General features: G+C 44.7%; 4 protein-coding genes across 4 annotated transcripts; 1 reads left to right on the forward strand and 3 right to left on the reverse strand.

The window, feature by feature from the left end:
- The first annotated feature begins 3,269 nt into the window (after window positions 1-3,269).
- Window positions 3,270-7,315, forward strand: LRIT2 (leucine rich repeat, Ig-like and transmembrane domains 2). Its single transcript, XM_007174583.2, has 3 exons — window positions 3,270-3,379; window positions 3,678-4,459; window positions 6,522-7,315. Exons 1-3 carry the CDS (start codon window positions 3,270-3,272, stop codon window positions 7,313-7,315), a joined length of 1,686 nt encoding a protein of 561 aa, XP_007174645.2.
- A 7,340-nt stretch (window positions 7,316-14,655) lies between these two features.
- On the reverse strand, window positions 14,656-34,996 carry CDHR1 (cadherin related family member 1). The gene is made up of 17 exons (XM_057531244.1): window positions 34,864-34,996; window positions 34,244-34,339; window positions 33,293-33,438; window positions 32,418-32,468; window positions 31,153-31,242; window positions 29,801-29,887; window positions 28,158-28,274; window positions 26,907-27,050; window positions 25,021-25,099; window positions 23,617-23,717; window positions 20,834-21,037; window positions 20,177-20,329; window positions 18,400-18,564; window positions 17,933-18,000; window positions 17,163-17,391; window positions 15,916-16,173; window positions 14,656-15,213 (listed from the first exon to the last, which is right to left on the reverse strand). Exons 1-17 carry the CDS (start codon window positions 34,916-34,918, stop codon window positions 14,656-14,658), a joined length of 2,601 nt encoding a protein of 866 aa, XP_057387227.1. The 5' UTR covers window positions 34,919-34,996.
- A 9,070-nt stretch (window positions 34,997-44,066) lies between these two features.
- On the reverse strand, window positions 44,067-53,279 carry GPR15LG (G protein-coupled receptor 15 ligand). Its single transcript, XM_007174578.2, has 3 exons — window positions 53,210-53,279; window positions 51,404-51,493; window positions 44,067-44,469 (listed from the first exon to the last, which is right to left on the reverse strand). Exons 1-3 carry the CDS (start codon window positions 53,277-53,279, stop codon window positions 44,384-44,386), a joined length of 246 nt encoding a protein of 81 aa, XP_007174640.2. The 3' UTR covers window positions 44,067-44,383.
- Window positions 53,280-62,247: 8,968 nt separating this feature from the next.
- On the reverse strand, window positions 62,248-86,913 carry GHITM (growth hormone inducible transmembrane protein). Its single transcript, XM_007174579.3, has 9 exons — window positions 86,780-86,913; window positions 85,204-85,368; window positions 83,780-83,879; window positions 82,111-82,222; window positions 81,541-81,682; window positions 78,169-78,277; window positions 66,149-66,337; window positions 65,523-65,694; window positions 62,248-64,017 (listed from the first exon to the last, which is right to left on the reverse strand). Exons 2-9 carry the CDS (start codon window positions 85,330-85,332, stop codon window positions 63,933-63,935), a joined length of 1,038 nt encoding a protein of 345 aa, XP_007174641.2. The 5' UTR covers window positions 85,333-85,368; window positions 86,780-86,913; the 3' UTR covers window positions 62,248-63,932.
- Between the last annotated feature and the right edge of the window lie 56,485 nt (window positions 86,914-143,398).

Consider the following 143,398-nt stretch of genomic DNA (forward strand, 5'->3'; position numbering starts at 1 on the left):
AGAGTAGCCCCCACTCACCGCAGCTAGAGAAAGCCAGTGGGCAGCAATGAAGACCCAACACAGCCATAAATAAATAAATAAATACATTAAAAAAAAAAGAATTTCTAGTCTCTCAAGTGCTGAAGACCAGCCTGCACTAGGGTGATCCCACAGCACATGGCCCTTGGAAGCCTTGTTTGGAGGTTGGTTGGAATCATGACATCTCCAACGTGTCTTTTTTTTTTTTTTGACTGCAACATGGTTATATTCCTCCTGACCTAGGCAGAGGGTACGTCTGTCGTCACTTGATGTAGACGTGTAAACTTACAGGGAACCAAAAGGCAGACAACAGAAATTTTATCCTGGAAAGTGGATGTGGCTATTAAAACTAGGCTGTTAGTCAAGGGGCTCAGTGAGCAGTGCATTTAGAGGACTAGAGCTGGAAACTTTTGTTTTAACTATCATATAATCTGGGAGAGACAAAAATCAATTTACAAGTACTTGAGCATATTTTACTGTATGGGCATTGCAGTCAGGATTGGTTAGGCTTATGCTGTGCGAACAATTCTCAGATTTCAGTGGCTTAACAAAGAAACATTTATTCCTGCTGTCACAGAGTCTACTTGAGTGAGTGGGAAATGAGGATGGAGGGAGGGCTCTGCTGTCTTCTTCACTCAGGGACCCAGGCTGATGAAGACTTCACCACCTGGAATGTCAACAGTTGCTGCAACAAGGGAAAAGAGAACCTGGAGAATCACGTAGGGGCTTTTAAAACATTATTTCGTCCAACATTTCATTAGCCTGAATATTGGTCACATAGCCCACCTGTTTCAAGGGGGCTTGGGGATGTAGTCCTCCGTGTGTCTATCACAGGCATGCCACAGAGCATGGGGAGCCAAGAGGACCATCTGAGACATGGTTGGAGCAGGTGGAGGAGTGAAGGAAAAACACCAGCTTGAGAAAGAGGAAGGACAGCCTATCTGCTTCCTGGTAGGTTGCCTAGTTCTCTGTCTGAGCTCTCCCAAAGTTCCGATCATATTGGGGGATGGGGGGAAGGGGGCGTTTTCCAGTTGAATAGATAGGAAATCTAAGACAAGCCGCTCAGAAGCCATTTTTATCTAATTATTTCACAAACGCAGAGTAACTCCTCCCCCAAGACGCTGTCTCTACTAAAAATCCTAAGAGCCAAGCTCCTAAAAGCATCCTTCCAGAAGGGAGATGGGGCTATAATATTCTCAGATTCCTTCCTTCCTTCCCTTTGTTGTTAAGTCTCTTGAGTTTAGGGACACCACTTAACCATTAGTTGTTTAAGATAAATGACACGAGCCAAGCTAATTTTAATTGTTCTCGTCTCCTGTTTTAACCGACAGCACAGCTACTCCCTATGCCTATATACAAAATAAGGAAACCAGAGGATGAGGGAGTCAGGAGAGAAGAAGGAGCAGTGCAGAAGTGACCTGGGTGATTCCAGAGATGACATAACAGTGGGTGTCCTTCTCAAGTTTCCGGCAGACCACTGGAAGGTTGAGTTGAGCTGGATTCATTTAAAGAGGCTAGATGGGATGAACAGAGAAGAAACTGTGGGGATGTAGGGCTCTTTAGGCCTTTCTATTTTGGGGTGAGAAAAGAACTCACTAGTCATTTGTGATACCCATGGATTGAATCACATTTTCCCACAAAGCAAGCCTGGTAAAATTTTGGCCAACTTGGTAGGGAACTCTGGAATGAGAATCACCCATCAGAGTTGCCCCCATCAGGCCAGACTGGCTAGGGCCCTGTGCCCTCACCACCCTCAGTTTCTGCATGGGGCTGCCTGGGGAAGGGCATGACCTTGTGCAAGCACTCCTTGGAGTTGAGCATCGACTCATTCCTTGAAAGGTGTCTAAGCAGCACCTCTCCACATCTGCCACAGCTCTGTGCTCATTGTACTCTCCTTGCTTTTTAAATTTTCACTTTGAGAGGAAGTCCAGAGATCTAGCCAGATTGTAGAGTTAGACTGTCTGGAAACTCCAGCAAATATATCTGGCTTGGATGGAAAGCCTGGGGTGTAATCAGCTTAGTTGGTGACCCATTTCCCCTCTCACTGGTTAGCTACTAAGCAGATTTTCTTCCCTGAGGTCTTTTATAGGATATAATGTATATCATGAATCTTAGGGGAACCCATGGAATTTCAATAGTCATCAGAAAGTACCCCAAGTAATGGAAAGCAGACTCTCTTCCAGTGTCTGTTGGTGTGGGAGGTGAATTAAACTTTATTGGGCACCTACTCTATGTTAGGTACTTTATTTTGCATAATATTAATATTTCCTAGAAACACTATAAAGAATTCATTAATTTTCTCACTTTGCGCAGGAGAAACTGACTTTCCAAAGATCTCAAGACTAGAAAGTATAAGCTAGATAGAAGACCCCATGGGACCGGATCTATAACAGTCTTGCTCACCATGGCCTTCCTTGTACCTAGCAAAGGTGTGGCTTAGAGCAGATGACCAATATATATTTGTTGAATGAATGAAGAATGGCAGATCAAGTATACAAAACCACGTATTATCTCACTTAAAAAATTTTAACATATGAACTACACAGCGTTCAGGGAAGATTTATAACATGTGAAATACACAGCATTCAGGATAAATTATGTGATCCAGGATAAGAAACATGCTTTGATTTAATCAGAAGACACAATCCTGTGGTTTAACCTCTGTACCGTGATGCTTCTCTGATTCTGGTCATCCGAGCAGCAGGTGCAGCTGTCTTAACGCAGAAGAAAAATGAATCCACCACACGAGGTGCTGGGGAGATTACCGCCGATAGGAGTGGTTGCAGAATTACTTTGTTAACCATTATCTGCATTCACTTTTAGAGACTGGTTGAAAATTCTAGATTTCAGAAGCCAATTGTGATTGATGAAGTATTAGATAGATTCTGGCCAAATCTCCTGAACCATAGTGCTCAGGATAGCATTACCTGCTTGTTTCTCAGATCCTTTTTTATGAGACTGAGGGGAGGCAGTATCAGGACTGAATTGGACATCTAGCTTATAGTTTGCTCTCTGAACTCAAGAACCAGAAAAAAGGTGAATCTTCTGACTTTAGTGAAGAGACATAGCTCCCTCTTCTGGGTTCTTACTGAGCTTGTGATCTGGGCCATAACAGACCTCAGAGCATCCAGGGGCTTTGCTGCTGCTGTGCTGACCTACATCATTATGGATTACCAATAATAGGATTTGCCACTCGGAAGCTTGGACTATACTTATTCAAAAACTCATAAGGTAGTTTCTTACAGAAGAATATGGCTTCAGTTTCTCACTATTTCTTGCTAGCTCTGGTCTTTCTGGATTCACATGCAGCTCAGCCATCCTGTCTGCCAGGATGTACCTGCTCAGAGGAGAGTTTTGGCAGGTGCGCTGGGCTAACAAGATCCTAGAAGCTTGTAGGGGATGGGCTTTCTTCGGGGATGTTGTGAAGTGGGAGCAGGCCAAGATTTGGCAGGAAATCAGCAAAATCTCTGTGAGACTTCCTCTACCTGGTGCTGAACTTTGATAAACTGTGCACTTTTACCAAAATGGGTCTAACTTTTGTATTTCAAGAGAATCGTATTTTTTTCCTTCTAATTCATATGTCTAATGCCAGGATAAGCCTGATCCCACTTCCCAATTTCCTGATGTACATCTCAAAGCTGTTCTGGTTTTTTGTACAGGACTCTGCAGTGCATGTCTATCACTTTGGGAAAGATCCCAAGGAAACTTCCTGAAGAGTTCAAGCAAATGAGAATTGAAAATTCACCCTTATTTGAACTGCCCCGCGGGTCTTTCATCAACATGAGCACCTTGGAGTACCTTTGGCTCAATTTTAACAATGTCACTGTGATCCACCTAGGAGCCCTGGAGCACCTGTCACAACTGAAAGAGCTGAGACTGGAGGGAAACAAACTCCGTTCAGTACCGTGGACAGCGTTCCGTGCCACCCCGCTCCTGCGGGTCCTGGACCTCAAACACAACAGGATTGATGCACTCCCTGAACTGGCTCTTCAGTTCTTGGTCAACCTGACCTACCTTGACCTATCTTCCAATAGGCTTACAGTTGTAGCCAAGAGTGTCTTCTTGAACTGGCCAGCCTACCAGAAACACCGGCAGCCTGGCTGTGGGGCTGAGATTCTCTCCAGCATGGTGCTGGCGCTGCATGACAACCCCTGGTTATGTGACTGTCGCCTAAGGGGACTTGTCCAGTTTGTAAAGTCCATCAGTCTTCCAGTAGTCCTGGTGAATCCCTACCTCATGTGTCGAGGTCCTCTCTCCAAGGCAGGGCAGCTTTTTCACGAAACAGAGCTCAGTGCTTGCATGAAGCCGCAGATCTCAACCCCCAGTGCCAATGTCAGCATCCGGGTGGGACAGAATGTGACCCTGCGATGCTTGGTACAGGCTAGCCCCTCACCAACTATTGCCTGGACTTATCCCCTGAGCACGTGGAGGGAATTTGATGGTAAGTGCATGCACCCTCTCCACGTATCTGGGGGGTTGGGGAGGTCTGCAGCAACCCTGCCCTCAATAGAGAAGTTCTAAACTGGCTCAATCATGAAGGACGGGTGCAGGTAAGACTGGGACAGACCTGAATTATACTCACCACGACAGAAAAAATTCCGAGACAGTGTTCCACTATTGGCATTATTTTATTATTATTATTATTATTTGGTCATGTGACTCAGTGAAAGCCCAGAATCCTAACCACGAGGCCGCCAGGGAACTCCCTATTGGCATTATTTTACATTGTTGCGTACAGATCTCTATAGGATATAAGATGTAAATATATGTACTCCATATAACATATATTTATATATTTGTTGCATACAGATCTATCTATCGATATAATATATATTTGTTACACACATATATGTACAATATATATTTATATATTTTTGCATACAGGTCTCTATAGGAAGTAAGATGTAAATATATATATTACATACATATTTGTTGCATATATATATATTTGTATATTTGTTGCTTACAGATCTTGATAGGAGGTAAGATGTTAATATATATGAATTGACTTAACATATTGTATTGATATAAATATTATAGAATTGTATATGAACACATATATTCTTTGAAAGCCTTCTAGATGCAAAACACCATACTGTGTATTTTTAAATCATAGAATTTCTGACTAGAACCGATTCTAGAGATTATCTATTACTTATTTCTTAAACTTGTCTGAGCAGACTCACCTGGGGTGCTTGTTTCAAATAAAATTTTCAGGCCTCTCCCTGGACATTTGATTCAGTTAGTCCAGGGGAGGGCCTGAGAGAATGTATTTTAACAAGTGTTTCCTCCCTCTGCCATTGCCTACCCCCCAGCTAACTCTTACCAGGCAAGGTTGGGAAGTCCTAGATATTGACTGAATTTTACACTTCCTACCGCTGTGTTGATCAGACCTTATTGGCTTGAAGTTGCCACACTGGGAGGCAGGGAGAGGGAGTGACTTTCGTGGGCCCCACTGCTGGGATTCTAACCTGCCTCTCATTCCCTGAAGCTCATGCTCTGCTATCACACTTCAGCTGAAATCACCTTTAATGCCACCCTTCAGCGTTGGGGTATATCACAAACCCAGGGATGGCCTCTTGAGAAGTATCTTGACGCTATCTAGAAGACAACTAGAAATATCTAAGTGAAACTTGAGAAGTACAATCAGTCACCCAGATATTTGTTATATATGGTGACAAACCTCTGGATGATTAAAAAATACTTAATTAGCTGAAATTTTGACTTTTTCCTATCATTTGATTACGTCTTATTGGCTTGAGGTTAAATACCAATGAAGGAGAAACATAGGATCTGTTGTCGTAGCCTCTTTGAGAATGATGAGATGCATCCAGATGTTATCTTTTGTGATGTTCTATTATCATTCTCTTTGGTACCATGTTAGATCCATTCTCTCAGTAATAATAACAGCTAACACTTACTGAGCACTTACTATCAAACTTACGGAGTAAATACTGTTATCATCCCATTTTACTGATGAGGAAATTGAGGCCAAGAGAATCTAAGCAACTCATCCAAGACCATATATTTAGTAATGGATAGAATCCAGGCATTTGGCTCCAGGCTCTGAGCCACTCTACATCCAGGAGGTAAAAAGGCACTTCCTGAAGCTCACAGTATTGTACAATCACACTGTTGTTAGAGATCTCCTGGAAACCACGTGTTAGCTCAGCAAGGCTAAGGTCATTTGGTGGGAGGGCCTAGTGAAGTTAAAAGAGTGTGGTCTTCATAGACAGAAGAACTAGGTTCCAGATCAATCGACACCCCTGAACGATTCTCACTATAGGCAAGTTGCTTAATCACTCTAGTCCCCAACTTCCCATGTGTAAAAATTGGGTGCTTACCTTACAGGATTGCTGAGAGGCAACACCTGGCACCTAGTACATACTTAATAAATGGTCGCCACCACCTTTTAACAAAAAACTGGCATTGCTGGACACTCTCCAGCTGACTGTCTATCAGAGAAATGTCTACCTGAGCTGTTTTGCTGTCTCTCTACCCAGTGTTGACCTCGTCTACTGCAGAAGATGCTGCTCTGTCGGAGCTGGTCATACCTGCTGCCCACCTGGTAGACAGGGGCAGCTACACCTGTGTAGCCTCCAACTCCATTGGCAGGAGCACCTGTGTCATCTCCCTCCACGTCCAGCCTGCCCAGGCCCCGCCCACACTCCATTCTCTTTTCTCCACGTCGGAGGGCAATGCCTACGTTGACCTGCGGGTGGTTAAGCAGACAGTACGTGGGATCGTGCTGGAATGGTTTGTGGCAGCCGACACCCCTGAGAAGTGGTTCACCCTCTACATTGGGTCGGATGAAGCCCTCAGGAAGGAGGTCGTTCATGTCGGCCCGGGAATCAGCACATACTTGGTGGATGATCTCCTCCCTGGCACAAAATATGAGGTCTGCCTTAGCCTGGGGCGCCGGCCCCCACGCCAGGGCCGGTGTGTGGTCTTTGTGACGGGCCGAGACCACGGCGGGCTGGAGGGACGGGAGCGCCTCCTGCACACCACGGTGATCCTGTGCGCCGTGCTGCTCGCGGTGCCTGTGGGCGCCTATGTCTGGGCAGTCCAGGCTCCCTGCAGCTGCAGGGATTGGGGCCTGCGCTGCTGTCCTCATCGCAGGAAAGCCCCCAGGTGCCCCCTGGCAGTCCCAGAGCACAGGGATGTCTCCTACGGAGACCACACAGCTGTCTGTGAAGACGGCCTGGGGCACAGAGATGCTGAGGGGGAGGGGGACGAGGAGAGAGATGGAGAGGGAGATAGTGGCCCGGGAGGAATGGTGTGGGCCTCCAGCCCCTAAATTAATTCTCTGTGGCAGCTCAACTTGGCTCGACCCATTTAGTCAACGAGTATTTATTGAGCAGCTACTCAGTTCTAGGCTCTGAACTTGACACAATGATCCAGGAGACACAATTCTTATCTTCACAGAACTGGTGCCAGTGGACCTTTGTCCAGTTATCCATGGTGACTCGAAATTAATAAATGTTATTTTCTAAATATATAACCCTATAACATTTACATGTTTACATGGAACATTTACATATAACACATTTCACATGTGTTATCCTCCTGCAGAAAGGTAGGATTCTAGCTAGCCTTTGTTACAGGTGAAGAAACAGAAGCCCAGAAAGTTACAATGACTTGACCAATGTCACTGAACTAGTAGGCAGGAGGCAGCACCCAAAAGAGGTGCTAGTTCCACTGTTTCCTTTAAATGTTTGCTTTGAAGTCTCTTGTGTCTCCGGTTGTTCAGAAAGTATTATTCTTCCTTTTAACAGCAAACTCCCAACTGAGATCACATAAGTTTGATGTTCTAAAAAAGCTGCCTTTTGGGGTGATGAGAGCCTGGCGGGTGATGTGAGTCTCCATTTGTGGGTGTCTGTGTCCCTGTGAGCAGTCCTCGGTGCTCCTGAGAGCCTGGTGCAGTCAGCAGTGAGGAACAGGGGACTGGCTGCAGCCTGGGGCTCATGGTCCAGTGATTGATGGAAAGCAGGGTCACAGGAGCGCTATTCGGAAAGAAAAGAATTTATATAAAATCATACAACTATAATTATTATTATTGCTCTTATACTTATTACAAAGAGGAGGCTACACAGTCCTGATTCCCACCTAGTTTCATGCGATGGTGAGATTAAGGCTTATTTTTTCAGCCCTGTGTCCCTAGTATTTCAGTGCTGAGTGTGACAAATGTTTTTCTATGAATAAGGATATAATCCGCACTCCCTTCCCCAGTTAATGTTCCAGGCTCTCCTATTAAACACCTGAGAGGTGGTTATTTCCTCTTACTGGGCTCACGCGGAGTAGGGGGGGTCCCCCTGAACCTCAGGGACGGCTCACTCTCCCTCCACGCAGCCCTGCTAGTGAAGGTCTTTCCCAGGATTTAAACCGACATCTGTGTCCTCACAGCTTCTCCCACGGGCCACAGGGAAACGCTCTGAAGACTCAAGTGTGAGCTGACCTTGTGACATCCCCAGAAATATTTTCTCCCTCCTTCCCACCTTCCTTACCAATTCCTACTCATCCTTCCAGACCCATCTCAAGTATCACGTCCTCCAAGTAGCCCTCCTTGACTTTACATGTCTAGGAAAAAGAAATAATGAGTGGAACAGGATATGCAATGTTTTTGTTGCTTGCAAGCCCTTTGGGGCAGAGACTGATCTTTCTTGCTGTAGCTGCTGGGCTCATCCAATACCTGGACTGTGTTGATAATCAGTGTTGCTTATGATGAATTTTAAAAAATTGAAGACAGCTCTCATATTCAGACCAATTGTTCCCTCACTTCTTCAAGATCTCCTCATTTATTTTTGTCTGAGCACCAGAAGCTTTTTTATGGAAAATTTCAGTCACACCAAAAGTAGAGAAAATCTTGTTCTTCTCTTCAGTCAGCTTCCATAATTTTTTTTTTTTAACATTTTCCACTCTGACTTCATCTAGTCCTTGCTCTCAACAGGTTTTTTAAACTGGAGTATTTATGGTAAATACAAAACTTACCTGTGAATATTTTAGTTCTATCTCCAAACAGATAAAGAAGTTTCAAAAAGACACGACCACGATTCCACTGTCACACCAAAGAACATGCATTTTTGAACTAAATGTACATATATATAGTTATATATACATATGTGTACAAATAACACACATGTATATGTAATGTAGCAGAGAATTTTTTTTATGAGAGATTTCCCATGATAAATTTTGAGAAAACGTGGTCGGAGCAGGGTAAGAACGTACTTCCATTGGCCTCTGTGTACTCCGTTCATAGGATCAAAGGCTGTCCATGGGTCTTGAGGGGGTGCAGCCATCGTGAAGTGGCCTGGGCTACCTTGAAGGCAGGAGTGGATGCTTTGGCCTCCACTTCGGGCAAAGCAAGCTTCGTGGTGGGTGTGGGCAGAGGGACAGGAGGAGGGAAGGGGCTGTGGAAGAGGAGTGTGGGTAGCAGGGAGAGTCAGGAGCATGTCCCGAGCAGAGGCAGTGTTCAGCTGCGTCTGTGACATGGAAATGTAGGGAGAGGGAACATAATCTAGAGAGGATTTCTGAGAATCTGATATTTTAAGACCCTTAGACTGCCCCTTAAAAAATCCTAAAGATGCACGTTAGATCGATTAGGCAATATGATGGTAGGGGTAATAGCACAGACTCTGGAGCCCAGTTTCCTGGGCTTAAATTTTGGCTTTGCTTCTTACTGGCTTTGTTACTCTGTTTCCCTGAGCCTTAATTTCATCATCTGTAAAATGAGGATAATAATAGTACCTACCGCATAAGGTTGTCCTGATGCTTGTACGAATTTTTACATGTGAAGATCTCAGAACAATGCCTGGCACATAGTAGGCCCTCAATAAGTATCACCATTTAAGGCATCCATGTCCATGTGTGTTTTCTCTGAATGTGACTCAGCAGACAGACTGGTCATTTGAAACAGCAGATCTTATTAGGATTACATATGTGTGTCTATGTAGAAATACATACATATATGTATGTATACATATAAAGACAGGGTATCTAGGCTAATGTCCTTCACATTCTGTTTAATTAATGCTTAACTAATGTTCTGTTCTGTATAAATAATGTTTCAAATATGCTATAGTTTTAGATTCAGTTGTCATGCTCTTGGGAATCTGTTTAGGGCTTAGACCATGTCTTTTTAAGATAAGTGCCTTTAATACAGGAGACATTTGTAAGCAGGGCTACTTGCTTTTAGAATGAAGCCATTGCTAGTCCTAGGCATCTGTTATTAGCAACTTGAGAGAGGTGTTTTGTCCTTTTCTCTTTTCTTTTTGCTTGTTAGAGCCTGTGTCCCTAACACCTACAGGAGGGCCTGACACAGATGATATACTCAGAAATTGTGTTATTGAAAGAATGATTGAGTAAATTATTGATTAATAAATAAATGACTGGCCCTCACTCAGCCAAAGAGGTCCATTTGTACAATTTTATAATGTCACCAATATCACCAGCCCATTGCTACAAAATAAGGTCACTTACTTTATCGATCAAATTATGGTTGCTTAAACCTTACCCACTTCATTCTAGAAACTAAGACTTTCTATTTAAAAAAAAAATTATTTATTTTATTTTTGGCTGAGTTGGGTTTTAGTTGTGGCACGCCGGCTCAGTAGTTGTGGCATGCGGGCTTAGTTGCCCCGAGGCATGTATCATCTTAGTTCCCCAACAAGGGATCGAACCCACATCCCCTGCATTGGAAGGCGGATTCTTAACCACGGGACCACCAGGGAAGTCCCAGAAACTAAGACCTTCTGAGCACTGCCCCCTCACCCAGTTATTTCTGTGAATCTCCTAAGGGGTCCTCCCTGTGTCCACATGCCAGTCAGCAGCCTTAGTCCTCACATGGCATCCTCCCCATTCTCCCTGCCCATCCTCCCATGCTCGGGGCCCTTGAAGACTGTCAGGGAAGTGTTCCTGCTTGCCAACAGATGCCAACATCCATGCTGGGTGAGCTGACCCAGGATTTTCTCAAAACTTCCAGTCCTCATGGTGGGGAGGGATAAACTGGGAGATTGGGATTGACATGTACACACTACTATATATAAAATAGATAACTAATAAGACCCTACTGTATAGCACAGGGAATTCTACTCAATACTGTGTAATGACCTATGGGAAAAGAATCTAAAAAAGAGTGGATATATGTATGCGTATAACTGATTCACTTTGCTGTACAGCAGAAACTAACATGACGTTGTAAATCAACTATACTTCAATAAAAATTAATTTAAAAAAAAGCGTCTGGTCGTCAGAGAACCAGGAGACTCTGGCTCCTGCCCAGCTCTTGCCAAACTTCGCCAGCTGGACTCTGGGGGACAGCTGTTCAGTACAGAGTCCCATGGGTCCTCTGAGGGGCAGTCTCATTGGTTCCTAACTCCCTGGGAGCGTAGATGCTCAAACGCAATCTGTAGGGCTGCAAAGGTCACAGATGTTGTGGTGTCTGCCCCGCCCTCCCCCACTTGCCTCCTGGTCCACTCTCCTCTCTTCTCCTATCAGAGGGTGGAAACATCCTGGAGGTAAGGATGAGCAGAAGAAATCCTTTCCTCAGGGTATGATGCTCTAGCATGGGGACCGTCAGCCGTCCTCAAATGCCCTCGTGTACAACTAAGAGTAGCGCCTGTGTCCTGAGCTTGTATCAGCAGAAACAAAGCTGGTGGCAGGTGCTTTGCATAGATTAACTCTTGTCTACCTCATAGCAGTGCTTTTTTGCATCCTGTACTGATGAGGAAAGTGAGCCCCAGGGATGCTTGGTGTCTTGTCCCAAGTCACACTTAGGTGGCAGAACCAGGATTCAGACCCAGGGCTGTCAGACTGTAAAGGGCAATGTTTGTTTTTTGTTTTGTTTTTGTTTTCTCGGCCACACCATGCAGCTTGTGGGATCTTAGTTCCCCAGCCAGGTATCGAACCCGTGCCCCCTGCAGTGGGAGCATGGAGTCCTAACTACTGGACTGCCAGGGAATTCCCGAGCATGATGTTATTTCATATAATTAGAAAGTCTGAGCTCAACCACAGGAAAAAAGCACACACTGTTCTACAGACTTCTTGGAGTCACATTGGTTGGTTGTCCATCTATCCTTAGGGCCCAGGAGCGGTAGAGCCCACCCAATCTGTTACCCCTTCCTCCCAGCTCTTTACCTTGAGGTCTAACATTGTGCCTGTCCTAGTGTGACTGGGCAGGCAGTCCCTTGGCTCACACTGTTCCCTAATGCAGTGGCACTTGGCCTGGCCTCACTCCCACTGTCCAGAGGGTCTCCTCCAGTGCCACCATATTTGCTGGTCCCTTGGTGTTAGCCATATCTTCCTCCTGTTTCTCAATATGGCTTGTGCTGGCAACTAGGCACTTTTCCCATGCTTCCCAGTACAAGAGTTGCTCACATGCCCAGTTTCCAAGATTGCCTCTGCTTTGGTTCAAGTTCCTGGGCTTGTCCTGGAGCCCCCATTCCCCACCCCTGGGCCTTGATACTGGCCTGAGCTTCCAGCCCAGGGGCCTTCATCTCCCAGAGACAGCACTGCTTCCTGGGCTTTCATGTCTATACCAGGCCTCCCAATTCCTGCCCTCGCTGGGCTGGGCTGGGAGATAATTAATTTTAGCTCCAGATCCCATCCCTCCCCAAGCAGCCCTGCTGAGGCTTGTCCTGCTCATCCAGGCTCTGATAAGCCACACTCGGGGAGACAAGCCCCACAAACGTGTTGCTGTTACAGATGTATGCGTGGCAATTTGGACAAAATTTTGCAGCCTCCCACAGTCGGATCTGGGGGTCGGGAGATTGATCCACCAAAGGAGCCAGGCGGCAGGCTGAGCTTGGCTGTCAGGACAATCGGTCTCTACAAGTCAGCTAGCACTGATGTTAAGCAGGCAGCCAGAGGTCAGCTTGGCTTTTGGTTAACAGATTTTATTTACCATTTACAAAAGACGTTGACTGCATGCAAGTTGTAAGGATGCTGCATTGCCTATGGAGGGCAAACATGATCCAGCACAGTCCTGTCCTGAAACCTGTACCTGTTTGTTCAGTCTGGGCTCCTGGCTTGTTAGACCACAACCCTTAATACAGCTTGGGTTGTGGACTGCAGAAACCCTGGCAAGGAGCCTGCACACCGGCACATCTGAGTAACACCTTCAAACACCAACTCAAAAATCAAGAAAACCACATGTGCATGTAATCTGTTTAAATAAAATCACGGACATATTCTAGAGAGGTTATTAGTGAGCGGAGTGAAACGCAAAGAATTGTTCCGTTTCTCTCTCTGGGCACACATTTAGATTTCCTCTTGGCAGATTTCCTTAAAGTCAGACAGAACTTCTTTGCATTAATAGAGGCCTGCATGTCGTCTCTGCTGGGGGCCGGGAGCCCTCAAACCAGGTCCCTGCCGCCAAACTGCTATGTGGCCTCTGGCAATCACTCCTCTAGGGAACTCATTTTTGTCATCTTGGCAAAACGGAGCCTTGGCTGGATGTGCTGCCCAGCTCTGGTCCTCTCTGACAATGGCTGTCCTGGGCTGCACGGGGGATGTAGTTGGAGGGGGTGGGGAGGGAGGAGACATGGAAGGGAAGCTATGCCATCACCCAGCTCGGGCTGCGGTGGATCAGTGGCAGCGCCCTCACCCAGCACAGTGCCCCCTGGGGGTGCTTGGAAGAATAGCTGAGGGGCTCCCAATACTTTGTGGAAGAGCTGCACCCCAGAGAACTGGGCTGCGGAAAAATACTTTACATTTGTGCTGCTTTGCACTTGGCTAAAGCCCCTGTCGCTACTATTTGTTTTGATCCTCGCCCCAGATCCATGAAGGAGGCAGACTCACTTTCTTCATTTTCCAGATGAGAAGGAGGATGAGCAGGAAGCTTAAGCAGCTTTCCCAAGGTTATAGCACGTGAGCAGAAGAGCCGGATAAAAATGGAAGTCTCCCCAGATCTCAGCCCTGCACTGTCTCTTCAAGGACTTCTGGTGGGACAGCTCCTACGGGGACTTGATGCTTTTCCGGATATCTCTAGGGCTACCAGCGTAGCTCCAGCTATTTCTGGGACCAGGGCAGGCCCATGTGGGCAGAGCAGGGGCCCACAGTCCTCCAGGGGCCCACACCATCCTCCACCTTGCAATGGCTTTTAGGCACAGGCCCACAGTCAGCGCGAGTGTTCAGTGCACCTTTGCCCTCCCCTGCTGCATTTGGTCTCCTACAGCCTGCAAGGTTCGCTGACCCTCAACCTTAGTCAGCATTGAACCTCCTTTTTCTGCTCCTGCATTTAGCTGAAGACTTCAGGATCCAGGTTCTAGTCGACCTTGTCACATGTAGCCAGGGCCCTGCTCCTGGACTGAGAAAGCTGGGGCCCCAGCGGGACCCAAGAGACACTGTGAGGTCTGGGGTTGGTGAGTAGAAGACATACATCTGGCTCCTACTCGACTCCCAGCCTCTGCAGAACAGGGAGCATTGAAGCTGTGCCGAGGATCTGGGTGATGGGAAAGTATTTGCCAGTTGCATCCATAACCAGAGAAATAAATTCCTTGCCCAAGACACTGTCCAGAGCCCTGGATATGGGGGTTACACCATTGTACAAAACAGGGGTGACCCTAAGGAGCAGAGCTGGGGAGTATGGCCCAAGCAGCTGGGCAAATGGGTTGGGAGAGAGGGACCACAGGACACGTTCTAGAAGTAAGCCTTGTTATGCACATTCTTCTTCTCAAACTTTTGCCTGAGCTCAGAGACCAGAGCTGACTGGATGGGTCTTCCCGCAGCCTTGGGTTTTGCCAAGGCCTTGGGTTTTGGTGATGGATGGGGTTGCTGAGGGGCGAGTGAGCCAGAGACTGTAGGCACCATCCAGTGGGCTGGTCCCATGCTGGGTGCCATGCTGGGTGGTGGAGGGGGAGCGGGGGCTTTGGGGGGCGGTGCGCTCCCCAGGCTGTTGTTGTTGCAGTTCTCATTGGGAGGATCCTCTCTGAGCACAAACTTGTCAACGGCCTTGGTCCTTCTGAACTTGAGCCACTCGATGCGGCCGGTGCGGGGTGCGGGGCTGGGCCGCTTGCGGAGCACACGCCGCACCGGCAGGACCTTGTTGGACTTCTTGTTGCGCCAGAAGGTGGCGGTGGAGATGAGGACGGTTATGGCCACAATAATGGCCATGATGCCGGCCAGCACACCCACGGCCTTCATGGGGTTGTCTTTGGTCTGCATCAGGAAGGCAGCCATGGGGTTTCGGGACAGCATCTGGAAGAAAGATGCATTCGGCTGCTCCTGCCTCGTCCCCGGAGGACAGAGCAGGGGCCGTAAGCTCCCTTAGGCCTGATGGTTTTTAAGCTTTCTGGGGTCAGGCATCCCTTGGAGAATCTGATGAGCACTATGGGATTCATTGCAGAAAAATGCACACAGAAAAAACACAATGCATGCACCTCTGCAGAAAAATGCACACAGAGAAAACACAATGCATGCACCTCTGCAGAAAAATGCACACAGAGTGAGCACGATGCAAGCACCTCTTCTGGATGAAGAACTCCTGCATTAGCTGCTACTGCTTTCCTTTGATTGGGGGGAGTGTGTGTCACGTTTGCCCAAGTGCCTCAGGAACCTCTTAAGTGATGACTTCCTGCCAGACCCTGAGCTGAGAACTACACATAATGATTTTACTTCTGCCTTTCAACACCCATGTGAAGGAGGCATCATTAGTCCCATTTTACAGAAAGGGAGTGGAGGCTTAGCAAAGTCCAAAGTCACACCATTACAAAGTGTTGAGACTAGGATTTCGACCTGATTTCAAAGGCTGTGTGTTTGATGGCACAGGTGGTCTTCGAGAGCATTGGGCGGGCGTCTTTGGAGGAAGGTGGTCTCTCTCCCTCTGGCCATGTTGCAGCAAGGCCTGAGCTGGCCCTCTGACCCTCCCCCCCACCCCCCAGATCAGGGCTCCGTACCCACCTCAGTGTCTACGATGTCAATCTTGAGTAAGGCTGTGGTGCTGAAGGATGGGGAGCCGCGGTCCTTGGCCTGCACCTCTAGGGACCACGTGTGGTCCCCGCTGGGTGTGACGTTGTGCAGGGCATCCAGGGAGCGGATGGAGTTCTTGAGCCAGATCTCCCCCGTGTGTGCATCGATGTCGAACACGTTGGCTGGCTCCGCGTGGGTGATGGAATAGTCCACCAGGTTGTTGGGCTCCTCTGCGTCCTGGTCTGTGGCCTGTGCACAGAGAGGGACAGACACAGAGCTGGGCTTCGAGGGCAATACTTGCGTACCCTGGCTAAACCAACACGTCATATAGAGCAGGCTGGGCTGAAGGGAAATGGTCCTAATCCTATTTGAGTGAATGGAGCTGGGAGAGGAATTGAATGAGCCAGGGTGGGTCTGTGCTTGGCTCTCTATGTGTGTTGTAGCAATTCATTCTCAGAACAAGTCTAGGCAGTCTGTATTGTCAAAAAACAAAAGCCTGGAGGCTGAGTGACTTGTCTAAGGATGGAGAGGTAGAAGGAGGGGAGCTGGGATCCAGAGTCAAGTCTGTTGGGTTCCAGGGTTCATGCTTTTTCTGTATCAGGAAGGCAGTGCAGCGGGGAAAGCAGTGCTGTGAAAGCAGGCAGACCAGCTGTGTGAACTCAGGCAAACCAAACGTGCAACCTGCCTGAGCCTTAATTTTTTTTATGTGTAAAGTGGCAAAAATATCTTCTTTCTCAGAGGTTACTTCTGGGTTGAGGTGGGGATGAGGGTATATAAAGTACCTTAAAAACCCTTGCTTAGGGCTTCCCTGGTGGCGCAGTGGTTGAGAATCTGCCTGCCAATGCAGGGGACACGGGTTCGAGCCCTGGTCTGGGAAGATCCCACATGCCGCAGACCAACTGGGCCTGTGAGCCACAACTACTGAGCCTGTGTGTCTGGAGCCTGTGCTCCGTAACAAGAGAGGCCGCAATAGCGAGAGGCCCGCGCACCGCGATGAAGAGTGGCCCCCACTTGCCGCAACTAGAGAAAGCCCTCACACAGAAACGAAGACCCAACACAGCCAAAAATAAATAAATAAATAAATAAACAAATAGATTGTGCATTTAAAAAAAAAAGCAAGAAAACCCTTGCTTATGTCAGGAATCCAATATATTTTAAAAGAAATTCTTATGCTACAGTGCCGCTTGCAGTTGCAGGAACAAGACTTTTAGGGGAGCTCAGCTACCTTCGAAGCCCACCTCAATTTTCACTGGGGTCCCCAGCACCATTGTCTTCTCCTGGACGCTCTTTCCAAACTGGGGGTAGTGGTCATTGACATCCAGCAGTGTGACGAACACCTCGGCTAGGCTGTACCTGCCCTCCATGTCCTCCGCCTTCACATAGAAGTTGTACCTGGCAGTGCCCTCGGCGTCCAGGTTGGCCCAGGGCTGGGTGTAGATGATCCCAGAGGATGGGTGGATCAGGAAGCTGTTGGGCACAGAGAGCGCAGGCAAGGGTGTGCACAAGCACACTCACGTACACGCGTGTACACTCACAGAGGTGCACAGGTGCCTGTAGTAAAGAGCCGCCTACAGGAGGGGGCGGTAATGCATCAGGCAGCCTCCCCAAGGCATCCTGCCTGCTCCTCTCCGCATCCTCGCAGTCTGACGCAGGGAAGCAGGACCACCCACCTACTTAGCAGTCTATCAGTGTAGAACCCGAGTCACAGCCCTTCCCTCTCCTCCCACGACTTGCCCCTTCCTAGCCCAGCACTGCTTGCCTGGCCCCCAAGGCCATGAGCCCCAGCTCCAGGCCATAATGCTATCCCTTCTTCTCGCAGACTCACCTCACCTGGTGGGTCCCCACACCTCTACCTCAGGCTCTCTACAGCTCCCCTCCATTCCTTGCCCCCAGGCTCGCCTCCCCGACCCAGGTCCTGTTCTTCCCGCCTTTAGCACAGATCCTCCTCCACCCTCAGCCTCCCAAATCCCTTGCCTGAGGTCCTGTCCGGGATTCTGGATCTACTCACAGGTCTGCCCCGGATCCATAGATGGAGTATTTGACTTCACCCCAGGGACCTGTGTCTGGATCGACGGCCTGGAAGAGAGAAAGCTCCCAGTGGCCCCTGCCCCTTTGTCAGGGCATGTTGGCAGCTCTTGCTTTCAATGGCAAAACAAGGATTTGGGGGGTTTGCCCAGCTGGGAAGAAACTGATCTGGAGGCATGCTCTGGAGCCCTAGTTTCGCCCCAGGAGATCTCAAGTATTGGAGGAACCAGATCTGGAAGGCCTTATATTTCTCATTATATGTCCTCATTATAGTCCTCTGAGGTGCTGTTATTCCCACTGTATAGAAGAAACTGAGGCTCAGAGAGGGCAGGTAGCTTGTCTAAGAACACAGCCAATGAGTGTGGGCTTTGCGATTTAAACTGGAGCCCCAGTTTGTCTGACTTCACAAGGCCCCCTTCACCCCCAGTCCCTGGGTCAGCCCCAACCCACTGTGACAGCCAACACGTTGGAGCCCCCTGGGGCATTCTCGGGGATCCTGGCAATGTAGTAGTGGGAGGTGAACTTGGGGACATTGTCATTGGTGTCCAGGAGCTGGATCACGATGTCTGCTGTGGAGCTGAACTTCTCTGGGGTGTTCACTTCGATGGCCAGGAGCTGGGGAAGGAAGGAAAAGGAGGACTTGTCTGGGTGGCAGTCGCTCTGCAGAGAGCCTGCCACGTCCTGTCTCAGTATCATCCCTGCCTTGTCTCCCGTTTTCTCAGCTGCCAGCCATCTATGCCTGCCCCCACCTGCAGGGGGCACCTCTAAGGCACACATCATTTCCCTCCCCACTGACCGCAATGCCTGTGCCCTTATGGTTGCCATTTGCATTGGGACCAATTTCTTTTGCTCCATTGATTTGCATATTCCTTTTTTTTAAACTTCCATTTAAAAAACTATTTGGCTTCATAATATACTTTAATATCTGTTAGAGCAAGTTCCTGCCTCATATTCTTTTTTCCTGAATTTCCTGACTATTCAGGTTTATTTCTCCAGATAAAAACCAGTATAATTGTGTCAAGCCCCCTCCCTCCTCCTCTAAGGAAATTCTGGGTAAGACTTAATTGAGGTGGTGTGATTCTTTATTAATTGATGAGAATTTGCATTTTTAAACAGGGTGTGTCTTTATATTTCTTGCCTTATGTCCTTTTGTTAAATTTGTGCATTTTTTTTGTCATTTAGATGCTGCATATTTCTTGTTATGGTAATTCCTAGAAATTTTATCTATTCGTTGTTATTGTAAAAGTGATCTCTTATTCCATTATTCTCATTGCTATTTTTTGTATGTAGGAAAACTATTAGATTTTGTGTATTAACTTTATAATCAATCATGTTAGCAACTTTGCTGTGTCTAACAGTTTTTTGATCATATCTTTTAGATTTTTCTAAGCAAACAATCACATCATCTAAAATAATGATGATAATAATAATGATAATTTTTATCTCTTCCTTTCTAATGTTTGTACCTTTTGTTTCCTTTATCCAGGAATAATGTTATTCTAGGAATAGTGTTAAAGAATAGTGGTGAGAGCCGTTATCCACGTTTTGTTCCTGACTTCATAGAATGCTTTTAGAATTTCACTTTTATCGATTGACTGATTGATTGAAGTATAGTTGATTTACAATGTTGTGTAGAATTTCACTTTTAAGCATGATGCTAGCTATCGGTGTCTATGCATTTGTAATCATAAATAATTAAAACAATTTAAATAATATCAACAAAGTATTTTTCCTTTTTATTAATATAAATTATATATTTATGTATAATATGCATTATTTATATATGTTTATCATTTTAAATAATTACAAGTACAAAGGAGTATATTTTTCATCTTCTGCTAAAGTTTTTAACAGAATAGATGACATATGTCAAATGTGTATGAGAAAACATCTCTCCTGAGGATCAGATAGTTTTCTTCTCTCAATCTATTCACATGGCACATTGTACTGGTAGTTTTTCTTTGGACCCCCCCTCCTTGCATTCCTGGGGATAGTCGCAATTTGGAAGCGGGAGCTCAGTGAGGCTGTGGGAGCAGTAGGAGAAGGTTCTTGTATCGTGATTCTTCTTCTCCCTTTCCACCTGGTCCTCAAGTCAGCAGGAGGGGCAGAGAAACTGAGAGGAAAGGAGTAGGGCCAGGAGGGGCAGGGTGTGACAAGGGACCCCTTAGGAATGAATCTAGGTGCTGCTGCGACCCCCCCATTCAGGGTAGTGCAAAGCATCACCTACCTTGAAGGTTAACACTTTGAACTTTTCAAAGTCAATGGCGGCTGAGTTCTCTACAATGATCGTGACTTGGGCTTCATTCAGGACCGTTTGGGGGACCACTCGGAAGATGCCCCCGGGTCCCACCAGCCGCAGGTTGAATTTGGCATTGGCTCCCTGGGCAACAGTTTGGAGAAAGGAAACAGGGAAGATGAATGAGAATAGAAACTCATTAGTCGCGCTATGCAAGGAGCCTTCACGTGCCCTTGACCCCAGGAGGTGAGTATTATTACTTCTTTCTATAGGGGAGGTGATCAAGAATCAGAAAGGTTGAGCAGACTATGAAGACTAAGCAAGGAAACAAGCACAGAAAGCCTAGCCCTGAGCCGGGCACAGGAGGCAAAAGGCCACATTTGCGATGTCTGGAGGGTCAGACGCAGAGGTGCTTTTATTTGACTGGCTTTTTCTTTTTAATTGATTGTGAATATCTTTAGGCCAAGCAGCTAGTCTTTGATTATCTACCCTCCCTCTTCTCTCTCTTGGTTACCCACTCTTGCTTCATTCGTTTTGTGACTCTCCAGGCCCCTGTGACATCAGCAGGAAAGGCTCATGCAGGCTCAGCTTTGGGACTTGGTCCCATGTGGTTTGCAGGAAGACAGGGTGGAGGGCAGGACCACATACCTGGTCTGAGTCATTGACAGTGATCTTGAGGCCCCGCAGGATCTCCCCCTGGGGCGGGTGCTCATACATGGACAGCTCAAATCTGTTCTGGGGTCCACTCTCTCCATAGAATGTCGGTGGATGGTTGTTGAGGTTCACGATCCGGATGGTGACAGGGGCCATGGCCTGGGCAGCTGGGGTCCCTGCAGAGCTGACCTCAGTCACCTGGGGTGGGGACAGGTGGCTATGGCTGTGTGGCAGGCTGATTCCAAGATGGCCTCAATGATCCCTGCCTCCTGGTATTCACGCCTTTATGTAATCTCCTCTTTTTCAGTGTGGCCTGGCCTAGTGACCTGCTTCAAACTGAAAGAATATGGCAGAGGTGATGAGATATCACTTAGTGATTAGATTAGGTCATGACTTCTATCTTCTAGCAGACTCTTTTGCTGGCTTGGATGAAGCAAACAGCTGTGTTGAAGAAGCCTGTGTTCCTAGGAACTAATGGTGATGTCTAGCCAACAGCCAGCAAGGAACAGAGGTTCTTAGTCTGACAGCCCACAAGGTACTAAATCCTGCCAATAACCATGTGAACTTGGAAGCTAATCCTTCTCCAGTTGGGCCTTCAGATGAGAACCCAGTCTTGGCTGAAAATTTGTTAGCAGCTACGTGAAAGACCTTGAAATTGAGGACCCAGCTAAGCTGACCCTGTACTCCTGACTCACAAAAGCTGCAAGATATAAATGTGTGTTGTCTTAAGACACTAAGTTTGTGGTGATATGTTACAACAGTCATAGGAAACTAGTATAGTGCTATTACTAGTCCAGTTTTACAGATGAGGCAAGAGGAGTGAGGCAGTCACCTGGGGTCACACAGCTGGAATAGGAAGAAGGTAGATGTGTCTGATTCCTTAGGCAGTGCTCTCTCCACCTCACCGCACTGCCCTCTCCTTGCAGCCAGACGTGGGTTCAAACCCTAGCTTTACCATGTTCTGCACTTGTGTCCACTTGTCCAGGGGGAGGCTTCAGGGAGGGGAGGTGTGGCGATGCAGCAGTGGATGACTAATACAGGCTGCAAAGCCAGGGCCGAGAGTCCACAAGCACCTCAGGGACCGGTGGCAAATACCATATGAGGCCCTGCAAGGGCTTCCTTCCGCTTTCCTATAAGCATGTCTGGTCTTACCTATCCTAAAATTACCCTCCCTGGCCCCTACTCCATCACACACTAGCTGCTTCCTAACTCTTCTTTGGTAGAAGCTTATGCCCTCTGCCCCCTTTCCTCCCATTCAATGCTCAGCCCGTCCCCAACTCAGATGCTTCACACTGACTTCCATGCTGCAGGTGGCACTGCCCGCTCCCCCTCCCCCTCCTGAGTGTGCTGTCCCCTTGGCTAAAGTGGCTCCACTTTGCAGGTTGGACTTGACCCCTGGTCTCTCCTTCCCTGGCTCCTCCGTCTTCCTCACTCTTATCCTGGGGTGCTCCCGCAGTGGCGTTCTTAGCCGGTGGCTCCTCCCTCCCCCCAGCCCCCCTCTGGGTGGCCTCATGCCCTCCCCTCCTTTCACAGCTACCTGTATGTGGATGCTGTCTGCCCTGAAGTCCAAACCTGTACCCTCAAGTTTGGATGTTTCAACTTGAATGTCCCCGAGGCACCAAGATGCCTCATGCCCATCCTACTCAACTTGCCTCCTCACCTGTGTTCCTGATGGCATGGTACCACCCTGGATTCATCCCTCCCTCTCCTTTCCCCCACCCCTCACGGCCCCGTTCCGTGGAGCCTGTCTCCTTCACAGTTTGCCATTTGTCCATTTTTACCATTCCGCCTCCGCTCATCCCCACGGCCCCTCGGCCTCTGTCACCTGGGCTGATGGCTTTGCTTCCCTACCTCTCATCCACTTCCCTCCAAACCCAAGTTGGGACCAGTGCTCTCAATGCCAGGCTGAGACTGATGCCAGAATCACCTGGGAGCTCAAAACATGCAGAATCCTGGGTTTCCCCCAGACATACTAAATACCCATCCTCAGGAGTGTGTCCTGGAAATCTTTTTTTTCCAAGCTCTCTGATTTTGGGAATCCCACCGGTCTAGTGAGCAGTCAGAGTGAGCTTTTAACAAGACTCTAATTCTGCTCAAACCTTTCCATGGCTCTTCCCTGCTCTTGGCAGGACTAGCTACGTAGTTTGCAGGCCCAGTGAAAAATGAAAATAGGGGGCCCCTTGTTAAAAAATGGTTAAGAATTTCAAGACAGCAAGAGCAGAGCGTTAAGCCCAGCATGGGACCCTTCTAATTGTGGTTCCTGTGTAATCTCACAGGTTGCATGGCCGCAAAGCTGGCCCTGTTGCAGGGAAAACCCATGCCTCGTATTCAAGGCCTTTGCTCCTCCGGCACCACCTGGGGTCCAACCGTCTCTCCTTTACGTGCTGCCTGTGGACTCTTGGCACCAGTCCCACTTGACTCCTCATTGTCCCCCTGCCGCATCATGTGTTCTCACCTCCAGCCTCGGCTCATTGGGCTTTCCTGGCTTTGCAATGCCTCCGCCTGCCCCACCCTAACCAGTGCACCCCAACACCAGTCTCCACTTGCTGGGTCCTACCCATGTTCATGGCATCGCTGCTTCCATCCTTCCTTCTCCTGCCTCATCGCAGCTCCCCTTGCCAGGTACTACCTCTTGTAGGTGCTCCTTGTAGCAACATCTAGATCCTTCCTCCCTAGATCCTGCGAGCCCTGGGGGGTAAGGGGGCAGCCCAGGTCTCATCACCTTTGGAACCTTCCAGGGCCGAAGGGTGGGGAAGGCCAAGCTCGTGAGAGGGTACCTGTACATGCAGCTCATACGCCTCTCTCCGGAGCCGGGCAGGGCTCTGGGTGATGGAGATAGCTCCAGACGTCTCATTAATTTCAAAGGCTCCATCAGTGCCTGTCACAGAGGAGAGATGTGCCCTGCAGTTCCGAACAAGACCACACGGTGGCGCAGGGCGCCATACGTTCCTCACACGTTATCTCATTCAATTCTCCCCTATTATCATCTGTGTCTTGCCAATGAGGAAACTGAGTCTCAGAGGGGCTAAGTAACTTATCTAAGGTTGACAGAGTGAGTGCAGAACTGCGACTCAAACTCACTACTTTCTGGCTCCCAGGTGCTCTAGTATTTTGCTTCTTGTGTGTGTGTGTGTGTGTGTGTGTGTGTCTGTGTGTGTGTGTGTGTGTGTGTGTGATGGAAAGAGAAAGGAGAAATGAAGAGGTATAGAGGGAGGGAGATGGGCGGTGGAGAGAAGGAGAGAAAATAATGGAGGGAAGAAAGAAAAAGACTGGAGGAGGAGGAGTAGAGGGAGATGCAAGAAGACAGGAGAGGAGATGGTGTGGTGTGGGCCCTTGATAGGTGTTTGAAGGATGGCAGCGGTGGAGGGGAGGGAGGTCTGCATGCCTGGGGAGAGATGCCTGTGTGTGACAGTGGGCACATTTGCACATGTGTGAGCTGCTGGAAGGGGAGTGTGTACCAGGCATGTCCCAGGGACAGGGTCAGAGGAGGTGATGGTGTCTGAGTGAGAGCATGGAGATGTGTGCATGTCTGGGACCAGGTACGAGGTGTGGTGGTCCCCTGGAGGGGACCAGCTACTGAGGGCTGAAGAGCCCTCCCCAGGGCTGGCTCCTCCTGCCCAGTTGCTGCCCAGTTGTGGAAAGAGCCAGCAGACTTAGGTTCAAACCCAATGGGAGCTTGGGATAATTTAGCTTCTCTGAGCCTCAGTTTTCTCACCCATGTACAGGGCTAGTACTAGGGACACGCAAAATCATCACTGCATTTAATTCACTGAATTCAACTGTATGCTCTAGGCCAAAACATTTAAAAGAATGAGAAAAACAGATGGCAATTTAAAGAGTATAAGAAATCTTGCCACCCCTTCCCATTAACGAGGTATGCCCAGGAGCGTGTGGGAACGTGAATTGGCACCACCTGTGCCACTCTCAGTATCCACCCTCCCCCGCCCCAGCCCCTCCCTGTCCAATGCATCTCTCCCTGTTGCTGGACATAATGAGAAGCAGGGACCAGAGCAGATGCCCAAGGAGACGTGCCGCCTCCTGCAGGGAACCAGCCACTCTTCTCCATGCATCTTGTGCTTCTGGCCTATAGATGAGGATACTGGGACCCAGAGAGGTTGGGGATCTCACTCTGTTTACCCAGCGAGTTGTAGCTGCAGCCCAGCAGTAAGCCCCAGACTCACCGTTCACGAGGCTGTAGAGAACACGGTTGGGTTTGCCGCGATCTCCATCCATGGCGATGACCGTCAGGACCTCTGAGCCCTTGGGGGGAACAGGAGCAGCTGCCTGAGGCCGATGGGGGATGCTGGGGCTCTCCCTTCCCCAGATGCTGCCCCACAGCAGGGAGGTGAGGGGAGGTGCCGCCCACACTCAAGAGCCAGGTCTCTGCGTGACCCTATCCTCGCTCTACCGGGAGCTCGTGGCCCCGTGGCCTTCCAGGGCTGGAGGGAGTGCCTAAGCCCCGCTACTTGCCCCCCACGTGGCTTGGCACGTGGGCTGCCCCCTGGGCACACAGGCCTCCTGCACGGGCCTCGTCTTCACACCTCTTACACTGCCTCTTTCCCCGTACACCACTCTCAGGCCTTGCCTCTACTGCCCACCCTCCAGCCTCACCCCTGTTGCCTCATCCATCTTCGGCCTTCAGAGGTGCCTGAAAGGAGAGGTGGGAGAGGGCCCAGGCAGAGGGTGTCCAATGCAAAGTCCAGGAACTAGGATTTTATCCTGTGGCGCTGGGGGGCCGTTCGAAGGCTTTGGGAAGTTGCCCGACCTGACAAGCCCTGCTCGATCCTGGCCTGCCGCCCCGTCCTGGTCTCCCTACTCAGGCCCGTCTCCCCGGAGGCCTATCCATCCTCATGGCAGCTTCCTGACTGTCCTCTCCCCCCCCGCCCCGGCACCTCCTTCCCCCTTAGCTTCTCAGCAGGACCATCTGGGCCTCGCCCTGCTCTGACCTGCGGCCCCCATGGGAGCAGCACGGCCTTTCTCTCTCCCCCACTCTGTGCCCTTCTGCACCACTCGGCTGCCAGCATCTGAAAAGGTGACGTCTTAGCTTGGGCCCAGCACATGAGTGGTGCTCAGTAAGTGTTTTCATTGTTTTATACAGTTGGGAATAATCAGAATCCGGGGAAGTGAAAATCGAGAATGCAATTCCATTCCACGGAGAGTTCTTGAGCCGTGGCCACGGGAGGTCTGGCTGGGGGGCATATAAACACATGGGTTCACCCCAAGGAGGGGCGTGCTCATGGAGGGGCGTGCCTGGCATAGGAGCAGACATCAACCAAAGATGTCAGCGAAAGCAGTGCCTGGGCTGAGTTGAGAAGGGCAGGAGGCATTCGGCCCATGGGCGTGTGTCCGGCAGAAGGAAAAGGGTGCAGTGGCGAGAGGGCTGGGCTGAGTAGAGGATGGTGCGGGCTCCCGGGTGGAGGGGAGGCCGGCCCCTGGATGCCAGGCCCAGGACTGGAACCTGAGAGGCCAAAACACAAAACATGGGGGAGGGGGGGCGGGGGGGACGGGGAGGAGGGATGGAGACTGCACTGAAGGGGGAGGAAGCTGAGGCCAGCCTTCCAGCTGGGCCTGCGTGTGATGTCCGACAAGGGTTGTGGTGATTCAGCAGCAAACTGTGGGAGAACTACTGGTTTGAGGGGTCCCAGGCTACAGGCTTGGAGGGAGGGAAGCGAAAGGCACCTCACCTCCTGTACGAGGTGGAGGAAAGGGCCACCTAAACCAAGTCATCAGCTCTCTTCCCAGCCTCTCTTCTCAGCCCTTTTGAAGGGCTGACATGTGCAGCTGGGCTGGCGTAAGCTTGAGTGAGTGAAGAAACGCCTGGAATAGCCTGGGCACCCAGTAGGTGCTCCACACACGAGCAGCTGCTTCTTCCCGGGCCTACTTCCCCATGCAAAACGACCTGTTTGTGGCCTGAGTCTGAGTGGGTCCAGAGCCGGCCTCCACGTGAGCCGAGGAGTGCGACCCCGGGTCGAACCCAGCCATCCAGCAGGGGGATCCTCGGGCAGGGCAAAGGACAGGGCAGGAGGTGTCCGGAGGTGACACAGGGCTGAGGGGCACAGCCACCCACCGGAAGGGTGTCCTCGTACACATAGCCGTAGTAGGGCGTGCCCACGAAGACAGGGGCCATGTCCTGCACGTCCTCCACATTGACTGTGACCGTGGTGGTGGCTGAGAGCGCCACGTTGGCCCCTTGCAGCCTCCCTCCGCCATCCTGGGGAAGGGTTGGAGAGGGAAGAGAGGTTGGGCTCTGGAGTTGAGCAGACTCCCACGGAATCCGGCTCCTGTCACTTACTGGCTGCCCTCCCTGATTTTTGTTTGCTTCTGTGTCACCTGGAGATAATTTTGCCCTCAGACGGGTGTTAGGAAAATTAAATGAGATGATGCATGAAGGTCTTCAATCAGTGCCTGGTATGCAGTAGGCGCTCCTAGGCATTCCTTTGGAAAGAGGGTTAGGTTTCTCTCCAGGGAAATCATGTCTGATCAGTAGCAGAGGAGGAGGGGGTCAGAGCCAAATCCCCTCTCCCAGCCAGGAGCCAAGCCTCAAACACTCCTGAGGACCTGCTAAGAGCGTGATGTGGACCCGCGCCTGAGCGTCTATAACGGAGCTGTGCGCCCACCAAGCCAGCCCTCATGGAGTGACTGGCAGGCAGGGCCGGCACGAGCCTCCTGGTGCAGACTGAGGGGGATGGCCTGTGGCCAATATGTGACCAGCAGGGGCCTCTCTGGAAAAGAAAATGGGGGGCTGGGAGGGACGGCTGGGGTTTCCTGCCCTTGGGAAAGAGCAGCCGCTTTGGCTGAGTACCTGCTGAGCTGCAGATCCCATTTCACACACTTTAGAAGTATGAGGAATTTAGTTAAGTCTCGGGGACGGGGGTGCAGATGGGAAAACTGAGGCTCAGAGAGGGTAACTGGTCACACGGAGAGGAAGAGGAGGATGAGCAAGCCCGGGCAGAGAAACAGAGGTGCCCAGAGACCAGGCTGTGCGGATGTGAGGGCCATGAGTCTCCAGGCACGGCCACCTGGGCCTACAGAGGAGAGCCAGGCCTGTCAGTCCTGAGGGGGCATACACCCTCTCCCAGGAGGGAATATGACCTCTCCGGCTCACAAACACCAGCCTCCCTGGAGAATATGTCCATGTCTGGGCAGGCTCCACTCAATAGAGATTCCGAGCAGCTGCACCCCCCCATCCCCTCCCCCATCGTACCTTCTGCCCTGAGCTGCCCCCCAACTGTAGAACCTAGCTGCTCCAATCCAAGGGCCGCTTCCCCTGAAGGAGGCTGAGGAGAGCCCAGATGCTGCACTCCTCCCTCTCTGTTACCTTGGCAACCACAGCAATGAAGTGGGCCTGGGCCTTCTCGTAGTCCAGGGTGGCCCCAGCCTGGAGGCGCAGGACACCACTGTGGCGGTCCACAGAAAACTTGGTGGAGTGTGGAGTCTGTAAGAGTGAGGGGCAGGCTGGGCCTTGGGGAGGGACCCGGGTGGCCCCAGGATCGCCTGCTCTGCTTCCTGAATGGGGGTCTTCACCGTCCTTCCTTCATCACACGAACTCTGGTCTCAGGGCTGAGGTGCAAAGGGGCCCCCGCTTCCTAGGGCTCTGGGCTTCCCCTCCCTCTCCCTCCCTCTCCCTCAGTCCAACAAAGACGTTCCCTTCCAGCAGGGCCTCAGCTCTTTTCTCGGCTCAGCTAGAAAACAACGGGGCCCAGCTCGGGGCTAAGCTCTGGCCTGGAGTTTCCAGCAGGCAGAAATGTCAGCAGAGTGCTCTAACCTAGAGGAGGTGAGGGCTGAAAGCCACAGTGACAGAGAGAACCTTCAGCATCTTCCAACCCCTCCATTAAGTGACTGTGGGTCAGTCAGCAGCAGCTGGGTAGGGGGTTGGGGAGGTCAGGTGGGGACAGGAGACAGTCCTCAATCTGAAGAGGGGTCACTGTGTGTCAGGAGCTGTTGTTGGAGCTTGACACGTATTTAATCCTCACAACTATCCCATGAGGATGCGCTTTCAACTTGCCCGTTTTACGCATGAGGAAACTGAGCTGGGAAAGTCATACAATGATTGAAGCCCCATGCGTGGGAAGTGGTGGAATCTTTCCAGAACCCATGGAGCCCAGGGGCTTTCTCCAGAACCTGTGTCTCTAGCCACTGAGATATACTGCCTTGAAAATGGTGAGAGCAAGGGATTAACCGTGGAGAGCGGAGAAGATGCTGCGGAAACAGCAGCCGTGGGAAGGAGGGCAGTGGGTTCCGGAGGAGCCCAGGGCGAGGCAGGAGGTGCGGGGAGGGGTCTCCGCCTTCGACAGGGTGGGATGGATGGACAAGGGTAGGATGGATGGACAAGGGTAGGGTGGATGGACAAGGGTGGGATGGATGGACAAGGGTAGGGTGGATGGACAAGTGTAGGGTGGATGGACAAGGGTAGGATGGATGGACAAGGGTCGGGTGGATGGACAAGGGTAGGATGGATGGACAAGTGTAGGGTGGATGGACAAGGGTCGGGTGGATGGACAAGGGTCGGGTGGATGGACAAGGGTCGGGTGGAGGTGTCACAGCTCTGCTCATTCTGAGAGTTGCCCCTTCTGCCTTTGTTCCTATTGACAATTCTAGGCCCAGGCAGGTTTCTTCTACTTTGTGTGGGTGCAAAGTGCCCAGGCCATCTTCTGGGGGAGGGGTTGGTGGGGGGAGAGCTGAGGGTCCTGAGATCTGGGGAGAGGGAGGCAGGTCAACTCAGAGGGAGCCAGGATGGGCCAGTCAGGGGAAGATGGCTTCCTCTCAGGCCAGTCTTAGGTCCCCACCTATTCATCCCACGCCTGCATTTACTGAGACCTCTTTGGGTGGGATGCACCACCTGTGACAATCTTTGGGAATAGTTGAGGCACTGACCTAAGGGCTTTAGTGATGGAGATGGGGGCTGTCCAGGTGTCCCTGCTAGCCCAGGCCTCTGGTTATTTCCTGTGTGCCCCACCTTACCTTCAGGAAGTAGGTGACACTCCCTCCAGAACCTGTGTCCCTGTCCACTGCATGGACCTTGGCGATACTGCTCCCGGCAGGTGTGTCCTGAGGGGTCACAGCCACAGAAGGTCAGTCCCAGGGGCAGTGACAGATGCTCAGGGAACTGGGGTCTGGGGGCACGGAAAGGTGGAGTCAGGGGAGTGAGGGGTGAAAAAGAGGTGAAAGGTGGTGACTGACCCAGGGAGCATCCAGTAGGAGGAGGGGCCTTGGTGGAGGAGACACACTGGAGTCAGAGCGGGGTCAGGAAAGGGCAGAGGAAAGGAGGAACAAACAGATATCCTCCCCCGGAGAACAGCTCCAAATACACAAAGGCTTTAAATATGAAATGACTGGAAACAGTTAACAAACACAGACATATTCAGTATCACCAGGGATCACACACGTGCAGTTTAGAGCCAGCGCAAATATCTTTCTCCTACTGAATTAGCAGACATTTAAAACTCCCAGAATCGCCAGTGTCGGCCAGGAACCAGGAGACAAACACTTTCTCACATCCTAGGGGAAAGGCAAACAGGTGCCATTCTGGAAAATCAATTCGGCAACACCTCACAGGCACCCATGCTTTGACCCAGCAATTTCAAATCATTCCAATTAGAGAAAGGAACTCTTATGCTCAGAGTTTGTTGTTTGATGTTTCTTATGATGGCAAAAATTTAAAGTATCTTTAATATCCAAACATAAAGGAACAGTTCAGTAAATGCTGGAATATGCACTCAAGGAAAGCTATTAAAATCTTAGTTACCGCAACTTTACAATTACTGAGGAAAATTCTTATGTTATAAATTCAGTGAAAAATAGAATACAGAAAACATATGTTTAGTATAGTCACAACTATGTAAAACAAAGAGAAAGCAAGAACCTATGATCATGAAAATGATGAGGAGGAAATACCCCCAAATTTAACATCGTTGTCTCAAGCTGGAGGGATTAAGGGTGGTTTCTGAAACTCTTTTTTTCCCTACTTTTCTGTATAATTCACATTTTCACAATAAGAGTACATTATAGGGAATTCCCTGATGGTCCAGTGGTTAGGACTCCGCATTTTCACTGCAGGGGGTGAGGGTGCAAAAAAAAAAAAAGTGCATTATAATTCTAATGGAAAATGGTCAATGAACATTCCTTTGGAATAAAAATGTGAGGGGGTGGCAACAGAGGTGGCGGGAGGACACAGAGGGGAGGGGTCTCCAGAGGGTAGTGAGTGACGGAGAGGGCTCTTCACTCCAATGTCTGGTCCCCTTGGCCAGGTCACAGGGCCGCCCAGAGGCCTGGGGCAGGAGTGCATCGACCCTGCCTGGTGGCCCCTTGCTCACCTCGGGAACCTGGACAACGTAGGGCTCCTGGATGAACCTGGGTGCCTCGTCATTGGAATCAGTCACCAGGATAGTGACTTTTTCCGCCACCTGAGAAGGGGCAAAGGGGACAGGTGTTGGAGCATTGAGACCTTCTGGGTGATAAAGGGACAATGGCCTCTAACACCCTAGGTGTATGTCTCTGCCCCCTCTTTCCCCCTCCCTTCCCCTTCCTCCCTCCTTCCTTCCCTCTTGTATTCATTCATGCAGCACATACTGTTAAGGAACTACTTGGCGCCAAGCACTGTGTTCCATGCTGGAGACAGAAGACACAGTCTGATGGTGTGAATTTTGCAGGGTGGAGTTGGGGGCAAAGAGCAACATATAAAAGAACAGTCGTGATATCATTCAGGGCGACAACCACAGCAGGCTGGGCGCTGAGGGCTGGGGCCTGCACCACGTGACTCTGGGGGCACGGTGCGCCCCAGCCTAGGCAAAGGCACCAGTTCAGGTGGCTACATCCAGAGCCCCAGAGAAGAGGCATCTGACCCAGCCTGCGGTGGATGACAGCAGGGAGGCCTCACAGAGGTGTGAGAAGTAAGGTCTGCAGCTCTTTGTCAAGTGAGAGGGAAGGAGGAGGAAGGTGTGTCAGGAAGAAGCAGCAACACGGGCAAAGGCAGAGTGAAGCACATACGTGGGTTCAGAGAGCATAAGCAGATTTAGGGCTACACGGCTGGTAGGGTGAATGTGGGAGAGAAGGCGGGTGAGGCTGATGGTGCTCTGAATGGCAGTCTGAAGCTTGGATTCCACCCTGAGGGCAGTGGGGGCCAGCCGCTAGTGCTTTCTGAGCTGGGATCTGTGGCCAGGTCTGTGCTGCACAGTGATGGCTCCAGATGTGGACTGAGGTCGGGGAGCCTTGGAGGGAGGGGAGCCCCCAGGATTATCCGGGAAGCAGTGAGGAGGGCTGGGCGAAAGCGGCAGCTGTGGGGAAGGAGGAGAGGGAGGAGGGGTCGGGTGCCCAGGTGTTCAGCTTGGGTGATGGGGCAGAGCCAAGAGCCAGGTGGGAGGAGATGGATGGGCAGGCAGGTTTGAGGAGATACTGCTTGAGGAATGTGGGTGTGCTCCGTCAGAAGTGCAGCTGACAGGTCTTGCTTTCTTCCCTCTCTCTCCCTTCCTTCCCCTCTCTCCTATGAGTATATTGGGGCAGATCTTGCTGGACCTCAGCTTGGGTTTGCTGGGAGCCCTGCCCTGCGTGCTGCCAGGGGCTGACTGGAGTGTGTACTCACCAGATTCAGGCCGTCGGAAATGCTGATAATGGCTTCAATCTCATCCTCCCTCTGTGAAGCACAAGGACAAAGTGTCCAGGAGTCTGAGGCACCATAGGGACCCCTGGAGGCTGGGTGCATCAGAGGAGGCCTGGGCATTTCAAGGGAGCCCTGGAGCAGGGCGGAGTGGCTGAAAGCTGCCTCTGGCCATGCTTGAGACCTTATTTTGGGGCTTGGCCCATCAGAGGTTCTCATAAACCCAGAGGGCTGAGGTGCCAACCGAAAATGCACCCCTGTTAGAATGAGGAGAGATGCTAACGAGTGTGCTGGAGGACCCAGGAAGAGGATTTTAATCCAGTTAAAAATTTTCCTCTTTTTGCCCCTTCTCTCTCCCTCGACTCTCCATACTCTACAGTTCCTCAGAGGTCCAGGTCTGTGGTGTCTTAAGCCCTGCCCTTGACATGGTGGGTGTCGAGGTTCCCCAGGTCCCGTAGGGTGACAGGGAGGGGAGAACAGTTGCACCTCCTCTGCTGTGTCCCCACAGCTGTCTCTGGGACCCACCCTTTCCTTTCTCTGCACTGGTGGAGTCTGCCATTGGATCAGAGCTGGCAGCACCCCACGGCTGAGGTCCAGGTACCTGGTCCACCAGCCTGGTGTGGGATCTCACAAGGGAAACATAGCCCATGCCCTGTCACCCGCAGGTTCAGAGGGCACAGAGGGGAGGAGATTTACCAAACTCAGACCCGCTTTCTAAAGCAGTCTTTCCAGCCCTGATCTGCTGGCTGAGTTTTCTGTGATTTATGGGACCTCTCCAAGGATGCTCTCTAGGGCACCTTCCCACCCACAGAGGTCTGTCTTCATGCCTGGCAGGCAATGTTCCTCGCAGGTCCCCATACCTCTCTGTCCAGCTCTTCAATCAGGGTTATGTTTCCAAAATTGGGGTCAACCGAAAAGACGCTTCTAGTGCTGGGGTCAAAGCTGATGTGGTAGGAGATGGGGTCTCCCTCAGGGTCTGTTCCATTCAGGGTGTACACATGAGAGCCTGGAAAGAGACAGTTGAGCACTCACAGCTGGCCCCGTCCCAGCTGGCTGCTTCCTACTCTTTTTCTTTATTCTTCACGACTATCAGCTGTTAGTATCTGCCACTTTACAGATTGTAATCTAGAATACAGGTTACAGAGGGCTTCAGGGCTGCTGGGTCTAACTCTAGGGTCTCTGCCTGGAAATGACTCCTGTCCCAGGAACCAAGACTGGGGATGGGGGATGAGGGAAAAGGGAGGAGCCTTAAGGTGGAGGGGTGACCCACGTGCAGGACTGTTCCCCATGCTTGGATTATTCAGGGAATTCTGAGCAGGTGCTTCTTTTACACTGCAGTGGTCCTTTTGCCCAGGGTTCCCAGACCAGGTGATGGAGAGGAAGTGTGAATCTCCCTCCTTCTCCTGCTCCTTCTCTCCCTGCAGATCCCACTGAGTTCCTTGTTCTAGGGCCATTTTAAAGCCTAGAGCCCTGGGGCTCTGGGACGTTAGTACTTTGCTCAAGGTCACGCAGTGGGTAAAGGCCCCAGTGCTGAGGACTGCCACCTGCCCCTGGGGCCGGCCCTGTCTCTGGGCTCAGCGGCTGGGTCTCCAGGACTGGCCCAGCTTAGGTCTCCACGGCCGCCGTGCCCTCCTTTCCTGCAACTGCCCCGGGGAATTCAGAGCGCAAACAGGGTGTCCCGGGAGCGCCCGTAGCCTGGCGCTCGGCGTCTGGATAGGCTCAGAGGAGTCACAGGTTCGGTCTCTAGGTCCAGGGGAACGTGGGCTGCCCCTCCGGGAGACCTATGCGGGGCAGATGCCAGGCGTACTCACCCACAGGAGTGTCCTCCGGGAGGCTGAAGAGGGCCATGTTTCCGTTGGTGCTGCCCACCCCGTTGTCGAAAAAGTAGGGGGCGAAGTTGGCCTGGGCTAGGAAGAGAACACGGAACAGAGGACACCCGGACACGCGCAGGGACTGCTCCGCACCGGGTGGTCGCGCGTCTGGCCCATCCGCGGGCAGGCGGGTGCTCCCCTCCCGGAGCCCAGCGCGCCCACCGGGGCCCTCGGCCACCACCTCCCGTGGGCTCCGGCTGGGCTCGGGTTGTCAGGGACACGCACCATCTGGCCGTTTGGAACTCAGGCAGCGGCCAGTCTCAGCCCCATCAATGGGCAGACTAGGAAACCTCGCCCAGAGAGGGGCAGTGCCCTGGCCAAGGTCACACGGGGAGGGGCAACACCCTCCCACAGCCCTCGGGGCGGCTGCCAAACCTCCGACCGTGCTTCTGAAGAAGCGGAGAGCAGCGAGAACGCCCCCTCCCCAGTCCCTGTCCCTGTGCCCCGTCCCGAGCCCCACTCTGGAAGTGAACGTCCAGAACTGTCCCTGGGTCCGCCCCGGGGGCGCCGGCACCCATCCCTCGTCCCTACCGGGGCCCGCGGGGCCTGCGGCCACTCACCTAGGCGGAGGAGCAGCAGCCCCAGGGCCAGGACGGCCCGCAGGCCGCGCCCCATGTCTCCGCGGGCGGGTCTTGTTGCTCCCCGCAGCCGAGGCCGGGCGCCGGAGCACGGAGCATGCCCTGGGCCAGCGACAAGTGCAGAGCCGGGCGGGGGCGGGGGCGGTGGGGGACGGCGGCGGGAGGCGGGCGTGGGGCGGGAGCGCTGAATGGTGCGCAGGGCGCTAAGCGGATGACACGGCTCGGATCGGCGCCGCTGGAGCGCTCCCGCCCGCAGCGGAACGAGACCAATTAGTGGGTGCAGAGCTGAGGGGACCCGCTCCCAGCAGCGGGCGGGGGTGGGGGGCGGGAGGGCATTCCTCTGTGCTACCGCGACCTCTGCCCCCAGGTCTGGAGCGCAGGAGCCAAGGGGACCCCAGGGCCGCAGGGCACTGGAAAACTGGGACTTTTTCCAGGTCTGCAAATCCTGGTAGGGCTGGGCTCCACTGGAGTTTTCCCTTCTTATGAACTTCCTCTGTGACTGTCAGGGAGTTTGCCACTCTCTTTGAGACTGACTGTAAAACAGTGGCAGGGAAAGGGCCCAACCTCAGCGCAGAAGGATTCCTCCCACTAGTCTCTAGGAGAAATGAGGGCGGGGCAGAAAGGGGGTGGGTGGGTTTTGGGAAGGGCATGGCCTTAAAAATCCAAATAGATTCCAGGGATGTGTCCCTGAAGGCTTTGGGGGTGAGATTTACGGTTGGGAAAGGGGCAGATGGTGAGGGATTATCAGGACCACCTCTCTGAGATCTCAACCCATTCCCGTCCTGCCCCCCAGGCCAGGCTAGCTTTCCCAGAGGGTCCGATTACTAGTCTGGTCACTAGTGGGGGTCCACGTGTGTGCTGGGCAGCAGAGAGGGCCTTCAAGTCTCTAGTAAGGTGGAAGGCAGAGATTGCCAGGCAGTAGGCTAGTCTCCCTCCCCATCTGCGGTGCCCAGTTGTGACCATGGAGAAGCAGCAGACCCACGCAAGCCTTGCAAGGAAGGGCGAACTCTTTGAAAGCAGATTCAAGCCCCATCATGGGACAGACTTGCTAACAGAGCTGGCCAACACAGGTATGGACTGTCCCAGGAGGGGTGAGCTTCCCATCCCTGGAAGACGTTTAGGCAAGCAAGGCGCTGCTATGGGGGCCCTGGGTGCTGACAGCTGGGAGAAACACTTAAGCTCAGGAGCCTTCCTGGTTGCTGATAAGTTTCCCTGGGCTGGACCTTCACTTTCTTGCTCAGGCACCAGCATCTGGTTGAAGAAGCAGCCTGTTCTCCTTATATTCACAGGGTGTACAGGGCGGACACTTCAGGCCCGAGCTTGGTCACTCTCAAGGATACCCTTGGGAGGGTGTGGCCACAGACAGAGAAGACCCCTTTGTGTGCTCCCCAGAGAGGCTGGGGTCCCAACATTTCCTCCTCAACGGCGTTCACAGGAGTAGAGCATCCCCCATCCCCCGGGCCAGCCCCCCTCCATCTACTGTCAGCAAGAGTTAGGGATTCAGGCCAAGGAGAAGACGAATGAGCAGTCCCAGAGTGTTTGGCAATTTTCAGGCCCAATTAACCAGAACCCTTCATGTTGAATCCCCTTGGGCTTGGCCCTTTCACTGAAAAGGTGCACTTTACTTATTTTTTGAAAAGGTATAACAGTTATTTTTATTTTATTTTATTTATTGAAGTATAGTTGATGTACAATATTACATAAGTTACAGGTGTACAATATAGTGATTCAAAATGTTCAGAGGTTATACTCCATTTATAGTTATTATAAAATATTAGCTACTTTCCCTGTCTTGTATAATATATCCTTGTAGCTTATTTCATACCTAATAGTTCGTACCTCTTTTTAAAAAAATTTTTTTTAATTTTTTGCCAGTTAGCCCTTTATTTTTTTTTTACTGTTTTTTTTTTAAATTAATTAATTAATTAATTTATTTTTGGCTGTGTTGGGTCTTCGTTTCTGTGCGAGGGCTTTCTCCAGTTGTGGCAAGTGGGGGCCACTCTTCATCGCGGTGCGCGGGCCTCTCACTATCACGGCCTCTCTTGTTGTGGAGCACAGGCTCCAGATGTGCAGGCTCAGTAGCTGTGGCTCACGGGCCTAGTTGCTCCGCGGCATGCAGGATCTTCCCAGACCAGGGCTCGAACCCGTGTCCCCTGCATTAGCAGGCAGATTCTCAACCACTGCGCCACCAGGGAAGCCCCCAGTTTGTACCTCTTAATTCCCTACCCCTACAATGCCCTTCTCCCCTCCCCTCTCCCCACTGGTAACCACTAGTTTGTTCTCCGTATCTGTGAGTCTGCTGGAAAGATGCAGTTTAACTTGCACAGACATTCCTGTATCTTTCGTGTTACAAAATGCTGGGACAAAGCTAAGGCAAGCATTCCCTATGTTCTACACAGAGATGAGGAGACTGCAGCTCTCTGTAGAGCACCCAGTGAGCTGGAGGCACAGACAGGGTTTCCTGGGGCAAGTGTCAATGTGCTGAGAAAAGCCAGCTCTCCCTGTGTCCCATCTTCCCATCTCCTCACCAGTGGTTGTGGTGCTTTTGACTTCTTTCTCCTCAGTTCACTCAGTCAACAGACTTGTACTGGCGAGGGATAGAGAAGGAGTACCCCACATGCCGTGTGTGTGTGTGTGTGTGTGTGTGTGTGTGTGTGTGTGTGTGTGTGTGTGGTGTGATTGTCCCTGCTTTCGAAAGGAAGAAGTTAAAGCACAGAAAGGGGTAAGTCACTTGCCCAGGCTCACACAGCCAGTGAGGGAAAGAGTCTGGATTCACACCCAGTTTGGCCTGGCTGTCAAAATAGTTGAAACTCTTTCCATGGCAGAGGAAGATGACCGTGAAGCTCCTGAAGCTTCAGTTCCTGAGCCCCTTGCTCACACATCCTTCCAGAGCCCTAATTTTGTATTTGTAGTTTATATTCTTCTGTCCCTCTTCAATTGTACAGGTTCAGATCTGCTATAGTGACTAGCGGCCTGGTTTGCCTGGGACTGAGGGGATTTCTAGGGATACAGGACTTTCAATGCTAAAGCCATTAAAGTTTGACTTAAATGGGAATGAGTTAGTCACTCTAGACGGGCCCCTGTCCTCAAACAAAGCACCTGAGAACCTAGGAAAACAGCAGCTCTTTATGGAGGTTCTCACCATGGACCCAGATCTTGACCTTGTGGTGCTGAGGGTCTGGAAACTGCCTGGAGGGCTGTTTCTCATAGCTGGGAAGGAAAGTCCCACCTGCCATGAGACATGGGGCTTGGCCCTCACTCAAAGACCCTGGGCAGTCTCGGGCACACCTGTCACCTTATCCTCCACATGCCCATCATCCCTGCATGGTGACAAGCTCCCTCTCCCCTGGGCCTGCTCACCATGGCACCTGCTGTGAAATACCAAATCAGGTCATCTCTAGGTCAGGTTCCGACAGCTCTTCCTCAGGTCGATGTAAAACAGCTGGTCCCGCTGTTAGTAAGTGGGAATTCAAGGGCCAGCTGCCAGACTGGACATGCATGTGTGTTCTAGCCCCATCTGCCAGCATGTCACCCCAGGCTCTTGTGACCTCTTTGATCATATCTGATTTGAGTGTGCTAACCCACAGTGCCTTGCCCACATACATGCACACACATTCACACAGCTGCCCGAAAACACACGAGTTCTAGTCCCATTTGCAGACCCATTTGTGCACACCCAGCGGATCGCTCACATCTCCTCATTTAAACACGCATGCCCAGGTCACGTGTGCGCACCTGCACTAGGAGAGGTTGGGCAAGGCGCTCTCTCAGCTCCTTCTGTTGCTGAGCAGCCGATGCCTGCTTTCGGGCTCATGTTCCTAATGACCTTGATCTAGGAGGGGGAAAGGGTTGGTCTCCAGCACCCTGCTACTGCCCCAGCTGTCTGGGATGAGACCGTCTGGCAGACGAAAGTCTGCCCTGGAACTTGGCATCCTGAACTGTTCTGTTCAGTTGCCAAGTTCCAACAAAATGACTGCTCATGACAGGGAAGCCGTGGTCCAGGATGGGATTTGGTACGGAGCATGAAGGCATAGGGTCAGGGGATGTACCTTCTCTGGACACGACTGTGAGGTCCCACCTATCCCAGCCCAGGTGAGGTCCTGAGGACTGTCCTCTACAGGTCTGGGTCAGGTATACCCACCTGGCTGGAATTTGGGAGTCCCTCCCTACAGCAGTGGGCTCTGCGGGGCTGAGGAGTCCTGGACATTATCTACTCTGAAATGTGGCCACCCTCTGTCCCCTTGCTGTGTCCAGGCCAGGTGTAAGGTGGCTGCCTCAGTGTCCTTTGACATGGGGATGGCATTCCTCCTCTTATCTGTCTAAGGCCTGACTTGTTCCCCTAACTGAGAGACTCTGCAGGAATCTGGGGCTGCCACCTATTCCCCCAGTCTCCATCTAGCTGGAACTAGTACCCACTTGCTGGGATTCCTGTGTCTTAATGCTGGCTCTTGGTCACTGTGGCATTCACACCGGTGGGCAGAAGCTCCAGACCTGGCGTTGCCTATTTTCACCCTATAGCAGTCTCCTTTGCTATCTCAGCCTGCCAGATGGCTGAGCCAGGGTAGGGGACATTCCCAAGAATGTCTTCTCCTCCAGAGAGTAGTATGCTTCTCTCCCCAGACAGAACTGGTCCTTACTTGGGACCTTGACAGGGCCCTTAAAAGAATTTAGTGCTGTAATCTGTCTGCTTTGGTGTCTCCCCCAGAGTGCTTTGAATCATTTAGGGGAGAGACCATATTTCATGCATAGGTTGCTTCAGTATCCACATAGGTCCTGTCCCACAATAGATCCTTGATGAGCAGCTGTTGACTGGCTGAATGATGACTGAATAAATGAATGAATGAAGAGACACCTGACAGTGTCATAAGTCTTGGTTCCTGGTCCTAGTCAACAACTGACCCTCTTCAGGCCTTTGACATGCTCCCTCCCCCTCCATGCATCCATAAATGGATAGGCTGAAGTAGCCAAAGGGTATACACTGAAATGCCTGCTGAGCCAGGCAGGATGTGGAGAAGTGTGAAATGGCTGAGGGAAAGGCAATAGGGAGTGGTGGGAACTACTGCACACGTATAAGCGTCCATATCTATAGCATATTTAAACATTGAGTTGAACAAGCGAAATGGTGGCATTTTGATGTGGAAAAGGACGTTTTCAGGTCTGACATCTTGTAATTTGATAAATTCCACCCTCTGGTTCATACTTTGCAAATTCTGAGGGGCAGGGCAGTTTGACAGATTAAACAGCAGATGAACCAAAGACCTCTTCCAGTGATGGAGCTGTTGATAACAAGCCTGCCACCTGCCTCTGGACCTGGCCACATGTTACCAGACTGCTTGTAAACAGGCAAGGTCCAACCACCACTTGGGAAACCAGACTAGATACCTAGACACACCCATATCCTAGAAGTTTTATGATGCTTCCACTGCAGGGCAAGTGGCTGTGGAGTCAGTTGGAGGGAGTCACACGTGGGGTCCTGCGTGAACATTAACCAGCTGGGACTCTAGACAGTGGTTTACCCTGGACAGTTGGCCCAGAGATAAGCTCAGTGATGAGTCAGCAGAGTGGGTGGGCACACAGGGCTGTAAAATGCATGTGGTTTCCAACAGGAGGTTCTGTGATAGCTGGGGATGGAACTGGTCCCAGAGGACCTAGTCTTTTTTTTTTTTTTTTAATTTTACTTTAATACATACATAATTTTATTGCAAAGATGTGATCAATAAAATGTTTTTCAAACACAAAAAGTATTACATTTGGATAACATTTTATGGGGAAGTGGAACATAAATATAAGTTATAAAAGAACAGTGTAGAATTACCGAATGTTAAAGAGCTCATTCATGTAACTTTTTTTTGAATTTTTGAATTTTATTTTATTTATTTTTTATACAGCAGGTTCTTATTAGTTATCTATTTTATACATATTAGTGTATATATGTCAATCCCAATCTCCCAATTCATCACACCACCACCATCCCCACCTGCCACTTTACCCCCTTGGTGTCCGTACGTTTGTTCTCTACATCTGTGTCTCTATTTCTGCCATGCAAACCGGTTCATCTGTACCATTTTTCTAGGTTCCACATATATGCATTAATATACGATATTTGTTTTTCCCTTTCTGACTTACTTCACTCTGTACCTGAGGACCTAGTCTTGAACAGGGGTGGAGAGGGGGAGAGTTCTGGATCCGTTTAGTTTGGTGGAAACAGATCTGGGATGACAGTTCGGCTTCTATTTCAGAGCCAGACATTTCTCATTTCCTCTCCCTAACAGCCCTCTGTGACAGGCAGTCTTGGCCTCATTTTCCAGATGGGGAACCTGAGACTCTGAGAGGTCGTCTGACCTCCCTGATGTCATACAGTCAGCCATCACCTGAACCCAAGTCTGTCTGGGAAGCCTGTGCTCTGTCAACTGCACTAGGGGTCCCACCAAGTCAGGGAGTGTGGGCCCCTTCAGTTACCATGGAGACTGCACACTTTCTCTAGTGACACTACTGTAACCTGCCAGTGTGTTTAGATTCTTCAAGGAGTCAATTAAGGCAACAGAAGAATTCCAGTTTTATAACATAAAGTCACTTCCAGATGTCTGGGTTTTCTTTGTATACTCTTAGGGTCCCTGTGAGCCTTGAATAGCCTTATTCGTAAGACTTTCCCTGTCAACACAATACCCTTTGAGGGTTAAGTTCTTCCATCAAGTTTAAAAGCCCGTGTCACGAGTTCTGGAGAGGGCATCCCACAGGTGAGCCTGGGAAGGAGAGTGTTTGGCATTTGGACAGCGTCCGGCTCTGCATGGGCACCTCTGTTTGCTTGGGAATTGGTCTCAGTCTTTCCCTCGCTCCTCAGAGGAAGGACAGATGGGGCAGGGTGGGCGGGCAGGTGCAGGGTCCTCAGCTCCTTTCTGTGCCTCCCACCTTTGGCCTGGGCTGCTCTGAGGGCTGGTGTCCCTGGAAGCCCCTTTGGGTCACTGTCCCTCTGGCCCAAGGCTGGTCTCTCTCTGGCCCTCACCTCCCCCAGGCCAGTGGCTCAGAGCTGCGGGGACTGCATTCTGGCCCCTCAGAGACAGCGTCCTCCCAAGGGCCAGGTTGTTTCTTCCTTTTATTTGTGTACCTTTAATGACTACCCTAGTGCGCCCTCAAAGATGCCGAGGCTTCTGCGGTTGTGCTTTCCTGAGGACAAGGAGGGTTCGGTGGCCGGACACATGGCCTTCGAATTGCTCCTCCTGTTGACTCTTGAGCGCACGTGTTTCGTTTCGTGTGAGTGTTTTCTTTACCTTCTCTTGGGTAGGGTGGGGTGGGGGGGTGGAGCAGAGAGGAGGTGGGTGAGGGATGAGGATCTGGAATGGCCAGCTCCCCCACTGCTGGGCGTCGAGGGGTTCACCTTGCAAGAGAGTTCCTGCTGAGAGTCCCACACAGCGCAGGAATGTTCACCGTGGACTTGGCCCCCAGTGCATACAGTTACCGAGCCTCAAGGCTGCTCCCCTGCTGTTCAGAAGCCCCTGGAATCCCTCCCCTCTGTCCCTTCCCTGCTGTTCTGCCTTTGTTCCAGCTCCTTCCATCTCCTCCTGATGGTCCTTCCTACCTGCATTCTCTCCTGCTCACACACAGCTCTGGCTATCCATTGTCCTCAGGATAAGCTCTAAAATCTGAGAACGTTTGGGCGCTCTCATGGCCCCAGACTGAAAACTCCACTTCCCTTTTGTCCCGCGATTTTGCTGTCCAGTTGCTAGATTCTTCTCAAACGCTCAAGTCTTCACCCCTGCTTCCCCCTAACACACTCGCACACCCCCATTCTCCCGCTGGAACTCTCCCATAACTCAGTGCAAGCGTCAGCTCTCCTCTTTTCACATCCACTCCTATGCCTGGTCCTCTGTTCTTGCCTCACAGGTGTGTGGAGAAGTGATGATTTCTCAGCCCTCAAGGACCGTATTTGCTCACCTCTGAGCCTCAGAACTAGCACAGTCTGACCATTACCTACCCCAGGAATGGGTGACTGAGTGAGTGAATGAGCTCACAAATGAAGTTTCTGGAAGGAAGGCAAAGGTCTGTCCTAGAACAAGGTAGGGACTTTGAGCTTGCCCTAGGACCGTTGTCCCCATTGCCCAGGGCCAGGGAAGCTCTGCCTATCAGCCTCGCACCTGGTGGGCCTGGACTTCTCAGACGTGCCTGTGGGGTGACATGGGGAGGGCCTTCTCACCTTGCCGGGAGAATCAGATTAGAAGGAATTTACTGAGGGATAAGCCTCTTAGACCTGCGCCATCTGTTCCACCTGAGCCTCCTCTCCGCAGTTCTGTGTTCACTTGGGCATAAATACTCCCCTAGGGTCGGGGGCAGGGAAGGCAGGGGCTTCCCGGAACCAAGCTCCTCTGTGTGCCAGGCCCCTTGTGGGCATTTTACAGCTGTCTACTTGCCAGAGCCTCACGTTAGCCCTCTGAATAGGTCCTGGACTCTCCATCTTACAGACAAGGGAACTGACTTGCCCAGGTCACACGAAAATCCTGGGGAGGACCGGGATTTGAGTCCTGGTGTGTCGCACCAAGACCCTTGCTCTTGTCACTATTCCTCACTCCCCCCTTTTCCTGGTTAGGGCGTGCTGTGAGGAAGGTGTGGCCTGCAGGAGAGACCTCAGGGTGTGGGCTTCCTCTAGTAGAAAGCTGTGGCTCAGGCCCTACCACCAATTTTCTCAAGCAACCCTGTGCCATGCATTTTGTTTATTTATTTACAATTTGTTTCTTTGAACGTTCTTTCCAGCAGATTCACATCGGGAAGTCAGGAAGGGGTTCCTTCAGGAGCCATGGGACGTGGGGCTTAGGTGTATCTCAGGACAGATGAACCTCTGCGTGGCTGGTTGGCTGCTCTTGGGCTCCTGTTACCCTGCACCCTGGCAGGCTGGGAAGTCTCCAGATTTGTAGCTGCCACAGGTCACGGTGGAGTCTTTACTATCAGCGTTCAAGGGGCCAGGTGAAGACTGAGGCCAGGTGGGCTGAACCTGGAACACCATAACTCTGAAGGTTGGTGGCATGATTGAGACCAGGATCTGGAGTTCTGAAACTTTCCCAGGGCCTTTGCTGCCCGACATGAAGCCCTCCAACGTCCCAGCTCGCTGCCATGAAGGTTGAAAGGGGTTAGTGAAGCCCGTTGATGCCTTCCTTCTATGTTTTGTCTCGCTGGATTTTATATCTCTGAAGCCAGCATGAGCCCAGAGGGTTTAAGTTACTTGTCCAGGGCCACACAACAAGACAGGCATTCCAGAACTTTGACCTTTGAATCCATGTTGTGGTTTTCAGAAGATTCTGGTTCTGGTTTTTCTAAAAGGCAGCATGAGCACAGTGCAACATGGCAGGCAAGAAATGTTGTGTCTTTAAGAGAGAAGGCTCAGGTTCATGGGCAGAGGCTTTGTCGTCAGCCCCAACTTTGAGGGGAGCATCCTGGGGGAACCTAAGTCTTCTGGGTGCCTAAGGCACTGAGCATGAGGGTCTCGGCTATATGGAGCCTGTTTTGGGGAGCACTACACCTGTGGGAGTGCCCCAGGTACCACCCAAGAGCGGGGCTTTGGCTTGAACTTGCATGGTCTGCAGCTTCTCACATGGTGTCCTGGGAAGGAGCAGTGGGCAGACGAGACCAGACAAGAGGCAGAGAGGCAGACAGAGTCAAGGCGGGGGAGAGGGGAAAATACAGTTAAGATTAATTTTTAGATACAAAGATTTTTTTAAAAAAATTAAAGCAAGAATCAGATCTTACCCTCCTTCCTGGAGGCCCAGAGGGGGCTTTTCATTGCAAACATGACCAGCCCAGGCTATTTCTATCCCAGCAGGGAGTAATCTGATTTACAGGCAGAAGATGGAGAGAAGGTAGTTTATCTGTTCAACTGTCTCTGTCAAGAGCAGAGTCCACTAAAGTTGAGGGGTCTGGAAGGCCTGTTTCTGATGGTGATGGTGGGAGGGTTCACCCACACCTACTTGCAGGCCCTTGGACCCTCAGGCTGTCTCCTCCCTATCTCAGGCAAAATGTGTCTCATCTTCTGACAAACCAGTCCCATTTATGGGAGGCATAATCCATAAGGAAAAAAAAACCTGCATGCATTAAGCTAGTCTTCCTAGGTCTTTTTTTTTTTTTAAGATGTTTTTGATGTGGACCATTTTTAAAGTCTTTTATTGAATTTGTTACAATATGGCTTCTGTTTTATGTTTTGGTTTTTGGCCACGAGGCATGTGGCTTCTTAGCTCCCTGACCGGGGATCCAACCGGCACCCCCTGCATTGGAAGGCCAAATCTTAACCACTGGACTGCCAGGGAAGTTCCCATAGTTTTTATTAAAGTAATTAATTAATTAATTTATTTATTTTTGGCTGCCTTGGGTCTTCGTTGCTGCGCGCAGGCTTTCTTTAGTTGCTGTGAGCGAGGGCTACTCTTCGTTGCGGTGCATGGGCTTCTTGTTACGGTGGCTTCTCTTGTTGCAGAGCACGGGCTCTAGGCGCACAGGCTTCAGTAATTGTGGCTCGCAGGCTCAGTAGTTGTGGCGCACGGGCTTAGTTGCTCTGCGGCATGTGGGATCTTCCCGGACCAGGGCTTGAACCCGTGTCCCCTGCATTGGCAGGCGGATTCTTAACCACTGCGCCACCAGGGAAGCTCCGTAGTTTTGTTATTTATTTATTTATTTATTTATTTATTTAGGCTGCGCTGGGTCTTTGCTGTGCACAGGCTTTCTCTAGTTGCAGTGAGTGGGGGCTACTCTTCGTTGCGGTGCGCGGGCTTCTCACTGCGGTGGCTTCTCTTGTTGTGGAGCACGAGCTCTAGGTGTGTAGGCTTCAGTAGTTGTGGCACGAGGGCTCAGTAGTTGTGGCTCGTGGGCTCTAGAGCGCAGGCTCAGTAGTTGTGGCGCACGGACTTAGCTGCTCCACAGCATGTGGGATCTTCCCAGACCAGGGCTCGAACCCGTGTCCCCTGCATTGGCAAGAGGATTCTTAACCACTGCGCCACCAGGGAAGTCCCCATAGTTTTGTTTTTAATAGCACAAAAAAATTCTGGAAACAATCTGAATATCCTATTGTAGAGAAATGGTTAATTAGTAAATGGTACCTCGTGATGATGGAAATGTTTAACAATGATAAAACCCTGTGATTATGAAGACTATATAGCATCACGAAGAAAAATGCTTACAATGCAATGTTAATTTTAAAAATTAAAAAATGAGGTACAATAAAAATAAAAATAAGTAAGCATGTTTGTATTAAAAAAAGGAAACACAAATGAATGAGGAGGGTTATTAAATTATGGTAATGAAATTCTTCTTTTTCCTGTTCTCGTTTCTGGATTATTACTATATGCAAGGTGGTATGATAGTTAAGAACATAGAATCTGGAGCCAGATTATTTGGATTCAAAGCCCAGCTCTGCCACCTACTTACCCACCCTAGCTGGGTGACCTTCAACAAGTTACTAAACCTCTCTGTGCTTTGGCACCTCATCTGTAAAAATGAGGATAGCAAAAATATGTAACTCTTAGGATTATTGTGAGGGTTAAATGAGTTAGCACATGTAAGTGCTGCACAGTAATTGCTATATAATCACTAACTATATGAAAAATAAATTTAATTATCATAATTCATCCATAGCTTCATCTCTTAATCATAAATAAGTGCTAACATTGGTGTAATTTTCTCTTTTTCTTCCTATTTGAAAGTGCTTTTGCCTTTCCATAGTGATAACCATAGTAATATACACTGTAAACTACTCCTTTCTATTAATATCATATTGTGAGAGTTTTCCACTGGCATTTTTGACGGAGAACCATGATTTCCTGATCACTGCTTCCCCTCCACCCCCTGTCCCCACCCTCAGGCCCCAAGATTCTCTTCTGTGGCTCCTACAATAAATACTGCAGTTAACTGATTGCAAATATGGGTGCAATTCTCCACCCTCCCTTTGCAACATGACTTTGCAGCTTCTCTCATCATGACAAGGGGTCTATTTCCCTGCTCCTTGAATCTGGCCTGGTGACTTGCTTTGACCAAGAGAATGCAGTGGAGATGAAGGTGGACCAGTTCTGAGGCCTGAAGAGGCCTTAGGTACTTCCACTCACATAGGTGGAACCCTGCAGCCCCAGGTAGACAAGTCTGAGTTTGCCTGTTGGAGAATGAGACACCATGTGGAAGAGAGTCCAGTTGCCCAACTGAGACCATCCTAGCTTCAGACCACCAACCCCCAAACATGTGAGAGAGCCCAGCCAAGCTCAGCAGAAGTGCCTATCCAACCCTTGGAAGAATGAATGAGCCCAGCCAAGACAAGAAGAACCATTCAACTGACCTGTAGACACATGGAAAATGATAACTACTTATTGTTTTGGGCCACTGAAGTTGGAGGTGTTTTGTTATGCAGCCGTGGCTGACAGGTATAATCACAAGGAGCAAGACTGCTGATCTGAGCCCCTCTGATTGGTCCACTGGGCAGTATGGGCCGGGCACCCTCTCCACCTCCTCCTTTCCTGCATCCATTGTACTGAGCCCTCGTGTCCACCCTGCTACCACCCAAGTTGCCAAAATCCTCAAGTCATCACACTCGTGGTCCTCAGTGGGTAACCTTTGTCTCTGCAGTCTGGGCTCCTTTCTGAAGACAGTGGCAACCCCACGGTGGGGAAGAAATCTCTCTGTGTCCCTTTCAGCCCCTGTCTCCCACTATAGGTCAAGTCGTTTTGCTGGGCTTCAAAGCAGGGAGGGTGGCATGGAGCTCTCAGGCCTCGGGAAGTCTGTGGGATACACAGGCACACTCTCAGACTCGAGGGGCCCTCCCACAAGGTTGCCCCAGCCTTCCCCAGGAGCTCCCTCTCACTCACAGCCTCAGAACACATGGATGGAGGGCAGCTTGACAGAGTCCCCAGGGTCACAGAACTTCCCAGCTGGTGGGGTCTAGACAGCTGTCAGTCTGACCCCAGCCTAAACCTGAGGCTCCTCAAGTGCTAACAGAATCAACAAATTGAACATTCCTTTTAAAAGTGCTGCCACATAGATTGCTACAAACTTTTCAAATGCTTTATAGAAAGCCCTTTTTTAGTAAATTGGTAAATGTGGTAAATTCAGCAAATTGGCCACTCAGCACATTGATTTTTGACAATGGTTTTGTCAAATTGACCCAGAGTCCTGTGCCTGCCGCTTCCTGTCACCGCCACAGTCCTAGAAGAGCACATAGGTAAAAGCCATGCTCAGGAAAGATGCCTTAGATTGGAGGGTAGGTGATATTGTCCTGCGTGTGTCACAGCTGGTGATGTCAGCTCAGGGACATCCTCCAGGCTGCCCCAGGTTACCTTCTCTTTCGACAGACATGCACAGACACGCCTATGTCAGTGAACTGGGATAGAGAGGCTGAATTCCCAGAGCCTGGCACACCCAGTGTCCCTGCTGTTGATTCCACAGCGTTGAGTGAGCCCCAGGGTCAGCCCTGGAAGACGGCGGTTGGAACCTCCAAGCCTGGGCGAGCTCAGACTTCCTCCACAGCCACGGGAGGGCAAGTTTACGGAGTAGTTGGTGCCAGGCCAATGCCTGGCTTTATAGTCATGACCCCACGGACAATGAGGTAATAGACTCTATGAAAATATAGAGTCCATTATTATACCCTTTCACAGGTGAGGAGACTGAGGCTTAGCAGAGCTGGGGTACCTGCTCAAGGGCACACAGCTAGCCGGTGGTGGAGCTGAGATTCCAACCCAGATGGAGCTTTCCTTCCAGAAAGTATGCAGTCTCCCTTGGGCACGCGCATGTCTTCATAAGCGTGTTGCTGGAAACTTCTCTCTCTGGAGGAGACTGTTGCAGTGGAAGGAGGAAGACAGATCCAAGTTCCTGGCTCTGCCTCGTAGTCTTTCTGAGCCTCAGTTTCCCAATCTGTAAAATGGTGACCATGCTTCCCCAGGGCGGTTCCAAGGATTTAAATGAGACCACATGATAGGGACCTAGTAAAAATGTTTTTTGCTCTTCTTGTTCTAAGTTGTTTGCAAATTCCTGCAATGGAATTTAAAAGACATATACACTAAAAGAAATCCAGACTCAGCACAGGAGCCATGCACTCAGGTTATTCTAAAGTCTTGTGTGACTGAAAAAAGAGCTGCCCTTGTGCTGTGCACAAGGAGTTAACCCAGCTGTTTCCTATGAACCGTGTGGGCTTGTCTGTGCGTGTGTGCGCACGCACCATGCATCCTTAACTTCTCTTATGTTTATTGTGATGAAAGAAATTTTCACAGGGAGTTCCCTGGTGGCCTAGTGGTTAGGATTCTGGGCTTTCACTGTCGTGGTCTGGGTTCAATCCCTGACCGGGGGACTGGGATCCCACAAGCTGTGCAGCGTGGCCAAAAAAAAATTTTTTTTCACATATTGAGAAATAGCGAAGTCATTCTGGCTTATACATGAGTTAACTTGAATTTTTTTTTTTTAATATATTTATTTATTTATTTATGGCTGTGTTGGGTCTTCGTTTCTGTGCGAGGGCTTTCTCCAGTTGTGGCGAGCGGGGGCCACTCTTCATCGCGGTGCGTGGGCCTCTCACTATCGCGGTCCCTCCTGTTGCGGAGCACAGGCTCCAGACGCGCAGGCTCAGTAGTTGTGGCTCACGGGCCTAGCCGCTGCGCGGCATGTGGGATCTTCCCGGCTCGGGGCACGAACCCGTGTCCTCTGCATTGGCAGGCGGATTCCTAACCACTGCGCCACCAGGGAAGCCCCTTAACTTGAATTTTATGCTAACTAAAATAGCCTGTGTGTGGCCTATCAAACATACATTGTACATCTGCTTTGAATATTAAAAGGGCACATTGATCAGAAGTAAAGAAGGCCCATGTTTAAAGTATAGATTGAACGCCCCTCTTCCTGGGATGCCAGTGCTGGTACTCCTTTGATTAGAATTCCCTCCCAGGTGCCAAGGTCATACTGAGTCGCTGTGTACATGCTGGTCTGTTCTTTTTTTTTTTTTGAAACCTTGAAGAAATGCAACCCTGACTTGTTTAATGTTCTTTGTTCTGACAAGATAAAAAACTGTGCTGAAAACCCTGCTTCTCCACAACATTTTCTCAGAGTAATCTGGGAGGCAGGCTTCTGCGCCAGTCCTCAGTTTGGCTCAAATCAAACTATTTTCTATTCTTATTATTGATTGTTTATTGATTACCTTCATCGACAAGGGCCTCTGAGCAAGTCCATCCTGGGGAGGGGTTGCAGGGTCTGAGCATACCCTGCCCCTCCCCATGGGGAAGGACTCACACACCTCCTCCTCCAGGCTGGAGCCTCCGGGGAGAGCAGAGCTGCAGTCAGCCAGCCCGGGCTGGGCCTCACACTCGGGTTCAGTGTGTGAGAAGTGGTTATTTTTACCCGGCCCCAGCGGGATGTGAGGCCAGTCTCAAAGGAGGGGCTGTCAGCTTCTCCAGAGAAGTGGCCCGAGGCTGAGCCGTGCAGCCTGCCTCCCTCCCTCTGCTTCACACCCAGGCCCTCGCCCGCCCCCAGCTTGGTGCACAGGACTCTTGGTAGCTGGGAGGGGTGTGGGAGCTCGGCTCTGATCACAGGTTCCCTGGGCCACGGCCCCAGAGGAGCCAGCAGGGCTGGGGCCTTCTCAGACTTCTGAGAGGGGGCCTTAGGCTGCAGGGGCGGGGGGTGGGGTGGCAGGCAGGAACCCTGGGTTTGTGTCAGGCCTGGCTGGCTTTTGCCATGGGGGCTCTGCCTGGCCCAGGCTCTAGGACCCTCCTACCAAAGGCCAGCAGAGGTCCAGCCGTTCTAACCTTGCACCCCGGGTCAGGCAACTCCCATGCGTCAGCCTGCCCCTGGCCTCGTGCCCCAGTCCGGGGAGCTGGGTGCCTGCAGTCCCCCGCTGGCCCGTCTCCCTCACTCCCCAGTCCCCTCCAGGCCTTGGAGGAGAGGGCAGCCTTGCTCTTCGAGACCTTGCCCTGGCAGGGAGCCTGGACCTGCACCTCTAGCCTGGCTCCTTGGACTGGTGCTGCTTGCCCACAGCTCTGGGACTCCCTGGACCTCTGTGCCCCATCCCCTCTGGTCACCCCGCCTCACGTGCCAGCTCACTCCCGAGGCCAGCCCTGCCTTGGTTCGTAGCTTCCATGACTGCCTCCAGACTCCCCCTGCCTCTGTCTTCAGGCCTCCCTCTTGCCCATCTCCTGCCTGCTCGCCTGCTGCTTCCCCTGCCTGCCCTGTCCCCTCCACACTCCTGGTGCCAGTTCCTTGTCTTTCTTCAGGTGGCACAAATGTCACCTGCTTTGATGCCTCCCACCCAGGGTAAGGGTCTTCCCCATCCCATTTTCTAATTGCATCCTGTTCTTTCCCTTGTGGGAATGTATTCAGTTCAAGGTGATTAATTGTTGACTTTTGGGGGGGGGGTCAGTTTCCCCCACTAGACGGGAAGCTCAGTGAGGGTGAGATCACGTCTGCTTGTGGCCCTTCCATAAAAGCGCCTGATGTCCCCCAGGCATGGGGGGCAGGGGGTGCATACACGGCCTGTCCCATGGCCTCCCCAGGGCTTCTCCTTACACCTGAGCAGGTGCGTGGTGCTTACCTTTCCGGGTCATCAGGTCAGGACCAGGAACTCGGGGACAGCAGGGCTTGCCTTTCCCGGGCTTGGCAGAATGCCTCGGATGCCTTCTCCCTGAGGGTGGACACAGGGACAGAGACCCTCTCTTAGCGTGCTTGGGGACGCCAGGGACTGGGTCTGTGCAGGAGTGACAGGAGGGAACTTCAACTCCCAAGGCGGAGGGCTCAGGAATGTTTATTCAAGGAAACTCAGGATGGGCCAGGCTACATGGAGGGCCCGTGGGAAGAGTGGGCCTTGAGGTGATCTATTTTCCATAAATAAAAAAGTCAGCTTGGGGAGGTACTCTGCCTCCAGAATACGTCTTCCTCATGTCCCTGTCTGAGTAACAGTTCAGCACTGTCACTCAGAAGTGTCTATGCCCTTTGACACAGTAATTCTCTCCCTTTGGTAATCTAAGAAAATAATCCTAAACTTAGGAAATGTTTTAGGTATACACATGCTTTTTACCACATACTTAAAATAGTGCAAAGTTGTGACTCATTTGAATGTCTAAACATTCATAAAATAATTCATCACAGCACATTCACTTGATGGCAAGTTATACCTAAAAATATTAGCTAAATAACACCACTTTGGGGAATCTGCTAGAGATACTCCTAAATGGATAGGAAACTTAATGAGGAAAGGTATTCATCTTCATTGAATTGTCATTAAGGTAACATTGGCAACCTCTAACTTTTCCAACAGAAGAGGTCTGATAAATTGCATTGCTATGGACCGTGTTTATGAGGAGCTCTAATCACTGTTTTCCATGTTGTATATGTGGCAATGTTCACTGCAGAAACTTTAGAAAACAAATACTTTCTATAATCCTACCGTGCAGACAGATAATGGCTGCTGTTGACATTCTGGTATAAATGCTTCCAGATTTCAATCATAAGTATTTTTGGTGACTATAATAATATAGTGATAAATAAAAGAGATACAAGTTTGAACATGCAGAGAGTTTTCAGTTACAAAGATGCTTGTATGCATACCGAAAAGAAATAAACAAAATGTTGAACATGGCCACTCTTGAGTCATGAAACTATGGGTGTTTTTCCCTCCATATTTATTTCTATATCCCCAAACTCCAATAAATGTTAAAATAACCATAATTGCTAAAACAAACAAACAAAAAAAAGTAGGCAGTTTTTAGAGGGTTAGGCAAGAGCAAAAGCTCAAAATATTCAGCTCTCTGAATTGATAAAGACAGAAGAGCTAAATACTCATATCCACGGAGGTGCAAGGGCTGTCTCCCCCAGTTCCAAATGCACACGAACATGCCCCCCACCACGTACTCTCATCCAATCTGTCTGCCACAGGTGTTTCTTGTGCGTGAGATTTGGGGGTGTTCAGACTCAGATGGTCTACTAATTAATTTATTCATTCACTCAACACAGACTGACTGTGGTCCAAGCTTCATGCACGTGTAATAGAGAGGCTCCAGAACTTCCAGCAAGGTAGGACTTCGGTGCACGAAGCAATCTAGCTGGCAGGTTGTGTGTCCGAGTGGTAAGCACACTGCTTTTACTTAGTTTTTGTGTGTGTGTGTCTGGGGAGCTGGGGCTGTGGATGGAGATTGCAGGGGTTTAAAACTCCCGAGCCACCCCCGGTGCTGCCACTGTGGATAGAGGTGTTGTACAGGTTCAGGGGTGACAGCCCGTCTTTCAGGGCCCAGGACTGCCTGTGAGGGCCTGCCCTCCAACATTTCCTGATTCCAATCTTCCCAGACATGGGAATCCCTGTTCAGGGACCAGCACCCTGGGCGGGGGACGGGGAGAGTCCTACCTTCTGTGGAGAAGACGGACAAGCAGAGAAGCAAGATGCAGAGTAGTCTGGCGAGGGCTAGAAACCTCATGGTGGCCAGGTGGGAACCGCACGTCCTGGGGAGGCCGCTGTGCCGCAGAAGTCCTCCCTTGGGGCCACCGGGGACCTTTATAGAGTGGCAGAGAGAGAGGTGTTTCCTGGTGGGCAGGGCACCAGCAGCCTTGGAATTCTCATAAAGGGTAGAGTCAGCCCCTCCCAGGAGGAAAATAAACTCAGCTTTTCGAGAAGTTGACAGCATTTCATGAACTGTAAAACAGAAAGCTATAAATGCCCAGCCCCAGGAAGGAGCTCCCGACAATGGCCTCAGAAAGCTCCTGGCAGGGAAGAGCCACTTCCCAGGGTTGAATATTAACTTTTAGTGTCAGTATTCATTCCATCAAATACATATTTTCCTGTTCATTCCTTAGATGTGGCAGGGAGGCCCATAAAACCCCTTGCAAAGCCTCAGGGAAGAGTCTTGAGCAGTGAATGAAAAATAGGGAACACAGTGCTAGGAATCAGAGGACCTGGGTTTGAGTCCTTGCTCGGCCACATAACCGCAGTGTGTCCTTGAATTTGCCGTTGAATAGCTTTGAATCTGCTTCCTGTCTGTGAAATGGGCACAGCGCTCTCTTTCCTACAAACCTGAACGAGGACATGTTCAGGAGGAGCCACCTGCAACATGGGAGATGCTTGTACGGCTGGAAAAGAGGTAGACCAGCGGCTGCACCTTGATGGGTATTTAAGATGGTGATGAAACAAAAGGACATGTCAGGTACAGAATCAACCTGAGCCAAGATGTGGAGAAAGAGAACATCCTACAACGGCAAGCCTGGGGGAAAGTCGGCTGATGGTGCAGGAGGCTCAGGAGTCACCTTATTCATTGGACACACACCATGGGCTAGGCTGTGCGCCTGGCCCCAGGGACACAGAAGACACTGCCTGGCTGGTCTCAGGGAGCTTCTCGTGGTGGAGGCAGTCATGCAGACACACAGAATTTGCATCTTCCCTTGTGATATTATGTCCATCTTGTCCTTTCCCTTCATAAGTGTGCCCTTCTAACCAAAGAGCTGGTTGCCAGCCTCGAAGGGTAAGTGGGAAGATGATAGTATCAGGTTCAACACTTTAGGATCAACCTGGTTCCCGGCAGTCAATTCAGACAGTCCCCACTGCCCGGAATTGGCTCTCTTCTCTTGCTAGAGATTAGAGATTCAGTTTAGATCACATGCTCAGACAGCTTGGTGAGCAAATTGTTTGCCAGGGGATATTTTGACAGTCAGCCTGTATGCTTTCATGTGTTCCCAAAAGCCTTAAAACCAATCCACACAAAGAAACTGGTTGGGGCAACTGTGCTTAAGGACCAAATGTCATACTATGTTAGTCACCTGCCCAGCCCCGGCCTGATTCCGTTTCCGGACTGCATTCTGAATCCTGTTTGCTGTGGTGAGCGGGCAGTGGCCATGGCAGAGGGTGTGGTCAGGAAGACCCAAGGGGTCTACCAAGGACAGCTCCAGAGCTGGGGCCCTGGAAACGCTTGCGGGGTGGCCATTGTAGGAAGGAGGGTCGGGAAGAGGATGGGGCTTGTCTTGAAGCTCCATCCGTCAGCCCTCACGCTGTTTTTTCTTAGATTGCTTGTTACAGGTTCCTAAACCCAGCAAACTTTCCCAAAGATGCTTCCTGAGATCACAACCATGACTCACATCAAGGATTATTACCACTATTTTCTGGGGTCATTTAGGGTGTCACCACTGAGTTCTCTGGGCAACAGCATACCTTTGGCTGCCACTTACTCGTTACCTGCTGTAACAGGTCCTCTTTGTATTGGCATGGTTCCTTTTTCCTTTTGGCAAGCCATCATCAGAGGGGAAAAGAACGAGGTACTTGGCAGAGGGGGCAGGGATTGGGCCAGATATTCAAGCTGAACTCTACCTGCTTAGCAGTGGTGCAGAAATTAGGAGCGATTCCCAGGCTAGTGAAGAGAGAGATTCGTTTGGATCCACAGTCAAACAAAGCCAGGACTTGGGTAATTTTCTCAGAACCCTCAGCCACTCAGCCACAGAGTCAGAAATAGATGTTAGGTTCTCAGTACAACTTTTTTGGGGGGCACTGAACAGCTAAGAACAGGAAGAACTTGTGATCTCAAGGGTCTGTTCCTTACACACTCACACATACAACTCACGGATTTGCAGGTGTTCCCAGGACCATGTGTTTAATGGGAAGAGCAGATTCAGATGTCAGAATTCCACCTGCTTTTTAAATGCTTCTAAAAAATTACTGAAGCAATCTATGATGCATTAATTTGAATAACACAGGGTATTAAGTATAAGTTCCATCCAAAACTCCACTCCCCAGAGACAATCCCTGTTCACAGATTTTCACCTGCTTTTTTAACATTTCAAAGGTAACTGTCAACTTCTTACTTTAAAAAAGGAAGAAACACCTCTGGCTCTTTAGAATATTTGAAATCTCATGTTGAGCTGAGAGAGGTGAAAATGAGAAGCATTTTAACAGGAACACCTGTTAGTTTTAAGCACATGCAGTTTGGGTACAAAAATAATCAAGTTTGAGGCTTTGAGTCATCTCCAAAGATGATTTTAGAACACTTGGCAATCTTCCTGAGAAAAAAGTCTCCAGAGACACACCTAACACACAGGGGAATTTACAAGGAAGAAAAAAATTTTCAAGTCAAATCTGTGATTTCTAAGGTCAATTAGGAAAATGCCTGGAGCCCTTTATGGTTAGAGCATTTTGACCCATGTCCCTCCTTCACTCTTGGCCACCATGCTCTTCTTCAAGGCTGTTTTATGGACCCTGTGATTGATCAGAAATGACTCTCCATCCTTTATTTGCTCAGGAAATTGCAGATCAGTTTATAATAGAGGAGGGGCCAGCATCTGGTGTGATCCTTCAGTTGTCTTCTCACTTAATTCTCCTCCCACCCCAGGGATGCAGGCATTTCATTTCCATCTTACAACAAGGGAAAGGGAAGTTTCCCTTCACCTAAGTATGTTATGGCAACTTCTCACCTGGAATCAGGTGTGTTTGCCTCCAAATCAGAGGTTCTTTCCTGACAGTGGTACCAATAGAGCTCATGAGTAGTTGCAAAGAATCCACAACACTGAAGTTTAGCTTACACACTACCCTCAAATTGTACCAAAACCTGACAGCTTCTTCTATTTTTTACAATTAATCTGAACTTCCTCATAAGCCTCCAACCCACTGGATCTCACCTGCCCCTGGGTGTCCCGCTGCTGGGGTCAAGGCTGGTAAATCCAGGGTCTGTTGCCTCCTCTTTCACCCTTGCTGGTCCCCTAGGTTCTCAATGATGCTGTGAATCCACCCACTGTTACTCTTGCCTGCCTCCCCACTGGTGTGGGCTACCCTGCCTCACCATGGTGGCTGCCAGCAGGCCTGCAGGCTCCTCCGTGGGCATGTGCCACAATGTGACCTTCTCTTCCACACCACAAAGCCACCTGGGGAGACTAGAAGGCACTGTGTTCTATCCTGCGGCCACTCCATGCTGGTGCTGGAACACCTGTGAAGCCACCATCTCTGAGTCCCTGAAGGGAATAGTCCCTTGGCTTTCTGCTCTCTCTCTGGAGTTCCTGGCCTTTTGCCTCCACCCCTTCACATCCACCCCATGGTTTTAGCCTGGAGTAGGGGACTCAGGATGCTTGCTTTCTATTTCTGTCTCCCTTGCTCCCCTACACTCATGAAAAGCACAGGCTCTATAGCCACATGATGCAGGTTCTCAGCAGAACACGTGGCAATCTTTAGCTGTGTGACCCTGGACAAGTTGCTCAACTTCTCTGTTCCTCAGTTTCTCTGCTCCTCAGTAAAACAGTAGCTGAAGTTGGAGAGGAAGAGATCCCTTTGATGAAAGTGAATGCTAAAGCATTGTGCCCTATGAAAAGAAGTTTTTGTTATATTAGGCAGTCAGTTGCCAGCAGTAGGGTGCATAGCTTTCCCTCCCTTTTTCAATAACCTGTCTCCAAGAAATACCAATTTCCCACTTGTGCTCAAGGATGTATGATGCTTCTTTAACGTGGAACGATGATTGTCTTTTCTTGCCACGATTTGGGGCAAAGAAAACATAAACACTGAAATTCAGGTCTAAAGGACTGACAGCAGACTCACCCACACGTGTGGATTTTGATGGAGAAGGGTGAGAGGACCAGCAAAGCAAGTGCCACTGACTTGGGCAATGGGGAGGAAGGAGGATGCCAAGGTTTCCAGCTTTTGCCAGCGTTCGGAGCTGGAGAACGGCAGGTGGGGCTGGGATGGATCCTGTTTGTCAGTGTCTGTTGCGTGCTTTGCAGGTTTGGCAGCAGGCTTCCCAGAGGAGAGGTGTCCCCTTCCCTTACTCTTGCCCCACGCCTAGAAGCACCAGCACCAAGCGGATGTGCAAGGTGCCGACAGAGTCCTGCCATCCTGGGCTAAACTTCAACCCTGATGTCACTGCAGACACAGCACATCAGGGCTAAAAGGGCCTTGAGGGCTCTGGGTTCAATTCCACTCCGAGGTGAGATGGTGCCAAAGGCCACAGGGTGGAGAGAGTTTCTGCTTTCCCACTAAGTTCCTAAAATCTGAAAAGCTTCTTTTAAGGTGTTCAATGTATTTTCTCTCCATATGGACTTACCTTTCTAAAAAACTACTTAGGGGCAGATATAATATACTGAAAAAGATACTGAACACCCCATTTCCCTTCCAAATGCCCATTTTTCTCTGCCACTCAGAAATAACAAGAGTGAAAATCTTGTCATAATTTCTCCAACTTTTTTTTTCTTTCTTTCTTTTTTTGGCCGTGCCAAACAGCATGAAGGATCTTAGTACTCTGAGCAGGGTTCGAACCCGTGCCCCCTGCAGTGGAAATGTGGAGTCCTAACCACGCGACCGCTAAGGAACTCCCCAACGTCTTCTACTTAAATGAGGTAGGTGACCATACTTCTTTTCTGAGGCACCCAGTATAAAGGTGACATAATTTGTGAGCACACAAGTAGAGTCATAAACACATTTGGTTTGCAGGCGGAGAAGGCTGGGTTCTCTGCAAAGTAGGTCCGGATGCTTCCCATGATGCTTTGCGGGGAGGCTGCCCCAGACATGCCCCTTCCCAGCAAAGCTGGGAGCCCCCTCCAGCCACCAGCCTTTCTGTGCTGGTGTGTGTAGGACACCTATGTTCCTGTGGGCACTCAGCATAGTGAAACTGCCCCCTTTCTCTGAACTCCTGTAGTGAGTAGTCTGGATAATGCTTTTGTAGTTTCTCAATAATCACTTCACAATTACCTTGGGTCATTTGTTGCTGTTTCTCACATTTTAGCGACATGGTACCAAATAGAGTACCTATCTCTTGACCTGATCTCTTAAAAAAAGTGACTTGTAAAGATTAATGCTGTTATAGGGGGGAGGAAAAGGGATGGACTGGAAATTTGGGGTTGGTAGATGCAAACTATTACATTTAGAATGGATAAACAACAAGGTCCTAATGTAGAGCACAGGGAATTATATTCAATACCCTGTGATAAACCATAATGGAAAAGCATATAAAAAAAGAATGTATATAGGTGTATAACTGAGTCACTTTGCTGTACAAAGTGACACATTATAAATCAACTATACAGCAAAAAAAAAAAAAAAAAAAAAAATGCTGTTGTGTTCAGGCGCAAAATTCCCCACCAACAGTAAGGGTTTCTGTCTCCAGCATTCCCTGCTCAAAGGTCAACAGGGCCAACGGCCCTCTCTCACTGTGAGATCTCTTCTGGCCACCACCCACTGCCTCTGCCCATCTGATGCTGTCTTCTAGCTGACAAGCTCCCAGCCAGGCTGTGACAGCCGGGCAAAAAGGGCCTCATTCACCCTGGTTTCTCCCCACAGTTGGTGCTAAGAGTTCATTCCTTCAAGGAGTACTGAACTGAACGAACTCGTTAATCCCTTTTATGAACAGCCAGATCATGCCAAACCACGAAATCTTTCTCTCTCAACTTCCACTGGCATTCCTGTTTGGGAGTCATTCTGCATTGCTGGGAAGTCAGTCCATTCAACCTGTATGAAGTACGTAACTGGGTGGGGCTAGGTTGTGGAAGATTCTCTCTGAATCGTCAGGTACCAGTTCTTACAGGACAATGAACTATTAGAAATGGAAAACAAATCATTGAAAAATACCATTATTTCTTCAATTCTAAGATGCCACTGATTTAAAGATACGCTGTTTAGTTTTGTGGAAAAAAATCATGAAATGGAACACACGTTTCAGAAATGAAGTCTGAAAAATACTGCATCTTAGAAAAGGTAGCATGACTAATGAGCTAATAAACACACGACCCCCTTCCTAGGAGATCGTCATTTGAACCTCATTTCACCAAGCTCTGCGATGCTAAGTAAAACTACTCTGGGGCACATAGGTGAGCAGTCCACCTGTTCCAAGCACATGGAACGCCAGCCTGGAAGAATGATGGCCACCTGACACCACACGTACAGGTGATCAGGCAGCTTTTAGAAAATGCTTAGTGGAAAACATTTGTTTTAAATATTTAAAATTTTTCTGAATTTGCCCAGTTGTGAGAATGAATGTCAAGTTGGTCCTGCCATAAAATATCAATCCTGTATTTCTGGGTGTAGCCACAGGGACCCCCCAAGGCTTCTAACTGTATCCAATGAGGCTGCAACGCAACCTTTCAGCTGAAGGTGGAAGGTTGGAGGCCCGTTAGGAGGGCTGATATTCCATTAGGTGAGGAAGCAATACAAGCTATGAGCAAAGCAGAATGGAATGCTGAGGCTGAAGGGAACAGATTGTGCTGGACCTGCCCTCATGCTAACTGGTGGTGGCCCTGTGAGATACCACTAGAACAGTCCATATAACCCTCCCTCCCCCATCAGACTTTTCACTGATTTCATCTTTGCTACTGGCACAAAATGCTCCTTTTGCTATTTTCAAGTGTTAATACTGAGGGAACTTTCTTCACCTTCCTGAACTGTTTCACAAAAGACAAAGTCCTCATGATCACAGCTTTCATATCTTCTCCTGAAAAATGGCTTCCATTTTGAGTGCTAGCTAAATTGAGTACATTTAAGGAGAATTGCATCTTACTGATTACATCGACCTTAAAAAATGGTTTAATCTGTAGCTTCACGTGGACTGGCCAATACAGAAAAGGAGTTTCTGGTACTCTATACAATAGGATCTGGGGAAGTAAAATATAAATGATTACCATCCATTTATCCTTCAACGAGATCAATCCCTTTTGATAAACACTAAAATTCTAATGTTCTAAGTATTTTCAGCTAAACCTCAACCTGCCTATTTAATTTGTATAGTGCTTTTGATTCTCAAACAGGATTTCAGCCCTATGGCATTCATCACAAACTTCCCAGTATATCTGGTTAGGAGGTTCACCTCTACCACTTTATTCTTCCCAGCCATATAACCTTGTGCAAAGATTGAACCTGTGGGCTTCAGTTTACTCCTCTGCAAAATGGGGACAGCAGTGCTTAGCTCAAAGGAATGTTATGATTATGCAAAGGGCTTAGCACACAACATGCAAACATTTCCATTCAACATTAGCTATTATCAGCGTATCTGGACCCTCCTACCCTATTCAAATGATCTAGATCTTGGGTATATTCAATTTCAGGGACTTTAATGTGGACACATCCTATACAGATGAACAATTTTAAGGAAAACATGCCTGCTTTTCTTCCCAGATCCTAACATTTTAAAGTGCACAGAAAATACTCAAGGGTCAGGGCTCTAGGCACAGCACACACACCAGTTGCGTGCAGGGAATCAGGCTTCAGGGGAACCTGTTCTTTTCTTGTCATCTTCCCCCACATCCCTACTCTCTCTCCATCATATTTCTGCTGTGTAAAATGCCCTACCTTTCTTATGTGCTGTAACTATGTTTACTCTTGAAGATTTCCTCCTCGGACATCTTGTAAACATAACATTGTTCTCTTCTGACACTCATCACAACAGGCTATGGCTGTCTTTACATGAGGTTGCTATGCTTTAGAAGGCAACTTCTATTATCGTCTCCCCTGGGTCCAGTTAGCGTGGTCCAGACGCTATACTCACGTCCTCTGAATGTTCATTAGATACCATTCTAAGCAAACCAAATGGGCCTTTATTATTTTGTGTGACTGTTTTTAACCACATACCTCAGTTATCCTTTAACACTTCAGATGATGTTTCAGAAAATGAGAAATGGATTTTTTTTTTTTTTGCCTAAAGCCTATCAATTTGCAGGTCTCCACTCTTCCCTGTGAGTGATGTGAGGGAAAAAAACCCCAGAGGTATGTTAACAGTAGCCAGAGAAATAGTGATTTTTCTTCTGTTATCATTTAAGAGCTATTATAATATTTTAATTTATAAATATTCACATTTTATATTGAAGTCTTCACTGTCTTAGCAAAATCAGAAAAAGTGCTATAATAAAATGCTGTCATTAACAAAAAAATAAACAAAAAAAACCCCCTTGATTTTCTAGATAAGCCTTTGCCTGATACCACTGTTGAAATTATATCATTTTGTGTTGTGTGTATATCATCCCAACATAAGGATATAAACTTTGTGTGCTAAAACGTGACTGACAACAACAGGACCGGTAAGATTTCACTCTAAGATCACACTGTACAGGGGCTAAGGTAGAGAAGGGAAAATACAGAAGTTTCATAGATCTTTCTTAGGAAAAAACCCTTCAAAACCAGCCAGCAACAGCAGCTAAAACTTATATAGCGTTTACTAAGTGCCTGCACATTTCACCTTAACCCTATGAGGTAGGTTCTGCTACCATCCTCATTTTACAGATGAGGAAATGGGCACAGAGAGGTTAAGTAATTTGCCAAAGGTCACGTAAGGAATAAGTGGAAGAGCTGGGGTTCAGGTAAATGCAGTCTAGCTGTAAGGACCATAGTTATAATCATACCATACTCTATATACTACATCAGTAAGGGAATAAGTTGCTTTCTTGAACAAATCTCCTATTCAATGATATGCATATGGTTCAGCTGGAAGAATTACAGACCAATCACCATCTGGCTAGAACCTTTATTATTTCAGAAATAGGCATCCTATGTAACTTGAGGTGGGTAGAATAGTTATTTATGGATTACTGTACTGAATATTTGTCAAAACACCAACTATCTCAATAATCATACACTTATTTCATTCATAAGAACTTCCAAAAATAACTCTTCTGTATAAAAAAACTTATAAATGGCACAAGAGAGTTAAATAATGGCCTATGGAGGACAGAAGGAAAATTCTGCTAGGAGAAACTCTAGTGAAGCATTTTCTCCATTACATTTTTGATTGATATAGTTCATGAAAGAAGCCTCGCTTTGCCTTCCTTTTTTTTAAAATAAATTTATTTATTTAATTTATTTATTTTTGGTTGCGTTGGGTCTTCGTTGCTGTGCGCGGGCTTTCTCTAGTTGCAGCAAGCGGGGGCCACTCTTCGTCGAGGTGCGCAGGCTTCTCATTGCGGTGGCTTCTCTTGTTGGGGAGCACGGGCTCTAGGCACGCGGGCTCAGTAGTTGTGGCTCACGGGCTCTAGAGCGCAGGCTCAGTAGTTGTGGCACATGGGCTTAGTTGCTCCACGGCATGTGGGATCTTCCCAGACCAGGGCTCGAACCCATGTCCCCTGCATTGGCAGGCGGATTCCTAACCACTGCGCCACCAGGGAAGCCCTGCCTTCCTTTTTTTAGTGATTCCTCTGAGAGGGAATGCAAGAAACTAAATCTGAGGGGGAAAACTGCTTTCATAATCTCAAGTGTAAACCACGAATAGGCTTTTCTGATAAAAGTTAAAGCCTGAAGAGATAAGAAAGGCAAGCATGTATTCCTTTAAACATTTCAATTAATTTGCAAAAATATTCAGCAACTATGCACATATTGTTTGTATACTTAAAATGCAACAATTTTCATGCTTCGAATATCTTTTTCCTGAGTGTTTTACGGATATTTTGTTCTACTAGACGATTCAAAAGTAAGACTTACACACACACATAATATATATAACAGGAATTCTCCACATGATTAGCATTGTGGACTCTCCTAACAGTGTCAAACAATGAGAAGCCAAACATGATCACATCCATATCGTAAGGAGAGCCTGGAGAATCACCTATGTCTTTGTTTTCTGCTCAGTGCTTCTGATAAGTTCAGCAGATGTACAGCCATGACTTGTTTCCAAACATCCAGACCCCCTCACTGGCTCACCACAATTACACGAGTGCTAAGTTCTAAGTATTCACAGAAAGACTGCAGGTGTCGCTTTACTCCTCTCTGGTCCCTTTACCAAACCCCTACATCACTTATGACATTACTTGTTAATATTCTGCAATCCAAAATGAAAAATGCAGGTACACAAGTTTGCTAAATTTCACTTAACCAAATAAATTTAAAAATAGATAAAATACTTAAATTCCTGCAACACAAAACTTGGTTTTCATATTCATTTGAACATTTTAGAATTATTCAAACACAAGAATTGAAAATGTGTGTGCTATTTGGAAGAGAACTACTGAATTTATTCTCCAGAAGAAAAAGCAGACCTGAAGCATCACATTACTGGAACACCTGAAACATGTTGACAAGTTCTTATCTTCTAAACTTCAACGAAAGCTGCTTGCACAAACTATTTAAAGAATATCTGCCCCTAATAAACAAGCCAGTTATCTGATGTATTAAGGAAGTCAGAAGCTGAGTCACTTCATTTCTTTCTGTTGCCTCCAGTTGCTAGAATACTGGCAATTCGCATAAATATGTTTAATGTATCCATGTAGATTCCCAGCATCCTAGAAAAGAAATTATGCCTGTTAAATATGATGTAATTCTTGTAACAATGACAACAAATATTTCTTAATGTAGGAGAGAAGAAAGTGCAACACTGATTATTTGTCCCAGGTATGTGAAATGGAAATTTTAAAAAAGACGCCAACTAAGGAAGTCCTAGACTAGAAAACTATCAAGATTTTTCTTTTGGCAGATTAATCTTTTAAATGTTAAAGGGCAGTTTTAAAAATCATTATATTCTCTGACACTCTACTATGAGTACAGTATCTTGCTTAAAAAAGAAAAAAGAAATGGGTGATAGACAATGAAATAATCAAAACGAAAACCAAAGAAACACCTTCACAAAAGTGTCAGACACAAGTCTGGCGTTTTAAAATACAACACACTCCCTCAATGCCTCCCCTCATTACCCCCAAAAACCTGCTACAAATCTGTAAGCATTATAGCAATGTTTAAAAAAATCACTACATTAAGTTTTAAAGAAAGAAAAATAAATTACTTTAAAAAATGTGATAGACACCATGAAACTCAAGGAAATTACTTAAATAAAATAACCTACTTTGGTGGAGAGGCCAAGGAAAGGAAAAAGCATTATTATACACAACACTTAACATCAGCTACAAAATGGAATTTTTAGTAAAAAATTAAAAATTGAAGTGTTTCCAATTTTTAATAAAATAGGCTTTTCTATTAAAATTTTCAATTATGTACACTTTCCAAAAATAACACTTGACTAATACATCTTTTGTTCAGTTTTAAAGTCTGTTAAATAAAAATTACACACACACACACACACAAAATTAACTGACCAACAAGAGCACTATAAGGCTAATTAACAAAAATAGGTAAAATACTCTGAATCAACTGAATACATACCTAATTATTACACTTAGTTGCAATATAATCAAATGTTCTGTGTACACATAGCTTACTAAGGAAAGAGAACAGACCAAATAATAGCAGAAATAAAATAGTAAAATTCAACAAAGTCATTGTTGCAGGTTGAACTCAAAAGATATGTTCAAGTCCTAATCTGTGGTACCTGTGAATGTGACCTTATTTGGGAATAGGGTCTTTGTGATTATAATTAAGATGTGAGCTAAGAAGAGGTAATACTGGAGAAGGGTGAGCCTTAATTCAATATGGCATCATTATAAGAGACAGAGATACAGGGAGAACATCATATGAGGACAAGAGTAAAGATTAGAGTGATATATCTACAAGCCAAGGAATGCCAAGGATGGCTGGCCATGACAAGAAGCTAGGAGAGAGGCATGGAGTAGATTCTCCCCTAGGGCCCTCAGAAGGTACCAACCCCGATGATACCTTGATTTCAGACTTCTGGACTCTGGAACTATGAGAGAATAAATTTCTGTTGTTTTAAATCAGCCAGTTTATATAATTTGTTATAGCAGTCCTTGGAAACTAACACAGTCATAAAACAAAATAGGCCAAAGCAACACAAATGTCCTTATGCAACAAAGAAAAGACATTGAAGGCTACTTACGAATTGATGGGATCATACTTTTGAACTCCATACACTGGTACTACTTCTGCACGCTTGATTACTTTCTGTGTGTCATACAGAAGAAACATGCTGAAAAGAACTAATCCACCATAAACTGCCACTGAGTACAGAGTGGCGCCAGCCACAGTGGTAGGCGGAAGAAACACAGACCCTGAAATCAAAATGGGAAAAACAAGTTTTTCTGGGAAAAAGGATTTTTCTGTAACTGGATTTATAATCAGCATTACTTAAAAAAATTTTCTTCTTTGGTATGTCGCACAGATAAGGAAACATCTGAGTATGTGCTCTAATTTTACATTCATTCAGTTCAAAACCCATTATACTCATTCTTGCAATGGGTCACTTGCCCACATTATAGGAGAGCTCCTGCATCAGAGCAATTTTCATGTTCTCCAGATCAACTTTCCCATTTTACATGTATTTGGTAAAACCAATAATAATGGTTTGCCATGATGCCAAATGAGCAAATCCAGTCAAATTAGCATATATCTTTGAACCAACTTTTAAAAATGACACTAAATTCTCTCCATTAGGATACCTGAATATGTCAGATGATTTTAGGACATCATGAACCAAGAACCAAGCGTCAAAGCACAGTGGCTTACCTAGTGAGGACACAAAGACGACACCCAGGCCCACGCCCAGGGGTGCTCCCATGTTCAAGAACTTCTCACTGGGTGCACACATGGCCACAGTGGAGAGGCCTCCCACAACACCAGCTGTGTACCACGCAGCTCTGATGAGAAGAGGCCCCCCTAGTATCGTCAGAGGAGCCACCACTGCACCCATCACACCTGGAGAAAGAGCAAGCAGGCAGTTAAATATTTACTAAATAACAACCAAAAGGAAAATGCTTCTTCTAACTAACATGCCATCTGAACATATTATAGCTTATAGTTAAACAATATGATTACAAAAAGTCTTCTCATTATTTAGGTGACACTATCCCCATAACCTCACAACTAAAGCTTGTACCTATCCAAATTCTAAATCACAACTAACACTATTCCTAGTCAATCAGTCAAAACTCACCCAAGTATAAACACTAATCTAGATTTTTAGTAACTATGTCAAATTCAGTATAGTTCATTATTTGGATCTGAGTCTACCAGGAGTCTTTATAACAATATTCATATTTGGAAGAACTGAGATGAAAGGCTTAAAATAAATGAAGGTCAAATCTACTGTGCTGAAAGAGAACACAGTAAAAGGAAAGAATAAGTATATGATGCTAATCTTAAAGTAGGAACTTCAAGGACAGATGCTGCTGTTACCTTGTGTAATAGGGAATGTAATCACAGCCTGTAAAAAGCAGTTTTAGTTGTCAGATATTTATAAACATGTCCACCGGAGATTAACCAAGATGGCGGAGTAGAAGGACGTGCTCTCACTCCCTCTTGCGAGAGCACCAGAATCACAACTGGCTGCTGGACAATCATTGACAGGAAGACCCTGGACTTCACCAAGGAGGACACCCCACGTCCAAGGACAGAGGAGAAGCCACAGTGAGACGGTAGGAGGGGCGCAATCAGAGTAAAATCAAATCCCATAACTGCTGGGTGGGTGACTCACAGACTGGCAAACACTTATACCACAGAAGTCCACCCACTGGAGTGAAGGTTCTGAGCCCCACCTCAGGCTTCCCAACCTGGGGGTCCGGCAAAGGGAGGAGGAATTCCTAGAGAATCAGACTTTGAAGTCTAGTGGGAATTGATTGCAGGACTGTGACAGGACTGGGGGAAACAGAGACCCCACTCTTGGAGGGCACACACAAAGTAATGTGTGCATCGGGACCCAGGGGAAGGAGCAGTGACCCTGGGGGAGACTGAACCAGACGTACCTGCTGGTGTTGGGGGGTCTCCTGCAGAGGCGAGTGGTGGCTCTGTTTCACCGTGGGGATAAGGACACTGGCAGCAGAGGTCCTGGGAAGTTCTCCTTGGCGTGAGCCCTCCCAGAGTCTGCCATTAACCCCACCAAAGAGCACGGGTAGGCTCCAGTGTTGGGTTGCCTCAGGCAAAACAACCAACAGGGAGGGAACCCAGCCCCACCCATCAACAGTCAAGTGGATTAAGGTTTTACTGAACTCTGACCCCCACAGCAACAGGGAGGGAACCCAGCCCCACCCATCAACAGTCAAGTGGATTAAGGTTTTACTGAGCTCTGACCGCCACAGCAACAGTCAGCTCTACCCACCACCAGAGCCTCCCATCAAGCCTCTTAGATAGTCTCAACCACCAGAGGGCAGACAACAGAAGCAAGAAAAACTACAATCCTGCAGCCTGTGGACCAAAAACCACAGTTACAGAAAGACAGAGAAGATGAAAAGGCAGAGGGCTATGTACCAGATGAAGGAACAAGAAAAAACCCCAGAAAAACAACTAAATGAAGTGGAGATAGGCAACCTTCCAGAAAAAGAATTCAGAATAATGATAGTGAAGATGATCCAGGACCTCGGAATAAGAATGGAGGCAAAGATTGAGAAGATGCAAGAAATGATTAACAAAGACCTAGAAGAATTAAAGAACAAACAAACAGAGATGACCAATACAATAACTGAAATGAAAACTACACTAGAAGGAATCAATAGCAGAATAACTGAGGCAGAAGAACGGATAAGTGACCTGGAAGACAGAATGGTGGAATTCACTGCTGCGGAACAGACTAAAGAAAAAAGAATAAAAAGAAATGAAGACAGCCTAAGAGACCTCTGGGACAACATTAAACGCAACAACATTCGCATTATAGGGGTCCCAGAAGGAGAAGAGAGAGAGAAAGGACCAGAGAAAATATTTGAAGAGATTATAATCGAAAACTTCCCTAACATGGGAAAGGAAATAGCCACCCAAGTCCAGGAAGCGCAGAGAGTCCCATACAGAATAAACCCAAGGAGAAACACGCCGAGACACATAGTAATCAAAGTGGCAAAAATTAAAGACAAAGAAAAATTATTGAAAGCAGCAAGGGAAAAACGACAAATAACATACAAGGGAACCCCCATAAGGTTAACAGCTGATTTCTCAGCAGAAACTCTGCAAGCCAGAAGGGAGTGGCATGAAATACTTAAAGTGATGAAAGGGAAGAACCTACAACCAAGATTACTCTACCCAGCAAGGATCTCATTTAGATTTGATGGAGAAATCAAAAGCTTTACAGACAAGCAAAAGCTAAGAGAATTCAGCACCACCAAACCAGCTCTACAACAAATGCTAAAGGAACTTCTCTAAGTGGGAAACACAAGAGAAGAAAAGGACCTACAAAAACAAACCCAAAACAATTAAGAAAATGGTCATAGGAACATACATATCGATAATTACCTTAAACGTGAATGGATTAAATGCCCCAACCAAAAGACATAGACTGGCTGAATGGATACAAAAACAAGACCCATATATATGCTGTCTACAAGAGACCCACTTCAGACCTAGGGACACATACAGACTGAAAGTGAGGGGATGGAAAAAGATATTCCATGCAAATGGAAATCAAAAGAAAGCTGGAGTAGCTATACTCATATCAGATAAAATAGACTTTAAAATAAAGAATGTTACAAGAGACAAGGAAGGACACTACATAATGATCCAGGGATCAATCCAAGAAGAAGATATAACAATTATAAATATATATGCACCCAACATAGGAGCACCTCAATACATAAGGCAACTGCTAACAGCTATAAAAGAGGAAATCGACAGTAACACAATAATAGTGGGGGACTTTAACACCTCACTTACACCAATGGACAGATCATCCAAAATGAAAATAAATAAGGAAACAGAAGCTTTAAATGACACAATAGACCAGATAGATTTAATTGATATATATAGGACATTCCATCCAAAAACGGCAGATTACACGTTCTTCTCAAGTGCACACGGAACATTCTCCACGATAGATCACATCTTGGGTCACAAATCAAGCCTCAGTAAATTTAAGAAAATTGAAATCATATCAAGCATCTTTTCTGACCACAACGCTATGAGATTAGAAATGAATTACAGGGAAAAAAACGTAAAAAAGACAAACACATGGAGGCTAAACAATACGTTACTAAATAACCAAGAGATCACTGAAGAAATCAAACAGGAAATAAAAAAATACCTAGAGACAAATGACAATGAAAACACGACGACCCAAAACCTATGGGATGCAGCAAAAGCGGTTCTAAGAGGGAAGTTTATAGCTATACAAGCCTACCTAAAGAAACAAGAAAAATCTCAAGTAAACAATCTAACTTTACACCTAAAGAAACTAGAGAAAGAAGAACAAACAAAACCCAAAGTTAGCAGAAGGAAAGAAATCATAAAGATCAGAGCAGAAATAAATGAAATAGAAACAAAGAAAACAATAGCAAAGATCAATAAAACTAAAAGTTGGTTCTTTGAGAAGATAAACAAAATTGATAAGCCATTAGCCAGACTCATCAAGAAAAAGAGGGAGAGGACTCAAATCAATAAAATCAGAAATGAAAAAGGAGAAGTTACAACAGACACCGCAGAAATACAAAACATCCTAAGAGACTACTACAAGCAACTTTATGCCAATAAAATGGACAACCTGGAAGAAATGGACAAATTCTTAGAAAGGTATAACCTTCCAAGACTGAATCAGGAAGAAACAGAAAATATCAACAGACCAATCACAAGTAATGAAATTGAAACTGTGATTAAAAATCTTCCAACAAACAAAAGTCCAGGACCAGATGGCTTCACAGGTGAATTCTATCAAACATTTAGAGAAGAGCTAACACCCATCCTTCTCAAACTCTTCCAAAAAATTGCAGAGGAAGGAACTCTCCCAAACTCATTCTATGAGGCCACCATCACCCTGATACCAAAACCAGACAAAGACACTACAAAAAAAGAAAATTACAGACCAATATCACTGATGAATATAGATGCAAAAATCCTCAACAAAATACTAGCAAACAGAATCCAACAACACATTAAAAGGATCATACACCACGATCAAGTGGGATTTATCCCAGGGATGCAAGGATTCTTCAATATACGCAAATCAATCAATGTGATACACCATATTAACAAATTGAAGAATAAAAACCATATGATCATCTCAATAGATGCAGAAAAAGCTTTTGACAAAATTCAACACCCATTTCTGATAAAAACTCTCCAGAAAGTGGGCATAGAGGGAACCTACCTCAACATAATAAAGGCCATATATGACAAACCCACAGCAAACATCATTCTCAATGGTGAAAAACTGAAAGCATTTCCTCTAAGATCAGGAACGAGACAAGGATGTCCACTCTCACCACTATTATTCAACATAGTTCTGGAAGTCCTAGCCACGGCAATCAGAGAAGAAAAAGAAATAAAAGGAATACAAATTGGAAAAGAAGAAGTAAAACTGTCACTGTTTGCGGATGACATGATACTATACATAGAGAATCCTAAAACTGCCACCAGAAAACTGCTAGAGCTAATTAATGAATATGGTAAAGTTGCAGGTTACAAAATTAATGCACAGAAATCTCTTGCATTCCTATACACTAATGATGAAAAATCTGAAAGAGAAATTATGGAAACACTCCCATTTACCATTGCAACAAAAAGAATAAAATACCTAGGAATAAACCTACCTAAGGAGACAAAAGACCTGTATGCAGAAAACTATAAGACACTGATGAAAGAAATTAAAGATGATACCAACAGATGGAGAGATATACCATGTTCTTGGATTGGAAGAATCAACATTTTGAAAATGAGTATACTACCCAAAGCAATCTACAGATTCAATGCAATCCCTATCAAATTACCAATGGCATTTTTTACGGAGCTAGAACAAATCATCTTAAAATTTGTATGGAGACACAAAAGACCCCGAATAGCCAAAGCAGTCTTGAGGCAAAAAAATGGAGCTGGAGGAATCAGACTCCCTGACTTCAGACTATACTACAAAGCTACAGTAATCAAGACAATATGGTACTGGCACAAAAGCAGAAACATAGATCAATGGAACAAGATAGAAAGCCCAGAGATTAACCCACGCACCTATGGTCAACTAATCTATGACAAAGGAGGCAAAGATATACAATGGAGAAAAGACAGTCTCTTCAATAAGTGGTGCTGGGAAAACTGGACAGCCACATGTAAAAGAATGAAATTAGAATACTCCCTAACACCATACACAAAAATAAACTCAAAATGGGTTAGAGACCTAAATATAAGACTGGACACTATAAAACTCTTAGAGGAAAACATAGGAAGAACACTCTTTGACATAAATCACAGCAAGATCTTTTTCGATCCACCTCCTAGAGTAATGGAAATAAAAACAAAAATAAACAAGTGGGACCTAATGAAACTTCAAAGCTTTTGCACAGCAAAGGAAACCATAAACAAGACGAAAAGACAACCCTCAGAATGGGAGAAAATATTTGCAAATGAATCAACGGACAAAGGATTAATCTCCAAAATATATAAACAGCTCATTCAGCTCAATATCAAAGAAACAAACACCCCAATCCAAAAATGGGCAGAAGACCTAAATAGACATTTCTCCAAAGAAGACATACAGACGGCCACGAAGCACATGAAAAGATGCTCAACATCACTAATTATTAGAGAAATGCAAATCAAAACTACAATGAGGTATCACCTCACTCCTGTTAGAATGGGCATCATCAGAAAATCTACAAACAACAAATGCTGGAGAGGGTGTGGAGAAAAGGGAACCCTCTTGCACTGTTGGTGGGAATGTAAATTGATACAGCCACTATGGAGAACAATATGGAGGTTCCTTAAAAAACTAAAAATAGAATTACCATATGACCCAGCAATCCCACTACTGGGCATATACCCAGAGAAAACCGTAATTCAAAAAGACACGTGCACCCGAATGTTCATTGCAGCACTATTTACAATAGCCAGGTCATGGAAGCAACCTAAATGCCCATCAACAGACGAATGGATAAAGAAGTTGTGGTACATATATACGATGGAATATTATTCAGCCATAAAAAGGAACGAAATTGAGTCATTTGTTGAGAAGTGGATGGATCTAGAGACTGTCATACAGAGTGAAGTAAGTCAGAAAGAGAAAAACAAATATCGTATGTTAATGCATGTATGTGGAACATAGAAAAATGGTACAGATGAGCCAGTTTGCAGGGCAGAAGTTGAGACACAGATGTAGAGAATGGACATATGGACACCAAGGGGGGAAAACTGCAATGAGGTGGGGATGGTGATGTGCTGAATTGGGCGATTGGGATTGACATGTATACACTGATGTGTATAAAACTGATGCCTAATAAGAACCTGCAGTATAAAAAAACAAACAAAACAACTAATACTAAACTTTCATTGGGTTATTTGTATGGAAATATGTTAATATAAATGTTTCAGACATTACATGAAATTTCTAAAAATCTTATATTTGTATTTGTATGGAAATATGTATGGAAATATGTTAATATAAATGTTTCAGACATTACATGAAATTTCTAAAAATCTTATATTTGTATTTGTATGGAAATATGTATGGAAATATGTTAATATAAATGTTTCAGACATTACATGAAATTTCTAAAAATCTTATATTTGTATTTGTATGGAAATATGTATGGAAATATGTTAATATAAATGTTTCAGACATTACATGAAATTTCTAAAAATCTTATATTTGTATTTGTATGGAAATATGTATGGAAATATGTTAATATAAATGTTTCAGACATTACAGGAAATTTCTAAAAATCTTATATTTGTATTTGTATGGAAATATGTATGGAAATATGTTAATATAAATGTTTCAGACATTACAGGAAACGTCTAAAAATCTTATATGTTCTGGTATAATGTTATAAGTAATAATCCTAGTTATTACTTTAAAATGTATATCTCAGAAATAACTAATTTTCTTGTCAAATGCATTATTATGAACTTTCATCAAATCTTTAACCATGGTCATTTTTAAGTCTTTTGTCATTTACAGACAGTTCTGGGTGTACTCTGATGATTTTGCAAATATGTTCCTATAAAAGAGTTTCATCTTCAAGAAATTCATGGAAAAGACTCTGACAAGTACAGGTTTCTGGTAACTGACTGTACTGCTGAACTGAATGAATAAGCATTTTCAGAACTCTAATGAAAAACTGATGAACTCATAAAAGTGCTAACAAAAGATCAAGATGAAAAAAAAAGAAATTAATTACATGGGACTGAGTGAACTGATGAGGATGAGTATAATTTTTGTGACTTTCTGTCTGAATTAAAAAAAAAAAATCCCACAAGGACTCAGAGGAAAAGAATATACAAATCAATTTTCACTGCAAAGTAAAGGAGCTGTTACAGTGGAGGATTACTGGACTGAATGTCAATATTATGACATAGTATAAGTGTGTTTCATGTTTGGTAATTGCAATCATTGTTGCTTTTGTTGTGGTCATCCATGTACAATGCTTGGTGTCAGTCTATCTATCTCTTGTAAAAATAAAATACAGTGTGTGTGTGTGGAAAAAAAAAAAAAAAAAAAAAAAAAAAACATGTCCACCAAAAGTATAGTAACAATAATTTCATTAGCAAAGGTAAATAGAAATCTTTTATTTAAAAAATATAGATCTTAGATAAGGCATTCTTTCCGTATTGAGTAGAGCAAGCTATACCCTTTTCTTTTTTTTTTTGGCAGTACCATGTGACTTGTGGGATCTTAGCTCCCCAACCAAGGATCGAACCTGGGCCCCCTGCAGTGGAAGCGTAGAGTCCTAACCACTAGACAGCCAGGGAATTCTCAACTATACCCTTTTCTTAAACATTAAATGTGCATCGTTGAACTCATGGAATAAGCACAGAGCTACCTTCACACTGAAATTTTAATACCAGTGTGTCTCTTTTGAGACTAACATTTCTAGATCAAGTAATAGGGCATATTTTATCACATGATGATGAAAAATTAAAAAATTTTTTGCTCTAGGAAAGATATTGGATAGAAATTCGTCTGTATGACATTTCTATTAGAATTCCTATCAGTTTTGCAACTGACAGCAAAATTTTAAGAAAAACTTTCAAGGAGATTATTGAGATTTTTTCCAATGATACTGATAAAAATCTTAAATGGCAATAGATGTTTGCTGCTTAAGAACAAATCAATTACAAAACTACTAAGAATAGCTCAACATTATCATTGTGAATGAAAACTGCCCTTCAGGAAATTAGTACATCCACTGGGGAAAACAAGTATGAAGGTTCCTCAAAAAATAAACACAACTATCATATGATCCAGCAATCCCAATTCTGGGTTTATAAGCAAAGGAACTGAAATCAGGATATGAAAACAACCCAAGTGTTTGTCAATGGATGGATGGATAAAGAAGATGCGGTATATATAAACAATGGAATATTATTCAGACTCAAAAAAGAATGAAATGTTGCACTTCTTGACAATACAGATGGGTCTTGAGGGCATTACGCTAAGTGAAATAAGTTGGACAGAGAAAGACAAATAACGCATGATCTCACTTATACGTGGAATCTAAAAAAGTCAAACAGAGAAACACAGAGCATAGCGGTGGTTACTAGGGGCGGGGGGGAGACGAAAATGCGGAGATACCTGTCAAGGGGTACAAGCTTCTAGTTATGATTAACAAGTTTGAGGACCTAATGTACATCATGATTACAGCTAATAATACCATATCATAAATGCTGCTAAGAGAGTAGATCTTAAATGTTCTCACCATAAAAAAGATATGGTAAATACGAAATGAAGGTGTTCGCTAATGCTATGGTAGTAATCATTTTGTAATATATAAATGTGTCAAATCAACATGCTGTATGCCTTAAACTTATACAATATCATGTATCAGTTATATCTCAATAAAGCAGGGGAGAAACACAGTTAGAAGAGACTAGCTTTCAGCGAGCATTTCAGTAATTCTTGCACAGTATCACTTAGGCCTGATTGAGACCGCAGCTGTGTCCACAAGGTATTAAACATCTGTATGAAAAATGAAAATAGAATGCATTGGGATGTTTATCCTGGGTCAAAAGCTGGCTTTGATGTCTCTTTAAGACACTGTGAGTGGTTGCCCTTAGGTCATCCACTTTGGATTAAAGGGGTCTGAAACTCAATCATGCCAGTGAATGAAGAATTAGACAGAGAGTTGGACTTTAAGAAATAACACTGGGGGCTTCCCTGGTGGCGCGGTGGTTAAGAATCCGCCTGCCAGTGCAGGAGACATGGGTTCGAGCCCTGGTCCGGGAAGATACCACATGCCGTGGAGCAACTAAGCCCATGCACCACAACTACTGAGCCTGCGCTCTAGAGCCCACAAGCCACAACTACTGAGCCTGTGTGCCACAACTACTGAAGCCCATGTGCCTAGAGCCCATGCTCCGCAACAAGAGAAGCCACTGCAATGAGAAGCCCGCACACCGCAACGAAGAGTAGCCCCCGCTCATCGCAACTAGAGAAAAGCCTGCGCGTAGCAATGAAGACCCAATGCAGCCAAAAATAAATAAATAAATAATAAATTTATGGAAAAAAAAAAGAAATAACATTGGGGGGTGTCAGTCTTGACTTTGGCACTTCCTGCTGTGTGACCTCACCCAGCCTCAGCTTCCTCATCCATGAACGTATGGACAGGCTAATGCCTGCACACACAGCTTCCCAAGATGTTTATGAAGAATAAAGCAAATTTTGGAAACAAATTAAAAAAAAAAAAATGGCATTCATACTGCGCAAGAAAGGGTTAACATAGCAGACCTAAGCCTACTTTTACAAAGACCTGCTTGCAAGGTTAGTCCTTGGTTGGCATCTGAGAACTTGCCACTGGAACCATTCTCTAACCTTAGGGTTAAACTATTATTTATGCAAACAATGAGTTATGCTGAATGCCTGCTTTCCTTCTGGGAGTCTGGATTTTGGTAGTTGCTAGGAGGGTCCCTAAATGATCAGCCCCCAATAAAAACCTTGGGCGCTGAGTCTCTAATGGGCTTCCCTGGGCAGAAACATTGTACATGTTACTGCACATTTCGCATTCTTGCCGTGTGCCCTCAAAGGAAGGAGACAGCACTGAAAGCCTGTGTGTGGATTTCTCCACACTCTATACTTTGCCTGTATCTTTCTCCCTTGCTGATCCTGTTGTGTATCCTTTCACTGTAATAAACCTTAGCCCTGAGTATAACTATATGCTGAGTCCTGTGACTCCATCTAACAAATTGCTGAATGAATGGCTGGTCTTGGGGACTGCCCTCCAACACACATAAAACACCCAGAACTTAAGTAATTTATGTTACAATAATATCAGATAAGAAGAGGTTTTCTAAGCAACACAGGTAGAAAGGCTTACTTATTCTAGCTCGAATTAAAACTACATAGCTACTTTAATTCAACAAGTGGATCTACTATTTATCAGAGATAAAATGACACTGAACCTGTTTATTCAAGGAAACAGTGTCTAAAATGGGAAACAGGTGTAGAACTCTATTTACTGGCCAAGACATTGAATAATCCTTGAATATTTATATGGCACTAAGAGATATTAAATTTTATAGAAAATGCACACACTACGTTTTAAGTAATTTTTTTCTTAAAAGCAGGTTATTGGTATTAGAAGAAAATATTGGGACCATCGCCCTCCCAACCACAAAAGTTCTGTCTTGTAAAGGTCCATGGAAAATATCTATGGTTGAATTACCTAAGACCTAATGGAAGAGAGGCTTGAAAACCAAGGTTGGGAAGTCATGCTCTCTCACATTCACCAAAACAAAGCCAGCACATGAAGAATATAAATGATGTATTTCACACTGGAAATTCATCATACTAGGTACCTCAAAACTAATTTCCATTTACTAACCTACGTTAAAAACATTTCAGTCTGTCTCCCTGGAATTTTCATGGAAATGCTTATAAAGTTTGTCTTGTCTTGTGGTAGAGGTCATGCATCTAAAGCATTTTTGTTTCTGCATCTGGTGTTCTTTACTCAACCCAGAGGCAGAATACCCTGGGATACTTGTAATGGAAAATACTTTATGTAAACTTTAAAATATTTCTTTCCATAATTAAGGAAAATATTACATATACCTAAAGGAATATTAATACTGTTCCACAATACCAGGGTTGGCCTCTGTCCTGCCCACAGTAACTTTGTGCCAAGAACTATCTAAATACTGACCCGGCTAACTGCATCACACACAAAAGTGAATTTCCAAAGATCTTTTTGACTGCTTTCTTCTTCCCAAAGCTCCACTGCAAAAACCTCAGCTCCTATTCTTTCACACGTCTTAAGTCCTCCTTCTCTGGTAGAGACCCCCAGTTTCTTATTTTTCTAAAGATATACAACAAGAACAATTCTCAAGTGATGTGTATCAGATCTGAAATCCTCCTGGTATTAGACAAAATACATAAAAGGAAATCTCTGCATATACTAGACGGTCACCAGAGGCAAGTGTAATAATGGGGCTGTCTATGGTCTTAGTATCAGAATCATTAACTTTCCAGAGTGGAGATCTGGCAATAATACTACCAGGAATAAGTGCAGAAAACCGTTAAGTGTTTAGCAGACATGAAGCTTAATTAAATTGTGTACATATCATTTACGACTGTGAAGAGCCATCAAAAAAGGCAGTATTTAAGATTGTTTAACAACAATTGTAAAACAACATACCAGAATGTAGTAACCAAGCAAGATGTTTTCGGCCTGGGCTCTGGTCATATGATATAGACTGGACCAGCATTCCAGCTCCAATCATGGCTGCAAAGGTTGCACCAATTGTCTGAAAGACATGTATTACTAAGAAAAACTGATCCTTATACAACAACAAAGTAGAAACCCACAGGTTCCAAGTCCAGTTAGTCCCTCCAATAAACCATGTTTAAAAAGATGAAGGATAATAAACAGAATCCTGTATTTTTCTAGCACATTAAAAGGCCTTGTGCTTATTTCAGTTTGGTCAAATTAGCAAGAGCACCCCCTACTATCATACATAAAGTTTTCCAGACAACTTTAAGTGAATGAGTAGAGCTTTGGCAGATAACATCATCTTTAAAAAATTTTATTCTTGTTAGACAGATGTATAACAAAACCCCTTTAAAAATCCCAGAATAATTATTTTAAATTATATTTATTTTGGTATAGCACAAGTAACATTAAAAAAGTTAGTCATGATACACCAGTTAGAATATATATATATATATATATATATATATATATATATATATATATAGAGCACACATTGTCTCAAACTCTGTATTTGCTAAATGAAAACATGAAAAAAAGAAGCACACGGAAAAGACGAGAAATAAGATTCTACATTTCTATCCTCCCAATTTTCTGGCTGAATTGGCCCTCATCCCTTTTCTTTGTCTACTTAGATTTCCATTGTTATACATTTAAATATTGCTTGTGCATAACAAGGAAGAAATGTTTGTAATGAAAGATGATAATCAATCTTCAGGAAATTTAAAGCAGAAATTGCAAACTTGCAGCCCTTGGGCAAGATCAGGCAGCAGATGTTTTGTTTGGCCAACTATTCAAAAAACAATTGAGCGTGAATGCATTTAGTTGGAAGGCTTTCTCTAGATGCCAAAATCCCACGTGACATACCAGGCCTGCCTCACTCATCTGATGGCTAACCCATGGGCATCTGAATGGTCAACCTCTGAGGTAAAGTACAGGTAAACATAACAGCTGTTTTTGCTGAGAATGTGAAAGCCTTCACTCATAACACAGAAAAGCACGCTGGGTTCTACTTCACCACCTTCCAATGGAGAAACAATTACTAAAAGCTACTTCATCTATCTCTGTGCAAAGCATTTTCAAGATATTTAACACAATTATATATTTTTCTTTTAAAGTTCTTCATCATCCAGGTTCATTTTTTGCCTTTTACCTTCCCATACTCTACACTCCAGCTACACTGAACTGGCAGGCTGCAAACATGCCCCAGTTTCACACCTCTTTAATTCTGTTTATTGTGCCTAAAAATACCTCCTTCCTATCTGGTTGACATATTCAAGGATTACCTCCTTGCCTGTAAAGTTTTTCTGGTAGGTACCCTGGCTGTAATAAGCAGTGTCAGATGTCTCTACTCTGTTCCAAAAGCACTTGGTACAAACTTTGACATTATCTGTGTGTATGCCTGTCACCTCCCAAAGGCTTCTTCATTTCTGTAGCACCTGTCTGCCTTTCTAAACTATTTAACTTAAGCAGCCCTAAAGGCAGGGTGAGACTGATCTTATGCCCACAAGTACCTGAGAATATGGCCCAAGCACAAAACCTCCTTGAAGTCTTACTTTAGGGGCTAAACTCTTTTGTGTATTTTAATCTTTCATGTTTGCTTTGTTACAAAAGCATTGCTTTAAATTGTTTACCTCTATTTAAAACTGATATACCTGATGAGAATGCAACAAGTTGATTCTGTGCCTTCAATAACCTCTAGGCTAGGAGATTCATGACACCCATCTGAGAAGCAAGACCCTAATACTGAAGTGTCTAAATGGCTACACAACTGCAAATGGTTCTCCTTTTGGAAAGTACAGAATAGTGGAAATATTACAGATTTGAAAGTCATAGGGATTTGGGTTGCCCATGGGAAGAATCAGTGGGAATTTGCTGTGGGAAGTCTGTATTATATAAACTTTCCCATCTCCCCTTCCCTTCCAGTCTCACACTCGTTGCTCTAGTTTGCATTACCATCATTTTAGACCCTGAAAAGGCACAGCTGGTGGTACACCTGCTTCCCGTCTCTTCCACATTAGCTCTTAAAGCTCAAATACAAATCATACTTTTGCTGTTCCAGTATCTGCAATGGCCTCTAACTGCTTAGGTGCTCTCCTTAGCTCGGCAATCAAACACACCCTTTCCAATTGTGTCTTCTTCATACTCCAGACCTCAAACACTTGAATATCACTTGAATGGGATTATAAAGTCACTTGTAATGACTACCTCCTCTCCTTTGCCCAAGCTGTTGTTTTTTATAAAACTCGACTACCCTGTCCTCTCCTACTAAAATAAAAAAATGCTAGCAAAACAACAAATGCTCAAGAAACTCTCACTGAATATAAAACCTTATATAGGGTCAAGAAAAGTTCAGAATAGTGCCAGCACTATTCTACTCCTAGTAGTATAGAGTGCTTGGGTTTTTGTGACAGCTATTCTCCACTGATCTCTAAGATGGATTTTTTTTTTTAAACATCTTTATTGGAGTATAATTGCTTTACAATGGTGTGTTAGTTTCTGCTTTATAACAAAGTGAATCAGCTATACATATACATATATCCCCATATCTCCTCCCTCTTGCATCTCCCTCCCACCCTCCCTATCCCACCCCTCTAGGTGGTCATAAAGCACCAAGCTGATCTCCCTGTGCTATGCGGCTGCTTCCCACTAGCTATCTATTTTACATTGGTAGTATATATAAGTCCATGCCACTCTCTCACTTCGTCCTGGCTTACCCCTCCCCCTCCCTGTGTCCTCAAGTCCATTCTCTACATCTGCGTCATTATTCCTGTCCAGCCCCTAGGTTCATGACCATTTTTTTTTTTAGATTCCATATATATGTGTTAGCATACAGTATTTGTTTTTCTCTTTCTGACTTACTTCACTCTGTAGGACAGACTCTAGGTCCATCCACCTCATTACAAATAACTCAATTTCGTTTCTTTTTATGGCTGAGTAATATTCCATTGTATATATGTGCCACATAAGATGGATTTTCATCCGCCTTATTTTTTAGTAAATTACTACAAAATAGAGCTGTTTGATATCTGCTGCTAGATAAGTAGAATGTTCCTGTAAGTTTGGGTTCCAACACCTTTGCTGCTACTAAAATACATATTCAACAAGGAATAATAGCTGACTTGCCTAAGACGGTATTTCCTACTTTGTTTCAGCTGCACTAATAATTCATATATTACTTGAACAAAGATTTGTTTAATATAGTTAAGGCATTCTTTCCATTTAATACCCTCCTCCAATAGTTTTCATTTAATCTTTTGCTATTTAGTGGGAAAGGAAAACAAAAACAAGCTAACTTACCACCCAAGAGCCTCTCATCATGAAGTTCATGAGGGCAGGAGTTCTGCTCACTGCCAGGGCAGACAAAGCTGTTATGCCGATACTTCCTGCTAAGTACATATAGGTGGTATGAATTCTATCCTTCACATACTGAGGCCAAATTCTGTAAGAAATGCAACACGGTTAATTTATAGAATTATGAATGTGAATTTTGGTTGAATCATTTACTAGGTGGGAGGTCTTGAGAAATATCACTTTATTGCTCTAAATCTCATTCCATTATCATGGAAATAATGATGCATGTTGGAGTTACCATAAAAAAATTAAGTAATATAAAACATATAAGCACTTGGCACATATACAAAACAACACATTTGCTTCTTGCTTAAACACATATAACCTTGGTAAAAGATTTTTATTTATTGTTTGAATAAATATATGCCAAGGAAATAAGAGATTCTATTTTTATTCATGTATATTTCCACACAGTTGGAACACTGGACACAAAATATTCCAAAAGAGGTGAAAGATAAGGATGAGAAGAAAACTGGAACCTTTAAGGCTCAAATTGTTTGAGAACAATTTACTTACATGGCTTTTTCAATAGCTCCAATCTCATTAGACATTCCCAAGCCATAGTAGCACAAAGCTCCAAGACCAACAGCAGCCCCTCCAGCAATAAACCATCTTCCCATCTGATCAACTGCAGAACACAGGAGGAAATGCAAGTTAATACTGCTGTCTTGACTAAAATGATTAGACTTAATTAATCTGTAAGTTCACTCTAACAAAATTTGTGGAAGCAGTGTATCTGTAGATGTAGGGGTACTTCTGTGATATATGTTATTTTAGTCATAAGAGATGTGTGTTCTTGTGACACTCTTAGAAAATAAAGATGAGAAAAATATGTTAACATCACATGTTCTATTTAATATTGTGTCTAAAATGCTATTAACAAAGATGATGCTTTACATGGAGTCAAGAAAAAAATGAACCAAAGAAAAATGTAATTAGTGTTTATGCAGCAGGGTCAAGGGAGAGGGTGCTCTTGTTTTTTAGAGTACCGAGAAGGAAATAATTCATTAACTCTTAACTGGATGGAGGTATTCACAAAGAGCATCTTGCTCCCTTTAGTCAGAGTTTGTTCCCTAAAAATGTTACTACACTGTTGCTATGATTCATATAATTTGGTTTCTAGGGCCAACTGACCAACAGAAATGCCCTGAGGGATGCCAACTAGGGCTCTCTCCCATTTTAAAATACAGATGGTCCCCAACTTAAGATTTTTAAAAAACGATATGCATTCAAGTAGAAATTATACTTTGAATTTTTAATTTTGATCTTTTCCTGGGCTACTGACATGCAGTACGATACTCCCTTGTGATGCTGGGCAGCGGCACCCAGTCAGCCAGTTGATCATGAGGGTAAACAGCCGATACACTTATAACCATTCTGTACTCACCCAACAATTCTATTTTTCACTTTCAGGATTCAATAAATCACAGGAAGGATTCAACACTTAATTATAAAATAGGCTTAGTGTTAGATAATTTTGCCCAACTGTAGGCTAATGTTAAGTATTCTGAACACGTTTAAGGTAGGCTAGGCTAAGCTATGATATTTGGTAAGTTAGGTATATTAAATATATTTTGAACTTCAGGACATCTTCAACTTATGATGGGTTTATCAGGATGTAACTCCATTTTAAGTCAGGGAAGATGGGTATTGACCTTTTGCAAGGTTGTTAAGGAGCAGTAGTGTTCTTTGATTTTGGGTAGATTACCAATCTAGATTCTGAACTTGCAAAGCTGAAATCCAAACTGTGAACCAAACTGACTTCATTAGGGTATTGCTTCCCGAGAGGCCCTAAATGGGCAGCCAATCAAGATGACCCCTCTTGAACAACTAGCTTTTTATTAACATCTATGTTTTGACCTGAAACATATACAAATATTATGTTTGAAGTAAGATTCTACATGACTTCAAATGATCTTCATTAACAGATTATAACTTTCAGATCATGGCACATTAACTAATAATCCTTAAAAAAAAATTGTGAAAGTAAAATTTTTTTCTGGAAGAAATATGACTGGGGACCACTGAGCTCAGTGTGAAGTACCAACCTTTTCAGGGTCATCAGATACCTGAGGATGACTGCCCTTCTCACAAAATGCACATATGTACAAGTTTGCATATACTTTAAGGAGACTGTTCATGGACCTTTTTTTAAAACACGAGTTTACTAAAGGCTGCCACCTACTTTTAAATATTTTTTCCAATGATGGTTCCAAAGCTGCCTCCTTGAGTTCTTGGCTAGTTTTCCCACGTCGAATTCCAATTCTTGTCTTGGTGGCATATTCCTGATACACATGGAAACGAAGACACACACCACCCACACCAAAAGATTGTTAACAACAAAATAAAACAGAGGATCTCATCACCCTAGAAAACTCTGTATAATGTAACTTGGTACTTTCTATGTATGTAAGTCATACATACTTCACTATGGAAGTATATTAGCCAATCTAAAAAATTAAATGTAGACCCTACCTGTGCTCTATCTTTGAAGTGATTCACTAATTCATTACAACCTAACTTCTTAGTTCAGGTTTCAGAATTGTTTATTTCATAAACTACAAATTTTATTTATATCTCTAGAATTATCATATTTTAAACACTAACTTTTAAAAGACACGCACTCAATAAGTATTAGCTGCATTTTGTCATCTGGGAAATGGGCTCAATCCTTCCTTTGACACAAAGCCAAAGGGAGGGATGACTACTACCTCTATTTTAGCTCTTTTTCAACAGTGGAACAGTTAATTTAAGAGAAAAAAGTTGTCTCTTTTAGCTTCTGTATATTTCCTTGTCTACCTCACATTTCAAAATTGATACTAACTTGAATGCTAGAGCAGAAATCTACTACAAAAGGAAATGGGTTTCTCTCTAACTTGACAGATTTTGTTTTACCATTCTCTAAACAAGAGCTGAAATGACATGTTTAGTAACTTATTAATAAGGTATTGGCCAAATGGTAATATTCTTAAGCTTTTGACAATAGGCTCCACGATCTCTCTGTTGAACCACATAGCTCTCAATCCTTCACAAATTACTCTAAATTCTCTGAATGAGAAACTCCAAGAGCTGTAAGTAAAGGAGAAGTTACAGGAGTTCTTTTTCATATATGATAAGGATGGAACAGAATGATACAACACTAAGAGGGAGAAAGAGCTGATTTGGGACATTTTCAGGGCTGTTTTAGTAAATCACTAATGGTAGAATAGGGAACTTCACAATCTGTCAAAAAAATAGTCCCAGGACAATACAGAGAGACAGACAATATAAAAATATTCAGGGGCTTCCCTGGTGGCGCAGTGGTTGAGAATCTGCCTGCTAATGCAGGGGACACGGGTTCGAGCCCTGGTCTGGGAAGATCCCACATGCCACGGAGCAGCTGGGCCCGTGAGCCACAATTGCTGAGCCTGCGCGTCTGGAGCCTGTGCCCCGCGACGGGAGGGGCCGCGATAGAGAAAGGCCCGCGCACCGCGATGAAGAGCGGTCCCCGCACCGCGATGAAGAGTGGCCCCCGCTTGCCGCAACTGGAGAAAGCCCTCGCACGAACCGAAGACCCAATACAGACAAAAAAAAAAAAAAAAAAAAAAAAAATATTCAGATTATCTTTACCCTGCTGGGTGGTAAGAGCCACTGATTTTTCGTGATGGAATTCTTCACAACAGGGGAGGCCTTGGTGAGCGCTGGGTGGAAAACCCTGGAAGGTAGTGTCCGGAGACACACAAGTCTTGCGGCCAGCATGGTGGTGCACCAGGTTTACCAAGCAGATCTGAAATGCTAGTTAGAGACAGAGACAAAAAATCACCCATTAACCAACCCACTGGCTCTAAGAAAGAGCCAATCATCTCTTAGGAGAAAAGATGAAATAAAGTGACCTTTTAAAATGATAATGATGAATACGCTGCTTGTCTCTTGTTAGTTCAAGAAATCCATCCCACAGAACTGGTTTGGGATGGACCACCAAAATGGGTTTAAATCCCAATCGGAACCATAACAAGAGGAAAGACTTTTAAGTTATGTGTCCAATACAGAGTGGATTTAATATCTTAAGAGAATTAAGGGGTGTGTGATGGATTTTATACATGTGGTTTTGGCTGAAGATTTATACCAGCATTCAGTGGGAAAATTTAAAAGAGGGCTAAGAGTAACTCCGAGCAGAGGAAAAAATGTCATCCACGAAGTGATTAACTCTTCAAGATCATACTACATTGCAAGGCTATAAAACATCAGTGGAAACCAAGCATGCCAAGTATTACTTCCCTTCAAAATATGATATAAAAATATTCAAGGTACTGAAACCACCTGGGATGTATCTTAAAAATGTAGATTCCTAGGTCTAACTACGGTCCTAATGATTTAACCCCTAGGAATAGGACACAGTAATATGTATTTTAACTAGCACCCCAAAAGCTAAGAATCCTTGCTTTTAAATACCTGAGTGTCCTTCCAACTCTGCCACGGGATCTGCGAGGGGTGTACAAAACTGACACCTATCCTTTGTAAAAACACCGAATCAGTCTAGCACTTTCGTGGCATTACATCATCTCAGCCTAAAGGTGCTGTGCCTCTCAGTCCTCAACACACCTACTGAGCAGCACCAGCTCAGACAGAGTGGCCTCCAGAGTGGGAATTTTACTTCTACCACATGCTAGAAGGGGCCTCGTGCGAATGTTTGATCCCTGAGACTCAGGTGCCTTAACTACAAAATGGGTACTATTACCGACCCCGTACGCTTCCGTGTGCATCGATGAGCTCGGGTGCATCGATGAGCTCGGGCGCCTGGTCCCCCGAGAAAGTTCAGCTAGATCACAAGACTCGGATGAGAGCCCGGCAGCAAAAACTCCAGCCTCCCAAAGTCAACGCACCACTCTACAGCACACCAGCCGCAGGCACCCCGTTATCTACCACAGCGGCGCCTGGGTGGCCCGACCGCGGGGATGATTCAGCACCTCGCTGCCCAAGGAGAAGGAGGCAGAGAGAGCGGGCCCTTGCCCGCCTACCCCAGGCCCCGAAGTCGCCGTCCCCTCCACCGGATCACCCGCAGGACGGCCCCGACGCGCCGCCAGCCCGTGACGCAGCCCGCAGCGCCGCCGCCTCCAGCCCTCCCCACACGCACGCAGCGGCCCAACGGGGCCGGTTGTCAGTAGTACGGTGGATCGCGGTGCCTCACGGCCCGGGGGAGCCTCACCTCAGTCCCTGGTCAACTCAAGCGCGCAGTTCCCCTTCCGGGCCGGCGACCAACGACCACCAGCTGTCGCGCCCTCCGCTCACCTCTTACTGACTGTGAACGCAGTCTCTTTAGCTCGCTGCGTGACGCAACATCCGGAGAAGCCACAAACACTACGGACAGCCAATCATGAGCGGAGGCCTAACGGAAGGGCGGGCATAGTAGGAAGGAGGGGTTCCGAGCTCTAGGGGCGGGGCCAGTGGAGGATTGTAGGGAGCCTCGCAGTCAACGTCCATCGTGGGTGTGGGCAGAGAAGGCATTTCAGCCATTTTAGCTCTGGGTGGAGGAGCTCACCGTTTTTCTCTCAACAGTTTCACTTGCAGTAGTTAAAAAATTATTTTAAAATTGAAAGAGGATAGTGTGAGAATTAAAAATTATTCATTCGTCCCGTTTCTTTCCTCTTGTCAAGAATTTATTGCCAGATAGTGTGCCAAATTGGCAGTTTCAGACCGGAGCCAACGGGTTTCTTGCGGCAGATGTGAAATCTACAAAAGGGTCTGAGTGACACGAGGTCGGAGAGCCGCCTGGCCGGATCTTAGGAGTTCTTTCATTGCTTTTGTGACCTCCCCTTGACACATTTTCAAGGTTCAGTGAATACTAGTATAATAGGTTGGTACAACAGGCTCTGCCTCTTACCCAGGGTTGTTTTGAGAACTATTCGTATGCACGTAATTTGTAAGTTGAAAAACCATTTCTTGGCTACGTGAGGAAGATTTTCCCCTCCTATCATTCTCATTTACCCGTTTAACAAATATTTACTGAGGCTCACTTTGTACCAAATTCTGTACTAGGGATACATGCAAATAAAAGACATATTGTACCATTGTTTTGGCAAAACAAACTCCTTGCCCTTATGGCGTTTACTTTCTGTTGGAGACAAGAAAATAGACAAAATATTTGTTAGTGATAAGTACTAAGAAGAAAAATAAATCTGCGTAAAACCCTAGACGGGCGCTATTTCGATAAGGTGATTAACAACATGTAAAATTCATGAACCTAATCTCCTAAGCTATTGTTAATTGTGATTTACGATAATCCTCTAACCATGTAAATCTTGACAAACATAAAGGTTTGCGTTTTATGTGGGTAATAAAACAGTTTGGCAGCACACAGGTCTTACTCACTCTGAAAATGGCAGGAAAACACTGGAGATATCTGTCGCTTGAGATAGTGAACAGATCGAGCATGATCAATTTAATCTTACTTTAGATCTTCACCCAATTTGATCAGCTAGCAAATAAGTTCTCTGTTTACTTCCCTTAGTGCTATTTTTCCCCTAGAGCTTCTGTTACCAGCAAAGAGAAGGCATTCACAACACAGTACCTGAATAAACGAAATACCTTTTTAAATCCAAGTGACTTGCTTCAAGATTATTGATTAAAGTTTATTATCTTCAAAAAAGAAGAAACATTTCTGGTTTCATGTTTTCTTTTCTTACCTATGGGGCTAGTGTTGTTTCCACAGATGTTAAATGTTTTGAGGCAGGAGAGTTACCTTGTCACATCCTTGGGAAGATATGCTTAGTGTGGAGGGAGGAGAGGTTTCATTGACTTTGAAACCAGTTGGGAATTTATTGCAATTGTTTAAGCAAAAAGTGATGAAGGCTGGAATTAAGACAGAGGGACAGAGAAGGGGCGTATGACAGAGATAAACGACTAAGGAGGAATTTACAGGTTTTAATGACTGATGACTATCACTGATAAGGATGAGGGAGGCACCCAGGATAATCCCTCTGTTCTGAATTGAGTGAAACTGGGTGGATAATTGCACCATTAATTTAGAGATAGATTACAGGAGGAGATACAAATGTGGGGGAAGTAGATAAAACTCAGTATGAAGTGTTAAATTGTAAGTTCTCTGCTTCTAAGACCTTGGAGCATAGGACAGATAAGATAAAAAGTCATGAATCACAAATCCTAATGCTGTATATACACTACAATTTTTATTAAAGGCTGCTGACTGGTTTCTTATTCTCCACTTGCTGGCTAAGTGGAGAGTGGGTAATAGAGGAGAAAAATCAGACTCAAGGACTAAAAATATTTTAGTTAAAATAAATACCCTCACCCTGTCTTACTGAAACTGAGCAGGACGCTGAAGGGCCCTCCTGGGTGCAAAAGCCTTTCCAGGTCCCTCATTTCTTATTTGCAGGATAAAGGCTTCAGCCTCCTAGATCTTCTCTGAGCTCCAAAGAGCAGATTCAAACAGTTGCCTATCAGGGAAGTGGGGGAATGCAGAAACAAGGGAGGAGCAGTGAAGAAAAAAATAATGCAGCCTTGGGGCAGGTTCCTGGTTCCTTCTCATGGAATATACATAATATCTTTAAGTTCTTCTGCAGGAACAAAATCTCCCACCCATGTGGAGGATGGTAACTTCAGGCTGAGCGCTTGATTCCTGGGGCATCGCCCTGTTGCCTCACCACCACCCAATCAGGAGAAAGTCACACACCCTGCAGCCCTCCCCCCAAATTTTGCCCATTAAAAACTTCTCCCTCAAAACCATTGGGGAGTTCGGGGTTTTTCAGCATAAACCACCCATTCTTGCTTGGCCCTGCAATAAACATTTCTCTGCTTCAAACAAATTTTGGTTTGTTTGGCCTTACTGTCCATTGGGCACATGAACTTATGTTCAGTAACACTACTAGACTTTTCCATCAGGAGATGTGGTATGGCTGAAAGAGAGTTGAAAAGGGAGTTTGTGACCTTTATTCTCTGCCTTCCCCAGCGGGGTCTTATGTGTTCACTGTGTTTCCCAACAAAGGTGCTCTTCTCTGAAAGTTTGGTGACATTTCTGAACACAGGGGACCAACTTCTCAGATAGTGTTTAAGTGGCAGAAAACAAAGCAGGTATGAAGGAGTCAAGATCTTCCTCACCCTGTTTTCTCTTGGTCTTAAAGTTTGCCATGTCAGAGAGTCCTAGAATCCCTGAGGCCTGGATAAACCCAAGACTGTAGCTGTGAGCCTGGGCCAGCTTGTTTGTACCCTTCCAGACACTGCTCAGTAGTGAAGGGGACACCAGAAATATGCATGGGCAAGACACCCAGATGGGCATCAACAGACCATGGCGTGTTCTGTATGACAGAGCCAGCATCTGACTCTGTCTGGGTGAGAGACAATACTGTGCCAACCTCAACACTTAAATCCTTCCAGCAACTGAAGGAAAATGAAGCCATGGGTGAGAAGGGGGCTGCTGCCTCCGAGATCTGCTGAAGGCATCTACCCGGGAGCTGGTACATGGAAGTAGAATGGAAGGATAGAAAGCAGGCCACACATTTTTCCTCTTGTTTAACATGGATGTTTCTTCTTCTTTCTTTCTTTCTTTTTTTTTATAGTAATGCTGCTCTTTATTTATTTGTTAAATTAAAAAATTTTAATATATTTTATTTATCTATTTTTTAAAAATTAAAAAAATTGTATACAATTTTTAAAGGTTACTTTCCATTTGCAGCTATTACAAAATACTGGCTATATTCCCCATGTTGTACAATACATCCTTGAGCCTATCTTACCCCAATAGTTTGTACCTCCCACTCTCTTACCCCTATATTGGCCCTCCCCACCCCCACTGGTAACCACTAGTTTGCTCTCTATATCTGTGAGTCAGCTTCTTTTTTGTTATATTCATTAGTTGTATTTTTTAGATTCCACATGTAAGTGATATCATACAGTATTTGTCTTTCTCCATCTGACTTATTTCACTTAGCATAATGCCCGCCACGTCCATCTATGTTGCTGCATATGGCAAAATTTCATTATTTTTCATGACTGAGTAGTATTCCTTTGTGTATATTTATATATCACAACTTCTTTATCCATTCATCTGTTGATGGACACTTAGGTCACTTCCATACCTTGGCAATTGTAAGTAATGCTGCTATGAATATGAACAGTGGAGTGCATGTATCTTTTTGAATTAGTGTTTTTTTTTTTTTTTTGATACCTACCCAGGAGTGGAATTGCTGGGTCATATGGTAGTTCTATTTTTAGTTTTTTGAGGAACCTCCATACTGTTTTCCACAGTGGCTGAACCAGTTTCCATCCCCACCACAGTGTATGAGGGTTCCCTTTTCTCCACATCCTTGCCAACATCTGTTATTTGTGCGTTTTTTAAAAAATAAATTTATTTTATTTATTTATTTGTTTTTTTTTATTTTTATTTTTGGCTGTGTTGGGTCTTTGTTGCTGTGTGCAGGCTTTTCTCTAGTTGCAGTGAGGGGGGCTACTCTTCATTGGGGTGTGCGGGCTTCTCATTGCGGTGGCTTCTTTTGTTGAGGAGCACGGGCTCTAGGTGCATGGGCTTCCGTAGTTGTGGCACGGGGGCTCAGTAATTATGGCTCACGGGCTTAGTTGTTCCAGGGCATGTGGGATCTTCGTGGACCAGGGCTTGAACCCATGTCCCCTGCACTCTCAGGCAGATTCTTAACCACTGCGCCACCAGGGAAGCCCTTGTGTTCTTTTTAATGATAACATTCTGACAGGTGTGAGGTGATATCTCTTTATGGTTTTGATTTTGCATTTCCCTGATGAATAGCAACGTTGAGCATCTTTTCAGGTGCCTGTTGGCCATCTGCATTTCCTCTTTGGAAAAATGCCACCGACAGACTTGCTCACCGCAGGGTTGCCACAAACTTTCAATTTGTAAAAAATGCAGTAGCTGCAAAGTGTAATAATATGAGGTATGCCTGGATATATATTTATATATATATATATATCTCACAGCTATACATTACATACAGTACATGTGTCAGTATATCTGTGGCATTAAAATTTCATGGGGGAAGGCAATTAGGAAAAAAATGTCTGAAATGGCTCCTTAGGGAAGCAATCATGAAAAACTGGTTGAGAAACTTTGGTCTAGAGTCTAGGACTCCTTTGACTCATGGTGGTCCACTCTGTTATCAGACCTGCTCAGCAGAAAAATCTTAGTTTTCCATCTATGATTCTATCAGTGAGATGTTATTTGAGGTAATTTTATAATCTCTTGATAAAAATTCCATATCTGTATTCTTTGTGTTCCAATATATTATTTCTAACTGCTTTGGGACATCTCCATCTAACTTGTCTAAAACCAAGTTATAGCTAAGGGGTGGTCCAGCGGGTTTCATGTAATAGATGTACTCCAGTATTCGTTTCTCCCTGAACCTTCAGATTCCTTTATAGTAGTGCTCTCCAAGTGTAGGGATTAATAGGTCCTAGGTCCTCGTGCCAGTAGCAATGGCATCCCCCCTGAGCTTGTTAGAAATGCAAATTCAAGGCCCTCCTCAAACTACTGGATCAGAATTTCTGGGTCTGGGGCCCAGGAAACTGTTTAACCAAATCTACAGGTGATATTTATGCATGTTAAAAATTAAAAATCACTTTTCAACAGTATGCTAGAGAAATTTTGCCATCTCATACTCATAGTATAGGTTATTGTTTAGTCCAAGTTTCAGTTAACCAACTAGAAAGCTATAAAAACACTTCCACAAGCTCACACTAACACATTTAAATCCTGAATGCCAGGGAAGTGCATCCATATTGATAATCAAACCATACATTTTATTTTCTTTAATACCCTTAGAGTCTACTTCCATAAATGCTAACCAGACTCCTGATCATACCAATTGATGAGATCCTATTTCTCCTTGGTGTGTAATATGTCTCTCCGAGAACAGGCTTTGTACTTCTTCATCTGGGCTATGCTGAAATCTGACTTGATTTATTTAGATTTACAGGAATGGAGGGTGTGCTTGTAATAAAGCACAGTCACCCAGATATTTCAGTACTGGGCCACCTGATTAGAAACCCAAAAGTGTGGGGCTCCCATGGATCCTTTAAAAAAAAAGCTAACAGTGGTGAAATAGTTTGTTAGCTATTAGAATTATACTGTTTTAGCAATAATACAGAAAGTAGGCCAAAAGAATAGTTTAATAATAGCTAAAGCTTATTGAATTCTACTATGTGCAGACATTACCAGTTTTTGGTCATTTTATATTTATTATATTGTATACTCTTGTAAGATGGCCTCAGAGACTTGACCCTGCCCTATCCCCTGTTACCTCCCCGCCCCACCCGCCCCAAGAATTTAAATCTCTTGATTGGATTTGACCAAGGATGCTTTTTCAGGTGGTGTGTGGGCGGGTGAAAAGGGCAAACAAATTAAGGGTTTTCAAGGGAGGGATTATAATGATGGACCATAGAATCTAGGCTGGGTCAGGATGGATGTGAGAAGGGGGAGAGAAACTAAAAACCTGCTATAGTTAATGGGCTGGAAGTTTTGGGATTTGTATTATTGCTAGAGTTGGTGATTTCAATGAAATGAGGTTGTAGTAAAAAAAAATTTGGATATTTGAAATTCAGATATTGGAGGAAATGTGGTTGATGGTAATGGCAAGGTCATGAGTATGACCATGGGATAAGCGATTGAGGTATGGTGGAAGAAAAGATGATTATTAGTGACAAAGAGCTGAGAGGTCTAGGTGTTGGACAGATCTTCCAAAGGATGCTGATACACTGAGAATGGCGACAGGACTAGGGGTGGAAAGGAGGGTGGGTATGTAAGTACAATAATGGCCCCCTAAAAATGCCCATGTTCTAGTCTGTGGACTCTGTGAATGTGTTTCCTTACATGGCAAAAGGGACTTTGTATATATTATTAAGTTAAGGATCTTCAGATGGGGAGTTTACCCTGGATTGTGGGGCTAAGGGGCAATTAGTCACAAGGGTCATTGTAAGAGTGAGGCAATAGGATCAGAGTAAGAGAAGGAGATGTAACGATGGAGACAGACATTGGAGTGATACGGGGTTATAGCCCAAGGAATGTGGGCAGCCTCTTGGAGCTAGAAAAGGCAGAGAAATAGATTCTCCCCTTCTAGGAGGTAGCACCTCCAGAAGGGATGCAGCCCTTTCTGAAACCATTTTAGACTCCAGAACTGTAAGGTAATAAATTTGTGTTGTTTTAAGCCAATAAGTTTGAGGTAATTTGTTACAGCAGCCATAGGAAATTAACACAGCAGATGTTAGAGTCATGAATGAATTAGTGAGAGTGATGGTAGTGGTTAGGAGGCGGGTGGTAAAGGACAGAATTAAGGAGGTAACACCTGATACATACATTCAAATGTTGCTGGGGTTTTAGAAGGAGGAAGAGGACTTACAGGTGATGTATCATGAGTTCCAGGGCTCATGATGGAAGGTTTGGGAAATAGTATCAGATTGGGATGGGTCTAGATCACTATAGGGATATGTTGATGGAGAACCTGGAGATTTTGGGTTTCTGTGGCACCTGGAAAACAAGGAAGAGAGGCAAGAGTCCTGAGGTCTGTTATCTCCAGGTAGTTTCATTTATTTATTCAACATATATTTATTCAGCACCTACTCTGAGGAGGGTCTGTTATGGGCATGAATGGTTTGGTGACCCACGGGAAAGTTAGTGCATCCTTCTGGGGACTCCTGGTGACTGTTATTTTGAATGCCAGAAATTTGAGTTGCTCTAAAGTATTCCTTTTCCTGTCCTGTGGGCAAAGTGATAGGACAGCCTGGATGGGTTGAGGGGAGATGAGAAAGAAAGAATGTTGATGGCAGTGATGTCTTATTTGGAATAGGAAGCTTGGGACTTTCACTTTCTCTAGTGGCTTGATGGGCTGGAGAAAAGACAAGCCACCTAAAATGAAAGAAGAATCAGACTGGCATCAGATTTCTTATTCACAACATTAAATGCTAGAAGTCAGTGGAGCAATGACTTTAAAGCTCTGAAGAAATAGAACTGAGGACCTGGAATTTTATACTAGGCAAGAATATAAATCAAGTATGAGTGAGGGCTGGACTTTGCTCTGGGATAGATTCCTTGCCTTTCCTCCACTGTGCTCTGTATTGCAGGAGACTTGTTCTGTAGGCTGCGGTTCCCAGGCTCCTCTTTTACTGCCTTCTGGTTGGGTTCAAGCAGTGAGAGAGCACAGGAGGAATGAAGATACCAGGATATAATTCCTCCCAATCCCTCCCACCCCTCCCCCTGCAGTGGAATCTGACCTTTGCTGTGTGTTCTCTCTGGCTCCAGTTTCTCCTGGGTTACCTGGCCCAGGGGTGGGATCTGTTGAACACCACCTCTTGCTTTGTCCCTCCAGCCTAAGGATGACTGTGAATGTCCACAGTCTGTAATAATTGGGTTGCCTTTCCCCTTGTTTGGTTTCTTAGTTCTTCCATTATTTATGCAACCAATTTTTTCCGTTAAACTTCCTCTGTTTAAATGCTTTAGTGGCTTTACTTTTCCTGTTAGGAATTTGAGTGATATGGCAAGATAAAGATATTTTTGGGAATTCATGGAATCAAGAAGTTTATCTCTGGCATAATCCTTCTCAGGAAGTTTTATGATGATATACTCTAGAAAAGCAAGGGAGGAATTCAAGAAAGAGGCTGGATCCACTCCAAGAGAACAAGAGGGAGCAGTGGATCCAATTCCAGAGGGCAGTGAAGGAAAATCCCTGATAAGGACTATGCCCCAGGCCTGTAGCACAAACATATCAGCTTGAAATAGGAGTACAGAAGGCTCCAAAAAGAGGCAATTTAAAACCTCCCCCCTACAAAATAAAATCTATGTAAGACCACAAGCTGTTGTGATCCAAATTTGAAGCAAAGTAAGATATGCAATGATTTTAAACATAGTTGATAGACTATAAGAGGACCCATTTCACCTTGACACAAGGATCATTCTTCTCACCATGGCCTAGGGGTTATGACATTGGACTTGTAAAAAAGGAAATATAATCATAGCATTATATTTGGCTTTGCAGTAAAAAATATTGAGTCATATTCATGTAAATGCTCTTTATTGGCTTTTTTTTTTTTTTTTAAATTTTTATTTATTTATTTATGGCTGTGTTGGGTCTTCGTTTCTGTGTGAGGGCTTTCTCTAGTTGCGGCAAGTGGGGGCCACTCTTCATCGCGGTGCGCGGGCCTCTCACCATCGCGGCCTCTCTTGTTGCGGAGCACAGGCTCCAGACGCGCAGGCTCAGTAGTTGTGGCTCACGGGCCTAGTTGCACTGCGGCATGTGGGATCTTCCCGGACCAGGGCTCGAACCCGTGTCCCCTGCATTCGCAGGCGGATTCTCAACCACTGCGCCACCAGGGAAGCCCTTTATTGGCTTTTTTAGCTCTTAAAGTCAAACTAAATACAAAGAATAGGAGACCTGGTTATGGTTGCAGCAGAGAATATAAATGTTAACAGCCTTGGTACTATAAAAGTAAAAGTGCAGGGCTTCCCGGGTGGCGCAGTGGTTGAGAATCTGCCTGCCAATGCAGGGGACACGGGTTCGAGCCCTGGTCTGGGAAGATCCCACATGCCGTGAAGCAACTGGGCCTGTGAGCCACAATTACTGAGCCTGCGCATCTGGAGCCTGTGCTCTGCAACAAGAGGCCGCGATAGTGAGAGGCCCGTGCACCGTGATGAAGAGTGGCCCCCACTTGCCGCAACTAGAGAAAGCCCTCACACAGAAACGAAGACCTAACACAGCCATAAATAAATAAATAAAAAATTAAAAAAAAAAAAAAATGGATACCATTAAAAAAAAAAAAAAGTAAAAGTGCAAATGCAGAAGGTCAAGGGAAGAAAGTTGAAAGGAGGTATGAGGAATTAATATTCTCATTTTGCAAAGGGAAGAATGAGCCAACTAAAGTTGATAGAATAAGTAGAGGACCACTGTATAATTTAAAATGATTAAGATAACCAATAGTAGACTTCGAAGCAGTACTGTAATTGTCAAACATTATGAGATGCAGGAGTAGCGTACCTGATTTCAAGAAATACTTCCTCCATTTTCAAATCAAGAAAGAGGCTGTGGGACTTCCCTGGTGGTGCAGTGGTTAAGAATCAGCCTGCCAGGGCTTCCCTGGTGGTGCAGTGGTTGAGAATCTGCCTGCCAATGCAGGGGACACGGGTTCGAGTCCTGGTCTGGGAAGATCCCACATGCCGCGGAGCAACTGGGCCCGTGAGCCACAACTACTGAGCCTGCGCGTCTGGAGCCTGTGCTCCGCAACAAGAGAGGCCGCGATAGTGAGAGGCCGGCGCACCGCGATGAAGAGTGGCCCCCGCTTGCCACAACAAGAGAAAGTCCTCGCACAGAAACGAAGACCCAACACAGCCATAAATAAATAAATAAATAAATAAAAAATTAAAAAAAAAAAAAAAAAAAAAAAAGAATCCGCCTGCCAATGCAGGCGACACGGGTTCGAGCCCTGGTCCGGGAAGATCCCACGTGCTGCGGAGCAACTAAGTCCGTGCACCACAACTACTGAGCCTGCGCTCTAGAGCCCGTGCGCCACTACTGCTGAGCCCGCGCACCACAACAAAGAGTAGCCTCCGCTCGCCGCAACTAGAGAAAGCCCGCGCGAAGCAATGAAGACCCAACGCGGCCAAAAATAAATAAATAAATAAATTTATAAAAAAAAAAAGAGGCTGATTCTGGGGTAGGGGCTGCGGAGCAGGAATGGCGGGTGTGGGGGCAGGCTATGTTTCTTTCCAGCCTCAGTTCTCTTTTATTCTTTAATTTGTGTCCATGAAGTTTTGAAACACTTTGGAGTAAAAGAGAAAAACAGTTATCAGAATTTATTTCTGGGAAGTAAAACTGTATTTTCCCCGTTCTTTTTGCTTTATCCTTTGAGTTATCTATATGAGCATCTATTTACTTTTCCATGAAAGCATTTGTTTACTTTTATAAAAACAAGAGCAAGTATTCCACTTTTCTTCATGCCGTAGAGTTAAGTCCAGACTCTTTATTACCAAGAGCCAGTAGCGGGTGGTGGTTCTGGGCATGGTTGAAACCTTACTGGCTATGTGATCTCCAGTCAAGTTATGTGACCTTGCTATACTTCAGTTTCTTATCTGTGAAACTGAGACATTAAATATAGTACCTACCTCTTGATGACTGTTCTGAGGATGACATGAGTTAAATTATAGAAAGTTTGTGGACTGGAGCCTGACACATTGCAGACACTATGCAAGTGTTTTCTATTTTATTACTTTGCTGTCTAAGATTCTTTATGATCTGGCTCCAGGATACCCTTCCAAATGTGTCTCTCTTTCTACTTTCTTTCTGAACTGTTTGCTATTCTTCATATATAAATTGTCTTTTCCCACTTTTCCCTTTTGTCCTAATCTCTTCATTTCCAAATCAAACTTTTCTTCAAAGTCCAGCTCACGTACCACTTTTCCACGTAACTTTACCTGATCTTCCAGCTAGAAGTACCTCCGCTACACATCACAGTTTTTGTCTGTGCCATGAATAGTTTTATGGCATTTAATACTTCCTACACTGTATTCTGTTATTTATGTATATATGTATATATTTTCCAATTAGGTTGGATGCTCCAAGGGCAGAGTGAGTAAGCATTTTATTTTCAAGTACCTGGCAGACAGTAGATGTCTCCAAAATGTTGTTTTGAATGTACAGTGAGTTAGAGAAGAAAAGGACAAACAATGTGATATCTTAGTTAAAGTAAAAGGCTCAGTAACGCTTTCCCCCTCTGGTAGAATTGTGCTTGTTTCACTTTTCTTTTTCTCTTACAATAGGCTGGGATAAGACTCAGAAGCAGCCTTGATAATAAACCACATTTTCCATTTCTAATAACCCTTTAGTAGCTCAGTGCTGAAGCTCATTAGAGGGAGGTCTCTTTGTTTACTGAACAAAGACCAAAGTTTTTCACTAAAATGATGACTCATTCCTTTGTGATGTTTGATCCGGTTCAGTTTTTGCAGAAACAGCCTGTTTGCTGTTAGCACAATTTTTAATTTTTGCTTCTATAGGTGGCGCTAGCTGTGTGTGTTAAAGCCACAAACCGGGCTGAAAATTAACCTTGTTTAGAAATAATTGAATGTCCATTTGCTTTTCATTCTTTCTCTCAAGCTTTTTGCTTCTTTGTATGTATTTACTCTTAGAGAGTTGCTCTAAGCAAAGCTCTGGAGATGCTGCTCTAAGATAGGTCATTAAAACCAGGTCCATTAACATGGGATCACCTTCAACATCTTTGGGTAGTTCAGGTTTTAAGGAAAGTATTAATAATAAAAAATCTTATTTATAGTGATTCTGAATCTATTATACTGCAACATTAATTTAAACAAATCATGTACTAATCATGCCTAGCTAAATACAGAATGCTAATTTATTAACATTAATGGAAGTACTCCTAGCATTTCATATTTGATAATACTTCATGCCTAACCTCCCTGCAGCCTTTTTATTATACCTCTAAGTAATAATGCTGACATTTCTTCTTTCAATATTCTTTTTGTATTCTGAATGTGAGCATTTGATATTATTATGATGAAGGCAATATTTTATGTTTAAAAAATAATTTACAGCAAGGATTTAAAGGTGAGCATCTTGTGCTTTGGCCCATGAGTCCACGGTCTAAAGAAATCTAGCAGTAAGCTCATTGAGATTGAGTAAATGAGAGTCAGTATTCTCTGCTTCTTTTTGCAAAATGCATTCCTTAGTGTTCTTGAAACACACACACACACACACGTGCATGAACATACATTGTCTATATGTAAGAAGTTGATTATGTTAGCTTAATGAGAGGGGAGAAACATCAGGGAAATCATGGATTCACGGAGAGAAGTGTAGCCAATACACAAGGCGCTCATTGCAGGACGAGGTGAATAACATTTCTATAACCAGGGATGTCTTCATGGGCCTGCGATCTATACAGTCACATAGGACCCTTGGCTTAGAGAAATCCAGTACTTGGTTTAATGTTCTGCTTTTGCTGTCTTGAAAATGTTCAAAAATCATTAAGAATTTCATCTTGCACTGGACCTCGCAAATCATGTATGCGGTCCTGTCTTTAGGCTTAATAGCTTTCAAGACAGTTGCAGGGCTAGAGTGAAGAATTTGTAATAGATGTCATACCCTATGTGACTATCTTCAAGGCTTTGAGATTGAATGAAATGGAGAATCAATGAGATTCCCTGAAAAGAGCCCCAGCACAGGGTCATTGTCAATGGGCTGTGGAGGAGCCTTCTCTGAAGAGCCTGAGCAAATGGCAGCTGAAAACTCTGCAACTAGCCTTCCTCACCCAGGTTTCAAAACACACACTCAGCATGCTCATGCTGAGAACTTTTTTAAATTAAGGATTTCTGACACTTTTCCAGAAATACTCATATCACCTCCCATTGCATTCAATTCCTGAATGGATGTCTGAAACACTTCTTTTCTGGTAGGTAGAGCATGTTTCCTGGACATTCCTGCTAAGTAAGACAATAAAAAAAGGCAGAACTAAAAGTCACCTGTATATTTAGCCTAGTGCAGTGGCAACACACCTATAATTGCATTAGCAAATAGGGTGGTTTTGAACTTTGGAATTGAAACTCATAACTACATTGCTGGTATCCTTTTGCAGAGAGAGATGACTTTTATCAGCTGTTCACATGGTTGTGTTCATCAGCAGAAAATAAATGAGTCTGTGCTTAATACAATTTCTCCTTGGAGTGAGCTTGCACTGAAGTTTTAAAAATTAGATCTGGGGAAAAAAATCTGAGCATGCCATGGTTTTCCCTCCTGCTCTGTATTCTAGATGCCTCTCCCCGTACGTTGCACAGGGTTTCAGGGCCTTATCTATTGCAGCTATTTACATTTATATTTAATAAGAGAATCTTCTCTGTTCTAGGCTTTATAATATATATTTCAGCAGGGATTACCATGGACTTGGGAACAGAGTTTTGTTTTGTTTTGTTTTTTGTTTTTGACTGCACCGTGTGGCTTGTGGAATCTTAGTTCCCCAACCAGGGATCGAATCCACGCCCTCAGCAGTGAAAGTGTGGAGTCCTAACCACTGGACCACCAGGGAATTCTTGGGAACAGAGTATCTGAGAACATATTTAGCCTGTCGGGGTTCCTGATCCTTGTCCTCAAAAGAAACTAGAATAATATTTAGATCCAAATCCTTTTTTTAAAAATTAATTCTTGTGAATGCTTCAAAGCTCAGTCTTATTTATTTATTTGTTTGTTTGTTTGTTTGTTTGGCTGAGCCGGGTCTTAGTTGTGGCATAGGAGATCTTTGTTGCTGCATGTGGGACTTTTGTTGCCGCACAGAATCTGTAGTTTCGGCATGCGGGATCTTTTAGTTGCCACATACGAACTCTTAGTTGTGGCATGTGGGATCTAGTTCCCTGACCAGGGATCAAACCCGGGTCCCCTGCATTGGAAGGGCGGAGTCTTAGCCACTGCACCACCAGGGAAGTCCCCAAATCCTTTTTTATGTGGAAGCATTTACGTTCATCATTCATTCATTCTCCATTTACCATTTATTCTTAGTTCTTGATTTAGAAATGAATATGAATTTGAAGCTTCCCTTCCAGAGAAAGGAAGGAATTTGTTAAAAGCTGTAGGTTTATTAGTATCCACTTGAAATATGCAACTTCCTTTGAGGCTAATTTCAAGGAAGGACGTCATCCTATAATACAGAACTATCAGGTTTCACATAACAGATTGGAGCTAAACAGCTTGCCCAATTGCCATAAGATTTGAATCATTAAGATAGTGGGGATATAACATTTGCTTGCTGTTGCCAGTGTATGAGTACTCATGAGCCAGTGCCTCTGAGTGGTAGAGTGGGGCTTTTTGTTCAGAAGTCCTTACCGACACACACACTGAGGAATCGTCTATGAATAATTTTACCACAAAGCAATTCTTTATCTTCCCGTTTTTGCAAGCGATCTTGATATTTAATTATACATTTTTAAAAGTTTGCGGTCAGAAAAGGCAACATGGAAAAACTGTCAATTTCAGTTAATTTCAGGTGTAAGATAAAAATACCTGAAATAAAAACTAGGGTTAATATTTTCTTCCTAATTTAGGGTTTCATAAATATAAGATATAATGCTGTTCTTATAGTAAAGTAATTTATTTGCAATTTTTATAGTCTCATTTTAAAAAGTGATTAAAATAATAAAGGAAGGAACTATGGAAATATTTGGGAGGTAACTGGCAGGTAAAATCGGTATTTCTATAGAAAAATATGCTAAAAGTTTACTTTTCTTTTCAATAAAAGCACTTAGCAAAGGTACCCAGATCCCTTTGATTTTCTTTGTCCCTTCTTTAGTTCTCTGTGACAAAATCCTAGGTCCAGGAGGAATATTTTGTCATTTGGTTTAATCTTTTCCTAGAAAGGATGCTGTCTAGAGCTGGGACATCCAATGAGCAACCTAGGTTATCCCAGAGACTTGTATAAGGTAAACACGCCGCAATGAAAACCAAAAACAACAACAAAAACAAACAAAAACTATGGATATACACAACAACATGGATGAATCTTAAAATAATGATGCTGAGTGAAAGAGCCAGACCCCTCCAAAAAGAAGAATACAATGACATTTATATAAAACTCTAGAAAATGTGAACTATTCTGAAGTGACAAGAAGCCAGTCAGTGGTTGCCTGGGGAGGGCGGAGGCAGGGAGAGGCAAGAGGAAGGGGTTACAACAAAGGGGCATAAAGAAACTTTTGGGGTAACAGATATGTTCTCTATCTTGAGTATGGTGATGGTTTCATGTGCATGTACATATGTCAAAAATTTCCAAGTTGTACACTTTAAATATGTGCAGTTTTTGTACGTCAATTATACTTCAAAATATACACATTTTTTGGTGTTAATTATACCAGAAAAAAAAAAACAAACCCTAAACTAAGTGCTCTGCCGATTTAAACATAAGAAAAACAAAGCAACCTATAATCCCAGTGGTCAGAGATAAACACTGTTAATGTAATGGTTAGGTACTTCTAGAACCTTTTCGGTGAATGTAGAGTAATCACTGTTGGTCTATCCATCTATCACTTTCATTGATCTATCTTCCTGTTCCCCCAACATATATGTATCCATAAGGTCAATTTACTACTTTTAGGACAATTGCTGTTTTCATGTACTCTGCTGTCCTCTCCCTTAGAGAAGGGATTGGGTGGGACTGCCCGAATCTTCCCCTCATCCCTTCCCTTCTATGTCTGAGGTGTTTGCCCATGAACGTGAGCCTGCCTGGGAACTGCAGCTCTGCACATCCACATCTACAAATCTACCTCAGGACCTTTGGCGACAGGATAGTAACTCCAACTTCAAAATGTTGGCATCTTCAGACCTGGCACTCTTGAGTTTTGAAAAGTGGTATTTACCTGACTGTGGACAATTTCTAGAGCAGAGACCATCACTAGCCTTGGGCGTAGTTGCTGTGATCCTTTCCGTCCAGGCAATTTCACATCTGGTTCCGCTGGCTGGAATTGCAGGGTGTTCCATGGTGCTCTTCAGCACCTCAGGAAGAAAAGCTTTCGACGGTATTGCAGTCCTTTCTGGCCCACGATGATTGCTTGTCTGCTCCTGGGGCTTCTAGTAGCTCTTTTCCTCGTTTGAGTAAGAAGTTTACCCTTCTGCTATTTCAAGCTGCTATTCTTTAAAAAAAAAAAATAGAGGTTGGTCACCCTGTACTTCTGCAACCAAGAGAGAAAGGAAAAAGAGACAGGGATTGAGAAATAGAGAATTTCATTTGCTGTCTTCATTTCTTTTATTTCAGAACCCTTCACTTACCTCCGGGCCCATCTGTCTGTTCTCTCTGCTCTCTTTACTAAGGAATTAACTTTTAAAGGAAAGGATTTTGGGACCCAAAAAGTCAATAGGACTCAAAGAATTGTCAACATACACATATCCAGAAGCTAACCAATCTCAATCAGCCTCAAATAAGCACGGCTAACACTTGTCTATAAAGAAAAGCTATTTCAACTGTTTGCCAAAACATAGATCTATGAGCCATTTTATTTGCCATCTTCACAGACACCGTGTTATTAAAGTCATTCACCTGCTGGGAATATTTTCAAAAAAATTATTCCCCCATGGGAAATTATAAAAAATTGAGAATGGCACATTTTAACTACTGAATATTAATGCAACCTTTTCTAACTACTCATAAAAGAATCAAATCCCTGTTTGTGAATATATTAAAAAGTTAGACCAGGCTATTTCATATGCAACCAGTAATTTTTTCACTGTGGCATTCATTTTCACTTTAGAATTTAGACAGGATTGTAATGGGACGGATAAAAGCAGAACTATACACTTTGAAATGTGTGTAAGTGTGCACATTTTTCGCTTCATGACAATTGATTGCAGTGTTTGCTTTTGAGGTGAATGAGTTCAGAGTCCTCAATTCCATGTGTGACATACACCATTATAGGGTATTACTCCCCATCAAAAGGTTCAATCACGCAGGTGGTAAAATTAAGTTGATTACCTTGACTTAGCTATGACATGTGATTTGACATAATTTGGCTGTTCCAGTGAATAGATTGGAATTATATTGATTCAGTAAAGACTAGTGGTTTAGGAATTGGGAAACCTGGATTTTAGTCCTATGTCCATTTATAATAAAATTGGGCAGTTATTGGTGGGTCTCATGTTTTGTGTGTGTGAGTGTATATGAGTGTGTGTATGAGTGTGTGTATTTGTGCGTATGTTTATAAAAAACGGTACAAGGTAAGACATTTAGCGTAGCTGAAACATTGGGTGTGTTATGAGTAGTGGTAGAAGATAGAGGTGTACGAATAGGTCAGATCATAAGAGATATTATATGCCATGCTAAAGAAAATGGATTTTATTTTACAGGTACTAGGGAAACACTCATTTTTTAAACCTTTTAATTTGGAATAATTTTAGACTTACATAAGAGTTGCAAAAATAGTACAAAGTTCCATATGCTGTTTACCCAGCTTCCTGTAATGTAAACAACTTATATATTTATCAAAACTGAGAAATTTTCATTGGTACAATACTAATAACTAAATGATAGACTTTGTTTAGAATTTTTATCAGTTTTCCCATTAATTTTTTTCTTCTGTTCCAAGATCCAATCCAGGATACCACATTGCATTGGGTTGTCATGCCTCTTCAGTATTCTCTTATCTGTGACAGTTTTGCAGACTTTGTCTTTCCTGACCTTCACATGTCTGAAACGTGCTGGTCAGGTGTTTTGTAGCTGTCCCTCAATTTAGGTTTGTCTGAAGTTTCCTCACGATTAGACTGAGGTTATGCTTTTTCTGGCAGGAATACTACAGAAGTGAGTTGCCCTTCTGAGCGCATCATAGCAAGTGGTACTTGATGTTGATATGTTACTATTGGTGATTTCAACCTCATTCATTTGGCTAAGGAGGAGTATGCTAGGTTTATCCACTGTGAAGTTATTTTTTTCCTTTGTGATTATTAAATATTCTGAGAGGACGTTCTTTGACACGATACAAATATCCTGCTTCTCCTTAATTTTCTGCCCACTAATTTTAGCATTTATCCATGGATCTTACCTGGAGCCATTACTATTGTTGTGTTCGAGTGGTCGTTTCCTATTTCCATTATTCCTTCTACACTTAGTAATAGGAATTCTCCTGTAAAGTAGAGTCAGAATTATTTTGAGGAATGATAACTGTGATGCTAATATGTGGATGAGAGATTGGAAGGAAGCAAGACAGGGGCAGAGAGACTACAAGTTAGGAGACTTGAAATAATTTAGGAGAGATGACAAGAGCATGGACTGAGGCAAGTGCAACGCAGGTAGGTAATTAATATGAGACCTATTTCAGAGGCAGACTCAAGAGAACATGATGACTTATTAGATGTGAGCAGGGAAGGCAGGCATCAAGTATGGCAAGAGGTTTCTGTCTTGGAGATAAGGAATAGTGGAGGCATAAGTGATTTTGGAAGAAGAGAGCTAAGAAAAACTCAAGTAGGGACATGCAGAGTGGAGGAACCCTCATGGGACATTCACAGAGGGTTGTGTGATAAGTTGGTCATACAAAAGGCTGGAGCTTAGAAGAGAGGCCTGGCACAGAAATACAGAGCTGCAGGTCATCAGTGGGTCGGTGGGAGTTGGACTCATGGAGATGCCTGACCTCGTCCAGGAAAAGTATGTGGAGGCAAGGGAGTCCATAGCAGGCTAAGGATCACCAACATAAAGGCAGGGAGAAGAAAAGGAACTCACACAGACAGAATGAAAATGGGCACCTAGAACAGTAGGAGGAAAACTAACACAGTGGGAAAATGCAGGCCAAGTGAGGAAAAGTCTCATGGAGGGGGGAATGTTCACCAATATCCACATTACAGAGAAGTCAGGTAAGAGAAAGACTGAAACAAGATGGCAGCTATGAGTTTACATCACCAGAGCAATTTCAGCACAGTGGTGAGGGCAGGCCCTATAGATTCCTAAGGGAAGTGAAGATGGAGAGACGGTGTGTACAGACAACACTTTCAATGAGTTTGAAGGAGCTGGGAAAGAGATAAGGGTGGCAGGAGGGGAGGGGGAACAATTTAGGAGATTATTATTACATACTCTCCCCTTTTCATACTCGTAAGTTATGGCTGTGAGTATAATATTTATTCTTTATACATTAGCACGTGTAATTTCCCTTATTTCTCCGAGTGGTTTATATTAAAATACACACACACACACACACACACACACACACATACTATTATCTGGTGACATTCTAGATAATTCATCATTCCACTGAATGACTGTGCTTCATCTGGCTGGCACAGAATCGCCTACAAGCCTTGCATTATTATATCTCAATTCAGCGTGTTTGGATTGAGTATTTGGCCAAGGTTTCCATGTACTCAGTGGACAGGTCAATTTGCTTTGCTTGGCCAGGCTCCTGAGTGCCCCCCTGTCCCCAGCCTTACAAATGCTTCATCATCAGCTGAACAGAGAGCAAGGTGAAAGGAGAAAGGACAGTTCAGCTCAAATCTATCCCCAGGAGGGAAAAAGCAATTCAAAACATATGCCCTGCTCACAGAGGAGCAAAAGCATTATCTTTGTACAACATTACCTCAGCATAGAGGTCAAATTTTCCTCAGTAAACTCAATTACTTCCTTTATTCTATCTGGGAAGAAAATTTTGCCTGTAGAATAGCCTTTGAGCATGAGAAATTAACCCTGGAATATGAATCACTTGAGCTAAAAGTATAAGATATTCTGGAAGCTGAGTTTGGCCTTGTAGCTATTTATTAACATTTATAAGGAACTTCTTTTGATTGTAAAAACAATGTAATAATATTACAGAAAGTTAAGAAACAGAAAAGGGAACCACTGCTCATCTTATTAGCATAGTTACTATTCTTTTTGGGTATTTTTGTGTTTCTTTATGCACTCATATTTTTGCATAATTGCAATCATATGGATTATATATAGTTTTATCACTGGCTTTTTCAGTTGACTCATAAGCATTGTTCTGAGTTGCTAAGTACTCTTTGTAATTATTCTTTTTATTCTTTTTAAATGATTGCATAATATTCCATGGAGTGTATGTGCCGTAAGTTAATTAAGCATTCCTCTACTGCAGGACATTTAGTCTGTTTCTAATTTATCATCATCATAAATAAGGCTGTATTAAAACATATTGTATGCCATGGTTTTATCCCTATATTTTGTAGTGTTTTCTTAGGTTGTATTTTCAAGAGTGAGATTCCCGAGTCATAGAGGATGAACATATAAACTCTTCATATTTTCTTCCATATTGCCTTTTAAAAGAGTTTACTTATAATGATGTCACCAACTAAGGTTCGCTAAGTGGGTGGGTGGAGGTGTTCAAAAGGCCAGAGCAGGGTCAGGTAGGATGGCTCTCCCATGTGGACAGAGGTGGAAGGGCACTGCAAGTTCCGTCTAGGGATCTGCTGACAACAAAACTTAGTGAAGCTGAAATTCTGCTGTGAACTTCAAACTAGAGGTGGAATTCCAAGTAGGAGAAACAAAAGGAAATAGGAAGTAAAAAAAAGGTCAAGGGCTTCCCTGGTGGCGCAGTGGTTGAGAATCTGCCTGCCAATTTAGGGGACATGGGTTCGAGCCCTGGTCTGGGAGGATCCCACATGCCGTGGAGCAACTAAGCCCGGGCGCCACAACTACTGAGCCTGCGCTCTAGAGCCCATGAGCCACAATTACTGAGCCCGCGTGCCACAACTACTGAAGCCTGAGCGCCTAGAGCCCTGTGCTCCACAACAAGAGAAGCCACCGCAATGAGAAGCCCTTGCACTGCAACGAAGAGTAGCCCCCGCTCACCACAACTAGAGAAAGCCCGCGTTCAGCAAGGAAGACCCAACGCAGCCAAAAATAAATAAATAAATAAATTTAAGAAAAAAAGATCAAAAGTCTGAGAGACACTTAAAAGATTGAAGACGCAGTGGGGCAGAAAAAGCCAAGGTTGGGGGGAGGGTAAAGTACAACGCAATTGGAGACCATGGGTTTGAAGCCTGTATTGGTCATGAGCTGTGGGTGTGGCGAACTCACATGGAGTGTTTCAGACACGTACAATGACACTGGACTCAGCAATAATTAAAACTCAGTTAGTTTTCACTGTCCGGTAGATACTGTCTTAAGTTTCTCAGGGACGTCCTCATTTCATCTTCATTACAACGTTAATAGGTGCTATTACTGCTCCCATTTTCACGTGAGAATGTCAAGGCTTACAGGTGAGCAGACAGGCGACTGTCCTGAGAAGGCACAGTGGTCAGCTGTCAGGTGATCTGATGGCTTTTCCTCTGCCACACCGTGCTCTCCACTCCGCTGGAGTTTCAAATTTTGTGAACATACTCTGGGTATAAATATACCTCATTCTTCATTCAATTTATATTTCTCTGGTTTCGTGTCATGCTTAATATTTGAATAAGACACTGAATATAAGAATTGGGAAGAGGGATTTCTTCATACCACAGTAATAATCTTTATTTAACCATTTGATATCCCCACCCAGCTGGAAGGACATCAACTTTGTTTTATTTCACTTTTGTGGTTAATCAACAACTGTTGTTGAATTGTCAAAGGGTTTTTGTAAAAAGCTAGAAGAAAATTTTTGATATGTTAACAGTTGCCTTTACATGGTGAGAAAATGAATAGTTGTTTACACCCTTCACTTTGGCATTTTCTAAATGATATACAATTACTATGGATTTCTTTGAAATTAATAAAAAATTTTATTTTATTTTTTTAAACATCTTTATTAGAGTATAATTGCTTTACAATGGTGTGTCAGTTTCTGCTTTATAACAAAGTGAATCAGTTATACATATACATATGTCCCCATATCTCTTCCCTCTTGCATCTCCCTCCCTCCCACCCTCCCTATCCCCCCCTTCTAGGTGGTCACAAAGCAAGGAGCTGATCTCTCTGTGCTATGCGGCTGCTTCCCACTAGCTATCTATTTCAAGTTTGGTAGTGTATATATGTCCATGCCACTCTCTCACTTTGTCCCCGCTTACCCTTACCCCTGCCCGTATCCTCAAGTCCATTCTCTAGTAGGTCTGCACCTTTATTCCCGTCTTGCCCCTAGGTTCTTCTGACCATTTTCTTTCTTTTTTAGATTCCATATATATGTGTTAGCATATAGTATTTGTTTTTCTCTTTCTGACTTACTTCACTCTGTATGACAGACTCTAGGTCCATCCACCTCACTACAAATAACTCAGTTTCGTTTCTTTTTATGGCTGAGTAATATTCCATTGTATATATGTGCCACATCTTCTTTATCCATTCATCTGTTGATGGACACTTAGGTTGCTTCCATGTCCTGGCTATTGTAAATAGAGCTGCAGTGAACATTTTGGTACATGACTCTTTTTGAGTTATGGTTTTCTCAGGGTATATGCCCAGTAGTGGGATTGCTGGATCATATGGTAGTTCTATTTTTAGTTTTTTAAGGAACCTCCATACTGTTCTCCATAGTGGATGTATCAATCTACATTCCCACCAAAGTGCAAGAGGGTTCCCTTTTCTCCACACCCTCTCCAGCATTTATTGTTTCTAGATTTTTTGATGATGGCCATTCTGACTGTTGTGAGGTGATATCTCATTGTAGTTTTGATTTGCATTTCTCTAATGATTAATGATGTTGAGCATTCTTTCATGTGTTTGTTGGCAATCTGTATATCTTCTTTGGAGAAATGTCTGTTTAGGTCTTCTGCCCAGTTTTGGATTGGGTTCTTTGTTTTTTTGATATTGAGCTGCATGAGTTGCTTGTATGTTTTGGAGATGAATCCTTTGTCAGTTGCTTCGTTTGCAAATATTTTCTCCCATTCTGAGGGTTGTCTTTTCATCTTATTTGTAGTTTCCTTTGCTGTGCAAAAGCTTTTAAGATTCATTAGGTCCCATTTGTTTATTTTTGTTTTTATTTCCATTTCTCTAGGAGGTGGGTCAAAAAGGATCCTGCTGCGATTTATGTCATAGAGTGTTCTGCCTATGTTTTCCTCTAAGAGTTTGATAGTGTCTGGCCTTACATTTAGGTCTTTAATCCATTTTGAGTTTATTTTTGTGATGGTGTTAGGGAGTGTTCTAATTTCATTCTTTTACATGTAGCTGTCCAGTTTTCCCAGCACAACTTATTGAAGAGGCTGTCTTTTCTCCACTGTATATTCTTGCCTCCTTTATCAAAGATAAGGTGACCATATGTGCGTGGGTTTATCTCTGGGCTTTCTATCCTGTTCCATTGATCTATATTTCTGTTTTTGTGCCAGTACCATACTGTCTTGATTACTATAGCTTTGTAGTATAGTCTGAAGTCAGGGAGCCTGATTCCTCCAGCTCCATTTTCTTTTTCTCAAGATTGCTTTGGCTATTCGGGGTGCTTTGTGTTTCCATACAAATTGTGAAATTGTTTTCTAGTTCTGTGAAAAATGCCAGTGGTAGTTTGATAGGGATTGCATTGAATCTGTAGATTGCTTTGGGTAGTAGAGTCATTTTCACAATGCTGATTCTTCCAGTCCAAGAACACAGTATATCTCTCCATCTATTTGTATCATCTTTAATTTCTTTCATCAGTGTCTTATAATTTTCTGCATACAGGTCTTTTGTCTCCTTAGGTAGCTTTATTCCTAGATATTTTATTCTTTTTGTTGCAATGGTAAATGGGAGTGTTTTCTTAATTTCATTTTCAAATTTTTCATCATTAGTGTATAGGAATGCAAGAGATTTCTGTGCATTAATTTTGTATCCTGCTACTTTACCAAATTCATTGATTAGCTCTAGTAGTTTTCTGGTAGCATCTTTAGGATTCTCTATGTATAGTATCATGTCATCTGCAAACAGTGACAGCTTTACTTCATCTTTTCCAATTGGGATTCCTTTTATTTCTTTTTCTTCTCTGATTGCTGTGGGTAAAACTTCCAAAACTATGTTGAACAACAGTGATGAGAGTGGGCAACCTTGTCTTGTCCCTGATCTTAGTGGAAATGGTTTCAGTTTTTAACCATTGAGAAAGATGTTGGCTATGGGTTTTTGTTGATGTAAGTTCCCTCTATGCCTACTTTCTGGAGGGCTTTTATGATAAATGGGTGTTGAATTTTGTCGATAGCTTTCTCTGCATCTATTGAGATGATCATATGGTTTTTCTCCATCAGTTTGTTAATATGGTGTATCATGTTGATTGATTTGTGTATATTGAAGAACCCTTGCATTCCTGGGGTAAACCCCACTTGATCATAGTGTATGATCCTTTTAACGTGCTGTTGGATTCTGTTTGCTAGTATTTTGTTGAGGATTTTTGCATCTATGGTCATCAGTGATATTGGCCTGTAGTTTTCTTTCTTTGTGACATCTTTGTGTGGTTTTGGTATCAGAGTGATGGTGGCCTCGTAGAATGAGTTTCGGAGTGTTCCTCCTTCTGCTATATTTTGGAAGAGTTTGAGAAGGTTAGATGTTAGCTCTTCTCTAAATGTTTGATAGAATTCGCCTGTGAAGTCATCTGGTCCTGGACTTTTGTTTGTTGGAAAATTTTAATCACAGTTTCAATTTCAGTGTTTGTGATTGGTCTGTTCATATTTTCTATTTCTTCCTGGTTCAGTCTCGGAAGGTTGTGCATTTCTAAGAATCTGTCCATTTCTTCCAGGTTGTCCATTTTATTGGCATATAGTTGTTTGTAGTAATCTCTCATGATCCTTTGTATTTCTGCAGTATCAGTTGTTACTTCTCCCTTTTCATTTCTAATTCTATTGAATCTTCTCCCCTTTTTTCTTGATAAGTCTGGCTAATGGTTTATCAATTTTGTTTTCTTCTCAAAGAACCAGCTTTTAGTTTTATTGATCTTTGCTATCATCTCCTTCATTTCTTTTTCATTTATTTCTGATCTGATCTTTATGATTTCTTTCCTTCTGCTAACTTTGGGGTTTTTTTGTTCTTCTTTCTCTAATTGCTTTAGGTGCAAGGTTAGGTTGTTTATTTGAGATGTTTCTTGTTTCTTAAGGTAGACTTGTAAAGCTATAAACTTCCCTGTTAGAATGGCTTTTGCTGCATCCCATAGGTTTTGGGTCATTGTGTTTTCATTGTCATTTGTTTCTAGGTATTTTTTGATTTCCTCTTTGATTTCTTCAGTGATCTCATGGTTATTAAGTAGTGTATTGTGTAGCCTCCATGTGTTTGTATTTTTTACAGACCTTTTCCTGTAATTGATATCTAGTCTCATAGCGTTGTGGTCGGAAGAGATATCTGATATGATTTCAATTTTCTTAAATTTACCAAGGCTTGATTTGTGACCCAAGATATGATCTGTTCTGGAGAATGTTCCATGAGCACTTGAGAAGAATGTGTATTCTGTTGTTTTTGGATGGAATGTCCTATAAATATCAATTATGTCCATCTTGTGTAATATATCATTTAAAGCTTGTGTTTCCTTATTTATTTTCATTTTGGATGATCTGTCCATTGGTGAAAGTGGGGTGTTAAAGTCCCCTACTATGATTGTGTTACTGTCGATTTCCCCTTTTATGGCTGTTAGTATTTGCCTTATGTATTGAGGTGCTCCTATGTTGGGTGCATAAATATTTATAATTGTTATATCTTCTTCTTGGATTGATCCCTTGATCATTATGTAGTGTCCTTCTTTGCCTCTTGTAATAGTCTTTGTTTTAAAATCTATTTTGTCTGATAAGAGAATTGCTACTCCAGCTTTCTTTTGATTTCCATTTGCATGGAAAATCTTTTTCCATCTCCTCACTTTCAGTCTGTATGTGTCCCTAGGTCTGAAGTGGGTCTCTTGTAGACAGCATATATACGGGTCTTGTGTTTGTATCCATTCAGCCAGTCTATGTCTTTTGGTTGGAGCATTTAATCCATTTACATTTAAGGTAATTATCGATATATATGTTCCTATTACTATTTTCTTAATTGTTTTGGGTTTATTATTGTAGGTCTTTTCCTTCTCTTGTATTTCCTGCCTAGAGAAGTTCCTTTAGCTTTTGTTGTAAAGCTGGTTTGGTGGTGCTGAACTCTCTTAGCTTTTGCTTGTCTGTAAAGCTTTTCATTTCTCCATCAAATCTGAATGAGATCCTTGCTGGTAGAGTAATCTTGGTTGTAGGTTTTTGTCTTTCATCACTTTAAATATGTCCTGCCACTCTCTTCTGGCTTGCAGAGTTTCTGCTGAAAGATCAGCTGTTAACCTTATGGGGATTCCCATATGTGTTACTTGTTGTTTTTCCCTTGCTGCTTTTAATATTTTTTCTTTGTATTTAATTTTTGATAGTTTGATTAATATTTGTCTTGGCGTGTTTCTCCTTGGATTTATCCTGTATGGGACTCTCTGCACTTCCTGGACTTGATTAACTATTTCCTTTCCCATATTAGGAAAGTTTTCAACTATAATCTCTTCAAATATTTTCTCAGTCCCTTTCTTTTTCTCTTCTTCTTCTGGGACTCCTATAATTTGAATGTTGGTGCGTTTAATGTCCCAGAAGTCTCTGAGACTGTCTTCAATTCTTTTCATTCTTTTTTCTTTATTCTGCCCTGCAGTAGATATTTCCACTATTTTATCTTCCAGGTCACTTACCCATTCTTCTGCCTCAGTTATTCTGCTATTGATCCCTTCTAGAGAATTTTTAATTTCATTTATTGTATTGTTCATCTCTGTTTGTTTGCTCTTTAGTTCTTCTAGGTCCTTGTTAAACGTTTCTTGTATTTTCTCCATTCTATTTCCAAGATTTTGGATCATCTTTAGTATTATTATTCTGAATTCTTTTTCAGGTAGACTGCCTATTTCCTCTTCATTTGTTCGGTCTGGTGGGTTTTTGCCTTGTTCCTTCAACTGCTGTGCTTTTCTCTGTCTTCTCATTTTGCTTAACTTACTGTGTTTGGGGTCTCCTTTTTGCAGGCTGCAGGTTTGTAGTTTCCGTTGTTTTTGGTGTCTGTCCCCAGTGGCTAAGTTTGGTTCAGTGGGTTGTGTAGGCTTCCTGGTGGAGGGGACTAGTGCCTGTGCTCTGGTGAATGAGGCTGGATCTTGTTTTTCTGGTGGGCAGGTCCACTTCTGGTGGTGTGTTTTGGGGTGTCTGTGGCCTTATTATGATTTTAGGCAGCCTCTCTGCTAATGGATGGGGTTGTGTTCCTGCCTTGCTAGTTGTTTGGCATGGGGTGTCCTGCACTGTAGCTTGCTGGTCATTGAGTGGAGCTGGGTCTTGGCGTTGAGATGGAGATCTCTGGGAAATTTTTGCCGTTTGATATTACGTGGAGCTGGGAGGTCTCTTGTGGACCAGTGTTCTGAAGTTGGCTCTCCCACCTCAGAGGCACAGCCCTGATGCCTGGCTGGAGCACCAAGAGCCTGTCCTCCACATGGCTCAGAGTAAAAGGGAGGAAAAAATAGAAAGAAAGAGGATAAAATAAAATAAAATAAAGTAAAATAAAATAAAATAAAGTTATTAAAATAAAAAATAAAAAATAATTATTAAGAAAAATACATTTTTTAAAGTAAAACAAACAAAGAAACAAAAAAAGGACAGACCGAACCATAGGACAAATGGTAAAAGCAAAGCTATACAGAGAAAATCACACACAGAAGCATACACATACACACTCACAAAAAGAGAAAAAGGAACAAATATATCTATCATTGCTCCCAATGTGCACCTCCTCAATTTTGGGATGAATTGTTGTCTATTCAGGTATTCCACAGATGCAGGGTACATCAAGTTGATTGTGCAGATTTAATCCGCTGCCCCTGAGGCTGCTGGGAGAGATTTCCCTTTCTCTTCTTTGTTCACACAGCTCCCGGGGTTCAGCTTTGGATGTGGACCTGCCTCTGCGTGTAGGTCACCTGAGGGTGTCTGTTCTTCGCTCAGACAGGATGGGGTTAAAGGAGCAGCTGATTAGGGGGCTCTGGCTCACTCAGGCTGGGGGAGGGAGGGGTACGGATGTGGGGCGAGCCTGCAGCGGCAGAGGCCTGCGTGATGTTGCACCAGCTGGAGGCGTGCCGTGCGTTCTCCCGGGGAAGTTGTCCCTGGATCACGGGACCCTGGCAGTGTTGGGCTGCACAGGCTCCTGGGAGGGGCAGTGTGGAGAGTGACCTGTGCTCGCACAGGCTTCTTGGTGGCGGCAGCAGCAGCCTTAGTGTCTCATGCCCGTCTCTGGGGTCTGTGCTGAGAGCCGCAGCTCGCGCCCGTGTCTGGAGCTCCTTTAAGCAGTGCTCTTAATCCCCTCTCCTTGCGCACCAGGAAACAAAGAGGCAAGAAAAAGTCTCTTGCCTGTTCGGCAGCTCCAGACTTTTTCCCAGACTCCCTCCCGGCTAGCTGTGGTGCACTAGCCCCCTTCAGGCTGTGTTCACGCAGCCAACCCCAGTCCTCTCCCTGCGATCCGACCGAAGCCCGAGCCTCAGCTCCCAGCCCCGCCCGCCCCAGCGGGTGAGCAGACAAGCCTTTCGGGCTGGTGAGTGCTGGTTGGCACCGATCCTCTGTGTGGGAATCTCTCCGCTTTGCCCTCCGCACCCCTGTGGCTGCGCTCTCCTCCGTGGCTCCGAAGCTTCCCCCTCCGCCACCCGCAGTCTCTGCCCGCGAAGGGGCTTCCTAGTGTGTGGAAACCTTTCCTCCTTCACAGCTCCCTCCCACTGGTGCAGGTCCCGTCCCTATTCTTTTGTCTCTGTTGTTTCTTTTGTCTTTTGCCCTTCCCAGGTACGTGGGGAGTTTCTTGCCTTTTGGGAGGTCTGAGTTCTTCTGCCAGCATTCAGTAGGTGTTCTGTAGGAGTTGTTCTACATGTAGATGTATTTCTGATGTATTTGTGGGGAGGAAGGTGATCTCCGAGTCTTACTCTTCTGCCATCTTGAAGCTCCACCCCCAATAAAAAATTTTAAAACAAAAAAGAATTGGGAAGAGAACAATAGGGTCACTTACCAATCTGAAAAAAGTAGCCACAGATAAGGAGGTGAGCATATTCTAAATTGGTATTGAGTCAACACAAAACTAAGTGATGGCATTCAACTTTCAAATTCAAGAATGTTTGTCTAACATTGAAGCTTCCTAGATTATGGCTATTATTTATTGTAAATATTCCATCTTTAGAAATGAAAGGGAACACAGTTAAGGCTTATTATTCCAGTGTGCTGGTCACATTGTACATGGGATCAGATCTCTTCAAACATAACCGTTATAGATAAGAAAAAATTGTCATTGGGGAAGAGTGAACTGAGAATGAGATCAGGCTCTTCTACGAAAGGCTGTGGATGTCTTGAGCAGAAACACCACAACCAAGTGTTGCCAAAATTTGGCCTCTGTACATCAGTGCCAGATTAAATCTCCGTGACAGAGTTTTGGGTGAAGTAGAAAAGAATAGCTTTATTGCTTTGCCGGGCAAAGGGGGCCACAGTGGGTTAGTGCCCTCAAGACTGTGTCCCGCCCAGGAGGGGGTAGTAAGGAGCCTGATGGTGTTCAAGGAGCAGGGCGTGATCAGCTGGTGGACATTTTTCTGATTGGTTGGTGGTGAGGTAATTGGGAGTCAGCATCATAAACCTTCTGGCTCCAACAGGCCTGGGGGCTACGTGCTTGTGAGCAGCATACAGTTAACTTCTTCCACCTGGTGGCGGTTTCAGTATCTGCAAAACAGCTCAAAGGCCGTGGCTCAGAATATTATCAATAGTACTTGAGGAAGAACTAAAGGTCCTTGACTTTGTTTAATGGCTAAAGTATTAATATTGTGTCTTGCTTGACTGTTTTCCTTTCTTTCTGCATTTTCTCACTTCTCTGATTAAATTTATTCTTTGACTAAAGTTTTTCTGCAGTCAAAAGGCAGGCGGAGGACATGGGTGGGAGTCTATTCTGGGAAGGCTCATAGGGTCCTGCTCAGTTACACAGGCACCTAAGTTTTCATCTTCTTAGTCCTGTTTTCCAACAAAAGTTCTGAGGAAGATGCTTCAGTGGCACGGATGGTCTTCGGTTTTGAAATGACGTATGACTGTATTTTTCTTTCTGTTGAGAACTTTCCTTTATGAAACTATGATGTTTAGATTAACATTGAAAAGACTTCCAGTTCAGTTTCTACATGTGAAGAGCTTGGAATCTGTCACTCCTATCCTTACAACAAGAAAAAACTGGAACCAGTGACTTTTCTTGGCTGTCTTATGGAAATGAGGATGCAGGGAAAACCACCACCCTGAATCTTGGGTAGAGAATGAGCTCATTAGAGAGCAAGTGTCGAAAATTAATAAAGAAAATAAAAACAAGTGTTTTAAAAGTTATTTTATGAAGGGGGTCCTAGATTGGGGTTCAGGACTACCTGGGCATATCTGGAAGGACTACGGTAACTCCTGGGAGAGAAAGCCACCTAAAGGAAGACAGAACCAAGGAGAAGTTTTGAACCACCCAGAGCCAAGGGGATGTGGTTGGGAGGACTTTGAAGTGTTTGTTATTCCAGTTTGTGTTCAAGTCCTTAATCCTTGGATTTCATAGAAGACGTTGGAGTCCCTTGGAGAACAGGTGTGTTGTACATAAACTCCTACAAGGATGTTTCTCCAGGACACTAGGGCATGAGCCGCAGAGCTCTGACACTTGCAACAGAGCATAAGACAAAGGGAGAGGCACCACTGTGCACTGGCGATATCTCGGGGGTTCAGGAATTCAGCTGCAGTGGGAGAGGGGACATCTGGCAGGAGACAGAGGGCAGCAGTAGCGCTCAGATGGAGCAGACATGTTCATAAATACACCTGAGATATACCTGGGGACTCCAAGAAACACTTCAAGTGCCCGGTAGGGGCATGACCCAGTGAAAAATGAGTTATTTCTGCTAATGTCACACTATTAGCTCCCACAGGCTGTGAAGAGCTGGGCAAAGTCTCACTACCTCCAAGAAGAGTTTTGTGTCCTTTCTCATTCTGGTCATTCCTTCAACTAGCCCTTTGGTTGGGCTGCTGAAACATCCAGAACTCATGTGAGAAAATGCTTAGGAAGCAATATTATGTAGGATAGTTTTCTTGGTCCTTTGATTAGATCTGTTTCTCTGCTTGACTTTATTGTAGAAAATATGAATTTCATTAATATCTCCTTGAAGTGGATAACGTGGACCAGCATATTTGTTAGATCCTTTGTGCCATCTAGGTTTTATCCTCCTTGAATAATAGAGTTTGAAATTAGTTGAACTCCACAGTACCCAGGTTCTTAGCTTTTATCTCACACTTTACAAGTTTCCCCTAAGAACACTGTATTTGCTTTTCAGGTCTTTGGTTGTGTGCTTTATTTCCTCTATCGGAAGACCCAGGTAAAGTTTAAATTACAGTTAATTGATAGAGGTCAAGGAGGAAGATTGAAAAATTTAATTAGTTTCCCTGCAAAGCAATGTGTATTAACCTGACTTTCCACACTAGAGACTAACATATCTTAACTTAAGGTGCACACGAAGTGTTCTGTTTAAGTATACAGGATCTGAGTCATCCTCCAAGCTTATTTTCTGTCTAGACAGAGGAGAGAATCAAATCCTTTTTAAATTATAAAATTGTTCTGTGATTAGATACCATGGCTGTCTCCTGAGGCACTCAAGGAACTTAACAAATGGTTAACACCTGTTAACAGTTGATTATTTAGGAGGTATGGGGCAGGTGCTGTTGGTGTTCCGTGCTGCCCAACTTGGCTTCCAGCTACGGTGTGGTGGGAGCTTTCATGCAGACCACCTCCCACCTTACACACTCATGGGTCTCAGCTCTCTGCCTTAGGTCTTTCTCCAAGTGCAAGGAGCTTGCTCAGCCTGTGTGCTTGGGCCTGGAAGTGTGAGACAGGAGTTGGTACTCCCACAGTAACCAACAACCACTGGGGGCAGGAGTTGTTGGATAAATACCTCAACACTGACCTTGGACTCTAAGTTTCATTTCTGTGTGGCTTCTGTAGCAGGACTGAGCAGTAACGAGCTCAATCAAGCAGCCTTTATCGGGTCTCCTTCCCTCTCTCTCCAGCTTCTCTGGACACTCCCAAATGAATTACCTGAGCCCACATCCTTGTCTCAGTTCCTTCTTTTGGAGAACCCAAACTAAGAACTGGTTAGTTTGGAGGGTTAGATAGGCTGATTTTGAACATAGCACGTTGAACATTTCACTAGCACCTGCCTGTGACTATTCATTCAATGAATACCTTTGAGAGCCTCCTGTGTGCTAAGGTGAGGATTTTTGGTGTTGAACAAAACAAACAGAACGTCTGCCCTCATGAACCTTCCATATGACTTTCAAAATTCACAATAACTGTGTGAGTTAGATGTTATTATTATCCCCATTTCATGTGTAACTAATGTGATTGAGGATTCTCGGCTCTTTGGGGATATAAACATGAGCTTAATTTTTCTAAAAATGCCTAGCTTTTCTCTGTGGAGAGGCATGTCCCCAGATTTCTTCCCAATTTTATAAATTTTCAGCCACTTCTTCTGATTAAACAATCTCATTCTAGTTTTATGACTCACTCCCATGCACTTTTTAAAAATTGAAGTATAGTTGATTTACAATGCTGTGTTAATTTCTGCTGTACAGCAAAGTGATTCAGTTATACAAATACACATATTCTTTTAAAAGTTCTTTTCCGTTATGGTTTCACAGGGTACTGAATATACTTCCCTGTGCTACCCAGCAGGAGCTTGTTATTTACTCATTCCCATGCACGTTAAACCTTCAACGTCCTAATCAATTCTAAAGTGCCCATTCCTGTTCTTGGGAGGGCTTAAAAAACCCACTTGGAGACTTGCGTGGGGAGTGGTTTGTAGCCTTGGCAAACAACTTAGATGACACTGTCGGAGGGGGCTCGCTGAGAGGACCTGACTGTCGGCTGACCCAGGAGCTGCACGGGGCAATCCAGTCGGAGGCTCTGGCCTCCTGCTCTGTCCTTGGGATGTGAGTTCTGCTTGCCTTCCCTGAGCTGGACGCTGCCTCACGGACACAGCCTTGAGAGAGTCAGTGTTGTTGAGACCATCTGGACGGTATATTAGACTGAACCCAGTTAAAGCCTCTATAGAGAAGTTTCTATAGAAACTTCTAAGATTCTGGCAGGCAGAAACGGAAATCTACTCGTCTCGTGGCCGCCCAGGACAAGCCTCGTGAGTACATTCCCTGGCTTACTAAGTCTGCCACCTTCCAGTCTGGAGTGGTCTGCCCCTTTCTTTGGTCTGTCCCTGCCCTCCGTGTCCAGGGGGCCAGTTTCGAATTTTACCCTGGGAAGCTCCCAAGGTTGGAAACCAACAACTGGGGAGGCAGCCAGGAAGCTGAAGAATGGGTCTTGGGAAAGAGACATCCAGGGGGGAAATCCTGAGTTGGCTATTGGCCTCTATGTGGAGAGGGGTGGCATGTATGTTAGATGCTTGGGGACCCCGTGAGTACAGGGACACCCAGAAAACGCCGGCTGGTCTAATGTGCCTGTTTGAGGAACTGTGCAGCTCCCTGTGGCACAGGAGAGAAACACGTGGGTGCGCGGTGGGCTAGGCTCTGCTGTGGGCAGGTCGCTGCACACTGAGGTCCAACTAGAGGCTCAGCTCAAATCAGGAAATTGGAAGGAGAGCTGAGGTTAGAGAAGGACGTGCAGGTGTCCGGTACTCTGCTAGCTTGGGGGCTGGCAGGCAAAGCAGGGGTGCAGGATAATACGTTGGAGCCCTTAACGTGCCGTTTTGCAAAGCCAGGAGGGCCCACGCTTCAGCGGAGGGAACTTATGACAAAGCCTCTTTCTTTGGTCTCTCCTTGCCCTCCATGTACAGAGGGCGGGGGCAGTCTCAGATTTCACTCGAGGAGCTCCCAGGCTTACCAACCAACAAATACAGAGATAAGATTGAACAAAAGGGATTCTAAAGCCTTCAGGTCCAGGGATAGTCCCTTGCAGTGAAGTTTTCTTTTGAGGAGTTTCTGATATTAATTCAAACCAAATATAATGTGTATGTCATTTATACCTTTGCCACTGGGAAAGGGAGATGGAGAGGAGGGCAGACACAATCATCTTCAACTCATTTATAATCAGCTTAAAATGACATGATCTTTTTAAGGTGGAGTGGCAGATTTTCCTGTTTATTCTACTTTGCTTAGACTGGGAATGGAGAATATCTTGTAATTCCCCAGTCAGCTGTGTTAGGCAGTGGTTGCCTGGAGAGCCCTGTTGGGAAGGAGTCTGAGGCCATAAGCAGGTGTAACAGGAAGGTCATTAATTAGTATCAAATTAATTATTAAAGCCAGTCACGGGTGTAGGAGGGGAGAAAAGCCGCACTTTTAAAATGTGTTTGCCGTCCTTGATCCGGTTTCATGTTACCAAGTTGCACTTACTGGATGAGGCAACCTGAAAGTCTTCGAGAGTTTTTAATTTACTAGGTTTTACAGTTCAGGTCCAGGGCTGCAAACGACAGGAAATTAAGCAGAAAACCAAAATGTGCTGTAGGATATTGGATAGTTCACTGAATCTCCAGGAAGACTGGAGAACCTAGCTCATAAAATTGACAGCAACCAAGACGACCTGGCACGGCCATAGGCAGGTAACCCTGGTGTCACTGGATGCTCACCAGTTCCTCCAGCACACCACTGCTCTGGGACCTTCCCTGCAACACTCTTGGACTTGTTAAAAAGTTTAAAAAACCTTTTTATGAAAAATTTTAAGCATATACAACAAGAGCAGAGTATAACGAGGCTCTATGCATTCATTCCCAGATTCCCTGATTATTATTGATACAATTCTGTCCATCTTATTTTATCTATCCCCCATTTAAAATTAAAAATATTTTTTTTGCTGGAATATTTTGAAGCAATTCTAGACATCATAATAAGTCACTTGTAAACACTTTGTGTTTTTCACCAGCCGATAACTTAAAAAAAAAACCTTACCCACAGCACTATTACCTGAATTCGAGATGCCTTCTTCCCTATAAACTAAATTTTTGTAGGACTTCGTCATTAATCAGTCCTTTTTATTACTTCCTCAAGGTTCATCATTACATGCCTACGCTCCTGTAGCCCGGGAGCTAGGTTGCCCCTTTGTCATCCATGATGGGAGATGGGGCTATATACTGCCCAACTATCTTGGAATTACTTCCAAATAACAAGGGTGTACACAGCCTGGGCAGACAAAATGGCAGATAAGGCATAGTAGAGATTGGAACTGCTCACAAAACCATCAGATAAGTAGCCATTTGTCAAAATTGCCATTTATATTTCCTAATTGCCTTTGACTTATAGCCTAGCATTCTTCTGTAATTTCATAAATATGCTTTGATAGTCATTGAGTGTTGATTTAAAGTGATGTGGTTTTCACCTGGTTGGAAGGCTATTTTCTTCCTGGGAGGTTTATTAGCAATTACATATGTAAATCTATGCATACTTTCTTTTGACACATTCTCTTGGGAAAAATTACACCAAGAAATTATTTTTATTTTTTTATTTTTTTTAAATTGAACCCTGATGTAATAGTTTTTAATACTTTATTTATTTATTTTATTTATTTATTTATGACTGTGTTGGGTCTCTTAGTTTTCGTGTGAGGGCTTTCTCTAGTTGCGGCAAGCGGGGGCCACTCTTCATCGCGGTGCGCGGGCCTTTCACTATCGCGGCCCCTCCCGTTGCGGGGCACAGGCTCCAGACGCGCAGGCTCAGCAGTTGTGGCTCACGGGCCCAGCTGCTCCGCGGCACGTGGGATCTTCCCAGACCAGGGCTCGAACCCGTGTCCCCTGCATTGGCAGGCAGACTCTCAGCCACTGCGCCACCAGGGAAGCCCCAAGAAATTATTAATGTACATGAAAACAACAGTTAAAACTCACAGGGATAATCGAGGCATTGAATATTTTTACATATTTTAAGGCATCCACCAATATCACTTGAGGGTGGCAGTGTTGAGGAAAGAATGTTAAAATAATAATTTTCCCTGTTTAGATGTTTTAAAAATTTGACCAATGAATGTGTTTATATTATACCAGAAGAAGAATTAAGGTTGTGAACTATAGAGTTTCCAGCAGTAAGATGGAGTTAACTGCAGGTTCTTGGTGCTATCTGGTAGGATCCTTACTTAGTGCAAATTTATGACGTTTCCTTGCATGGAAAGTGGGATGCATAATTTTTCTTTATCTCCTTGTTTTGAATCACATATTTGCCATCGTTTGCACTTCCTGTTGTCTTTCATTATCTTTCATCTTCATCATCACTAGGGATCATGAATGATGATTACAATCTAATTTCTACCATCAGCTATCACTGGGGACTACAATTATCGAAATAAATAAATTCAACATATATCTATTGATTGGTATTGAAATATCCATTATAGAGATGGAGGGCATAGCAAGGTTCTGCATCCTCAAGGGGATCAGGGGAGATGAGATGCAAACCCATAAGATAAAAGTGTCAGAAAAGAGCTAAAGTAAAAAGCTCTTAGAGTTTAGAGAGGGGAAAGATTACGATGACTCTTGCCTGGAGAGATCAAGGAAGGCTTTCTGGAGTATGTGGCATTTGAATCGGAATTTTTTTTTTTTCCTTCAAAATTAATTAATTAATTAATTTTTGGCTGCATTGGGTCTTCGTTGCTGCGTGGGGGCTTTCTCTAGTTGCGGCGAGCGGGGACTACTCTTCGTTGTGGTGCGCGGGCTTCTCATTGCGATGGCTTCTCGTGGAGCACAGGGCTCTAGGCACGCGGGCTTCAGTAGTTGTGGCATGTGGGCGCAGTAGTTGTGGCACGTGGGCTCAGTAGTTGTGGCACGTGGGCTCTAGAGCGCAGGCTCAGTAGTTGTGGTGCACAGACTCAGTTGCTCCGCGGCATGTGGGATCTTCCCGGACCAGGGCTCGAACCCGTGTCCCCCGCTTTGGCAGGCGGATTCTTAACCACTGTGCCACCAGGGAAGCCCTGAATCGGACTTTAAATACTGGCTCCAAGGCATTTAGCGTGGAGGAGGCACATTCAGAAAGTACGGGCAGGCTCTAGGAATTGCCCAGCTTAACTGGGGTGTGTGTGTGTGTTCAGTGTTCCTCCAGTTGCATTCTGACTGAAAACAAGACATTTCAGAGTTTATCAGCAAAGTCTTTAAGAGAAAAATGATTCAAAGTTAGTAATAAAAAGTATACAGAGAAATGTCACGGTCACATAAGCTCCTTCCAGTTGGCAGCGCCCTAGTGGGGCTGCAGACCTCCACCGGGCCCCAGCTCCGCGGGGCAGGCAGACACAGCGGGCACACAGCCCACGTGGGGAGGCGCCCTGGGGACCAGTGCTCCCCGGCTACACCAGCAGGCTTTACCTGTGCTTCTCGGGGTCTTCTTACACATGTCGCCTCCTCGTTGTGACTTCCTGCTCTGCCTTTCACTGGTAGTGTAGCCGAAATTTGGCCTCTGTACCCTGACACCGAATTGAATCTCAGAGACAGACTTTTGGGTGAAGTAGAAAAGAATAGCTTTATTGCTTTGCCTGGCAAAGGGGGCCAGAGTGGGTTAGTGCCCTCAAGACTGTGTGTCCCGCCCAGGAGGGGGTAATAAGGAGCCTGATCGTGTTCAAGGAGCAGGGCGTGATCAGCTGCTGGACATTTTTCTGATTGGTTGGTGATGAGGTAATTGGGAGTCAGCATCATCAACCTTCTGGCTCCAACAGGTCTGGGGGCTACGTGCTTATGAGCAGCATACAGTTAACTTCTTCCACCTGGTGGCGGTTTCAGTATCTGCAAAACAGCTCAAAGGTATTGTCATGTGTATCCCTCGAGGGGGAACCAGGACCCCGCCCCAAGACTGTACTGTTGTTGGTTTTTTTTTTTTGACTGCTCCTTCCTTGTCTCCACATCCCCTCCCTTCCCTGATTAACATCTCTTTGAACCTGCTCGTTGGAACGCAGGGAAGGTCATGGAGGCTGAATGAAGCCTATTTCTTGCCAAAAAGGAACTCAGGGCACATAAAGACTTTTGTGCCCAGGAGTCCCACAGGGTCCTGCTCTGTTTCAGTAGAGGTAGGCACCAATCCAGAACTGAGTCAGAGAGCTTTGCAGTTGAGTCTTGCTTGTGGTTTTATGCTAAAATCAGCAGAAGCAAGGTCAAGAAGTCAGCATGTGAATACCTTTCCCTGCCGGGGAGTTGAGTGGGCCTGGGTTTGAATATGGGCTCCAGCGTTTAGAATCTGTGTGACTTCAGGCGAGTTGCTTTTTCTTTCTCTGTTTCAGTGTTGTCTCATCTGTAAAATGGTGGGAGCCATACTATTTTCTTGCAGGGTTCTCCTGTGTGTTAAGTAAGTTAATGGGTATAAAATGTTGGAACGGGCCTGCTGGCTTGTGCTCTCACTGGTGCAACAGTGTGTGGGGAGGAGCCTTGGGGGATGGGGAAGGGGCACTGGCTGACTTGTGGACAGTCTTGCGTGCCAGGCCAGGAGACTGAGGCAAGAACCCTGCTTGTGGCAACATCTGGGCTGGGCCTGGATAAGCGTCTTTATTTCGGAGCTCGAGATTATTTCCAGGGGACTGGGAGTGAACCTAATCCCTTTCTAGGTGCTGCAGGAGAACTGGGTCCCTCTTCCGTGGTTACCAAGGTTTCTGGAGGAGAGCTCTGGTGTGGACCCAATGTCCTGCATAAGCCTGTCACACAACAAAGTGGCATGCGATTGTATCAGAGGAGTGGCTAGTGGGGACATATAAAGGTGACTCCTAAGGACTCATCCCTGTACCAGGAAGTGTCCATTCTAAGGCAGTTCACACACGAGCCACAAGGAATTACAGGATACAGACGCATGTACAGGGAGACAGGCTTGTCAAGCTTCAAAGACGAAGACCGTGAGTAAAGGAGTAAGAAGTGAAAATTCAGGCGACTGTAAATCTTTGAGCCATTTTGTGCATCTTGAAGGCATCGCCTTAGTCAATACAAAAGCCTTACATTGCTGTTCTGAACAAGTTTTGCAGAGCAGAAAATGTGAAAAAGTAAGATTACTTCGGAGAAAATCGGTGCCCTGGAACCCGCAGGGCCGCCCATCACACTGCAGTTCACTGGCTAGAACGAGCTTGGCCAGGATGAATTAGCCCAGGATGAATTAGCCTCTGCAGCGCCTCTGGGCTGAGTCTGAGTGTCCCCAGAAGAAGCCAGCCCTAGGTTCAGCGGAAGAACTAAGATGGGAGTGAAAGCGTGGGAAAGCATTTGAGGCGAGCCTTTGGCGAACATATATTCAAGGGCAGGAGAAAGGTCCCCATCAGTTCTGTCCTGGGTGAGCACAAGTCTCCTAGCGCCCCATCTCTTGCCCAGGAACCTCTCATTGAGAAGGTACCCTCTCTGAAGTGTTCTTTATCCAGAGCTGACTCAAAACCATTGAGGGAATGTCAGCTTCTGAATATGTCTTAGAGACCACATTGTCCAGTGGTTGCTATTTTTTTTCCAGGAGAATAATAAAATTTAGAAAATTGATGAGGGCTACTGCATATTTTGCCTTCTTGTTAGGGTGGTACTAGGTGATGGTATCTGTCCAATAATCTTAGCCTAAGAAGCTTTAGTCTAATCCATCCCTCTCAATTACAGAAGGAAAAAAATTGAGTTGCAGAGACAGGGAGCAGTTTACCTGCAGGTTCCCAGCTCAGCCTGTAAGTGGCAGAGGTGAGACAGGGACCCAGGTCCTCCTGGGTTTCAATTTTAGTATCATTTCTACTACACTAACCAGAACAATGTGCTGTGCGTCTCTAATTGTTTACATATTATAATTGCCTTAATATTATCTTCCCTTTAGCTGTTTTAGACAGGCACCAAAGATTATGGGTCTTATTCTGTACAAGCTGGCATCACTTAGGATATTGATATCTTAGATGGGAAATGGAAGAAGCTAGCAGCTCTGTTTTAAGTTCTTGATATTTCCAAATGTCTCCAGTGATGAGCATTTGTTTGAAGAGAAAAAGCTTAAAATAGGCCAAAGTATCTTCCTTTCCATCAGGAAAATGCCAACAACTGACAGAATCTTTCTTAGCCTTTCTGACATTTCCCAGAGAACCTTGCAAATTATTTGCAGTGATTTGGAAATAATGAAGGACCTTATACATTTTGTAGTACCGTGTTTCCCCAAATGTGTAAACCGTGTTACACTCATCAATGGTATGCGAGATGATTTTAAGTAGTATAAAGATCGGACCTTTTATTTTACTAGTAGATATAAATAGGTATTTATTTTAATGTATGTAATAAAATATATGATAAAAATATAATTAGTACAACAAACCTATAACATTTTATTGCTTAGAATGGAGCTAATTATAAAAGGAAGTTGTTTTAAAGAAAAATGTCAAATAATAGTATAAGTTAGTGTAAGTGATGCCCAAATTTGTCAAAAATTGGAACAGTGATATCTGACATTACATACATATCTACAGTTTGGGAACTACTTATTGAGGCCACATGTAACATGTATAAACTGAACAGTTGTAACCGTCCACAAAACTTGAAAGCACATCAGTGGAACCCCCAGTTAATTTATAACTGTAAATGAGGTTTTTAGTCCCACGAATGGGGGAGAACTTAATCTTGGTCCTTTCACAAATAGAAACTATGATTCAGAGGTTTGCACAGTGGATTCAAGATTTTCTCAGTCCCAATGTGGTACCCAGCTGTGGCCCTTATCCCGCTGGCTTCCCCTGAAGAGTCTCCTCTAGTGATTGATTAGGGGTTGGAGGAGGGGAGAGCAGGCTTCCTCTTCGTCTGCAGTGTTTCTCTGCCAGGGCCATCTCTACACTGCTTAGTCAGCCCTGCCTGGCACAGGTGGCATCACTCCACCAGCCTGCGATGAGATGCAGGTAGTCTGTGCTGCCCGCTTACACTTCCAAGGTGTACAGCAGTTTCCTCTCCCACCTCCATTAGTATACATGTGCGCGCGCACACACACACACACACACTCACTCACTCACCTCCAGTGAGTGTTCACACACAGACCTCTGAGGCAGGTTCTTTGCTTTTCTGAAAGGACTTTAGAACCTTATAGATCTCTTCGAAGCCAGTTCACTCTGCTGGACCCTGTGTGGGTCTGGAGTTGTCTTAGCCCCTCCTGCCCAGCTGCACCTTTCTGTTAGCTCTCCGCTCCTTTTCTCATGCCTTGTGGGTACCAGATGCACCTGTGGAGGTTGCCTCTGAGCCAGACTCCCTCTAGTCACACAACGGCAGTCTCCCCTAATGGGTGGGGTGGAGGCACAGGGGCTCCACTCACGCTGTCCACACACTTCCTCTCCATCCCTTTCCTCCTTGCTTTAGAGCTCTTCTTTCTTCTACCCTGGCTCCCTAGGTGACCTCATCCAGTCTCAAGGCAATTAACGATGAACAGGACAGAAGTGGTACCTGCCCTCATTGAGCTTACATTCCACTGGGGCTAGAAATTCAAAAGGCAAGAGAATTGACAAGTAATATAAAATAATACAAATTATAATAAATTTTTGTAAAAGAAGGGAAGGAGGCTGAGATATAAATAATGCTGCTCTTACTATCTCTTGCTCGAAATTTTGCTCACTCTTCAGATTATTACAGATTCTTTCTTTCTTTCTTTCTTTCCTTCTTTCCTTCTTTCCTTCTTTCCTTCTTTCCTTCTTTCCTTCTTTCCTTCTTTCCTTCTTTCCTTCTTTCCTTCTTTCCTTCTTTCCTTCCTTCTTTCCTTCTTTCTTTCTTTCTTTATGGCTGTGTTGGGTCTTCGTTTCTGTGCGAGGGCTTTCTCTATTTGCGGCAAGTGGGGGCCACTCTTCATCGCGATGCGCGGGCCTCATTATCGCGGCCTCTCTTGTTGCGGAGCACAGGCTCCAGATGCGCAGGCTCAGTAGTTGTGGCTTACGGGCCTAGTTGCTCTGCGGCATGTGGGATCTTCCCAGACCAGGGCTCGAACCCGTGTCCCCTGCATTGGCAGGCAGATTCTCAACCACTGCGCCACCAGGGAAGCCTATTACAGATTCTTAAAAGTGGAGTTGTCAGGGAAAAGATGATCATTTTCCAGCTTCTGGATACATTTTTCAAGGTTTCTTAGGTGGAGATAGTAATTCGGAGAAGTTTAGGATGTTTAGGGGGGTGTGTCCCTAATATTTTGAGCTAGGAATTAAAGAAGGAAACAGTCATTAAAAAAAATTGTGTATCATTCAGGGTCCAGTCAGGAGACAGTAACCATATAGTAATTTAAACAGGGAAATTTTAATGTAAATGATTAACTATATCAGTGTATTACCTACTAAGGAGAAAGAGAGAGCTACAAAGAACACAGGAATAACAGATAAAAGGAACAGTCACTATCTCTAGGGCTGTGGCAGAGAACCAAGGAAGGAACGAATCTTGAACAGGTTCCCCATTAGGGCAGAAATCTAGATCTAATTAGAGAGGGCATGGCCCTGGCCCACAGAACGGTGAAGTTTGCTGTGGTGCTGCACCTGTAGGATTCGCTGGGAATCTACCCTCTAGGGTACCAGGGAAAGTTGTCCCCAGAGATGTGCCTTGTGCAGAACTTGTTGGGGAGCTTCTTGTAAGACTGGTGCTGCTGAAACTCCTGGGGGTGGGAGGGAGTGTCATGTGAGTGCCTCTAGTGTCCCTGCGATGCCAGCTGCTGCCCCAGAGGAGCAAATGGAGGGGATTCAGGAGGAGAAGCCCCTTTCTCCTCCAGGGTCCCCCCAGCACCCTCTGCCAACAAAGTTTTACATTGTGCCAGTTGATAAGGAAAATGTGTTCCAGCATCCCAGGAGGCCAGCAGAGGATGGATTTGGAACTGAGAGGCAAATATACCAATTCCTGTTCTTCTTTGGTGGAAGATCAGTCCTGGGACATTAATTCACCAGTACATTTGGCCACGTCCTGTAAAAGCCAATCATATTTTTGTGGCTCAAGAAGGCCCTCAATTCATTGGCCTGTGATAAGAAGCACTCAGTTTGTGCTGAATGGTGGGTGCCCTGGGGATATGGGTGCAGCACCCAAAGCATCTGCAGTAGATGTCATCACACACGGTGTATATTTATGCATCTATTTCCTGTATTGTCTGTGTCCCCACTCTAGAATGTGGGCTTTATGAGGGCAGGAGTTTTGTCAGGTTTATAGACTGTAGCCAGAACAATGTGAGGTGCATAGTATAGGCTCAATTCATTTTTGGTGAATTAATGAATGGATTTCCCACAAATCTCAGGGAGAGGATGTGAATATCAATGACCTTCGTGTGCCTCGAGTACTAGTTCATGGCCTTCAGAGGGTCTCCTTCCCTATTCTTGAGCTGGTAAATATAGACACGTCTAGAGCCGCCCACACCTTCCCGTTCCAAATGACTGAGTGCACGGCCAGCATTAAAAGGATCAGGCAGAACACAGTTGCTAATACTTCTGGACAACCAACACAAGGCTTGAGATTGCTCATTTTTCAAGGGTAATTGCAAACCATAGCAGCTGTCCTGGCCCATGCTCGCTGGGCATATTTCACTGCAAGTGGGAGATGGCTGTGACTATTGCTGACAGGGGGAAGCAAACCCAATGCACACAGCCTTCCTCAAGGGAATTAAGCTCAGCTCCTCTCAGCAAAGTATTCTTACCTCCTCAGCTGTGAATGTTCAGGGATCTCTGTCCATTAACTCCTTCAGGCACCATCAGCATATTCAATGTGCTCTGGTTTTGGCATCAGAGGAACATTTGCACTCCAGGTGTTTTATTTACTGTTTTGAGAGAGGTTCTGTATTTCAGGGTAATTTATTTTACTTTCGGATGAAAGTCTCTATTTATCAATTTTGTCTAACATCAAATCATCTGGGACTGTACTAGAAAAGGCCACATTTTAATCTTACCTGATATTTTTATACATCCAGAATATCTTTTTTATGGGATTCAGGGAGGCAGAACCAGAGTCAGGATGTGGGCTTTGGCATCTAACTAGAGGTCCAGGTAACTCATGTGGAGACGAGGACAAATTCCAGATTCAGTTGGTGATAAATTTAGAACAGTGTAGAGTTTATCCCTGAGCCTGCAGTCAGAGCTTTTAAAATGACTGAGGGTATGAATACATGATTCAAAATTAATCTCAGGAACTAACACAAAGTTCAGAAGATTTATCAATGCTAGCTAGATCAATGGGGTTTGAGATGAAATATTATAAATCAAGTGTGAGCCGGTGTTAATCCAAATCCTGCCTCCAGCTTGGAAGGTTATGTGTGAGGTGAGAGAATCACAGGGAAGAAGCCACTGGAGGAAAAGACACTTTTTCAGTGAGGGCGTGCGGTGTCTCAGACTTAGGGCCCTGGCACTCAGGAATCAAGTCTGTAAAAGAACGTCCCCTTGTCCACACTGCAGTGCTGAAGGGTTTTCACTTCACCTTCTTCAGACCCAGATACCAGGGCATATGGGAAAATAGGGACATGGTACTCTCAGGGCCTGAAGGGCTGAATCTGTCAGTGTGTTGTTTTGGGAAGGCAGCTGGTGAGGTGGCTGAGAGCCTCGGTTTTTCTCACTCACAATACAGGAATGACAACAGTACCGAATCACAAGTTTGTTGGAAAGATTAAATGAGATAGTCCATGTCAAGTATATAGCACTTAGCCAATAGTCAACATTAAAACATACTAGATATGATTATTATTTTCATTATTAATGAATGCACATCTTGTGGTTTGAAGTATTACATTCCCCAAAGCTGTATCTTTTCATTTAAATTTAACTTTTCAGTCCAGAAGCCCCTGGGGTTCCTAGAATATTTTAACAGCATTGAGTACCTGGACTCTGCTAACAAGCCCACTAGGTTAGGGTCCAACAGTGTCCTTGCCTGAAGAAGATGAGGAACATTTTAGGCAACATGTCAAACAGATTCAATTTTTAAGCAATCAGAAATACACTTTCTTGGACTTCCCTGGTGGCGCAGTGGTTAAGAATCTGCCTGCCAATGCAGGGGACACGGGTTTGAGCCCTGGTCCGGGAAAATCCCACATGCCACGGAGCAACTAAGCCTGTGTGCCGCAACTACGGAGCCTGTGCTCTAGAGCCCACGAGCCACAACTACTGAGCCCATGTGCCGCAACTACTGAGCCCACGTGCTGCAACTACTGAAGCCCGCTCACCTAGAGCCCGTGCTCCGCAACAAGAGAAGCCACCGCAACGAGAAGCCTGTGCACCATAACAAAGAGTAGCCCCCACTCGCAGCAACAAAGACCCAACACAGCCAGAAATAAATGAATAAAATAAATAAGTAAATAAATAATAAAAATAAATTTAAAAAGAAAAAAAGGAATACACGTTCTTGAAAACCGTATTCTTGAGCATATATTGAGAGCAAACTTACCACAAAGCATGTTAACTTCCAAAACCAGTAAAGGTTCAGTTCAGTTGCGAGTAACAGAAAAACTTAAAATAATGGTGGTATAAAAAGTTTGTTTCTCCTTTACTAAAGGAACCTGGCAGGTTGGGCACCCCTTTGATCATCAGCAACTCAACCTTCTTTGTTATTACTCTGTCATCCTTAGCATGCTGTCCATGGTTCAAGATGGCTGCTTAGGCTCCAGACTTCATGTCCACATGCCAGCCAGCAGAAATGAGGAAAGGACTAACAAGGATAGCCCTTCTCCCTTTCAGGAGTCTTTCCAGAATTCACACATGATACTTTCACTTAAATTCCATTGTCCAGAGCTTTGTCCTATAGCCACACCTAGCAGCAGCAGAGTCTGGGAATGTAGTCTTTATTTTAGGTGGCCATGAGCTCAGCTAAATAAAAGGGATTCATTTACTAGGAACAGGGCGGAATGGATACTGGGGGACAATTAATAGTCTCTGTTACACATCCCTTCCCTTTGTTCTGTAGCAGATCTTGTTAGCTGCATTGGACCACTATATCTGAGGTGTGTTTCTGCCCTTCTTTCATAGAAAGACAATGGATGGGACACCCCTCTTTTACAAGAACACTTGGAGGGTATTATTGTTTTTATTTTACAGATCAGAAACCTAAAATTTAGAGATGATAAGTACCTTCTCCGAGATTACACAGTAATTGATGGGGACAGGACCTGAGCCCAGGTCAGTCTGACTGACAGTAAAGCCCCATTCTCCACCTCCCTTCCCCGCAGCAAGCTGCTGCTAGGAGCAGATGGGAAGGCTCACTAGTCACTGCATGGCCTCACAGCCCTAACATCCTCATGTGTGCACCAGGCAAATTGCTCTGGAAATAAAGAATGATGGCTCCCTGGCCTAGCAAATCCTCTAATAGTCTAGTGGCAGGTCAGGTACATGTTGGTCAAATGGGCCAGTCTCAGGGGCTGGAGATTTTGCCCCAAGAAGGTTCTCCTGGGATGTCTAAGGTGAAAAAAGCATCCCAGAAGAAGTGCTTTTCAAGTATTGATTAAGGGAGCGTTTGGCTTTCATCTTCAAAGAGGCACAGTTGGTTGGTTCATCTTCCAGATTCTAGTTCTCATTCTCTCTCTCTATCCCTCCTTTATATTTCCTGGATACATTTGTTGCAAGACTGCTATCCCTTCTTTTATTTTCACTGTGAAATGACGGGGAAAGGTCTGAATCAATTTTGGAGAACTTCAAACTACTGAAAACCCAGGGTGTGTTCCATGAAAATGAAACAGAGAAACCAGAAAATCCAAAACACACTCACAGTGTAATAGCTGGTAAAAGATCAGGCTTACACACAGAGATAAACGCTTATGGTTGGTTCTTTCTGGAAGCGGCACTTGGGGCACTGCACTGGGCTCTGCAGCAAAAAAGCAGATGACACTGCGGAGGGTTTCCCTAGGGATTTTAGAAAGGATTTGTTTACTCAACAATTTCTTTTGTCCAGGACTGCCCACTTAATTCATATATTAGAAATGCCATCGGGCTGCAGGGTACCAAAAGAGGATCACATGATTAAGGGGTAGCGAGCTCTATCAGAAGGAACACAGGCTTTGGAATCAGATAGATCTGGGTTTTTCAGTAGCTGGTTCTATAATTTTCTTGACATGTGACCCTGGGATAGTCTTTGCATCAGTTTCTTCAGCTATAAGATTGGAGTAAATACATCTGATTTGTAGAGGAGTTTTTTTTTTTTTTTTTTTTTGGCCGTGCCACGCAGCTTGTGGGATCTTAGTTCCCCGACCAGGGATTGAACCCGGGCCCTTGGCAGTGAGAGCATGGAGTCCTAACTATTGGACTGCGAGGGAATTCCCTGTAGAGGACATTTTAGAAGATATATCTATATATATCTATAGCTTCTAAATATATGTATATCTCCTAAAATATTTACAAGTGACTTTAGATATAAGGTGTCACAATAGTGGGTCACATAGGACAGAGGTTAATGTGCACACTGATTCTATAGTTGGGGACCCTCATTAGTCCCAGTAGGCATTTTATATATCAGCACTCTATTGCCGTGTAACAAACCACCCCAAAATTTAGTGCCTTAAAACATAGGATTCTACAACCTATGGGCAAGGTTCAGTAGGGAAAGCTCACTGTTGCTCCAGGTGGCAGGGAATGGGGTCACTAGGAGCTTGATTGGGCAGAAACAAAATGGCTTTACTTACACATCTAGTACCTCTGGTGCCTCTGTTGTGATGACTAATACACCTGGGGGCTGGCCAGGTGCCTTTCTCCTTCAGTGTGGTCTCTCCAGCAGGGTGGCCTCCTTAGCTGGTGACTGAGAGCTCCAGGAGAGCAAAAGAGGAAGCTGCCAGGCTCTTTAGGGCAGGCTCTTGCTGCATTCTGCTGGGTCAAGGAAAATCTCCATCTAGCCCGGATTCAAGGGCAAAGGATATAGACTCCACGTCTCGATGGGAAGAGAAGCAAGAATTTGTAGTCCTCATTTAGCCATGACAACCATGATATAAAATTAATTACTTTTTCCCAGCTCTATCTCGACCACCAGCAGTGAATGTTGGCAAATCCTAAATTAGGAAGATATAATTGCTGCCACCTGCCAGAACAGAAACAGGTGCTGTTAACAGACCCAGAAATATGTCTGGGGCTCTGGGAGCCAGGTGGGGGAACAAAGTGTCTCTCCTGAGCCCTTTTCCAAAAGTGGCACGTTTACAAACATTTTGAATGTAATATGTTAACATAGTGTTTGTTAAGGCTGTGAGGAAAAGAAGCCAGAGGAAGCCATTTAACGGCAGCACCTTGAGACATACAGATAATGCACACTAACGGTAAACTTTTTATGTACTTTTCTCCCTTATGAACACTGCATGCCTCTTTCCCCACCTCCAGCCCCTAGATGAACATGGACTTCCTTGATATTAGAGCCCACCCTGCCTCTCACAGGGCCAGAGCATCCTGGGGCTGCTGCTGTGAGGTCACGTGTGTGTGTGTGTGTGTGTGTGTGTGTGAATGAGTGTGTATAAGCATGTGATGGTGTGCATAAGTATGTAAAAAGGAGTGTTTTGAGTTGTGTGACTGTGTGGATGTGGGTGTGAGAGTGTGGAGACAGGGCATGGGAGTGGGAGTAAACCCAGAACTGGGCTTGAGCACGTGGAATCCTGATTCAACATGATGGGATTAGGATCTGTCCGCCCCTTGGAATATTGCCTGACTCCAAAGCATGCAGCTCCTTCTCCTCATTGCTGATGGTGACATATCAGAGTCTCTTTAAGTGATTGAAATAAAATGCTATGATTCCTGCCAGCCCACGATTGGCTGAGTCTGGAGACCCTGGGGCCAGAGCTGGGGGAAGGGGAAAACATTGAAGGTGTAGGGATTGGGGATATCCGGCATTTGAGCAGGAGGGTTCTGTGAAGCAGGCACCGTGTTCCAGAGCTCACCCTGCTCCCTCTTGATCCTCTTCATCCTGGCTGTGGGCACCCCTGAAGAGGGGAACGTAGTGCACTGTGAACTGGCATTTTTCTTTTGGTGCTTTTGAGAGTGGTCCCCAGCAGTCCCTGCAGACACTGTTGTGTTCATCCCAGGCTCAGACACACCCACTACATCCTCCTATTACCTAACCACCAAACCTCCATGAACCTAGGAGCTGGAAGGAGTAAAGGGTTAAGAATCTTTATGTACCAGTCTTCTTCTTTCTTTCTTTCTTTTTTTTTTTCTGAACATTTCAACACCAGGATGAGATTTTTGTCTTTGTAGCTTGGAAAAATAATTTTCCCTCATCTTGTTTCCACTTTTAAATTCTGTATATTTCTGTACGGGTTTCTTAAAGTTGAGGATTATTGATGGGTTTTCAGTGAAGGAAATAATAACAAAAAAATAACTCACAGAGCACTTTTAAATACATATCTTACTGTGGTACAGGGATATTTGAGAGGTAATTTCATGAATGATTTGTTGGTTAATAATTATTGTTAACATTGATTTGAGTATGTACTTTGTGCCAAGCACTATTCTAAATACTATATACATGTTATTCTAACTTACAGATGAGAAAAACATGGCCCAGAGATAGTAGGTAACTTTTCGTGATCACACTGATAGTAAGTAGTGTATCAAGCTTCGAACTCAGGCTTGCTGCCACCGTGAGCACCCAAGTTCTGGGTCAGTAGACTCTGCTGTGTCAGCTAAGAGTGTGATCCAAATACTCAGGTGTCAGTGGTCAGGGAGTGCAAATTGACTGTGACATTGACATTCACTTTTCATTGGCTCTTGCCCCTGCCCCTTGACTCCTTTAAGTCCTGTCTTTTTCAACATCAACTACTTTGATTATTTTGGGGAACCCCTCAGGGTGCTTTCTCATGTCCACAAATTATCTCTAGTTGTTATTCTCTTGCTGGGACAGCAGATATTAAAATCACTCACTTCCGTTGCATATCCTAATGGCCTAGTTTTAAGTTTAAACATTCACATGGTATAGTGAGGAAGAACTACCATTGCCAAAGTGTGACCACACCCATTTCCTCATTTGAATTCCACGATCACCCTGTTGGGTGGTGGCACAGGTGTTATTATCACCTTCTCCCCAGTTTATAAATGAGGAACCTACAACTCAGTGAGGTTATTTGTCTGGAAAACCATAGTTGGTAAAGAGTGGAGTTAGACTGAAGAGAGCTATATCTGATCCCAAATGCCCACACACAATGCTTCCTTATTAATCCCTGGTTTTCATGTATACTTGTCACTATGGCTGTCCATAGCTTTGACACTTATTTTTGTGACAAAAATATGTTATCTGTATGGTAGAAAGAACTAACCATTGAAACTAAGAAACACTCTTCTAAATAACCCTTGATTCAAAGAGAAAATAAAGTTGATATGACAAAGTACTTACAAATAGAAAGGAGAACAAAATATATGGGATACAGCTAAAGATGTATTGAGAGGAAAATGCATTGTTCTTAGATGCTTTCATAACTTAAAGATCAAAACTAAATGGACTAAGTTTTCAATGGAGGAAACTAGAAAAGAATAGCAAAACAAAAGCTAAAAGAAAATAGGAGGCGCCTAATGTGTATGAAATAGAAAAGAAAAATAATGGAAGGGTTTAGTAAAACTAAAGCTAGTTAAAAAAAAAACAAAAACAAAATAGAAAGCTCCTTGTGAGAGAGAGAGAGAGAGACAGAGACAGAGAGTGAGAGATGATATTAGGAAGTGGCTATAACCAAAGCATAGAAAAATATTTTTAAAAGTGTAAGAGAATGTTATATGCAGCTTTATAGAAATACATTAAAAATACATTAACATGTATAGAAAATGAACAATTTTCTATGAAAACATGCATCACTAAGTTTGATTCAAGAAGCGACAGAAAACTTGAAGAGACCAATAACATAGGATAAATTGGAAACTTTATTAAAGATCACTATTTAAAAAGGCAACAGGCTCAGGTGGTTTTACCCTTGAAATACATCTGCTTTAAAAAATAAATTATTTCTTTGTTAACAAAACTCTTCTAGGGAATAGAATAAGAGTTTTATTTTTAGTTTATTTTATAAAGCTAGTACAAGCTAATGCCAAAAGCTTAAAAAAATAACACAAAGCAGAAAACTATAAGCCAGTTTCACTTATGAATATAGATGTAAAAATTCCATATAGAGTGCTCAGTTATAAATCAGTTCTAGCAACACATTAAAAGAATAATATATCAAAAATACGTCAGATTTCTTCTATCAATGCAAGGATGGTTCAATATTAAGAAATCTGTTAACATAATTCATTACACTAACAAACTGTGATTATGTTCTTAATTGCCAGAAAGCCATTTACTAAGATTTTGAACAGCCAATTAAAAAAGAATGAAAAACCACAATCAAATAAACCAAAAAAACCTAGTATAGGATATAGGCTATTTACTAGAAACTAAGAATAATCGTTACACATGGTGAAACACTTAAGCCTTTGTCCTTAGACTCGTTCCCAGGATGAGTTCGCCTGCTGTTTTTTTTTCTGTCCAGACACAGTGCTTTGGATGTTCTTTACATGCCAGTGACTCACAAATGGAACCTTCAGTTTGGCTTCTCTCTTTAGAACAGATTGATCATAACTGCCTACTCAGAATTTTCATTTGAATGACTTACATGTTTTCTGTGGCCACAGTGGAGCTCTGATCCCCTCCCCTGCTCTGAGCTGACCCTTCTCTGCTCTTCTCTCATTTCAGTAGATGGCACCACTTTGACCAGAGCCCTCTTTGTTCCTCGCCTTTCAGTCTCATCTATTAGCAAATTCTGTCTTTTCTACTTTAAAAATGTATCTTACAGCTGTCTCCCCTGGAGATTAGGGGACTGGCGAGGAGATAATTAGAACACCCATATTTGCATTGTACAACTTGTTACATGCATAGCTTTTGTAATTTGAGATCTAATAAAGTAAAAGGTAAAAGAAGGGAAAAAATTACTTTGAGTCATGAAAAGTGCTTCTTGTTGCCTTTTTTTAAAAAATTTTTATTTATTTATTTATTATTTTTGGCTGTGTTGGGTCTTCGTTTCTGTGCGAGGGCTTTCTCTAGTCGTGGCAAGCGGGGGCCACTCTTCATCGCGGTGCGCGGGCCTCTCATTGTCGCGGCCTCTCTTGTTGCGGAGCACAGGCTCCAGACGCGCAGGCTCAGTAGTTGTGGCTCACGGGCCTAGTTGCTCCACGGCATGTGGGATCTTCCCAGACCAGGGCTCGAACCCGTGTCCCCCGCACCGGCAGGCAGACTCTCAACCACTGCGCCACCAGGGAAGCCCCTTGTTGCCTTTTAAAGCCACATTTCTGAGAAAGCTTTCTGACTGGAATAATAAATTGTGCATGAAAAACATAGAAACAGAGGAGAGGGCAAGGTCACCACTGAAATGGAAAACTAAGTGACACATGGCTTGAAAACTCTCTGAGTCACTGGCATTCTCCTGATCAGGCTGAGTGGAACAAAGAACTCCCCAAACAAAATGCCACAAGGGCAGTTTCTTTCCTTTCTCCCTCTCCTTTATCCCTTCTCTCTCTCTCTCTCTCTCCATCCCGCCCCCCCTCCCTGCCTCACCATGATTGGAGAAACTGTGTATCAGCCTATCATCAAGTAAGTGGTTTCAAAAAAGTAACAATATTTCCAATATTGTATTATGAATATGACTCATATTGTATGCCATAAAAATTTTATAACAATTCATTCATTAGTGTATAAGCTAGGCTACCCTGAAGCCATTGTGTCGATCACCCTAGGCTACCATGAAGCAATCATATTGCTGCTTCTTATCACTGCTTCTAATTGCTGTTAGCAATGCATGAATCTTTATACCTGCAAATGAATATGAGTTTCTTTTTCACATTATCTTTTCATTTTTGAAGTCTAGTGTTAGTAATATGTATATCACTTGCAGTGTTTTGTATCATATAAGACAATATTTATGTAGGTGCTGACAGACAGTTCATCCAGTAAAGAGATGATGTAAAATATTGACAAACATAGTACAGTACTGTAAATGTGTTTTTTCTTCCATATGATTTTCTTAATTACATTTTCTTTTCTCTAGCTTACTTTATTGTAAGAATACAGTATATAATGCACATTAATTACAAACTATGTGTTAATCGACAATTTATGTTATCAGTAAGGCTTCCAGTCAACAGTAGCCTATTAGTAGTTAAGTTTTTTGGGGAGTCAAAGTTATATGCGGAGTTTTGACTGCACGGGGTATCAGCGCCCGTAACCCTTGCATTGCTCAAGGGTCAACTCGATTTAAAATTAATTTGGATTAGGTTTGATGTCCTATTGCTCTCCTGTTTTCTGATTTGAATCTCCCTCTCTCTTTCTCTCTTATTTTAATAGCAGAGATTCTTTTATTTACCAGTTTCTTTTAAGTGCTCAAACCAGCCAGATCTGGTGGTGATAGTGCATCCCCCCCAAACCCACCCCATCCCCTCATCTCCTTCCACTTTTTCTTCTTCTGCCAGGTCTGGACACTCAGGATCAGGACTGGTGATTTCTGCTTGATAGCAGTGTGATTTCTTCATCTAATGACTCCTGTTCTTGAAAGCTTCATGGTATTTTTACCCCAGTACGATTTCTGTTTGAAATTCCCATAGAGCAGAGTCCCCCAGGCCTGAGGCCTGAGGACCACGCAGGTCACACAGCCCAGAGAATATCATGTTGCCTTCACAAAGGGTATCCACAACACTGGGCTTCCAGGTGGGCGGGTTAAGAGCCTGAATAAGGTTTGGTTTACAGGGAAGCCAGCATGAATAATTGAAGACACCTGCCTTGTCAAGCTCCCCCGGTAGCACAAGAAAACTCAAATTAGCTATAGTCTTGCCTGGAGTGCATCTTACATGCGCTGTCATGGTCTCTGGAGACCCACAATCACAGAAACTGCCATTCAACCATGTTAAATATGGGGAAAAATCTGCCAGTGGGATGGGGAGTGGGACCATATCAGAATTTCATTCACTATTTACTTCAGCAAGACATTTCTCAACTTCCACAGGTTATAGCAAAACCTGAATTGTGATAGTTTTTGTGTTTTCTCTGAGAAGTCAGTGGTTTTCATAATGGCGTGAAAAATGGTGAAGTTGCTTCTTAATAGGTATCAACTGGCATTTCAGGGATCTCCAAGGATTGTAGCTGTATCTTTCTAGCTTTGAGCTAATCGGATAGCTCTGTATTCCGGAAAAGACTCAACAGTGCCTGGGGATGTGAGGTGTCTCGCCCAATATCAGCTGGGCAAGGAACTGCAAAGGAGGTATATCAGTTAAAGTCCAATTAGGAGATAGAAACCAAACAGTAATTTGAACAAGGAAGTTTCCTATAAAGAATTATTATTTACAGGAACTTTACTAAGGAGGATAGAAAAGAACTCTTAAATATATGCTAGGGCTCTGAGAGAGTACCCAAGGAAGAACTAACTTGGAAGGGGAGACCTTCCACATGCCTGGGACTCAGAGCTCATTGCAGAGGATGTGCTTATAGCCCATTGAATGGGAGAGAAGTTCACCAGGTTGCCTAGGCCAGCATTGGTCTGTAACTGATGCTGGAGCTATGGGCTGAGGCTGGTAAGCTGGAAATACTCACGCTAGGGAGCCAACAGTCCTAGACTGACTGGAAACTACCTGCTGGGATGCTGATGAATTTCCTGGGAAGCTACCTATGGAGGGGTGTTGCTGAACTCACTGCTAGGAAACCAGCTGGGGCGTGGAACTCACTGGGAATCCATTTGCTGCGCAGGAGTGCAGCTGAAGTCTCCTTCAGAACTTCCTGGGGAGCTGCCCATGGAGGATGTTGCTGAACTTCCTGCAGAGAAGCTAGCTGGATCACCCTAGAACTCACTGGGATTCCATCTGCAGAGGTGCCACTTACATTTGCTAGGGGACAGCTTGGTGTCCTGCACACCAGCCCAGCACTGCAAGAGCAAGAAGCAACCAGAAGGAAAGGATGCTCTTATCCCAGTGTTCCTACAGCGCCCTCTACTGACAAAGGTTAATATCGTGCTGTAGGCAGGGGAGAAATATTCCAGCATCCCACATAGGGCAACCATTTGGAGCTGAGAGGCAGTAAATGATAGCACAGGGGACATTGAGACTTAGTTCTTTTACCTTCTAGTGAGCTCACCCCTTTACTACATTATGTGGCATACCCTTAATGATCGTTGTTTTTCTCCTTTATTTATTTGTACACCAAGAGACAACAATTATGGTAGAGTATTGGTGTAGATACTGATAAACAAAAAGGGATCTAGAACTTACTCTAAATTTTATTACATTCTCTGATCTGAATACTTAGAGCAATGATCAAAATTTAGCACCAGAGGGAATTCCCTGGCGGTCCAGTGTTTAGGACTCTGCACTTTCACTGCTGAGGGTGCAGGCTCAATCCTTGGTCAGAGAACTAAGACCCCACAAGCTGCATGGCATGGCCAAAAAAAAAAAAAAAAAAAGAAAAAAAAAATTAGCCCCAGACACTTGGGCTCAGTTCTGCACTGCCAAAGAAATACTAGGAGAATTGAGACAATTAAATAGGAAATTCAGCCCCATGTTTTTTCAACATCACAGTCAAAGCAAAGTGAGGGCTTTGGGGGGAGAATATCTAGTGACTCTGTAGAGACCTTTACTGTCCAATAGAGTAGCACTAGCCACATGTGGCTTTTGAGCACTTGATATATGGCTAGTGCAATAAAGGAACTAAATTTCTAATTCAATTAGTGAATTATAATTATTTATTTAAATTAAAAATTTCAGAATGATATTTAATTCAGGCATTGAAAAACTTTTTAGTATGTTTAGAACAACTTTCAAGAATGCGTGGGAGGGTTTATGGGCTAAGCTTGGAGGAGGCGTACTTCACTTTTGCTCCCAATCCATTGGCTAGAACTCAGTCACTTTTTCACAAGGAAAACTGTGACCCTGAGGAAAAGGGAGCCCCTTTGGTGGATGACTAGCCAGGGTCTGTCTCCTGAGGTTTAGATAGAATTAAACCCACCTGGGGTGCCAGAGGAGTGCCCTGTGTGGTTTAGATCAACCAGCTTATCTCATCTCTTTGGACATCACGGTTAGTTCAGAGTTGAGGAAGTGATCCAAGCTGATCCAATAGGAGTGAACCTCAGGACTTTGGCAAAGAATGCTAGAACACAGACTCTATCCACTGGGGTGACGATAGGTGGTTCAGAGCTGCTATGCCCATGAGGAGAGAGCCTGGACTGTTGAAAGATGTGGTCAGGAGCCTGTTCAGAGGAAGCAGAGCCAGTCCGGCTGCTGTCATGTGAGGTCTACATCCAGACTGTTTGAAGCCGGGTTGTATAATTATGTGACCCAATACATTCTCTTTTAACCTCAGCCAGTCTGTTGCTTGTAACCAAAAAAATTCTAACTACTCCAAGTGGTGTTCCGCGGTAACTGGGTTCTTTTGTTTTTAAACCAAGACCTATTCAAGCTACCTCAGGAAAATGGAGGCGAATTATAAAGCTATGCATGGAGCCAAAGTAGAATCTGGCAAGGAACAACTCTAGGAACAAGCTGCTCTCTCTAACCTTTCAGTGTTCTCATGGTCTCACACATTCTTATATCTCTGCGTCACTGTGGGCATCTGCTCTGTAATTCATAACTTTGATTTGCACTCTGCCATTGT

Source organism: Balaenoptera acutorostrata, chromosome 16 (genome assembly GCF_949987535.1).
Source record: "Balaenoptera acutorostrata chromosome 16, mBalAcu1.1, whole genome shotgun sequence".
Classification (NCBI taxonomy): Eukaryota; Metazoa; Chordata; class Mammalia; order Artiodactyla; family Balaenopteridae; genus Balaenoptera; species Balaenoptera acutorostrata.

Bases quoted from the DNA above. Each gene is read 5' to 3' on its own strand.
- GHITM (XM_007174579.3), bottom strand. From the start codon at position 85,332: ATGCTGGCCGCAAGACTTGTGTGTCTCCGGACACTACCTTCCAGGGTT. The intron at 83,880-85,203 runs GTAAAGATAATC...CATGTGTATCAG, and splicing joins GGCTCTTACCACCCAGCAGG to GAATATGCCACCAAGACAAG. The intron at 82,223-83,779 runs GTAGGTGGCAGC...TGTGTTCTGCAG, and splicing joins ATTGGAAAAAATATTTAAAA to TTGATCAGATGGGAAGATGG.
- CDHR1 (XM_057531244.1), bottom strand. From the start codon at position 34,918: ATGGGGCGCGGCCTGCGGGCCGTCCTGGCCCTGGGGCTGCTGCTCCTC. The intron at 25,100-26,906 runs GTGGGTGGCTGT...GTTCCCCCCAAG, and splicing joins TGTACGAGGACACCCTTCCG to GGCTCAGAGGTCCTGACGGT. The intron at 20,330-20,833 runs GTATGTGGTCCT...ACTGTTGCCCAG, and splicing joins CTGTCAATGACTCAGACCAG to GGAGCCAATGCCAAATTCAA.
- GPR15LG (XM_007174578.2), bottom strand. From the start codon at position 53,279: ATGAGGTTTCTAGCCCTCGCCAGACTACTCTGCATCTTGCTTCTCTGC. The intron at 51,494-53,209 runs GTAGGACTCTCC...GTCCACCCTCAG, and splicing joins GTCCGTCTTCTCCACAGAAG to GGAGAAGGCATCCGAGGCAT. The intron at 44,470-51,403 runs GTAAGCACCACG...GCTCCTTCCCAG, and splicing joins TGACCTGATGACCCGGAAAG to GACACCATGTGAGAAGCTGC.
- LRIT2 (XM_007174583.2), top strand. From the start codon at position 3,270: ATGGCTTCAGTTTCTCACTATTTCTTGCTAGCTCTGGTCTTTCTGGAT. The intron at 3,380-3,677 runs GTGCGCTGGGCT...TTTTTTGTACAG, and splicing joins TCAGAGGAGAGTTTTGGCAG to GACTCTGCAGTGCATGTCTA. The intron at 4,460-6,521 runs GTAAGTGCATGC...CTCTCTACCCAG, and splicing joins CACGTGGAGGGAATTTGATG to TGTTGACCTCGTCTACTGCA.